Source organism: Heptranchias perlo, chromosome 3 (genome assembly GCF_035084215.1).
Source record: "Heptranchias perlo isolate sHepPer1 chromosome 3, sHepPer1.hap1, whole genome shotgun sequence".
In the NCBI taxonomy this organism is placed as follows: Eukaryota; Metazoa; Chordata; class Chondrichthyes; order Hexanchiformes; family Hexanchidae; genus Heptranchias; species Heptranchias perlo.
The window spans coordinates 76890911-77035089 of record NC_090327.1 but is presented as its reverse complement, the minus strand read 5'-3'; the positions used below and the strand labels follow the sequence as shown (position 1 = coordinate 77035089).

At 44.9% G+C, this 144179-nt stretch overlaps 2 protein-coding genes and 2 long non-coding RNA genes across 5 annotated transcripts; 2 read left to right on the top strand and 2 right to left on the bottom strand.

The window, feature by feature from the left end:
* Positions 1 to 10967: 10967 nt before the first annotated feature.
* LOC137306621 (uncharacterized) lies at positions 10968 to 35432 on the bottom strand. 2 transcript variants are annotated; one of them, XR_010958913.1, is made up of 4 exons: positions 35170 to 35432; positions 24148 to 24311; positions 19538 to 19624; positions 10968 to 11722 (listed from the first exon to the last, which is right to left on the bottom strand). It is a non-coding gene; the product is annotated as an uncharacterized lncRNA (long non-coding RNA). The 2 variants fall into 2 exon arrangements; XR_010958914.1 differs by lacking the exon at positions 24148 to 24311.
* LOC137306626 (uncharacterized) lies at positions 34655 to 44036 on the top strand. Its single transcript, XR_010958916.1, has 3 exons — positions 34655 to 34738; positions 39910 to 39999; positions 43868 to 44036. It is a non-coding gene; the product is annotated as an uncharacterized lncRNA (long non-coding RNA).
* xkr9 (XK, Kell blood group complex subunit-related family, member 9) lies at positions 37079 to 58531 on the bottom strand. The gene is made up of 3 exons (XM_067975917.1): positions 58017 to 58531; positions 43837 to 44024; positions 37079 to 39747 (listed from the first exon to the last, which is right to left on the bottom strand). The coding sequence occupies exons 1-3, from the start codon at positions 58334 to 58336 to the stop codon at positions 38990 to 38992; spliced, it is 1266 nt and encodes a 421-aa protein (XP_067832018.1). The 5' UTR covers positions 58337 to 58531; the 3' UTR covers positions 37079 to 38989.
* Positions 58532 to 86289: 27758 nt separating this feature from the next.
* Positions 86290 to 143656, top strand: lactb2 (lactamase, beta 2). Its single transcript, XM_067975905.1, has 7 exons — positions 86290 to 86521; positions 99500 to 99663; positions 114843 to 114969; positions 123167 to 123345; positions 132158 to 132306; positions 134527 to 134608; positions 143154 to 143656. The coding sequence occupies exons 1-7, from the start codon at positions 86358 to 86360 to the stop codon at positions 143192 to 143194; spliced, it is 906 nt and encodes a 301-aa protein (XP_067832006.1). The 5' UTR covers positions 86290 to 86357; the 3' UTR covers positions 143195 to 143656.
* The last annotated feature ends 523 nt before the right edge of the window (positions 143657 to 144179 follow it).

Genomic DNA, 144179 nt, shown 5'->3' with positions numbered 1-144179 from the left:
TTGGACTATAACCTGGTGTTGTAAGATTCCTTACATAGGTTGGACCAAGGTGAGACATTTACCAATTTAAGACAATTAAGTGCTGATTAGATTTGAGTTCCTGCATGAATAAGTTCTAAAGACAATCATCAGAACATGTGTGCTTAAAATATAATTTATCTGCACTTCTGGACATTTAATTACCACAATGACATATATATAGACCACTCTTACATGTAGGCCACACTCCAAACTCGAGCTCTCACCCTAAGGAAAAACATGACTTGTATATAAGACTAAACTGATTTTTTTTTTGCTTTTAAAAAAAGTGCTGCCTATTTGCAAGTTAATGAGGTATTTTAATTTTCCCCTAATTTAAAATGATTTCAAACTAGTTATAAAATATTCATTATTGTAATTTCTGTAAAATAAATTTAACAAAATATGAGATTACTGAGTGAAATGGCTTACGCTTCAATTCAATCATCAGAAACTAACGCTGAACCAGGGCAATTTGGATAATCAGAAAATGTTTAATTTTGGACCAATTTAGATTGCCTAGCATTAAGAATGGCCTGATCTTTTAAAAGGAACCTAGGCCAACTAAGCAGAAAGGCTATGGAATGACAGATAGATTTTAATGGGACCTGTAAATGGGCAGAACAGTGACAAATGATGTTTAATACAGAAGTTTAAAATATTGCACATTGAAAGAAAAAAATTGGTGACATAGATACTCCAAAAATTATGTAGAATTAGCTGAAGGTGAGGTTGAAAGAGATCTACAGGTTTTAATAGAGTTTGCACTCAGTGTCAGCCCCGATATTGCTCTCCCTAATTCTTGGGGAACATTCATTTTTCAGGCGCTACAGAGAGGAAAACAACAACAACTTGCATTTATATTGCATCTTTAATGAAAGAAAACATCCCAAGGCACTTCACAGGAGTATAATCAGACAAAAATTGACACCAAGCCAAAGAAGGAGATATTAGGAGGGGTGACTAAAAGCTTGGTCAAAGAGTTTTAAGGAGGATCTTAAAGGAAGAAAGAGGTTGAAAGGTGGAGAGGTTTTGGGGTGCTTAGGGTCTAGAAGGGGATGAAGACCCTTTACATCAGGCTACAGCCCCCATGACATTGCTCCAGGATTCCTAGGGCTTCTATCAAGGAGCAGAGTAGCATTGGCATAGTAATGAGGCAGAAACAGCATATTCATAGCCCTCACACCTCAGTTTCCTCAGCTAACATCCAAAGACACCCATTTACAGTGGCGCCTGATCCCCTCAGATTGGGGTGCGACTGGGTCATGTTTTAATGACCCAAACCACCAAATTCAGGCTCACTTCAGCCTGGATAGTGAAGCACACTTCTGATGCACTCCAACTGCCCAACACCCTCTGTAAAATTTATTTTATAGAGATTACAATAATGAGTACTTTATAACTAGTTTTAGATCATTTTAAATTAGGGGAAAATTTAAATACCTCATTAACTTGCAAATAGGCAGCACTTTTTTTAAAAGCAAAAAAAATATCAATTTAATCCTATAAACAAGTCATGTTTTTCCTTAGGATGAGAGCTCAAGTTTGGAGTGCGACCTACATGTAGGAGTGGTCTATATGTATGTCAAGTAGGATGGGGGAGAGCAATAACAGGACCAGTTAAGTCACTCAGGTCAGCAATCAACAAAGTGAACAGAATGCTTAATTATATTGCTAAATCAGTAGTGTATAAATCAGAGGATGTCATGGTGAAACAACATAGTGCTCTAGTCAGGCTGCACCTAAGTATTGTATCCACTTTTGATCACTAAGACACAAGGGAAAGAACTACAAGATCGATCTCCAGCATCAGAGGATTCAGCTATGAAGGAAAACTAGAGAAACTGGAGCTCTTCAACCTTGCAAGAAGGTGGTGAACAAAATCTTATAGAAGTGTGTAAGATGCTAAATGGAAGGAATTAGTAAACCATGATATTAGGAAAAGAGGGCATAGGTTCAAATTTGTGAAAGACAAATTTAGGAGTGATGCCAGGAAGAATTTCACACGAGGAATAATCAACAGTTGGAATAGAGTTCCAGGTAGGGTAGTTGAAGCAAAAACCGTACATTCAAGAACCATTGGATAACGTGACGGGGAGGTGAGGTTGTAGGTTCTTTTTACTGGATCAATGAGTTAAGGTAGACCAAATGACTCATGTAATTTTATTATAATATATTTAAATGCACTTGGGGCTCAGCAGGTGGATCTCAAAAAGAGTCAAAAAGTGCAAGAGAGTTCAGGAGAATCAATCTTGGGACAGGAAACTGGTGGAAAAGGCTTCTGCCCCATTTTGCTGCAAAAAAATTTACATGCCCCATTTATCCTGAAATTACACTGCAAACAGCATAGAAATTCTAGGCCAATTACTTTGTTTCTTTTGTCACAGTTTCAAGACACTATGGACCCGATATTAGGAGGGAGGCGGGTTGGCAGCGAGGGGTCGACTGGGCGCGTGAAATCGGTGGGTTTGGCACACGATCGCAAGTAAATTGAAGCCACTTACCTTGGCTTCCGTGTTTCGCACTGGAAAACTGCGCAGCGGGCAGACTGCACACCCGCATCATAGGCTGTCAGCTGGAGGTGCCCTATTTAAAGGGGCAGTCCTCCACTGACTGATGCTGCAGAGAGGAGCCAAAATTACAGCATGGAACAGCCCAGGGGGAAGGCTGTTCCCAGGTTTAATGATGCCTCACTCCAGGTCTTACTGGATGGGGTGAGGAGGAGGGGGAGGATAGAGATCTTCTCCCCGGCAGACGGGAGGAAGTGGCCTGCCTCTGCCACCACGAAGGCCTGGCTCAACGTGGCAGAGGAAGTCACCAGCACCACCAACACATCACGCACCTGCATACAGTGCAGGAGGCGCTTCAATGGCCTAAGTGGGTCAGCCGAAGTGAGTACACTTACTCATTCCCCTACACTCCATCTGCCACATCACCGCCCCCACCCCACATCTCCTTCTGCACTGCCAACACTACTCTATCACATCACTCCTCACACCCACTCAAAGTTCATCCTCATCTTACTTGCACTTACTCACCTCGCAAGTACTCATCCCACCACTACCACTCAACCCAATCCTCATACAATCTCTTGGCTCTGTCTCATACTCACCCTCTCAAGCAGCTCTTTCACGGTCACCCTCACTCAACCTGCCACTACCTGTGCTGCAGCCACAGGGCATGCATCACATATGTGCAGTAGGAAGCGTAAGGCAAACGTGTCGTGAGCATGAAGGGGATGCACAAGGGTGTTTGAGGGTTTGTCATGGTTTTTACTTATATTTGATTTCTGATCAACTCACATTACATTTATATTGTCACCACTACTGCCACGTCTTGGCCATTCTTGACTGGCTTGTGCAATATTGCCCTTTCACGAGGTTCTCCATGAACACCCTTGATGCCACCCATTGGGTCACCCTACAGTGGGTGTATGTGTAGTTGCACGACTACTTTGTGCAGGTGCCTGTTGCGCAGCACTGTGTTATGTAGCTCCACGTGGCGGAGGTGGACGGCATGCCTGGCGAGGCTGGTGATGTTGCTCGTCCTCCAATCAAGTGAAGAATGCAGCAATGAAACCCCCCCCCCCCCATCCTGACGGTGTGAGTGAGGGGGTCCATAAAGTAGGTAAATGTGTTTGGACAGCAGAGTTTAGGGTATGATTTAATAATTTGGAGTGTGGAGACAACGGTGTGGCAGGCAAAACTTTGTCTGAGGTGACAGAGTGCCCTGCTGCAATGAATGAGGGTTTACCCCGCACCTGTTAAATGGGCCTTTGCAGCTGCCACTAGCTGCTGGCTGCAACACGTCTGTTTGAACAGGAAGTGTTTCCCCCAGCATGGGAAACACGCTCTGGGTAGTCCAAAATCCGAATCCTCCTAAAATCTCCAACTAATGAAGTCTGTAAACAACCTCAAGTACCCAGATAATGATCTTAAGTGGGATCCCGCCGGCTTTGATTGCCGGTGGGAGTGCCGCATGCGAGGGCTTCGCGCGCACCGATTCACGTCATTGGGGAACCCAGGAATGGGCGCGTTCGAGCCGGGCTCCGGACCCGCTCCGGGAATGCCCAATTTTAGGAGCCCCCCCGCCACGAAAATTGACCCCTAAATATTTGTGTGACATATTTGTATATTTTTATTGCACCAAAACATAACAAAATTACTCATATCAAATAGTATCATTCACTATTAGCAAACATGGTACTAATCGAATTCAAATGTAACTCAAATTTCAGGTTGAAAGGGAACAAAAATCAAGATGTATTTGCTCACCTGTTCAATCTACAGCACACATTCTTCAACCTCAGAGCTAGTGAAGTGCGATATTTCATTCTAACCTGGATCATGTACATTGTGATCCAACAATGACAAAAACATTTTGATTTGTACATTTATTTTTATCTTCCAACATCATTTAGACACCTTTTTTAAAAAACAATCCAACAGAAACGAAGGGGGTGAATTTCCGTAGGGGATCTCCCAATCATTCGCTGTAACCTCACCAGGACAGATGCAGAAACTCCGGAAAAACAGCGCAAATACCATTTATGCCATTTTTCCGGGATTTCCGTGGATCTTCCACTGATGTTACAGCAGATGAGCAGGAGAACCCCCATGGAAATTCATCACTCAAGATTTTTGATCCACATTAACCTCTATGTGTTCTCTATTTTCAATTGATTTTTGAATATTTCTATATAAAAACTGAGTACTGATGATATCATTAAGATTGACTTGAAAATAGTAAACTATTAATCCTAGAACCATCAGTGTCACTGAGGACTGCTCATATTTTTAAAAATCATTTGTTCTTAGGATGTGAACAGCGCGGTCAAAGCCATATTTATTACCCATCCCTGGTTGTCTTAAGAAAATGATGGTGAAGCTTCTCAAGCTGTTGGAGTCCTAATGCTGATGTTGCTCCAATAAATGGTGTTAAGTAGAGAATTCCAAGATTTTGACCCAGCGACGACGAAGGAATGGCGATATTTGTCCAAGTCAGGCTGGTGTGTGACTTGGAGGGGAAGTTGAAGGTGATGGCATTCCTGTGATTTTGTGTTCTTGTCCTTTTTGGTGGTTGAGGTCGTGGGGCAAGGAGCTGCTGTCAAAGTTAACATGGTGAGTTGCTGCAGTGCATTCTGTTGATCATATATACTGCAGCCATAGTGCACTGGTGGCGGAATTGGTGGCTATTAAGTCCAGTGGCAGGGGCGCCGATAAAGTGGACCGTCCTGGTTGGTGTCAAGCTTTTTGAATGTTGTTGCAGAGGCACCCATCCAGGCAAATGATGATTATTCCATACACTCCTGATTTGAGCTTTATAGGCAAAACCGTGGTAGATTGAGTTCAATGTGAGGTAATCCACTTGGATCCAAGAAATGGATTTGGGTGCTCAGGTACACAAATTACTAAAAGCTAGTGCACAGGTACAACAGCTAATGAATTGTTGGCCTTTATCTCAAGAGGGTTGGAATACAAAGGGAGGAAGTTATGCTTCAGTTGACAATTGTAAACAATTTTACAACACCAAGTTATAGTCCAGCAATTTTATTTTAAATTCACAAGCTTTCGGAGGTTTCCTCCTTCCTCAGGTAAATGTTCAGGAGCTCCTCGAAGCCTACGCATTTATACATATAGGTACATTTATACATTTATACCTACGCCTATATGTATAAATGCGTAGGCTTCGAGGAGCTCCTGAACATTTACCTGAGGAAGGAGGAAGCCTCCGAAAGCTTGTGAATTTAAAATAAAATTGCTGGACTATAACTTGGTGTTGTAAAATTGTTTACAATTGTCAACCCCAGTCCATCACCGGCATCTCCACATCATGCTTCAGTTGTACAGAGCATTGGGCAGACTCCATCTGAAGTATTTCATTCAGTGCCGGGCACCGAACCTCAAGATGGTTATATTGGCCTTGGAGGGGGTACAGCCCAGATTTACCAAAATGATACTGGGGTTTAAAGGGTTAAATTATGAGGACAGGTTGCATAAACTTGGCTTGTATTCCTTTGAGTTTAGAAGGTTGAGGGGTGATCTAATTGAGGTGTTTAAAATTATAGAAGGATTCAATGGAGTAGATACAGAGAAGCTATTTCCTCTGATGGGGAATCCAGAACAAGGGGGTATAGTGTTAAAATTTGAGCTAGGCCTTTCAGGAGAGAAATCAGGAAGCACTTATTCACACAAAGGGTCATGGAAATGTGGAATTCTCTCCCCCAAAAGGCTGTGGACGCTGGGTCAATTTTCAGGAATGAGATCAACAAATTTTTATTAAGTAAGAGTATCAAGAGATAGTGATCAAAGGCAGGTAAATGGAGTTAGTGTACAGATCAGTCATGATCTAATTAAATGGCAGAATCGGCTCAAGGGGCTGAATGGCATACTACTATTCCTATATTCCTATGTTATAGACAGCAGAGAAGCTTTGAGGGGTCGGGGTGAGTCACGCATTTCAGAGTACCCAGCCTCTGCCCAGCTCTTGTAGCCACATTGTTGATTTGGCTTCTCCAATTAAGCTTCTGGTCAATGGTGACCACCAAGGCGTTGATGGTGGGAGACATGGTAATGGTGGTCCCGCTGAAGGTTAACGGAGTTAGTTAGACCTTTGCTTATTGGAGATAGTCATTGCCCAGCGCTTATGTGGCACGAATGTTCCCTGCCACTTGTCAGTGTAAGCCTAGATGTTGTCCAGATCCTGGCATGAGATGCTTCCTTATTGGAGGAGTTGTGAATGGAGCTGAACACTGTGGAATTATTAGGAAACAGCCCCACCCCAGAACTTATGATCAAGGGAAGCTCATTGATGAAGAAGCTGAAGATGGATGGCCAAGACATTGCTCTTAGGAAGTCCTGCAGCGAAGTCCTAGAGCTGAAATGATTGCCTTCCAACAACCATGACCATCTGCCTTTGTATCAGGTATGACTCCAGCCACTGGAGGGGTTTCCCTTTGGCCATCCCCATTGAGCTCGGTGCCATATTCAGTTGAATGCTGTCAGATACTCTCACCTCTCCTCTGACTTCCATGTCTGAATCAAAACTGTAATGACGTCTGCAGCTGAGTGGTTCTTAAGAACCTGAACTGAGCATCAGTGAGCAGGTTACTGGTGATTAAGTGTCGCTTGATGGCATGATTGATGACTCCTTCCTCCACACTGCTGATGATTGGGGGAGGTTAATAGGCTAGTAATTGGCTGGGGTAGATTTATCCTGTTTCTTGTAGATAGGATATATTTGGACAATTTGTTACATTGTCAGGCAGATGCCAGTGCCGTAGCTGCCCTGGAATAGCTTGGCTAAAAGGGCAGTTAGTTCTGGTGTGCAAGTATTCAGCACTATAGGCAGGATGTTATCAGGGCCCATAGCCTTTGTTTTGATCTATTGGTTGTGGGACCGCTTAGCTCTGTCTATATTTTGCAGTTTAGTATGCAGGTAGCCCTGTGTAATAGCTTTACTAGCTTGGTGCCTTATTCTAAAATATGCCTGGTGCTGCTCCTGGCATGCCCTTCTACACTTCCCATTGAACTAGAGTTGGTCTCCTGGCTTGATGGAGATGGAGGACTCCCTCCTGATTCTCACCATTCAATTACCCAAAGTAGATGTGTCTGTGCTGGTAGTCGCAGGGTCTGGATTGCTCATATGTTAGGGTTACTTCCTGCTTCTCCCTCCTGCCAGCATCCTACACAAAGATTAGAGCATGTGTTAGCATAGGATATGCAGCCAATAGGTGTGCAGGGGGTAGCATAGTTTCTTGCTGCAGAGGGGCAGATGTAGCTAACCATCAGCCTCCAAATGCTGCAAGTGTCTGGTCTGTTATTAAAAAAGACAACGGCCCACAATCATCAAGAGAGATGCTGAATGGTGACAGACCAGCCAATCTGTCAGTCATCATGAAGAGCTCACCTCCCAAACTATTAGACTGGCTGCCATATAGAGGGTGTGGACAAGGAGAACCTGGTGCTTCCTGGCAGCCCAACAAGGTAAATATTCTCAACAACAACTTCTTGCTAGCCCTTCAAGCTCACTCAGTGAGTCACATGCAGGCAATCTGCCTATCAGCAGAATGACAATGTATTGTTCTTGCTACTGTGTGCATAGCCATTGGTCACATACCCCGTGCTAATGCGTGTTCCCTTTTCTTTGCACTGGGAGGAGGTAGGGCTCTCAAGATAATGCAGCTGGCACCAGAGATAAGGAGGAAGATGACCCATCACACAAGCATCCATCAAGCACTCCTCATTATACAGCCACCAATACAGAAACATCTACTTTGAGGAAACTAGTTAGAATCAGAGGGTACCTGATGAAGTACCCAGCACCAATGAGAAGGAGCAAATGGCTGTGGCAGCAGACAAGCTAAAACAAGAGGAAGATAAAGTTAGGGTCATCCTTCCAGCGAGCCTGCTCCTTGAAATAGTGCTGGCGTTGAAAACTGGTGCAAACTGGTGTATTCACCAGCATTATTCTGTTCCTGTGGTTCCACACCACCTGTGTGTTGATGAAATGGTAGAATTTCCTCTTTCTATATGCCACTGGGTCATTGTTAGGGACAATGGTGGCTACATCTGTGCCATTAATGGGGCCCTGCACTATATGAAAGCCTACCATCTGGTAAAAGCGCTGCAGCCTCTCATGCTGTTGCCTCCATTCCATGGGAAAAGTGACAAAAGTGCTCTCCTGGCAAACAAGACTTTTGTGACCTGTTTGATGCGTCGGTGGACCAAAATCTGACCACTGTGGCAAATCTCACCAGTTGTGGCTTGAAAGTCCAATCTGTGCTGACTTTCACAGCAACGGGCAAGATCTTGCACAGACCAGGCTCCAGGAAATGGGATAACTTGGTCATAGCCTCCCTGGTTAAGCAGAGACAGTGAAGGCAGGACTGTTCAAACCTGGCCATATAGGTGTGCCTGTGTCAGGGACCATAGTTCTCGGGCTGTTTGTGGATCAGCCCCAGGCGGTGAGGGTGCAAGCGTAACTGCCTTTCTTCCCATTGCTTGAACTCCTTCTCCTCAATTTGTACGAAGAGAAATTTAGGCCCAGAGGAACACTGAGCAGTGTGGTTGTCACTGAGGTTGGCAGCTGGTGGCAGCAACACCACTAGAGGTCTGTAGAAAATAAGTCCTGTATTGCAAATAATGAGCAGTAAATAGCAGGAAAAACAATTGCAGTAACAACGGATGACATGTCAAAAAAAGCAGCAAAAAGCAAGTTCCCAGAAACTAGTCAGTCCCAGCTTTAAGAATGGTGCTTCTGCGATGAAAAGCATGGCAGCCCAGAAGCACCCATTTTAAACGGGCAAGCAGGCATAAAGTTTGGACCAGTGAGGAAACATGGGCCATTCAGCAAGGAATGGTAGCCTCAATAAAACTTTTCACCAAATCGGGACAGTGGTGCCTATTGTCCCAGGACCTGATTCAACTCTGCACATACGTTGACCGTGAGGGCCCACTCCAAGTGACATTGTGGAACTGCCCCTTATGTCTCTTTCTTTCTCGCAATACAGGCAGTACAATAATGCATGAGTGTTAAAAAGGGTATATTGCCTGTCCTTAAGAGGCAACTGAACAAAGAAATGTTTAATTCTGAAAACAAAAATGATACCACATGTGCATCTGAACATTTATCTGACTAAGTTGTTTTATTTAATTTAAAACCTGTTCTACTGTTATGTGCAGAGTGGAGCACACACTGTTGTTTTGCTACCAACTACTGAGTCTAAATAAATTGAATTTATCTTACTCAACCGTGTCTTCTTTCAAGTGTGTTAATGAGGGGGATCAGCTCCTGCCTGAGGCCGTATGCCCAGGCCTCAGGCAGGAGCTGAGGCCTGGGCATACGGCCTCAGCTTCTGCCTGAGGCCTGGGCATACAGCCTCAGGCAGGAGCTGACCCCCCTCATTAGTAAGACAGCCTGAGTGCATGGTATTGTGAAGGCTATTCAAGTAAATGCATGAGTTAAAACATGGTACAGGGAAAATAAATTGAAGAATATTTGAATTTTTTTCACTGAAAGTTGATGCAACACTACCCATGACCCTCATCTTAGCCAGTGCCAGTAGTATTACTCAAAGGTGATGGTGCTCATGTGTGGTGCTGGATGAGACAAAAAGCACAAACTCCCTGCTACATATGATCATATTGAGAAGTCTGGATTCTCCTAGATGTGGCAAAATATCTCCTTGTGTAAGATAAAGCTGATACTGAATTTTGATGGGTGTGCAGCAGTATCTGGGCAGAAGTGAGAGTTGATCTACAAGAGGAAGACTGAAAGTCCGATTTTAACTCCAGGTGAGTTTTGGGTGGATAAGTAGCAGTGTGGCTCCAGAAATGAAGCCTGGGGCATTTTAACTCCCGGGCCTCATTTAAATCCCACTGGCCAACTTCCCACCTGGGAAGCGGGGGAATATCGCACGGTCCGAAGGCCACTGAAGGTGGCAGGATCAGCTGCCAGGGCTGTCTCATGAAGGTCTTGCAGTCGGGAAAGGGGGGCGTGTCCACAGCAGGGGTTCCTAAGCTTTGCTCGAGCAGCCCAGAACAGCATTCCTGCTCCTCCTGGCCCCATAAGGAAAATAGATAAACTTACCTGTTTGGGCCTCTTCTGGCCCCGATAACTTCGCTCACATCATAGGGACCCACTTGTGTATGTAAGGAAGGATCCTCCCGCCTTTTTGCGGGTGTTTTTGCCACCTGCTCACTAGGGCAGGTTAAAATCGGGGTCAGCTCCCAGCGGCTCCAGGATGGGTAAGTAACCTGGGCGATTTCAACTGCCAACATGCCTGGTTTCTGCTGGACGGATGGATTAAAATCACTCTGAGACACTACAGAAAGAGGCGGGGAAAACCTGGAGAGTTGGAAAGTTGAATTCAAACTTTCTCTTTGTATAAAGAAAGAAAGAAACCAATCACCTATTTGAGATATAAAAGATTTAATTATTTCTGTCAGGTGGGGAAAGATTGTGTTTTAACTTGTTGAATGAAGTGATTTTTCATCTCCTATAATAGGGGAAGGAGGTTATTGGGGCAATTTCCACGTGTTGATAAAAATAGGCAATGCCATCAACAGATGGATCTCTTGGCCAAAGCTGATTTACTACCCGTATTCCAATTTTCCTGGTCACAGTAAATCCATCCAAACAGGACAGCACAATGAACAATCCAAGTCAATGTGAGCTGTTTATGTCATTGAAGCCTTTTCAGTCTCAGTTGGAGAAGTGGGCGTGAGCTTTCCTACAGGAATGCTGTTGGCTGTAGGTGACATGGCATAAGATAGATTGATTTTGATTTATTTCTGGAATTAACTACATTCTGGTGTCAAATATTCTTAGGTTGCCTGATATAAAATAACTCAAATAACAGCAGTTACTGTGAACATAATACAAAATTGATAAGAATTTGCTACTTAATTTAATTTAGCTCAGTTGGGGCTTAGCATGGCACTGTTCGTACTGTTTAACAAAAATGCAATTTAATATCATTATAGCCATGGTAACAATAAGATTATAAATGTAATTAGCAGCAGTGCAAAATAATTGAATCTTAATCCCCCATGTACAGTAGCATCATAACAAATGCATACAACCTCTTTAACTTGCTGCTAGACGGATGACTTGTAGCAACGGTGTTCCAATCCTTCGGTAGTAATTAATGATTGATGGTCCAGTTACTCGACATGATGATACAACTGTCTCCCAGGAATTGCTGAAAAACAAGTTCCAAGGATGTGGTCATATTGTAGGAGCTCAAAATTATTTTACCAGTGATATTCAAGTCTCTCAGATGCTAGAATGCAGATTAACATTCAAAGATATTAAACCTATTCTAACTGCAATTCCTTTTTTGTTTACTAATCTAAAGAAATTTCAGCTCATTTCCCTCCAGATGCTTGTTCAAACGTTCCAAACTAACTATCTAAAAAATTTTAGTGGCTCCTTTCAAAAGCTGAATCTTAGAAGCACCATATAAAATAAGAATGATTAAACTTTCATACAATAAATTACTAAGATTGAAATTACTAATATTGAAACTTCAGCCAATGTTGATAATTATAAACAATTCCTCTACAAAACTCTAGACTATCCAATTAAATAGTGGATGAACACACCAAAAAAATTATCAGTTATATGTTACTTCATATGAATTGTTTCTTCATCAAGGTATGTTTATTTCTGTAAATTTCCTGGAATTTTTGGTACTATTTGGTGATAATTGGGTTCCAGAAATTTGAAATGCACAATCATAGTGAACCACCTGGACAAAGGAAAGGAACCAACCTGATCTTGTTCACATCATTGCCGTGTTAATATAATTCAAGCATTATTTCTAATTATTAATATTAATCAAAGTTTGAAGTTAATGAACACTGCAATTGTAATGCCACCTGCAAGATGGCACGTGGGTAATGCAGCTTCTCAATTCCCACCGAGGGACCTCGCAACAAACCAGGGAAATGGAATCAGTAGAAAACCTGAAAATGCCACCACCATGAGAACATTGAGCAAGTAACTGAATTAGAGCTAAGAACCCCATCAATATACAGAACCAGTTAAAGGTTCTGCAACCCTAACAGTTCCAGTTGTTCAATAATTGTTGATCCACAAACTATTACTTGAGCCTTTAGATCTGTCATTCTAGGGGGTTAAAAAGAGAAACGGATTGTGCTTCTCTTTCTCTCTAATCTTCTATGACGTGTGTAGTTCAGGCAGCCCTCAAATGTTATGGAGGTCGCAGATGTTCCATGTACCTGAATATCCTTAACATTTAACTCTGAGGAAAACCAGTACTTTTTAAAAAGTGACACACTGCTCTGATCATCAAGAAAACAGATTGCACATAATTAACCCTTTTCATTGCGTAATCTGTCTTTGACAGGAGCAATTTGTTAGCATGGGTTCTGTGATTTAACAACTGAGCATTAAAGACAGATCCCTGAATCAGAATACAGCTCTTAATACCATAGAAGCCACAAGCGAACCAATTTAGGTCATATTCTTTCCATAAGGCAATCAAATGTCAAAAGAGTCTAAAAGACAGTTAAAAATTCCTTTTATATCAACCACATCTATGGCTGGCCCATGGTCCAGATAATCAAAGCCACATTTTTGCTTGGAAGCTCATTAGGCTAGAACTTGCCTTTAATTATGCTGTATGCTTTATTGAACAGGCAAATTAGCATACAAATTAAGAATGTTAAATCTTTGAAGTTGAAATTCTGAAGGTTTTTTAAAAATTAAATTATTATTTTTTTAAATTTTATCTTTTTGTCCCTGCCCAAAGGTATTTTACCTCCCACCAAAGTAAAGCTGCAGCCTTTAGATAAGTGGCAGTTTACCACTGTTTAATCCCTTGCAACTGGCTGTTTTTATAGAGTGCTTCTGACAATAGACATATTAGTGGCGACAGTTAAAAGGCTTTCATGTACATAAGAAAACTGAATTTGATCTGAACCAAGAAGCGATTACTGCACTTAATGTTTATTTTCAAACCAACTACTGTTTCATAGACCAAAGACAGTTTTGGTGTAATTTGCATGCTTTTCAGGTGAGCTCATTGTGCTAGACTAGATACAAATAACTTAACTTAAACAATTCCTAGGAATTCCATCTGGCTTACATAGTGGTCTCAAGACAGCAAAAACAAGATTGATTCATTTAATTATTTTAAAATGAACTCATTTTTTCATGTTTATTTTAAGAATAAAGCTGTTATTACAATTAAAATCTTCCACTTGTTCCTAATTTGCAAATGCAGTTTCTATTAGGTTGACATATTGCTTGTGGCACTGTAAAATAGTGTCTGATTCATGTCAGAAAAGTTTAGTCACTAAATAAATTCCTTGCGGAGTATGAAGAGGATTACTTTCCCTCTTTTTAATTGCATTTACTAGACTTTTACTTACGCTATAATTATTTCACTGTGTTGTTTTTTTTTAAAATTCAGTAAGTTCCAGCGGTAGTTACATCTAGGGCTCGAATTTAGCAGGCCTGCGGGTTCCCAGCGGGTGGTCCTCCGGGAGCGTCGAAAACGCGAACGGCGAAATTAGTGGGTTGCCCACGCGATCGTAGCAGGCAATCCACTAATAGGATCCAATTACCTGCTCCTCCGGGGTCCACGGCGCTGGCCTGCGCGTCGGTCGGGCTGCGCATGCGCAGTACGATCTGTCAGCTGGAGGCTCTCTAGTTAAAGGGGCAGTCCTCCACTGACAGATGCTGCAACCAATGGGACAAATTGCAGCATGGAGCAGCCCAGGGGGAAGGCTGCTCCCAGTTTAATGATGCCTCACCCCAGGTATCATCAGATGGGGTGAGGAGGAGGGGGAGGACACAGATCTTCCCCCCGGCGGGCGGGAGGAAGCGGCCTGCCTCTGCCACCAAGAAGGCCTGGCTCGAGGTGGCAGAGGGGGTCACCTGCGCCACCAACATATCGCCCACCTGCATACAGTGCAGGAGGCGCTGCAATGACCGCAGTAGGTCAGCCACAGTGAGAACACGAAGTCTTTCCCCTACACTCCGTCTGCCACAACACTGCCCCCACCCCAAATCTCCTTCGGCACCGCCAACACTATTCTGTCACATCACCCTTCATGCCCACTCACACCCCATCCTCATCTTACCTCCACCTACTCACCTCGCCAGTACTCATCCTGCCACTAACACGCGACCCAATCCTCATACAATCTCATGGCTCCATCCCATACTCACCCTCTCGTGCATCTCCCTCACGGCCAGCCTCACTCAACCTGCCACCACCTGTGCTGCAGCCACAGGGCATGCATCACATATGTGCAGTAGGCAGGGTAAGGCAAACGTCTCGTCAGCATGAAGGGGGTGCACAAGGGTGTTTGAGGGTTTGTCATGGGTGTTACCCATATTGAATTTCAGAGCCACAAACAGCACACATTATATTGACACCACCACTGCCATGTCTCTGCGAATCCTGTCCATTGTGTCCAATAATGCCCGCTCCTGGGTATCACTATGAGGACCCACCACTGATGCCACCCATCGTGTTACTGCAGAGTAGGTGCAGGTGTATTTGCAGGGCTCGTCCGCGCAGACGACTGAGAGACATCGGCGGTGTAGCCAGCTGCACCCTGGAAGGATGCGGAGGAGAAGGTGTGGAGGACAGTGGTGACTTTGCCAGCGACAGGTAAGCAGTTGGTGTTGGGGCCAGCCAGGAGCAGCTCGGCATGAAAGAGGCTGCAGATCTCCACGACTACATGTCGAGCGAATCTGCGCCTCCCTGTGCACTGCTGCTCGGAGAGGTCCGGGGAGCTGCGCCTCGGTCTGTGGACCCTGTGGCGAGGGTAGTGCCCTCTGCGATGCGTCTCTCTCTGCGGTAGCCCTCCCTCCTGCTGTGCAGGTGGACGTGCAACCACACCGTGTTGGGGGGATCCACGTCTCTGCGGTGGACGGCGTGGACTGCGAGGCTGCTGGTGGTGGTCATGCTCTTCGTCCTCCGAGGGTGTCCACACACCACCCAACTGGCAGGTGTTGGTCTGAGGGGTTGTGCAGGGTAGGTGTGTGGGTCCTCGGACTGGGGCTGCGGTTTCGTGTCGGTCTGTCCTCTGGCTTGGCCGGGGGGTGGTGGGGGGCAGGGGTTGCCCTATGTGACGCGGTGGCCTCCTGCGTGGGTGAGGGCTCTCCCCCGTGGAGCGCACCTTGGCACCTGCCACAGGCTGCTGGCTGCAACATGCCTGGTTTGAAGGGTTCTGTTTCCCCCAGTGTGGGAAACTGACTGCTTTGAACCTAAAATCCCACACTTCCTCTTTTGACAGCTGCTTCAGCTCATTAACTGACCACAACGAGCAAGTTAAGTGCTCTCAAGTGGAACCCCGCTGGCTTTAATTGCCTGCGGGATTCCCACCAGCGGGGCTTTCGCGCGCAGCCCCGCACGTCAGCGCGGTACCCGGAAGTGGCCGGGATTTCGTCCGAATCCGGTCACGTGATCGGAGATCGGGATTTTCGGGGCCCCCCCGCTGGAAACCCGCAGGTAACCCGACCCTAAAATCGAACCCCTAATGTTGCTTTTTCCATTATGGTTGTGAGTTAAGATTATGGGGAGAGGTGGGGGCAGCTTTAACAGCACCACCATAACTACTACCAACCATCAGTCATCAGAAAATTATTATTGTCAGAGAAAGTTATGAAACAATGAAAAGCAGCTTTTTGGGAACCCTCTGGGAATTAACAAACTTTGGTCCTTATCTACCATACTAAATAAATATAAATTTAGTTTTGTCTATGTGAATTCTCTTCTGCCTACTCTGTGTGCCTTTGTCTGTCAATACAGATTATACCTTGTACCGAGCCTTGGTCATGCACCTCTTATCTATTCAGGCTGCTGGATAATATGACCTTCGTTCCTCAATGTGTTATATATTTTTCCAGGAGTTTTAGCCTACTTTCCTATTTTTGTTTTTCACTTTTTACCTCCACAAGCAGTACAGTGCAGGCAAGTGAATAGCACGAGTAGTTAACATAAAAGTGTCTGAGGTTCTATCAGCCAAGAAGGGAGCATTAACGAAATGCGTTGTGTATTTGGCCATTTTATCCTGTGACTGATTTTTTAAAAATCACTGTTTATCATGGTTTTCAAGAATTTGCAAGGGATGCTGGGAATGTTCTTCTAACTAAGTCCCAAAAGAAAGCTCCAAGAAGCTTGTCCGTAGCGTTAGGAGACAATTCCCATGCTCCTCACCGCCTGTGTAAGCTCTCCCTATTGCCCACAGCCCACTCTTATCTGTAAAGGGTGCTAAGAAATGTAGTTTGCCTTTGGTACTTACCGTACAGGGAGCTGAATTCTGAATACATTCATAGTCAGGCCACTGATTTAAAATGACTAAATAAATCAAATTCTCTTTAGTTTTCTTTCCTTCTCTCCCACAGATGCAGACTGACATGCTGAGTGTTTCCAGCATTTTCTGTTTTTGTTTCAGATTTCCAGCACCTGCAGTATTTTGCTTTTCTCCTTTCTTTATATAAACTGGATTCCTATGAGCAACCATAAATCAGTGGCCTTGCTCATGATTCATAATTTCCTGCCACTGATTCACTCTGTCTTTTTATTTTACGATCCCAGTGTGTATAGCTCACAGTTTTGTGGCTATTTTTCTGCCCTGTAGATTTTACAGAGGGGCAGTAAGGAAAAAGACTCAATTCTCATGGGATCATGTGTATCAGGTTCCACTCTATATGGTGATAGAAGATGGACAACAATACAAGAAAAAGATTTTTTAAAAATTGAAAATGCACACAGAACAAATATTTCATCAAATCTTCCCCTGCAGTTCCTATCAACTTTTTGCAGGTCTGTTGATGATGTACATTATTATTTTTAGCCAAGGGAGTGCAATAGTGCAACAATTTTGCTATTTTCAAAGCTTTTTAAGCTTAACATTATTTATCTGGAGTCCATGCTGTAAGCTCTTTTTTAAATAATTGTGTATTTTTTTTTAAACCGGACTCCTGCCCCAGTAGCTGTGTGACCAATGCAAGGCTTTGAACAGATGTTTCCCTTAATTGTCTTTTACATCAAGTTAAACATTAATATGATGCACTCACAGTTCTTATTCTTAATTATAAACGTGCAGAAGATGTGAAGTGCAATTGCGTGACTTTAATTTTTGGAAGTTGTTCCTTCACAGTGGGTGTAGATTTCTATTGAATTCACAATCCTACTGATTTAACAGAGTTCATCCTTTTTGTATTTTGAAAGAGGTAATCTTGTCTGTCATACACTTGGGGGCCGATTTTCGGATGACCGAGCGCATGCGTTGGGGGCGGGGAGGCTCCGAAAATGTCGGAATCCTGGATCAGGTTCGGAGCCCAGCTCCAACCCGCTCATTTCCGGGTTCCCCAATGACATGTTCGGGTGCGCGCACAGCTCCCGCATGCGGGACTCTCACCGGCAATTAAAGCCAGCGGGATGATAATTTAGATACTTATTTAGCTAGTTGAGGTACTTGACGGACCTCATTAAGTGGAGATTTTGGCAGGGGTGCAATTTTGAAGGATCCTCAGCGTGTTTCCCGTCCTGTGGGAAATGCTCCCTGTTGGAGCAGACGTGTTTCAGCAGCAGCCAGTGGGAGATGCAAAGGATTATTTGACAGTTGCGGGGAATACCTCATTTATTGCAGCAGGGCACTCTGTCACTTCAAAGTTTTGGCTGCAACACCTTTGTCTTTCCACTCAAAATTCTTAATTTATACCCTAAATTCTGCTGTGCAAACACATTTACCTACTTTGCGGACCCCCTCAAACTCACACCGTCAGGATGGGGGGGCGCCATAGCTGCATTCATCACTTCATCTGAGGACGAGCAACATCACCAGCCTCGCCAGGCACACCGTCCACCTCCGCCACATGGAGCTCCACAACACAGTGCTGCGCCACAGGCACCTGCACAAAATAGTCGTGCAACTACACATACACCCACTGTAGAGTGACCCAACGTGTGGCATCAAGTGTGGGTGTTCATGGTGAACCTCATGAAAGGGACTTATTACACAAGCCAGTCAAGAATGGCCAAGACGTGGCAGTAGTGGTGACAATAATAATATTTAATGTGCCATTAACAAAAATCAAATATAAATAAAAAACATGACAAACCGTCAAACACCCTTGTGCATTCCGTTTGTGCTCACAAAACCTTTGCCTTACGCTTCTGACTACTCCTACGTGGTGCTTCCCCTGTGGCTGCAGCAGAGGTAATGGCAGGTTGCTCTTGGTCATGCCCTGACCGATTAGATGCTTTGGGCCTACGCCCTCTAGGTTCCGGTGCCCGTGAGGGCCCCTCCAAAGACTGCTCCACCTGCACCTGTGCAGGGGCAGACTTGGCCACCTAGAGAGGAGGCAGCATTGCGGGTACTGGGTGAGAGGGGGGCAACGGGTGAGACATGGGAGCGCTTTGAATGGCGTCCCCACTTCCATGTCCCCTTTCGCCATCATCCCTCTCCTGGGCCAGGCCCACACCACTCCTACCACCCTGCTGGACGACAGTTTGGAGGACATGTGTGAAGCCTTGGAAGGCCAATGCTAATGTATCTGCCTGCCTGTTTAAGGCGGCAGAAAGCTGCTCACCCTAAGTCCGAAGGGCCATTATCAGGGCCTCAATGGACTCATTGGTGAGCCGTGCTTGAAGCTCGATGGAGGCTAGCCTTCCCTCCATCGCAGACATTCCCGCACTTACCCGCGACACTATCTCAGAGATGCTCTCAAGTCCCCGTGACAGTATCTCGGAGATTCCCTCCTGTACCTGTGCCACTATACCACTCATGCAGGAGTTGGACTCCTCCATCCTCTGCGCAATTGTGGAGAGTGCGCATGGTACCTGTTCCAGAACCTCGCAAATGTGCTGCTGCCCCTCGATCAGTCTCCTTTTAAAGGATGGCCCCCAGGGTTCAGCATCTGTGTCCAGCTGAGCAAAGCCTGGGGAAGAGTGCTCCCACCGACACGGACACTTCACAGCTGCCCCTGCCACCAGTGTCTGCTCGTGCTCACGTGTGCGGTGACTCACCATGTGTGACCCCAACTAAGTGAGGACGGGGACCCACCAAGGCGTGTGCATCTGCGCTGGTGGATGGCTCGCTCAGATGTGACGGCCCTGTTAGAGAACAGAAGGCAATATTAAGCATCATGACAGATGTTGAGGGGCTGAAGATGGCAAGGCATGTTAACATCATTTGCTATTGTGAGTGCTGAATGTTAAAGTTCTGTCACCAGTTGTTTGTCGGGTGGCAGTCTCGGCGTCCCCGACGGACGGGCACTCGAGGGTGCGGCTCACTTCAAGAGCCTCCTGCTCCGCGTCCCTGAGGATGACCTGATGTTGCGACCCCCCCCTCTGGTCTTTGCCCTCTCCCGTGCATTCTGGGTTATCTTCTCCCATAAGGGGAGGAAGTAGAGAGGCGTGAGTGAGGAATGGTGACGTGGTCAACAGTTGAATGCATTGGTTTGGGTGAGGCTGACCGTGAAAGAGATGCATCAGAGGGTGAGTATGAGACAGAGCCATAAAATTGTATGAGGATTGGGTTGAGTGGCAGTAGTGGGATGAGTACTGGGGAGGTGAGTAAGTGCAGGTAAGTTGAGGATGAGCTTTAAGTGGGTGTGAGGAGTGATGTGATAGAGTAGTGTTGGCAGTGCAGAATGAGTTGGGGGGTGGGGTGATGTGGAAGATGGAATGTAGGAGAATGAGTAAGTGAACTCACTTTGGCTGACCTAGTTAAGTCATTGAAGCGCTTCCTGCACTGGATCCAAGTGGGGAGATGTTACTGCTGCTGGTGCCCTCCTCTGCCACCTCGAGCCAGGCCTTCTTGGTGGCAGAGACAGGCCACTTCCTCCCATCCGCCGGGTAGAAAATATCCCTCCTCCTCCTCCTCACCCCATCCAGTGAGACCTGGAGTGAGGCATCAGTAAATCTGGGAGCAGCCTTTCCCCTGGGCTGTTACATTCTATAATTTTGGTTGTTTGCTGCAGGAGCAGCATTGGAGGAGTGCCCCTTTAAGTAGAGCTCCTCCAGCTGACAGCCTGTGATGCGGGTGAGCAGTCCGCCTCCTGCGCAGGTTTCCGACGGGAAACCTGGAAGCCACGTTAAGTGGCTTCAATTTGCCCGCAATCGTGTGGGGAACGGTCGGATTTCACTGAGCGGGTTACCCATGCACCCAGTCGCCCACCCCCCGCCGCCATCCTGCCTCCCTGGTAATATCGGGGCCTTGGTTTCTTGAATTAGGAAGTGCTAATTATCTCTACATTACATGACGATGCCAATAAGGATATACCCTAATATTCAACGAACAGGTTTGGCTCAACCCCAATACTGGTTTGCATGCAGGTTCTGATGCCACTTTTTAAACTCACTCTATATCTATTTAAATATGCTTTCTTGTTTGATTGTTTTATTTCCCCCCATCCCCCTTTTTAGGTTATCTACAGTAATGCCATCCCAAGCCTTTACCAACGTCATTCTGCAATTGATTGCTAGGAGATGTGCAAAGACAGGCCTTAGTCACTTGCAATCCAATTTCCGTCTTTCTCTGTAAGGGAGTAGCTGCCCTTCACCACCATTTTGCCTGTGGCCTGGCTGAAATCAGGCACTTACCATGTAGTGAACCAAGAGTAAAAGCCTACATCCTATTGTAGTTTGGGTTCCGTCAGGACCACTCAGCTCCAGACCTCATTACAGCCTTGGTCCAAACATGGACAAAAGAGCTGAATTCCAGAGGTGAGGTGGGAGTGACCTTGACATCAAGGCAGCATTTGACTGAGTGTGGCACCAAGGAGCCCGAGTAAAATTGAAGTCAATGGGAATCCCTTCACCACCGGCGCACAGTGGCTGCAGTGTGTACCATCCACAGGATGCACTGCAGCAACTCGCCAAGGCTTCTTCAACAGCACCTCCCATACCCGCGACCTCTACCACCTAGAAGGACAAGAGCAGCAGGTACATGGGAACAACACCACCTGCACGTTCCCCTCCAAGTCACACACCATCCTGACTTGGAAATATATCGCCGTTCCTTCATCGTCGCTGGGTCGAAATTCTGGAACTCCCTTCCTAACAGCACTGTGGGAGAACCTTCACCACACGGACTGCAGCGGTTCAAGAAGGCGGCTCACCACCACCTTCTCAAGGGCAATTTGCGATGGGCAATAAATGCTAGCCTCACCAGCGACACCCACATCCCATGAACAAATTTTTTTAAAATTACTTTATAGTGGATAATATTGGTACATCAACCCATTACTCCATTTGGGCATCTTATAGCCCATCCTCACCTGTAAATAAGGATGAGGGCTATAATGGCAAAAACTAAAGTTTGAGAACTTTATTAATACAGTTCTTGTAAAATCACATCATCTTGATTTCAATTGTTTTTGAAATGCGTGCTAAGTCAGTTTCAACAAAGAGAAAATTTATTTAAACATATTTCTATGTCTTATTTTAATTATATGTATAAAATGTTGCATCTCATTTTCACAGCTATGATTTCTGTTAAATATTCCTGATATATAGTATCTGTTTCTGTGACAGTGATGTGCATTGGGACCCACTTCTTGACTGCCATGTCCTGCTCTGTCACTATAGAAACATGTTCTCATGGGAAAACTTTGTTGTTGACATTTTTTTTTAAAAAGCTGCACCATTTCTTACCACTTCATGATTTGAATTTTAATATCTAGGTTTGAGTTCGTATTTGATACGCTTTTTTTTCACATCATCAAACCCGACAATGAATGGACATATTAGAGTAGATTTTTAACTTGCCGTCCAGGCATAAAACTGACTTCGTGGATCAGCCACCCATTATAGAAAGCACCCAATTTTGATTTTCCATTCATTTCAATGGAAAGGAATCTCAGGCAGTTTCTATAACAGGCAACTGATCCACATTGCCAGTTTTATACCCAATCAGCAAGTTGAAAATCTGACCCAGTGAGGCCGAAATTCCTTAGGGGTTCCTCTGTAACTCCAGCGAGAGTTCATCAGAGCGCCTCAGAAAATGGCAGAGACTTGGTTGCGCCAGGTCTCCCCCACTCCTAAGAGTTTCCGCAGGGCCTAGTTGGGGGGTGGGGGGGGGGGATGGGGCGTTCGTCCATCCCTTACTTGAGCACCCGCATCAGAGGAGGCGGGGCCAAGGGTTGGGACTCCCAACACTGGGAGATCCTACTCCCAACTTAGTGTACAATTGGAGGTTGGTACGTCAAGGGAAAAGAGGAGCACCGGCCAATCCCGATATAAATGGGCCCCACTAGAAGCGGGAGGGTGTACGAGCGGGATCGCGGCCTGAAAGTGAGGGAGACTCTTGTTCATTTTGTTTTGGAGGGGAGCCTGGCATGCCCCTCCCTGCTTTTGGCCATTTATACCACTCAATGCAGCCTCCTCTGATGGGAGTCACCCCAAATTCCCTCCTGAGCGCTGAAGGCCTGCTTTTTGTGGGCCTGCCCCCTGGCCTTGTGAACTTCTGCGGGATCAGTGGTAGCGACCGTACGTGTGCCCTTCCCAACGATTAAACTGGGAAGCGCCCTGCTACACATATTTGGTGTCAACATATTTAAGATTTCAATGCTTATATTTTATTTGGTCAGGTCAGTTTGTAAAAATAATGATGTCACACCAGCCCCAAACAAATGTCCAAAACGACACAAGCTGATTCAAATCTATTGAGCCTATAGCAGCTGTGCTGGTGTGAGTAGTACAGCAGTCATGATATGCAGTTCAAACTTTCACCACAAGATGTCACCTGATGCTTTCTGTACCATCAACTCATTGGCTTCACCAATAAATACAGATATTAGAAACAAAGAGGCACAAGACATAGTTCTCACTAACATAAATGCATGGTGTAGAAATTTCATTTTGTTTCATGTTTGTCCTTTTTGAAAAGTTTAAACCAACACTCTAATGTAATTAAAGATGCATTATTGTATCTGACAAGAAAGGTTATCAAATTTACAAACACAATGGCCTGATTAGTGATTTGTTACTCCATAATTTTAATTTAACACTGCAGAAAATAAATGAGAATATCTTCCACCTGTCAGTGAATTCTCTGGTCACTTTACACAGCTTTTTAGGCAGATTTTTGGCCTTCAATCAAATTTCCACCAGTGCAGATTATCCATATGCTGTTAAACTAGGCCACATTTTTTTATTCCACACAGTTGCAAAGTCTGCCAATAAAGCCAATTACTGGGAGCAGACTCAATCTAATTTAAACTCACCCCAAATGTCCATTTTAATTACATCTCCACTATTTGTCTTTGGACTAGTCTACCCTCCACATAGAAACCTCCCTCCCCCACCCCTCCAGCAGCAAACAATCATCAAATACTGCAGAGGAATGATCATATGCCATCAAAAGTGCCTTAACAGTGTTACTCTGTAGTGGAAATCTGAAACTTCTCCCCCCAAAAACTGAGGATTCTGGATTAATTGAAATTTTTAAGACTGAGATCGATAGATTTTTGTGGGGTAAGGGTATCAAGGGATATGGAGAAAGGACAGGTAAATGGAATTGAGGTACAGATCAGCATGATCTAATATAGTATAACAGGCTTGAGGGGCTGAATGGCCTACTCCTGTTCCTACATATTCTGAAAATGGGCCCTTGCATGATCCAAGCAACTTACAAAAAAAATGTTTTTCTCCTGATTCATTCCCAGTTTTCCCAAGACCAACATTTCTCTTCCCTTCCATTCCTCTTCACCCCCAGGCACATCGCATCCTCTTTAGAGCAGAGGCAGTTCTTTGTCTTCCAAACTCAGCAACTGCCCACTTCAATGTCAGCCACCACCTGCAGCAAAGGAAGTCTGTTTTATTTTGATTACCTTTCTTCACATTATTTCAGCAGCCCGGGCTGATTCATTTAACTGTGGAGTTCATACTATTATTGAGAAGCTTTTCTTCTGCCATGCTGCAGTTGCCAACTCGATTGACTCTTACTCCTCAAAGCCAGTTTATGTTTCAGTGAGATATTTTCACACTATAATATAATTAGGATTTGGTTACTAGGTACTAACACACACAAATGCTACAATGATAATGTTCCAATACAAAAGCCAGTTATTCTGCTTTTGGTGAAGTAGATTGAGGGAGGAACGTTGTTCAAGATTCGTGTTCATATAATTTCATGGTATCTTTAACATCTACCCAAAGCCCATTGCTACAGACCTTTCTTTTGAAACATACGTTGATCACAGAATGCAAATTGCATTGTATTTGCAATCTGCTGTTCCGTTAATCACCAGTAGGTGTCACTTCACAGCATGACAAAACTCAGGCCCTGAAATACTGTGGAAGTTCTTCCAACATTCCCGCCGTAACTCCAGCGGGAGACTGGCGGAAGCCACAGGGAAACAGCGTTAGCGACCATGAGGGTTCCAGCAGAGATACGCCGGGAAACTGGAGAACTCGCCCGGAGCTCCAGGGCCTGAGTATCTGTAACTGTTTTTGATTTCTGGCAGTCCTAACAAAGGATCTACATCCAAAACACTAACCTGTGTTTTCCCTTTATGGATGTGGACAGACCAGCTGTTTATTTCCACCATTTTCTGTTTTTATTTCAGATTTCCAACACATACAGATTTTCTTTCTATCCCTATTTGGTTTTGAAGTCTGGATCCTTTACCCTCAGTATCCTGTCCACTATGGTGTGGTTTTCACACTTTACTAAATTTCACACAGACATGAACATACTGTGAATGTGAAAGTTTCTTAGTAATTAAATTGGCTCATGTTTAGTTATTTTTCTTTAAAAATACAACAACGGCTTGCATTTATATAATGCATTGTCAAATCTCTCAGAAAATCCCAAAGTATCTACACATACAATGGATTACTTTGAAATGATGTGGAGATGCCGGTGATGGACTGGGGTTGACAAATGTAAGGAATCTTACAACACCAGTTTTATTTGAAAATCACAATCCAACTGTTTTATTTGAAAATCACAAGCTTTCGGAGGCTTCCTCCTTCGTCAGGTGAGGTGAGTGTGCATTACTTTGAAATGCAATGACTGTTGATAAATGGGAAAAAGTGGCGGTCATTTTTGCACACAGCAAGATCCCACATAAAAGCAATGAGATGATTAGCCAGTTATTCTATTTTTGGTGAAGTAGATTGAGGGAGGAATGTTGTTCAGGATTCATGCTCATATAATTTCATGGTACCTGATGGGTTGGAATTTGAACCATCTGAATGTTGCAGTCAAGCGACACAGCATGACAACCTAGTTTCAGTTGAGACAAAAGTGACTAAGCATGTGGAGACAAGGTTAAAATTTGCAGAACAATCGGGTTACGAAGTAGCAACTGTCACGTGGGTGTATGCAGAGTATATTTGATTAACCTTTGAGCCATGTCCAATCACGAGTCACTGATTCAGATCGGCCAAAAGCCACGATACAGCAAAAATGGACCCTACTGTCCAGATAACTGGATAAAAGACAGAACTAAAAGAAGGAGCTTAGCAAACGATGTAAAGTTATAATTAGGTTGTTTTTGAATGTTGCCACAGAGCCGGATTGGCTAAGGAATAAGTAATGTAGTAACTGCTATCGGTGTGCTCCAGTCTTGTACTGTATATAAGCTTGTGAATTTTTGTTGATCAGGGAGAAAGTGCTTGCACAGACCGCAGGGTCAGAGACCCTTCTCCCAGAGCTCTGTTTTAATAAACTGCACCTTTTACTTTACCACAGATTAGATGTGAATTTATTTTCACCCAACAGTACCTTTAACATCTACCCAAAGTCCCAAATAGAAGTGGGCATCCTGTCGCAAATTCACATTATTTCCAAACTGATACGCTGGGTTGCTGAAGTCTTGTGTGAGCAGGAGCATGACACTTCTGAACGCTACAAGGTCTCAGAATCTGCTGACTGTGCTGCTCACCACTCTGGCTCACTCTCGCTACAGGTTTCTGACTGCTGCATGGGTGGTGAGTTGGTCCCAAATCCAAAGCTGCTCATCAATTCTGAATATATGCCTCCAGAGAGAAGCAACGTTTGGTCTAGGACAGGGCAGAGAGAAGCTGCTGAGTGTAAAAGGCTCCTGCTCTTTCCGACTTGTTGCCATTGAATAAATCTAAACACTGGGCCAGAAGTACTGCCAGTCATAGGCTCGAGCCCACACAATAAAAGGTGCCCTTCCTCTCCTAATGCCTTTTCTCATACCTTGTAACAACAGCAACTTGCGCATATATATATATAGCGTCTTTAACGTAGTAAAACGTCCCAAGGCGCTTCACAGGATCGTAATCAGACACAATTTGACACCGAGCCACATAAGGAGATATTAGGACAGATCTAATTAAAAGCATGTGGCTCAGTTAGTAGCAGAGTCATCTTGTAGTCAGGAGGCTTTGAGTTGGTCAAAGAAATAAGTTTTAAGGAGCATCTTAAAGGAGGAGAGAGAGGTGGCGAGGTTTAGGGAGGGAATTCCAGAGCTTGGTATCTAGACAGCTGAAGGCACAGCCGTCAATGGTGGGGCAAAGGAAATCAGGGATGCATAAGAGGCCAGAATTGGAGGAATGCAGATTTCTCAGAGTGTTGTAGGGCAGGAAGAAGCTATGGATATAGGGAGGAGCGAGGCCATGGAGGAATTTTAAGTTGCTGGACCAGGAGCCAATTTTGATCGGCGAGCATAGGGGTGATGGGTGAAAGGGACGATTACACACTGGTTGGCAGATCACTTGGCTGATCAATTGAAGGGGTTCCTGTTGCAGTACTTTTAAATCAGATCCAGCTGCTCCTGGGGTCATGCTAAGAGCGCTGCCATCCTAAGATTCTATCATGGTTTTGTAATTGTGACTTTGTTTATTTTTCTGTCACTCTTTCTAATACTTGCCAGAAGATGAAAACATCGTCTTTGACATCAACAGAAAATCACCCAGGCCTTCAAATAACAGAAAAAAGATGAAATAACTCAAACTCCTGTTACTACATATGTGAAGAAATATCTGTTCAAAGTGTTGATGGAATCTCCCTAATACAACAACAGCGTACATTTATATAATGCTTTTAACATAAAAAAGTCCCACTGCAATTCACAAATTGAAATAACCATAGAGGGAGAGATGAGGATACAAATGTGAGTGGGCTCTCCTCACACCCTCGCACGCAGGAGGGGCGACCAGAAACCTATGTGTAAAGATGCGTTTTGAACAGGTTTTTAAAGGAGGAGAGAGAACTGGAAAGACAGGATGGAGTTCCAGACAGTGGTGCCGAGGCAGCTGAAGGCTCTACCACCAATGGCAGGGCGAAAGGAGAAGGGATGTAAAGAGTCTAAGGACCGAAGCATATGGGGAGGGAGGGGAAAGAAGGCTGGAGGAGGCTGCAGAGACAGAAAAAGTTTATTTTTGGTCAACGATAGATGTGTAATATGAGTAAACTGTACATGTGAATATGCCAACTGCTGTCGTTTTACACTGACAGCGGGTCCAGTCAGTATGTGAGTGTTGACAGTCTAGAATCTTCATCCCTTAGTCCCAAACCTACTCAAGTCTAGCTACTAATAGATTAGACAGGGCACCGCTCCCCTTAACGCTGCTCCTAATATGAATGACAGTGATTCTGGCCTCTGTAGAGTTACGGTGAGAATTCATGCAAGAACATGAATTTCTATTTACAGTATACAAAGGCTGGAATCACTGTCGTTATAGTTAGTAGCACCACTGAGGGGAGAGGGGCCCAGTCCAGTCCATTAGCAGCTGCACTTGGACAGCAAAGGGGGAGGAATAGATGGCACTACAAGGGAGAGGGAAATGAAGGGGAGATGGAAGGGGCAGAATCTGGGAGAGACGCACTGGAGTGGAAGCAGAACAGTAGTGCCAGCATTAATTGACAGGGAGTGGGAGGAAGAATGCCAGCATGAGCTGGAGGGAAAGAGAACGCCAACTTGAACAGGGCTGGGGGGAGAAGGGGTCAGTTTGAACTGGTTTCGAGATGTAACAGAATGCCATTATGAACTGGGTGCGTTGGAGGAGGAAGCAGTCTCTGTGAAAGGATGGGGTGTTGGATGGGGTACTGTGGGGTAAATTTTAACCCCACAAACAGGTGAGTTGGGGGCAGGTGGGAAGGTAAAAATTGTAAAAAAAAACCCGACCCCGACCCCAATGCTCTCGGGAGACAGGTCGGTCAGTGAAAGCTTTTAAGGAGGCTGCGGGCTTCCATTAAGACAGCTTTTTTTATTTTTAACTCCTGGGGGCCAGGATTCCCGGGCCTTCTGCTTCATGCCAGGTAAGAGGAGCCAAGAAGGCTCAGATTAGCAGGTAATTACCTTTATTGCACTGCTTGTGGGCCAGGAGGAGCAGGAGTGCTTCCTCCAGGCCTATCAAGCCTACCTGCCATGACCTCACAAACGCGATCGACCCCCCTCAACGATCTCCAACCCCCACCACGATCTCCGACACCACTCACGACCTCCGACACCCCGTTGTCCAACTCCCAATCCCCCCACCCCGATGACTCCCCCAATGACCGACCCGCCCATGACCCCCAACCCCGACCACCCAATGGCTGACCCCCTAAACCCCCCCTCCCCCCACCATCCACCTGCTGGCATCCGCTCCTTGGCTGTTCTCCCATCCGACTGACGGCCAGCCTGTCAATGTGACTGGCCTGTCGGGTGGGAAACCTACAAAAAAAAATGAAAGATGTCCTTACGTCAAAATCGTAAGGACATCTGGGAAACCCGTACTTCCAGGTTTCCCATCAGGAATTCTCACCCCCCCCATCCCCCGTTCCCCGTCTTTCCAGCTCCCGGTTAAAATTTACCCCAGTGCCTCTGCTCACCAGGTCTGGAGGGGGTAGAATGCCTCTGAGAACTTGAGTGTGGGGGTTTTGTGGGTGTCTGATTGTTGAGATCATTTTTGAGGCAGTGATGCTCTGTTCCTCTTTTTAGATTAAAAATCTATTAATTATGAAGTGCATACATTAACCAGAATGCATCATTTCTAATGCAAAAATTCAAAGATGTTCTGGAGGAACTTGCTCCTGGACCCCCACAACCCAGCCTGAAAACACATGGCCAATTTTGCACTTTCAATGTTTCAATTTCCTCTTTCTGATTTTCATGTACTTATTCCTTCAATACAAGTGAGTAAATGTTACCCACAGCTTGAGTGAGTAAATGTTTCCACATGTCATTGGCATATACTCACAGCTATTCCTTACTTATCTGCGTTGTGGGAGCTTTGCAACGAAGGCTTACCAGATTGATTCCTGGGATGGCAGGACTGACGTATGAGGAGAGATTGGGTCGACTAGGCCTATATTCACTAGAGTTTAGAAGAATGAGAGGTGATCTCATTGAAACATATAAAATTCTAACAGGACTAGACAGACTAGATGCAGGGAGGATGTTCCCGGTGGCTGGTGAGTCCATAACTAGGGGTCACAGTCTCAGGGTACGGGGTATGCCATTTAGAACCGAGATGAGGAAAAATTTCTTCACTCAGAGGGTGGTGAACCTGTGGAATTCTTTACCACAGAAGGCAGCGGAGGCCAAGTCATTGGATGTATTCAAGAAGGAGATAGATATATTTCTTAATGCTAAAGGGATCAAGGGATATGGGGAAAAAGAGGGAACAGGGTTCTGAGTTAGACGATCAGCCATGATCATTTTGAATGGTGCAGCAGGCCCGAAGGGCTGAATGGCCTACTCTTGCTCCTATTTTCTATGTTTCTATGCTGGCTTTTGTTAATTTTTGTATTTGTATAATTTTGTTCCAGATCATCATAACTTTATTTCAATAAAATTAGGTGCGCTCACCTGAATAGGGCTACAGTTTAACATTTTATCTGAAGGACAGCACCTCTGACAATGCAGCATTCTCTCAGAGCTGGAGGACCAGCCTAAATTATGGGATTGAATTTCTGCAGGGATTCACACGATCGACCACTGTAACATCGGCATAAGATCCGCAGAAACCCCAAATAAATGTCTTTCTCTGGGGTTTCTGCAGATCTTCCATTGCAATTACGCAGGTGATGGTGAGAACCCCCACAGAAACTCAATCCCATGTGCTTAAATATTGGAGTAGGGATTGTACCCACAACCTTTTCAACTCAGAGGTGAAGATGCTATCAATTGAGTCAAGTTGGCACTCAATGTGGGGAATTTTAACTCCCAGGGACAGGTGGGTTGGGAGCTGGTGGGATGGTAAAAATTGTAAAAATATAAAACCCAACCCCAACTTGCCTCATATCCGCCCACTTCCAGTTTTAACGGAGACGGGTCAGAGGGGCAGGCAACCAATCCACTCTCAGTAGGTGGGTCAGTCACTGAAATCTTTTAAGGGAGCTACGTGCTTCCATTTTAACAGCTTTTTTATTTTTAACTCCTGGGGGGGCCGGGATTCCCAGGGCTCATGAGTATCATCAGATAAAATGAGGCAAGGAAAGCTGGATCCATGAGATAAATGCCTTTATTGCGCTGCTTGTAGACCAGGGAGAGCGAAGTATTTCCTCCAAGCCCACCAAGCTTTACTGCCATGATCGGACCCCCGCGATCAGCTGATGACCCCCCCCCACCCATGTCCGAACCCCCCCATGTCTGACCCCCACCCCCCATATCTCCGATCCCCTCCACGATCTATCCACACACATCCTCCCCCCATCATGATCAACCCCCCACTCCACCATGACCACCAACGCCCCCCCCCCCTACCATGACCACCGACCCCTCCCCTCCGCCATGACTGCCAACCCCCGCCGCGATGTATGGCCCAACTTACCCGGCATCCACTCCCCGGCTGTTTTCCCATCCAACAGGCAGCCAGCCTGTCAATCTGGGTGGCTGCGGGTGGGAAACCTGCTGAAAGGAATTGAAAGATGTCCTGATGTCAAAATCGTCACAACGTGCGGGGAACCCATACTTCTGGGTTTCCCATCCGGAAATCCTCCCCCCTGCTCTCCACGGCTCGCAGTAAAAATCCAGGCCAATAGTTAAGCAATGATTGGCGCAAGATTTCCACAGTGAGTTGTGCTGCAGTTCGATGCGCTGATGACCTGGAGAACTGTTAACACCAGAATTTCATGGGTCAGCTCATTTGCATATCCATTAGAGCAGGAATTGGCATAAATCCTACTTTTTCGACAGTGGTGATTCAGAAGAGTAAATACAAAAACAGTAAGGCCCCAAAATTTCATGCAGAGTTGTGTCGCTTTTGCACCAATCTGGGATGAGTTGTCCATATTGATGGTCTGCAGAGCTATTTGCACCAGAGTTTTGTGCATCATCTCAGTTGCATATCCATTGGAGGAATCATTGACATAAATCCTGTGTAAAATGGGAGTAATGCACTGCGGTGCTTGGACATTAGAGCGCAGCCTTTAAAAAGGCATTTCTAATTAAAGATTGCAGCAGCAGCCTGGGGGAGCAGCAGGTAAGGGGGAAAATGTTTGGCTCACTCAGTTGACTGTCAGCCAGCGTGACGGTTTATAAGAATTTCTAGCACAGGACAATAAGGCAGAGGCAGATAAAAAGGGAGCAAGGGCATGATACAGTGACAGAGAAATCTGACCATGAAACAGAACACAGGAGAAACAGAATGCTTAGTGTCCATGACAAAAAAGTCACTCCTGCCATGTGGAGGGAGATGCCACTGAATACCAACTCTCTCACCCCTAGGACTGCAGGCTAGTGCCGGAAAAAGTTCAATGACTTAACCAGTGGAGGAAAGGTAACACACCAGCCACTCTCCCTTTTCTTGGGCACTCTGGTCACCCTCTTTATCCTCTAAACGTAATAGCTGCACAACTAACCCTTCACAATGTATTCTAGTTAAGCAGGAACTAACTCATGATCTTACTGTAAGGCTACCCATCTCCCCTAATTACTTACAAGCACAAACCCTTCTTCCATTGTAACAGGGTGATGCCCCCACATCTCTTACTTCAGCTGTCCCATGCTACTTAGCACACACTCCTCAATGTTAGATTGATCAGGTAGGTCAATCCAAATTATATAGGTTCAGACGCCAGGGATATATTAACATGTTGGTTTTATTAATGTCGACAGAAAATACAAGCAAATCTATACGTCTACATACTCACAGGTAGGATGCCCACTGGGGATTTTAAACTCCTAACCAATCTAGGCCAGTTCTCAGTGCGGAATACCAATTAACTACCGAAAAAGGTTCATATTTATACACTCAAAGGGACAGGGCCTAAGCAATGTCAGGTGACTTGCTCTGAACCGATCAATCCTGAGACTATTTTCATGTGATCCTTATGTATCATATGCTACTGCACCAGCAGGTGACAATGTTGCACCTTATATACTTAATTCTCACTGGAATGTATGTGGCCCCATTTATTATCAGAAGATAAAATAAACTTCCGCAGCTGTTATCCTGGAAAAAGAGATAATGTTATCAGTAATTTAACCCAGTCATGCTGTCCCCAAACCATGTCATAATTCTTTACACAGACCTGCTTTGAAACCTGCTTTTCTTCTTTAATCAACCTAAACTCTGCATGACCACCTTCTTGTCTTGCATGGGTTTTAGAACCCTAAGTGTCTAATCTAAAACTATGTTACCCTTTTTCCTACAGAATAAATTCTCATAATACAAAGATATTTATACTGACTTCTGTATTGTTAAGCTATTTTTACTCATTTCTCACTAAATGTTCTGAGCCTTCTGCCAAAGCACACCCAATGTTTGCCTACAGTTTTCCAAATTTCTTCCTTTTCTGTAGCCCTCTATGCTAACTATCCCATGATGCCCTTTACCTATGCCAAGTTACCAATCTATTATATTGTACTCTATCGTGCACTCCACTGCTAAACTTCACCTAATTTTCTTACTCTTGTTGCAGGAGAAAGTGATGCACAATGCCCGCAAGAGGCAGGTCACTGGAGTGGTTGTTTCCCAACCTGGAAAATACTTCACATTCTTGGAGCTCATGGGAAGACGCTCTGTTCTTGCCATGGGAGATAGCGAGGTCGGGGGCATAGTGCCGTCTCTCAGAAAAACAGTAATTGCCAGGCCTGCGGCCTTTCCCCTCAGGGCACCACACCAATGGAGTGTATGCCCAGGAGCGAGCTCCAGAGATACAGCCAGTAGCGGCTCCCTGCCAGGAACCAGCTACCATGAAAGGAAGGCCACCTCAGTCCCAAGACATTTGGAAAACCTGAGCAGCCAACCAGCTCTCACAACAGTGGCCCTCAGGCTGCTCCTAGGAGAAGCACTAGACTGGTGAAAGAAAGGCCGTGAAAAGCAGTCAGAAGTCCAGGTCTGTGTGCGCAGAATGGTTGTTCCCGGTGGCAAAAATCACTATTGCCGGCGGGAGTCCCACATGCGGGGGCTGTGCGCGCATGTCAGCGCGTCTGTGGGAAACCCGGAAGTGGGCGGGTTGGAGCCGGGCTCCCGACCCGCCCCGGGAATCCCCGATTTTCGTGGCCCCCCCACCAGGAACGCACCCGATCGCGGGTGCTAAAATCGACCCCAATGGGTTGAACGGCCTCCTCCCGTGCTGTAATCTTTCTATGATTCTAAATGGGGCTTCCGCCGTACTTCCGGCAAAGTAACGCCAGTGAAGTGGGAGCAGCTCCGAGGAATTTCCCAGCCACTGTATCAAAGATTCAGAGCTCATGAGTAGTGATCCTCCGTCTGTCATTGCATTGAATGTCAAATTTCTTAGGCTCATATTCGTGCTGGCTCAAGAAATTACTTATAATACTATGAATGGTTTCCTTACTTGGTACAGTGGGAAACTGGCTACCACTCCCCTGATCATCCCTATCGATAGTTAACCAGTCCGTCTGGATGGCCAAAAGAAATTGTGATTAAAAATAAAGCAAAAAAAGAGAAAAAAAAGTATCATGCATCTACACGAAAACAGTGATGTGCAAGGTAAAAAGGCAATGGGGATAAAATTCAACTTCGGCAGTGTTGCAAAACAGGCGGCAGCAGATCGGCTTGTTATACACCGCGCCTGACTTTCCTTTTCAACAGGCGGCCGATCCATTGCCGCCCGTTTTGCGCCCACCGAAGTTAAATTTTAACCCCATTGTGTCTGCACAAAATTGGCCCCTCACAGTTCTCACAAACCTGCCACGCTTTTTGGCAACTACCCACAGAACTGAGGTGTGTCTTTGTGGTGTGTTTCCCTCATTATGAATCCACAGTGATTTGACAAGTAATGTTCTGTTCTTTCAAGCCTGAATCTTAAAAACTGCCCAAACTGGTTTCTTTGCAGTTCACACAACGAAGGTATGTTTTGGTCACAACTGGATCTCGTGCTGGCAGGTCGTTAAGTGCTCCACTTATATAATTTGTTTTGATCCAGGAGGGGGGTTCATTACTCTAACGACGCATGAAGCTCACACCATCAGCCCAGAGGAAGTGCGGGATCAATAACTCGACTATACCAACGGAGAAGGGCGGGATCAGTGATAAACTGAACTAAGTGGCCCTTTTAGGGCGGGATCACGGTGGAGGATGTTGGAAAATCCGGCCTCACCGCTACGACCACGATTTCCCTCCCCCGACCCCCACCGGGACCACTGCGAATTGCTCCTTCCCAGGCGGGTTGCCCTCCTTTCTGCCACTTCCCCGAGCCACCATGTGGAAGGTGATGGTAGGCCCCGGGGAGCTGCGGTAAAGGCCTGGCCTTTCCCCTCCAGTCAGCCCAAGACACTCACCTGCTGATTGCCTCGGGCCCCGGCCCCGGCCCCGGCCCTCGGCTCAGGCATTCGGTGGGAGCCGTCCTCCTGATTCTCAGAGCGCGTCTCCACCTTTTAGATCCCTCGACGCCTTTTCTGGTGTTGTCGCCGTGTCCCCGTTGCAGCGCCACTGGAAGTTGCTCCCTCCTGATGGCAGGAGCCCACCCTGACCCCGAGAAAACGGGTCAGGCCTGGGACAGATCGGGAGGAGCAGGCAGAGAGGAGAATCCCCCCTCCCTTAATATAGCTCATAGACTTGGTATCTGATGCTGTAAATGTGCCAGCTTTATAAGGAGTCCAATCATAAACAAATCTCACTGATTAACATCAATCTCAGAAGCTGAGCTTAATATCAATATATAATAAGCAAGCTGGTTAAGGCTGAATTACTGTGACCTAACTGAACTGTCTTTGTAATCTCCCAATATAAATTCCATCGGTTAACCATATCTACCAAATAATTTGCATACTCAATGCTTAAGATTTAAATGCTGCTACTTGTGACTTTAAGGTGATAATAAAGAAATGCTAGCTCATAACATCTTCTGACTTCTTTGATGACATTGGGCAAGAATAGGTTAATTGATTCGCTCGGTAGTTTATGCATATCCTAGTGGAAATTGGCAGTGTAGACAAGCATGGAGTAGTGGGAGTGAAACTAAGGGACCAAGAACAGTAAAAATCATAAAGCCAGAGGAGGGTGACAGGTAAATCCTAGGAAACAGCTAGAGAAGGCAAGGAGCATACAAATTCTGGATCAGCAGCAGGACCCCAAGGAACCGGTCCAACAAAGAGCGATGGAGAAGTTCTAAAGGTAGAACAAGAACAAGGCAGAGTCTCTCCACCACCCCTTTGCTTGCACTGGTGTCGAGGGGAAGCGGAGAAGAAACAATGTGTATTAAAATGAATGAGTGGAAAATTGTGGGCCAACAAGCACAGAAGAGAAAAATCCTGCCCTCTAACTGTTGTTAGTTTTAAATACAGACCTACTTCCTGAAATCCCCAGACCCATTGGATATGTAAACAAAATTTATTTGTTTTAATTTTGTTCAGAATTTTACACTGTTTTCCATATTAGCACAGTCGTGCTTTTTTGCATAGCATTTACAAGAAGGCACACTGATAAAATGTCCATGATTTTCAGGACCTCTGAACAATGGGAACTGGGTGGTGGTGGCCCAAAAATGGCAGTGCATCTCTAATCACCCCATTCCCACTCACAATATTGCCACCGCCATTTCCAACCAGAATGCTCTCAGGTTGAAGGCCACTTTTAATAAGCAAATTGGGGTTTACGCCAGTTGTAGGACCCCAATGCAATTTCGAAGTACCAATGGGGAGCATGCAACATGCACACTTCTCCCATTGGTACGAGGTGTTGAGCATCCTAACAAGTGGTCTTTAAAGGAACTGCTGCAAGCTGCTTACAAAACAGCCCAAGGTATTTTTTTTTAAAAAGATCTTTTGTAGCCCCACAAAAATCTTCCAGCCTGCTGCCGACCTGTCTGCGCACCCGCCCCCTCCCTCCCCCAAGATTACCTCTCACCCTTTCCCTACTTCCAGCTCATCTCTGCATTGGAGCTGCTGGATTTCCTGCCACTACCACCACCCCCCCCCCTCAAAATAACGAGCTCCCTGTGAGCATTAGTTCTGACTCTCGGGCGAGTGGCACGAACGCCTTCACCCACCTGAGTTCCGCCCAAAGCAAAAATCGTCCCAAATTAATCTGTTAACATAGTTCAATGGTTTTCAAGCTGTTCCATGCATTGGAACCCCTACAAATATTAACACTCCCATTGACTCCCTGTCCTAATTTCCAAACGATAATGTCAGCTACCCAAAGGAAATCAGTACTGCTATTATAGAAAACATGTTTTATTTGCAACAATAACAGAAATAACATGCTGGTAAGAAAATAAATACAGAAAAATTCAGAAGTCCGATGACCCCAGGACTCCAGTTTGAAAACCCATGGCACCGTTGTACATATTGGTGAAACAATGTTATATGCTTCAGGATCAGGGTGTTTAATTGTGATGGACTTGGGGAGGAGGATTAGCTGGAAAGAAATACACCTTATCTTGTTGGGATTGTTTTAAGTAATCACTAGATTGCTTAGATGTCAGCTGTGGCTTAGTGGAATCACACTTGCCTCTAAGTCAGACAGTTGTGGGTTCCAATCCAAACCCCAGAGCATATAATCTTGGTTGGCACTCCTGTACAGCAGAGAGAGAGGTACTGTCTTTTGGGTGAGATTTTGAACTGAGGCTGCATCTGCTTCTCAGGTGAATGTAAAAAAATTCCATGGCACTAATTCAAAGAAGATCGGACAAGTTCCCTTGGTATCCTGGCTAAGATTTATCCCCCACCAACATCACTAAGACAGATTATCTGGTCGTTTATCTCATTGCTGTTTGTGGGATCTTGCTGTGTGCAAACTAGCTGCCAAGTTTCCCGACATTACAACAGTGACTATGCTTCAAAAGTACCTCATTGGCTGTGAAGCACTTCAGGCTGTCCTAAGGACATGAAAGGTGCTAAATGCAACTTCTTTCTCTCACTGTTCTTGTAGTGCCTGTATATTTTACATTTCTCCCCTTGTTACCAGCCTATCCCTCGATCATAAATTTTAAATTGCTTTGTTTTCTCCCTAATTAAAGGTGATAGTGAATTTTGATCCTAGGTTCAAAATGGTTCCTATTGATTGAATGATTGGTGAGAAATTGATAAGTTGTTTGGATATTCCTAACACAGACGTTACTTTCTTGCTGAATGGATTACATGAATCTTGGTGATCTCTGCACTTGCATAATGTACATTATTCATAATTTGCTATGCAACATATGTCCACTCTTTATTTGACATGCAATTTCCTGAAGTTTATTTGTATATCTCAACTTCAGAGAAAGTAAGCAGTTATAAAGAAGGCTTACTTTTTTAGCTCCCTATTTGGGAGAAATTATTATTTATGCTAAGTTGTGCTGGTACTGAAAGCTATACGAGAATATGAAACCACTGAATTCATTTTGCCAGGATTTTTGTTTTTCAAAACAGAAAACACTACCATGTTGCATCAGAAGAAGTAGTTAGTAAGGGTAATTGATCCATTACAGGTATTTCTCAAACATATGCATATTTCTATTATACGTTAGCATTCACTGAACATTTATGCTTCATCTTTCTATTTAGCTATAAATAAATATTAATTTTTTAACTTGTAAAATCTGATCTATATTTAAGATATGCCATTCAAAATGATTAATAGCAATGCACAAGAATATGTATAACATATTAAACAGATTACTGCAAATAGAATTTTAAAAATTAATTTGCATTTATATAGCACCTTGTCATGTCTCTCAGAAATGTCTCAAAGCACTTCACACTCAAGTAATTACTTCCTGGAGTGCAGTGACTGTTATGCAGGCAAATACTACAGTGATTTTGCTTACAAAAGATCCCCTGAGGTGATATGAATGATCATTTATTTTTTTTTTGGTTGTGTTGGTTGAAGGAGGAACATTATTGAGGTGCCAGGAGAATTCCCTGCTATTTTCTGAATGGTGCCACAAAACCTTTAATGTACACCTAAATTGGCAGATAGGGCCTCATTTTAACAGCTCATCAATTCTTAATTGTAGATATGTATAAAAATACAACGTGCAGATTGTGAGAACAATCCCCACTTATGGGATCCACTGTGAAACTGGAGAAAATGGTTACTTAAAAACCCCAAGTTATAACACCCTCCACCTGTAGAAGGTATTCAAGTTAATTATGGTAGTGCCCCATTCTCATTTCAGTAAAATGTTAAAAAATGTGTTATTCTACTGTTTCTTCTTCCAGGATTAGGGGTTGTTGAATGAATCATAGTGCAGTTTTCACTTATGTTGTTAAGTTTAGATGCTGAATTTGCAGGCAGGCATCCATCAACTTCATCATGAGATCTGTGTAATTGTGGTTCAGTGTGAGAATTATTAAAGTCTTCATCATTTGTCCTTTCTGAATAAATATGAGGATGGCAATATCTATAGTACAACTTAAGACAAATAATCCCTATAACTAGTGATAGCCCTACAGTTATGCTAATTGGCAGATCATAGTTTTTACCAACCGTAGAGCCTTTCAGTAACCACCATAAGGAAAGTACTATAATGGTTTCAAAGATTCTAAATATATAATAGAGAGCCATAAGCACTCTGGTATTCTGATCTTTTATATTGAAAAAGGTGAAAACTAAGATGATGCCAACCACTGTCTTGTAAATAAGTTTTTGACACCTGGATGTACAAAATGTGATCTTCTGCCTCCAGACATAGATGACCATGATTAGCCACAAAACACACAAGTAAGCAGCAACAGCTATAATATGTAGAGTAGCCATTAGAGTTATGCTCAAAATCTTTGCACTAAGTGTCAACAACTTGTAAAAAAAGTACATCACATAAGGGAATCCACAAGCTAGCTTCTGTCGAGTGGGCAAAGATTTTTTTAGAGCCGCATAGTAATCCAAAGTCGCCCATGAAATGCTTATGCATGATATAATCACAGACACATCTGCAAAAGAAAAGGAACACAGTACAGTGACGTAATTCAATATCAATAAACAGTAATCTTAAAAACTGTAGAACTTCTCTATCATTGTAGCCTTAAGATCAATCTCAGAAAATGCAAATACTTCATATCATGTTATTTTCATTCACTGTACTTTCATTCCAGGCATCAAAAGTAAGATTTGGACTATCTATGAATCATCTGTGTGTGGTTTAGTAATAACTTACAACCAGGAAGATGTACCATTGCGGTAAGGTGAGTGGGAAATTGAATATTTTTTAATGTTGGCACAGCCACTGTAGATTGGGACAACATCCCCAATGTAAATGGCTTTTGTGCCAGGCATTAGGTGTATAAATCTCACAATGACCATAGTGGAATTTCATCTCTTTGCTCTTAGCTTTGCCAGTAGAAAGAATCAGGGAGGGACATGAGACATGCATGTGTAAAGAATACACGTCTCCTATAGGAGGATATGGAACAATTGTTCAAGATAAGACAGGAAAACAAGAATTTGTTCCAAAAATTAGCTGAACTGAAGGTGACTAAGTCACTGGGCCCTGATGACATTCACTCTAGGCTGTTGAAAGAAGTCAGGGCAGAGAAAGCAGAAGCTCTGGCCACAATTTTCAATTCTCCTTAGTTATGCAAATATGATGTAAGACTGCAGAATGGACAGTGTAATATGTTTGTTCAAGAAGGGAGACAATGATAATCTGAGTAAGTCAGTTGTAGGCAAATGTATAATTAATGATGACATTAGTGAGCATTTAGAAATTGATGGTTGGAGAGTCTGCAACAAGGGGTCAGCAATTCAAAACTGTCACTCGGAGAAAAAGGAGAGAGGTTAGGAGAAATTTCTTTGTGCAGAGGGTTGTTGGAGCATAGAAATCCTTGCCACATGGAGGGGTTGAGGCAGTGACCACTGTATCTTTTTAGGAATATCTGGATAAATATTTGAAACAGAGGAAAATACAGGGCATTGGGGAGAGACTAGTGCAATGGGATTAGTTTTTCATTGCTGTAGCAAAGAGCTGGCACAGACACAATGAGCAAATGACCTTCTGTGCTGTAAACTGCTATCGTACTCTGGCTCTAAATAGATTTTTTAAAATTCATTCATAGGATGTGGGCGTCGCTGGCAAGGCCAGCATTTGTTGCCTATCCCTAATTGCCCTTGAGAAGGTGGTGGTGAGCTGCCTACTTAAACTGCTGCAGTCCGTGTGGTGAATGTTCTCCCACAGTGCTGTTAGGAAGGGAGTTCCAGGATTTTGACCCAGCAACGATGAAGGAACGGCGATATATTTTCAAGTCGGGATGGTGTGTGACTTGGAGGGGAACGTGCAGGTGGTGTTGTTCCCATGTGCTTGCTGCCCTTGTCATTTTAGGTGGTAGAGATTGCAGGTTTGGGAGGTACTGTCGAAGAAGCCTCGGCGAGTCGCTGCAGTGCATCCTGTGGATGGTACACACTGCAGCCACTGTGCCCTGGTGGTGAAGGGATTCCTATTGACTTCAATTTTACTAGGGCTCCTTGGTGCCACACTCGGTCAAATGCTGCCTTGATGTCAAGGACAGTCACTCTCACCTCACCTCTGGAATTCAGCTCTCTTGTCCATGTTTGGACCAAGGCTGTAATGAGGTCTGGAGCCGAGTGGTCCTGGCGGAACCCAAGCTGAGCATCAGTGAGCAGGTTATTGGTGAGTAAGTGCTGCTTGATAGCACGGTCGACGACACCTTCCATCACTTTGCTGATGATCGAGAGTAGACTGATGGGGCGGTAATTGTGTACTGGGCGAACGCAATTGGAAAATTGAGCAGAGATCTGCAACCTAGACACTCCCATCTACTTTGCACATCATGCGCATTTCTGGCAATGAAGCAAATGGGAGCAGGAAGCTGCTACTTGAAACAATGTCTAAATCATAAGATGTCACTTTGACATTTACACAGTTTTCTGCCGTACATGCAGCATTACACAGAGCGAGGTAAACACCCTTATGAAATGGCGTATAGAGTTGTTCGGGAATGAGCTGCATTCGCAAGTTCATTTAAAGAGCCTAGCAAGAGGATTAAACCAACAATTTGGAGGTCATTTCTGTACCAGTTTCTTTGATTGTTTTTTTTTCTGCTGCCAATTAGACTTTGTGGCAATTATTCTGTCGCTGCCTTTTTTTCCTCGAGAGCCCCAATAATATCACAATCGGTTTCTCAATGGGAATCCCCAGGTGCTTTTTGGAGGAAGAAGAGGGTGACCAAAGGGATGCTAGACAGGTCAGGCTACACAGAGGCACAGTTTGCCCATCTGCTGGTACCTCATACCTGCATCTTCAGACAGAGGTGCACATACCTTGCTTTGTCAGAGAATTAATGCATGCAGAGACACCAATTCACAAGGGAGACCATGACCGTAGACTTGATGGCACAAATATTATTTGCGAGGGCCTGACAAACCATTATGCTGGATCAGTCTTTGGAAGCAATCTAATCACCGCACCTTATGTATTAAGTGGCACGTAAGAAGGTATAGTTTGGTGGTCAACAGCCAGCATAGCCTGATTGGCCAAACCCTCAAAGATCCCACCAACTACATGATCAGGCCCTGGCTCAACTACTTGGTAATGACTATTGGGAACTGTCTTCACAGGCTCCAAATCAGCAGGGAGCTAGATGCTGAGTTGTACCATCTGCTACAAGGAAACCAGCAGCTAAAATGCACCATAGGACTGGAACAAATCAGCTACGGCCTTAAATCATACGCGTCGAGAGTGTCTCCAATGCTGTTGGATCAGTTCTCACATTAATCAGCTCAAATGGTGGAAATGCGGCCATGACCAGAGATGACACGGGGTATTTGTTCATGGATACCACACATTCTCAAGCTTGCAACACCACCGCCAAGTCCAAAACTCCTTCCCATTGACTGCTGCTGAGATTGAGAGCGTGCAAGGCTAGACTGCTGCCCACCACCCCCAACAAGAGGAGTCACAGCCTGAGGCTAGAATTTCTGGGTCCCGAGCACACACAGATTGAGAACCACTTCAATCCCAGGAACCAGCCACAGAGATTCAGCTGCCAGCCCCCAGCCCCATTCCTGTTTTATGGGTTGCACCTCATAGAAGCACAAGGATAGGAGAACACAAAATGTACCTAGTTATAGGAGGGGTAGGCATGGTGGGAAAAGGGTTTATGGAATGGTAAATGGATAGCTACACATGTAAATAAAGAGTATTGGAGCACTGTATATGGTGTTTTCTAATGTTATTGTTCTGGATTCTTTTTCATTTTGAAATGATAAATGATGGGAGTTTGAGGAGGCTGGGATATAGAGTTTTTTGGGAGGGGGCAGATCGAGGTTAATATGATGGCTCTGTTTGCCCCTTGGAGCAGTGAACGCATGACTCAGACTATACAATGGTGCTCCGCTGACTGGCTGATGTTTGTCATGTCTCCTGTCACCCCTTAAAGCTCCTGATGCATGGAGGTTTTATCACGTCTGTGGCTTCAAGCCTTCTTTCAGGAGGTCACAAATTTCTCTGACAACCTCCCTGGAAAACCTCATAGCACTCAATTTAAATGGGGGCAAGCAGCACCTGAGCGGAACCTGGAGCAAATACAGGATAATGGGGCCCGGGCTACTGTGACATCATCTACAGCTCATTAACATGGGAATGTCCCACCCCCGCCCCCCAAGATGCAAAGAAGTGCAGCTGCTAAATTTGGCCACCAATAATTTCCTTGGGGGTTCCCCAATCTTCGATGGAAGATCAACGGAAACCCCAAAGAAATGGTGTAAATAGCCACTCAGATCTTTTCTCCAGGGTTTCAACCAATGTTGAGCCAAAGTTGTGGTGGGAGATCAGTGAATCCCCACGGAAATTCAACCCTAGCAACAGGAAAAATGTGGGCAGTGCTTTTGGGACACGAAATGAGCAATGTAGGATGGCACACAGTTTTATTTTATGTTAGAAAATAGGTGCTAATTGTGTGAAAGCCAGGAAAATCCACCCTGAATAATCCATTTATCCACTTTTTCAAACAATGGTATCTGGAGTCAGTGACATTTTTAATGAAAACTACATCTAACAAACTTACACTGAATATAGTCTCTGTTATCATATTCCAGCAGGATGAAGGTCTGAAGAACAAGTTGAGGCGCGGTTTCCAAAAATGCTTCAAACAATCGTAACATGCTCAAGTCTGTTACTGCATAAATGGCATTCCAGTGGACATTTTCTTGTTTGAATGCTGCCTTGTATCCAAAAACAAGTGCTTCCGTGAATCTTTAAAATAAAAAGAGAAAAATGTTTTGGAAATATAAGGCAACATAGAGTCAAGTTGTATTAAGTACTTACTTTATGCACACCAGCCATAGATTTTCTGATTGAGAGCAAATGAGAAGTACCATGTCAGAGAAACTAGTCAACGGTATAATTTAATGTATTTTGTATGTAAGAATTTTGGTGGAGTGGAAGCATAGAATGAATGATGTTAAGCTTCTTGAGCATTGTTGCAGCAGCACCTTTCCAGGTGAATGGAGAGTATTCTATCACTCTCCTGACTTGAGCCTTGTAGAGGGTGGAAAGGCTTTGAGGGGTCAGGAGTTGAACCACTCATCTCAGAGTTCCCAGCCTCTGACCTGCTCTTGTAGCTACAGTGTTGATATGACAGGTAAAGTTCAGATTCTGGTCGTGTGACCCCCCAGGATGTTGATGGTGGGGAATCGGTAATGATAGTGCCACTGAAGGTCAAAGGGAGGTTCTCTATTCTTCAAGATGGTCATTACCTTGCCACTTAGGTGATGCAAATGTTACCTGGCACTTGTCAGCTCAAGTATGTATGGATGTAACCAAGGTCCTGCTGTAGGCTAGCATGGGCTGCTTTCTTATCTGAGGAATCGACAGCAAACAACCACACTCCTGGCCTTATGATGGAGGGAACGTCATTGATGAAGTAGCTGAGCATGATTGGGCCAAGGACATATGAACGTAATAAGTAGGAGCAGGATTAGGCCAGGTGGCCCCTTGAGCCTGCTCCACCATTCAATAAGATCAGGGCTGTTCTTCTACCTCAAAGCCACTTTCCCGCCCTAGTGGAGTTGAGGTAGACGATCAGCCATGAGGACAGTTCCATGAGCAACTCCTGCTGTGCGGGTGTGCCAGTGTTTTTCTCCACACAAGTCTATTTTCCTCTTTTTCAAGCAACTATCTAAGTACCTTTCAAAAGAATTTAAGAGCTTTGCTTCAATACTGTTTTGTAACAGATAATTCCATATTCTAATCATCCTCCATATAAAACATTTTTTTCTAACCTCCCCTTTAATTCTTTTTCTGATTACCTTAAATTTGGACTCTCTTCTAACTGTCTTGCTGACCAGTGGAAAAAGTCAATCTATTTATCCAGTCATAACCCTTTGTAATCATGAAGACCTCTATCAGGTCTCCCCTTAAGTTTCTCCAGATAAAAAATGCTCCAATTTCTATCCAGAGCTGTGACCCCCTTGGCCCTGGTAACACCCTAGTGTATCTATACTGCACCAACTTCTTGCTTTTACATCCTTTCTATAATGCAGTGTCCAAAACTGTACACAACTGAAACCTAACTGAGGTCTAATATAATATAAAAGTGATATTGGGCTCCTTGCTTTTGTATTCTATGCCTCTAGAAACAAAACCAAGGATTCAATTTGTCCTTTTTATGGCTTTATCTACTTGCATTGAGATTTTAATGCCCTGTGTATCTGCATACCAAAGTCCCTTTACTCCAAGTAAAATGTTAACATTAAAATATATTTCCTTTTCTTAGTCTTACTTCCAAACTGTAGTACTTCATATTTTTCTGCAATGAACTGTATCTGTCACCTATCTGCTCACCTTGCTAGGTTACTTATGTCATCCTGCAATCTTTCACAATTGTTGACACAATTTGCCATGTTGCTCAGTTTGGTGCCATTAGTAAATCTTAATATTGTTCCCCCAATCCCAAGTCCAGATCATTTATGTATGTGGTAAATAAGAGCATCCCCCACCCAGTTCCCTGTGGAACACTACTTACTGCATCCTTCCAATGTCCCTTTAACCCTACTCTTTGCTTTCTTCCCTCCAACCATCTATCCATGTGACCACATTCCTCTTAATTCCATGCATCATTATCTTTGCCATAAGTCTCTTAAGTGGTACCTTCAACATCGTTTGCATTTTCTTTATCAACCCTCTCTGTTAATTCTTCAAAGAATTTCATAAAGTTGGTCAAGCAAGAGGCTGCATCAGCATAACTAACAGGCGGCTCAAGGAGTCACTATTGTTTACAATAAATAAATATTTTGGAAGTGGGACAGAAACAAAGCTGTCAAAGTTTGCTGATGATACCAAACTGAGAAGTGGCTGGGAGGCTGCAAATAACAGGGAACTAATGCATCAAATACAGAAGGATTTGAAAAATTAAACAGTTGGGCTGTCAAGTGGCAATTGTTTGTTAAGTGTGGATAAATACAGAGTGATGACACTGGGGAAGGGGAATAAGCAATGAGATCATGAACAGTGTTTTCCTCTGCCCACTGGAAACATAGTGGGGCGGGACCTCCGCCCACCCAAGTAAATATTAACGGTCACATCCCTTTATTTACGCGATGAGGGCAAGGTAGGTATGGAGATGATTCATGCTTCCAGCATTATTTCAGGATCCACATGGGTATCTTTTTTAACCCTCCTAGGTGATGCTTAGCCAAAAGATAACTAGTCTAAAGAGCAGCATAGCACCTCCAGAGTGACTATTCCTGCACAAGACTCACGCTCTCCATCATGGCACCTTACTTACTCGAGCACCAGCCCAGATATCACCATACAAGTGATGCACCAAGTGAGTAGGAAGATCTGGCAGGGGAAGAGGAGAGGCCAGCCATGCTTCACCAGAGGGTAGAAAAATAACCTGGCTGAGAAGCCTAGAAACCCTGATCCCAGAGGCCCACTGTTCAAGAGAAAAATGATGATGGAGCTTGGATTTAATGTGCAGGTACTGTTTCCATGCATGTGGTGCGGATGGTGGATAATTTGGAGGAGCCCAATCATCAAGTGAAAACAGAAAACCTTGTTTAGCTGTGCACACAGTGATATTTCCCCTTGAAGAAATAATGGCTGAGTGTGAAGGCATTTCAATACGTCAAGAAAGCACACGAAGCTGACACTACCTATGACGAGTCTTGCTCAGCCTTTATCGGCCTTCGCTTGCCACTTTACCTCTAACCCCACTGTCTCCCCCAGACTCTCATGTCTGTCTGCCTATTACCTGCAGAACTTCCTCTTCATGTGGATTTAGAGTTTTTGGTAGTGGTGTTACTCCCCAGTTGAACTACTCTGGTGTTGGTTATGCGCAACCTTTTTCTTTTGCAGGGATAGAACACAGTGTTGAAGAAATGTGAATGGCAAAGGCACTTCTTTTAACCCATGCGCATGCATGCCTTGGTGATGAGAGTTGCTGGTACACTGTCCCTTTAAATTAACTGTCCTTCAAGACTAGCAGAACGCCTTGGCATAGACAATGTGAGTTCATAGAATGGTTGTGAGTTAACATGGTGTTTCACAGTTTCCAAAGGTTTCTCTTTGCATGAGTCAGTTTCTTTGACACCCAGGTAATGACACAGAAAGAACATGAGAGGTGAGGAGGTGAGTGAAGCCTTTATCATTTGTACGAGATTGCATTAGGAAGAGTTGCTTGACTTACCATGGTCACCCTGTGAGTTTATTGAACCCCTTTCTGCACTATGTGGATGTTCTTGAGGTTTCTGCTTCAGTAACCTCTCTCCATACAGCCTGAATCATTCTCTTCCCAATAGTCCCTGATAGGCATTCCCTTCTAACCCTTACTTCAGCCTGTAAAACAGTGACAGATGTATCCGAGAATCTGGGGAGCCCTTCCTACTGCTGACCCCTCCCTTCCTAAGGCATCTGCTCTCCAAAAAGTCATGTCCCCCTTTAATTAGCTGCAGCATTTTACTTCCCTCTCTCCCAGCAGGAGTAACCCAATGAGGAACTGTTTTATACCTAAATAGGGACCCTGGAGCAAAAGGCAGCGAGTTAGCGGCAAAATGACACAGGAAAGCTGAAGTTCTGCCACGCTGCTAAACCGCCAACAGGAGAAGAATCCAGTCCTGTGAGTCCTAACGGTTACAAGGTCTCAGCTGGGATATAAAACTGCAGGTTCATAGGGAATGCAAGGTCCACTCATGGGAAGTCTGAAAGGGCTGTTGCAAGAAGAAATTTAAGCTCATTTAAAATACCCAAAAATTAAATCACACTGTTGTGAAAGTTGTGAGAGATACTGTCCCATCACAATGGGCAGTGAATACAAAACAAGGTGCTGATTTTGTACAAGACATTGGTTATGCCACTATTGGAATATTGCATGCAGTTCTGGATACTCCATTATAGGAAGGATATTACAGTTATCAGGAGAGTACAGTGAAGATTAACTAAAATAATACTGGGAATAAAAGTTATGTTTATAATGAAATGTTAAAAAAACCTGAGGCATTTTTCACTGGATCAGAGATGTTAAAAGGGAATTTAACAGGTGTTTCAAAATTAAGAAAGGTTTTGAGAGGGTAAATAGTAAAAGATTGTTTCTATTGGTTGACGAATCTGTAACAAGGGGACAAAGGCACAGAAGATTATCACTGGTAGAATGAAGAAGTAAATTGGAAGAAATGTTTTCACAGAGAGGGTTATTACAAAACAGAATGCTTTATGACAAGTGGCAATTGAGACAGAAACTATAACATCATCTAAAAGGGAATAGGATATGTATTTAAAAAGGAAAATATGAAAGGAAATGGAGAAAGGGAAGAGAAATGGAATTAGAAAAGGTAGCTTCAGTTGAAGAGCTAGCACCATCTCAGGAACAATAGGGCGAATAGCCTCCTTCTGTGCTGCAATTTCTGTCCTATGAACCCAGTCACCATGCTACAATGAGGACATCCTGGCATTTGAGAGGGTACAGCTAAGGGCAACAAAATTGATACCTTGGATTAGGCATCTATCAGGAGAGGCAACAGAAACTTGAAAAATTTGCAGTGATAAAGGCAAGGCTCAGGGGAGAACTTATTGGATATTCAAAATTCTAAGAGGTATAGATAAGTTGAGCTCTAATAATATATTTCACTTATTTACAAACTCTGTTAAGAAGGAGCATGGTTCAAACTCAGAAGAAGGTGAGCAGACAGTTTAAATGTAATTATTTTACACAGAGGTGGGTGAATATATGAAAAAGACTGCCTGGGAAGGCAGTAGAGCCAGATAGTATCTGCATACTCATGAGGGAACTGGATAGATAGTTGGCAGAATATGGGGTATGAGAGATAAAATATTGTTTTAATATTTTTGAACCACAGTGGTCCAGTACATTCCTGTGTTGCTAACCAACTGAGTGTGTTGCAATTTATTGTTATATGGGTGTACTTCGAATGAACTTTTGAGATCCGTCATGACACAATCTGGTAATCAATAATGAAATGCATCGAAGCTAATTGCTCCACCCAAGAGCATGAGAACAATTAGAAACACCCATATATAATAAAGTAAAATAATAAAAAATAAGTATTGATAAGAATAGTCAATAATAAAAAGTCATGCAAGCATTGAAAGAATTCTGTAAACCAATTGAACATTTCCATTTTAAGAACATAAGATCATAAGAAATAGGAGCAGGAGTAGGCCATATGGCCCCTCAAGCCTGTTCCGCCATTCAATAAGGTCATGGTTGATCTTCATCCTCAACTCCACTTTCCCGCCTGATCCCCATAGCCCATGATTCCCCTAAAGTCCAAAAATCTATCCATTTCAGCCTAGAATCTAATCAACGACAGAGCATCCACAGCCCTCTGGGGTAGAGAATTCCAAAGATTTGCAACCTTCTGAGTGAAGAAATTCCTCCTCATCTAGTTTTAAATAGCCGACCCGTTATCCTGCGACTATGCCCCAGCGAAGAGAAACAGCTTCTCAACATCTACCCTGTCAAGCCCCCTCAGAATCTTATATGTTTCAATGAAATCACCTCTCATTCTTCTAAACTCCAGAGAGTATAGGCCCATTCTAATCAATCTCTCCTCATAGGACAACCCTCTCATCCCAGGAATCAATCTAGTAAACCTTTGTTGCACTGCCTCTAAGGCAAGTATATCCTTCCTTAGATAAGGAGACCAAAACTGTACACAGTACACCAGGTGTGGTCTCACCAAAGCCCTGTACAATTGTAGCAAGACTTCCTTACTCTTATACTCCAACCCCCTTGCAATAAAGGTCAACATGCCATTAACCAACTTTCTGTGTTTCTTGAACGAGGACACCCAAATCTCTCTGATTGACAACATTTAATAGTTTCTCACCATTTAAAAAATATTCTGTTTTTCTATTCTTCCTACCAAAGTGAATAACCTCACATTTCCCCACATTATACTCCATGTGCCACCTTCTTGCCCATTCACTTAACCTGCCTATATCTCTTTGCAGACTCTGTCCTCCTCACAGCTTACTTTCCCACCTAGCTTTGTATCGTCAGCAAACGTGTATACATTATACTCGGTCCCTTCATGTAAGTCATTAATATAGATTGTAAATAGCTGTGGCAACCCACTAGTTACAGCCTGCCAACCTGAAAATGACCCATTTATCCCTACTCTCTGTTTTCTGTCCGTTAACTAATCGTCAATCCATGCCAATATATTACCCCCAACCCCATGGGCCCTTATCTTGTGTAACAACCTTTTATGTGGCACCTTATCAAATGCTCTTTTGAAGATCCCAATATGCTACATTCACTGGTTCCCCTTTATCTACCCTGCTAGTTACATCCTCAAAAAACTCTAATAAATTTGTCAAACGTGATTTACCTTTCATAAAACCACGTTGATTCTGCCTAATCATATTATGATTTTCTAAGTGCCCTGTTACCACTTCCTTAATAATGGATTCCAGAATTTTCCCGATGATTGATGTCAGGCTAACTGGCCTGTAGTTCCCTGTTTTCTCTCTCCCTCCTTTCTTGAATAGCGGTGTTACATATGCTACCTTCAAATCCTCTGGGACCGTTCTAGAATCTAGGGAATTTTGGAAGATCATAACCAACGCATCCACTATCTCTGCAGCCACCTCTTTTAGAACCCTAGGATGTAGGCCATCAGGTCCAAAGGATTTGTCGGTTTTTAGTCCCATTAGTTTCTCTAGTACTGTTTCTCTACTGATATTAATTACTTTAAGTTCCTCACTCTCATCAGCCCCTTGGTTCCCCACTATTTCTGGTATGCTTTTTGTATTGCAACAAATTTAGGTATGCCCATCCCTAAAATGCAAATCAGCCCATCTTCAGTTTACTAGTTACTCCCTTCACCCACCGGTGCACTGTGGCTGCAGTATGTACCATGCACTGCAGCAACTTGCCAAGGCTTCTTCGACAGCACCTCCCAAACCCGAGACCTCCACCACCTAGAAGGACAAGGGCAGCAGGCACATGGGAACAATACCACCTGCACATTCCCCTCCAAGTCACACACCATCCCGACTTGGAAATATATAGCCGTTCCTTCATCGTCGCTGGGTCAAAATCCTGGAACTCCCTACCCAACAGCGCTGTGGGAGAACCTTCACCACACAGACTGCAGTGGTTCAAGAAGGCGGCTCACCACCACCTTCTCAAGGACAATTAGGGATGGGCAATAAATGCTGGCCTCGCCAGCGATGCCCACATCCCATGAACGAATAAAAAAAAAATGCTCCAATACGAACTGTCACCAACAATATAGAAAAATCTTCAAATTTAGACTACAATGAAAAATGACAGTTGCAGAAACCTTGCTTTAAACAGGTTTAACAAAGAGTACAAAGGTACCATTATCAAATAATCAAAAAGCCAAAATATAGGAAATTCCTATGGGGAAACCTATTGTGGCAACATTGCCACAAGGGTCCTGAAAAGCTACGCGATAACAGAAGAAAAAAGCAAGAAAAACAATACAAAAATTTCCAGAAAATTGTTAAAAGAATCTTCTTTCATGGCTCTTTGAATAAACTTGGTAAATACCGCAGTCCTTGCAACCGAGGAGTCCCAATTTATATGGGTGGGGAGATCACTCAGTGTAATGCAGCATGAACATTGAGAATTTGTGCAACCAAAGTGACATCAGAACATCAATTGAATGTTAAAATTATGCTCCCAGCTGTTTCAGGCAGAAGCTTCCTACACCCAACTAGTCTCCCACCAGAAATGTGCATGATGCGCAAAATGAGTAGAGATCGGGTGAAACTGATCTCTATCCCATTTTCCAATCAAAATTGACCACTTTACACCCAAAATTTGGCTGTTGCTGGTCAAAAAATATACCCTCTAGTGTATTGACTGAGAAAGTAAAAGAGTTAGTGGCAGCTCATAAGATATACTAAATAAGGCACTGCTGAATCTCTCACTTGTGTAAAATTAGTTGTGCAGTGTTGCTACCAAGCTATGAATCAGTTTTTACATTAAATTAAAATTGATGTTCCTCAACATGGAATACAATGATATTAGCCATGTTAAATGCCATGAGATAAATCTGATTGAACTTCATTTAAGAAAGAAACTTTAACTTGATCTCTGAACCTCCTGTGCTTGCTACTTTTGAGCAATTTAATTAGAATTTAAAAATTAGAATTAAAAAAATGGTTGTTATAATCATTATTGGCTGTGTGAGTGGGCTGCAAGAAAAGAGAGCCTTAAAAATATTAAATGAAATATAATTTTCCTTCAGAGCTTCCAGATTTTGTTGCAACAAATTTAGGTATGCCCATCCCTAAAAAGATAGGACATTTTTGTTTTTAGTTACTAAGACCACACCTTAAATTTAACATTACATGTATTAAATTGGTAAATTATAGCTATAGTTGAAAATCAGTGCTAGCATTGGATTTTTCAGCTGAGCAAGAAGGCAAAAATCAACTGTGACAATAATTGTAGTCATTGAGAAGCAGAACTTTTATTTACCAATTAAATTCAAAAATGGAACAGACAGTCGCTAAATATGCATTGTGCCTAAGCATATATACAACAATAACAACTTGCATTTATATAGTGATCCTGACATACAGAGAGATTTCTCAGAGAGTTTTGAAGGGCAGTGACAAAGATTGGACACCGAGCAGGAGAAAAGAAAAAAAGGAGTGGGTGGAGAAGCAAAGTCAAAGAGAAGGTTCTTAAGAAGACTTTTGAAGGCAGGGGGAGGTGACAAGGTGAAGGTGCTGGGGGGAAAAGTTCCAACGAGCAAAGGGCAGAGTGACAGAAGGATCAGAGAGGAGAGTGGTAAATAAAGAGTAAAAGGAATGGTGATTGTGTGCAGTGATGTTGGCCTGGAGGAGATTGCTGCAGTGGATGGGGGTGAGGACATGAAGGGATCGAAGGCAATGATAACATCTTAAAAATCAAAGGCTAAACCTCAGGGACCCAGTGAAGTTTGATGACAATGACAGTAATGAATGCGTGGGCCTTGGTATAAGACAAGCTGTAGGCTGCAATGTTTTGGATGAGTTGTAGTTTATAGACTAGAAATTCTTCCGTGTATCACATTTGTCCCACAAGCAAATGGCATAATGGGTACAAGATTGTGGGATAAATGTAACAAATTGAAGTAATTTCTACAGTTTCTTTTAATCTACTGAATCTTACTACACCCTGTCATATTGATGTGTTCACTAGTTTACACAAGCCTACAAATAGCTGCTTCAGAGGCCAATAGACTCTTGTTGATATCCTAACATGATACTTTTCGGCTGGTTTATAAATAGCATGTCGAAACAAGGATCAACTTATTAGTCACTGGTTCTAAGATTAGCACACCAAGCTTTTGTTAATGTAACTAGCCCCAAGAATTTATATTGTACCCAGCTAGTCAGTTCAGCAACCTAAAACAACAGCACAGGCACTGAGTGAGGGCAACCTACAGTAAAAATATTTTTTCCCTTGTGATCATTTTGAGCCCTTAGCTTTTATATTAGCAAAATCAGAATGAACCTCATAGGAACAGCAGTAGGCCATTTAGCCCCTCAAACCTGTTCTGCCATTCAATCAAATCTTGGCTGATCTGTACCTCAACTCCATTTACCCACCTTTAATACATATCCCTTGATACCCTTACTTAACAAAAATTTATCGATCTCAGTCTTGAAAATTTCAACTGACCCAGAAATTGGAGGGAGTTCCAGATTTCCACTACACTTTCTGTGAAAAAGTGCTTCCTAATTTCACTCCTGAATGGCCTAGCTTTAATTTTAAGATTGCACTGCCTAGTTCTAGATTCCCGCACCAGAGGAAATAGTTTCTCTATATCGAACCTATCAAATCCTTTTGTCATTTTAAACACCTCAATTAGATCACTCCACAACCTTCTAAACTCAAGAGAATTCAAGCCAATTTTGTGGAACCTGTCCTCATAATTTAACTCTTTAAGCCCCGATATCATTCTGGTTAATCTGCATTGTACCTGCTCCAGGGCCAATATATCCTTCCTGAGGTGCAACACCCAGGACTCAACACACTACTCCAGATGGGGTCTAATGAAGACTCTATGCAATGAAGCATAACCGCCTCTCGAGCCCTTGAGATAATGGCCAACATTTCATCAGCCTTTTTAATTACATTTTGTCCCTGTCCATTAGCTTTTAGTGATTTGTGTACATGGACATCCAAATCTCTTTGCTCCTCCACCATTCTTAGTTTCTCACCATTTGTTGTTCTTGCATCCAACATGATTACTTCACACTTCCCCGCGTTAAACTCCATTTGCCAGTTTTGTCCACTCACTTAATCTGTCCATGTCGCTTTGTAATTTCCTGCTCCCAACTTAATGTCATCTGCAAACTTGGATATACAAATCTTTCTTTCTTCATCCAAGTCATTGATATATATGGTGAAATGCTAAGGCCCCAGTACAGATCCCTGGAGAACACCACTTGTCACATCCCGCTAATCAGAATACGTTCCCTTTATCCCTACTCTCTATTGCCTACCTTCCAACCCATGTCGCTGAGTGCACTGGATACAGCAAAGGCTATGGGCCCCGACAACATCCCAGCTGTAGTGCTGAAGACTTGTGCTCCAGAACTAGCTGCACCTCTAGCCAAGCTGTTCCAGTACAGCTACAACACTGGCATCTACCCGACAATGTGGAAAATTGCCCAGGTATGTCCTGTCCACAAAAAGCAGGACAAATCCAATCCGGCCAATTACCGCCCCATCAGTTCACTCTCAATCATCAGCAAAGTGATCGAAGGTGTCGTCGACAGTGCTATCAAGCGGCACTTACTCACCAATAACCTGCTCACCGATGCTCAGTTTGGGTTCCGCCAGGACCACTCTGCTCCAGACCTCATTACAGCCTTGGTCCAAACATGGACAAAAGAGCTGAGGTGAGAGTGACTGCCCTTGACATCAAGGCAGCATTTGACCAAGTGTGGCACCAAGGAGCCCTAGTAAAATTGAAGTCAATGGGAATCAGGGGGAAAACTCTCCAGTGGCTGGAGTCATACCTAGCACAAAGGAAGATGGTAGTGGTTGTTGGAGGCCAATCATATCAGCCCCAGGACATTGCTGCAGGAGTTCCTCAGGGCAGTGTCCTAGGCCCAACCATCTTTAGCTGCTTCATCAATGACCTTCCTTCCATCATAAGGTCAGAAATGGGGATGTTTGCTGATGACTGCACAGTGTTCAGTTCCATTCGCAACCCCTCAAATAATGAAGCAGTCCGAGCCCACATGCAGCAAGACCTAGACAACATCCAGGCTTGGGCTCATAAGTGGCAAGTAACATTCGCGCCAGATAAGTGCCAGGCAATGACCATCTCCAACAAGAGAGTCTAACCATCTCCCCTTGACATTCAACGGCATTACCATCGCCAAATCCCCCACCATCAACATCCTGGGGGTCACCATTGACCAGAAACTTAACTGGACCAGCCATATAAATACTGTGGCTATGAGAGCAGGTCAGAGGCTGGGTATTCTGCGGCGAGTGACTCACCTCCTGACTCCCCAAAGCCTTTCCACCATCTACAAGGCACAAGTCAGGAGTGTCAGGATGGAATATTCTCCACTTGCTTGGATGAGTGCAGCTCCAACAACACTCAAGAAGCTCGACACCATCCAAGATAAAGCAGCCCGCTTGATTGGCACCCCATCCACCACCCTAAACATTCACTCCCTTCACCACCGGCGCACTGTGGCTGCAGTGTGTACCATCCACAGGATGCACTGCAGCAACTCGCCAAGGCTTCTTCGACAGCACCTCCCAAACCCGCGACCTCTACCACCTGCACGTTCCCCTCCAAGTCACACACCATCCCGACTTGGAAATATATCGCCGTTCCTTCATTGTCGCTGGGTCAAAATCCTGGAACTCGCTTCCTAACAGCACTGTGGGAGAACCGTCACCACACAGACTGCAGCGGTTCAAGAAGGCGGCTCACCACCACCTTCTCGAGGGCAGTTAGGGACGGGCAATAAATGCTGGCCTCGCCAGCGACGCCCACATCCCATGAATGAATTTTTAAAAAAATTCCATGCACTTTTATTTTTGCTAATAATCTCTTGTACAGAACTTATCAAATGCCTTCTGGAAGTCCATATAGACACTCCCTTATCCACCATGTTAGAGTCAGACATGATTTTCCCTTCACAAATTCATGCTGACTCTCTCTCAGTTTGACTTTTAACATTGCTTATAAAAGCCGGTGGGGGCGGGGGGGGGGGGGGGGAGAGAACATGGATCACTAGAACATTGTGATTTTAGACGCAATATCACGACAAATATAATGACGTAAGCTGATCACTCATTTTGGGTGTACTGCATTGCTGATGTATTCTGTCAGTTTACAAAATCCAATTGCAACATTGATTTTGTCAACAAAATTACCTTAGAATCAAGAGAGGATTACTATTTTACTGTAAACAGTAGCCTCTCCTCACTCAGTGTTTGTGCTATTGTCTTCAAACAGGCTGCCACACCAGTTCAATTTATGGAAGCACTGTTGTATAAAATAATGGAAGGTAATTAATTTATCTGTTGTTAGTGCTGAAGGGTAACAGGTTATGACATTTTTATAATCTTGAATCCTAAATAGTTTCAATTATGGAAAAAAACAGGGACTTCACTGTCCAAGGGGATCAATTTAAAAATCAATATTGTACATGCATCAAATACTCAGTTTTCACATATCTGTCCATCACAAACTGTTTTTATAAAATCTTTTGAGATTCTATCAGGAAACAGAGAGTAGATTTTCGCAACAATGACTCTATCTACGGACCAAATGCTGGAATATGGGATTAGAGTAGACAGGGCTGATGGCCGGCGCGGACACGATGGGCTGAAGGGCCTCTATGAGGCAAACGACTGGGCAAAGGTGGAGCCAAGCAAAGTGCTTCTTGATAACACTGCCAGGGCATCATCACACCTGCCGCCTGGCTTGCTGTGGTGATGTCAAGCGGGTCTCAAGATTGATCCATGTGGAGACCTGTGGGGTGCTGATGGATTTCCTGGAGAATGTGATCAGGGATGCAGTCACCCACACTGAGCAAGTTCAGTGCAAGACGGTCAATGCCATGGATGTGATGTACTCCCTGAAATGGCAGGGTTGCACTCTCTATTGATTCAGTAGCTGAATACCGCTTTAAACTTAAGAGTGTTGTAATTTCAATATGACTGCTTCAGGTGAGGTTACTCCATTGTTTCTCAGTGCACCGACATTGGTGAGTCTTCTCAGGTTTAGTAAAACATATTTTCAGAAATAGTACCACAATGTGTAAAAAGAGTAACTTGGAAAGGGGTGGTACAGCTATAGACTGGAAACAATGAGATTTTTTGATGAAAAGTGACATTTAAAACGAAAGGGGCTAAAGTTTTTTATATATAACAAATATTGAGATATAGATAAAGTTAAATTTTGTCCACGACAAAAAATAATCTTCATTGGAAAAAAGTGAGACTGGATGGGCTGGGAGATTAGTAATTTACAAAAAAAACCATCAGCATCACGGCCAGCACAAGTCATGATCGCGCTGCTCATGAGCTGGTCTCATGTGGTTCCCTTTCTATAATCCAGTAATTCCACATTTACACCTTTTATATATTAGGGTGGATTTTCGAGTCACTTGCACCAGTTGTGTGGATACAGAACGGATGAAAGGAAACTGGAAAATCGAAGGAGCGGACCAGTTCATTTTGCTTGTAATATTACTCAGAATAAGCAAACCGAAAGTACCTACCTTACCAGCATTCCCAGCTGAAAAATATGCAACACGAGATAAGAACAGCTGCTTTTACAGCCGTCGTTGCGGAAATTTTGTCTTTCTGAAGTGGCCTGCTGACGTTTCTCGTCATCTTTATACCAAGACCAGCTGAAGCTCTGAAGTATCAGGGCAGAAACCAGTGTCACCGTCAAAACCATAACACACCACGTAATATGTTCTTCTCTTAAAAACATTACAGCAACCCAAAAGTCGCTTCCAATGTCTGCTAAGTACAGCACGAATCCAGCTAAGGTCATTAGAAAATCACACTTGCTGAATTTTTCCTCGGTTTCCATGGTCAGCTGTTAATCCTTCTTACTGTCAATCCATACTGTCTTCACTGAACCCGTGTAAAAAAACCAACTTCGGGAAGATGGTTTTTCTCTTTCACTTTTCCATTTAACCAGGTGTTTGACAACGTCACTTGAGTTATTCAAATATTAAATATAGTTTGTTACCTGGGTGGAAACTATCAGCCATCGCATGAGAAACAGTCCGAATGACTGCTGAATAATGCAAATTATCGTCACTGTTTAGGAGCAAAGTTCCTCTGAGACAGCCGGGGAGTGGCTGAGTTGGAGTTGCCAACTTTCGGTATCCCCAACTTCGGTCAGATCAGACTGAAATGTAATAAGATTGCCACACCGCTCATCGCGAGGTTCTCATTCACGTGTTCGTGGTCTTCTGACAAACTTATGATGTAGTTTTGCTGTTTTGTTAATTTGCAAAAGCTCCAAAATATGCTAACAGTGTCAAACAGCTTGCTACTTCAACAATCACCCTGACTATCATCTGAAAACAAGGAAATTAATCTCCGTCTCCGTTACCTGGGCAGAGCGGATCGCCCCCTTGTTATAGAACCCGTCTGATTTTCATTTCTTTGAAAACAATGGGAAGAATATCAGGCGGGTTCGACAACAGGTGAGCGATCCACTCTGCAAATTGCCGCCAAGGAGACACATGGGCTGTATAACAAGCTGTGGGTATTACTAACATTCCTTCACTTGTATTGTAGGAAAACAAACAAGTACATGAAAACCGGATTCATGTCAACTATTTTACTTCACAAACCAACTAGACCATCACTTTTCCAAAAGTTACCTCAATAATCACACTCCTGTAACAACCCCATCGCAGGCCCCAGTTCACAAAGCCACTCCACCCCTTCCAGACCTGATTCGTAAAGACACTGTACTCCATCCAACACCCCACCCCTTCATTACCATCCACTGCCCCTTCATTGCCATCCATTAACATTTCCCAACCCCTTTCCACTTCATTACCCCCTTCATTAAACTTTGGGACATCCTGTCCTTGTCCAACTCTCCCAGTTTGTATTGGCAGCCTTCTCCCTTTCCCCCTCAATTTAAACTGACACTCTACTTCTCCTCCAACTCAGTTCAAGCTGGCATTCTTCTTCAATCCTACTATTCAAATTGGCACTCTTTTCAACATTCTCAGTTCAAGCTGGCAATTATTTCCTCCAGTTCTTGCTGGAATCCCGCCCCCCACCCCCTCTCCATTAATGCAAGCACATTCTCTCCTCACCTTCCATTGGTTATACTGGAATTCTCCTCCTCCACCACCCTGAAGTGCTACTCCAGATTTTACGCTTTCTGTCTCTCCTTTCTTGGCCATCCATCCCCTCTCCACTTCATTGCTACCTTCATTGCACTTTATGATGTCCTGAGGTCATGAAAAGCACAATATAAAGGCAAGTTTTTTCTTTCATTACGATTCAATGCCTCTTCATCACCATCCGTTGCCTCTTCTCTTAATTTCCCTTGCCACTCATTTTCCCTTTATTGCCAATTGTTCTCCTTTCATTCTATCCACTGCCCCCATTCCATTCCTACCTAAATCCTGCTAATCGGGGGGGGGGGGGGTATCTCTCCTCAATGCTACTTCTGCTGCTAAATGTAACGATTCTTCCCACTGTATATTGCAGGCAGAAACTCCTATTTGCACAACAATTCCCATCTACACAAAACAGAGGCTGGATCACTGCTATTAACGGCATTGAGAAGAGATAATGGCAGACACCAGACTCCCCAGATGGGGCCCACTTCTGCCATTTGGCAGCATGGTAGCCGTATTACTGCTTATCCACCTCAGCTCCACTGAGAGCTGATAACATAGGAAATACCGGCATTGGGAGTCTCTGAGCAGCCCCGGTCCTGACCCAACCCCTCTTACACCACTGGCCTTCTAAGGGTTGCAGATAACAGCCCTAAGAAGACCCATGGAAATCCTAATGTAAGACCACAACTCGACTTGGAGTTCCAACCTTATTTCCGGTACTCCTGGTGGAGTTACAGCAGCAGTGCACCAGAAGGGATGCAAATTTTGAACCTATTATGTACAAAGAAGAATATAATCCTGAAAATATCACAAACCCTACCACAATACTCTAATAAAAATGCTATTTCACTTATTCAACTATTATAAATCAGTGTTCCTCAAAATATACTGTAAGATAAATGTACTCACTGTGAGCAATGCCACAGTAGATCCATGAGCATATATAAAACGTCTAGGAATATAAAAATAGGAGGATTCCATTTGGGTCACTGAGTCATTTTATTTACCATAGCAGTCTCAACTTTCTAATTCCAGTTACGTGCCTTTTTTTTTCCATTCCTAAACACCCTAATGCCAAAATTCCACAGGCCTTCTAGTGAACTCATGCTGTAACTCTGCAAGGAGTTCACCAGAAGGGCCAGAAATTAGGCCAGGACCTTGATACGGTAGGTTCCAGCCTTATTTTGGGATTTTCATGGTCCTTGTAAGAGGTGGAACAATCATCCCTCTCTTACAAGGCCAGCGGGGCAACAGGGGCCACGGTGGGGGAGGGAGACTCCCACTGTCAGGAGTTTCCGTGTCCTGGCAGTCAGAGGGACCTGGTGTAGGTGCAGCAGCAGCATACCGGGCTGCCAAATTGTGGAAGTTGTCTCCATCTGAGGGTCCAGAACAGGATCGTGGCCTAGACTCCTGAAGATGAAATACAAATTTTAAAATATTATTTTAAAATGGCTTCCTTAAAGGGCCACAGGGGGAAAATCTAAATTCTTTGAGGACCCTACATCCCTGGCTGGCCACTGGTCCGCTGCAATTTGCAGCCTCCGATAAACGGCCGGCCAAGATGCATCCCTAGTGGCACCATCCCTCCGACCCCACAAACTCTGGCAGTATCAGCAGCAGAGGTTCCAGCCAAATACATCCCAGCATTTATGCCCGGATGTGCCACCCTCCCCCAAGGAAATCAGGTACCCATGTGTTGTTTCAGAAGGAAAGGAGAATTATATAGCATAATGAAGAATATATTATTGTGTTGGTATATTTTAGCTGTTGTTGGGAATAAAAGGAATGCTGGTACTAAATAAAGAAGTGTGTGTATAATAAATGATGGAGAAAAATTATATAAATATTCAAATTAAATTAATTTAGTTCTGTAAGCATCGGCGCAGGCCCCAGGGATTTACAAACAAACATTTTGTGGACTTTTGTGTTTTAAGATTTTTCTGCAGAAAAAACAGCAGCCCGTTTGAAAAGTGGGTGTGGCCCAGGTGTGTGAGATGGACAAGGGATTCCGACCAGACCCCTAAGCCAATTAAGGGAAATGTCTGAGCGGACAGAGTTTCTCCGGGAACACAATGAGCCAGGAAGGGCAATGCATTCGGTAATTGGCAGGAGATGGAGACACCACTGTTAATCAATGTTAAACCACTTAACCCAGGACCGGGTGCGAAGTGAAACCCACTATCAGCCATTACCACCATTGCCTAGATGAGGTAACCCCGAAGGGCAGGAAACCAAACACAGGAGGGCCATCAAAATCCCAGACTGGTTGGAAGCGAAAGGACATCACTGTAAGATTACTGACTACACAAAAACAACAGGCTGCAAAAACAGCAACACAGGAAAAGGATCATTTCTTTTTTTTGGCACGAAGAAGTTTGGAACTTTGGGGGGTATAAGAGGAGGCAGTTTTAGGACTTTTCTCTCTCATGCTTCCTCGCCTGCTCTCGTCTTCACTTGTCTTCACCTTCAAACAAGAACCGAGTACTCTGCCTGGGGCGGAGAGAAGAAACCACCACGAGAAGCAGAGCCTCGGTCTTCAACTGTATGGACAAACCTCAAACTGAGACCTGAATACTGCATTGGCAGTACGGAACCAGGAGACATGTTTTCCACAAGGGGAAGCAGCAAGAAAGTCAAGGGACAATCGGGGTGAGCATTGTCCAAATCCACATCCTTAAGACCACCAGTAATGTATGAAGGGGTGTTGCGTCTTCCCAACCAAGCCATAGGGGTTTAGTTGGAAGGTTCTGCGGGTGGGGTATAGCGTATACTCTACTCTGGGTAGTGACGTAGTTTACAGTATTGTCTTACGCCACGGTTTTTTTAATATTTTGAAGACGGCGGAGTGTGTTAACCTTAATAAACACTGGACGATTGAGTCCGAAAAACTTGTCCATGAGTCAATTCTGTTCACCGTAATTCCCATCATCTCGAACTGTGTAGGGGTGGGGGGGGGGTGATTCGAACCACCAAGGCAAACCACTTACAGTTCATTGAAAAATGAGATGAAATTAAATATTGGATGGTTTTTATATAGCTGTAGAGATTTATGAAAAAGATAATTTGAGTTAAAATAAATTAACATGACATATATGAAATATTAAATGTATACATAAAACTAGATGATTATGTTGCTGACAGGAAGTCAGGGGATGTTTTGTTTTATAAGGAAGTAGAAATAATGTGATGTTGGTGATGGTGAATTAGAGGATGTGTTTGGGAAATGGTGTGGGTGTAGTTGAGAGGATTGGGGAAGTGAGATGTATTTTCAGGTAGTGAGCAGTTTCATGGGAATAGAGAGCAGCTGCGGAGGAAAGAATTAAGGATTTTGGGAAGGGTATTTGAGGTAGACTACTGGGTACTGAAGAGATAGCGAGGTATTATGACTACTTGAGGGGGGAAGGGAGTACTGTGAGTAGGAACAAAGTAGGCTAATTAGTCCTCTCGAGCCAATTCCACCATTCTATTAGATTGTGGCTGATCTGTACCTCAACTCTATTTACCCACTTTCATTTCATATTCATTGATAATCTTACCCAACAAAAATCTATTGATCTCAGTGTTGTACATTTCAATTGACCCAGCATCCACAGTAGTGATTATGTAGGAAAGGGGGAGAGTTACGGGTAGTTAGTAACGAGGTGAGCTGCCTTGAGTAATAAGAATTTGGATGGGGAAATTAAGTCAATGGGAATCAGGGGGAAAACTCTCCAGTGGCTGAAGTCATACCGAGCACAAAGGAAGATGGTAGTGGTTGTTGGAGGCCAATCAGCTCAGCCCCAGGACATTGCTGCAGGAGTTCCTCAGGGCAGTGTCCTAGGCCCAACCATCTTCAGCTGCTTCATCAATGACCTTCCCTCCATCATAAGGTCAGAAATGGGGATGTTCGCTGATGATTGCACAGTGTTCAGTTCCATTCGCAACCCCTCAGATAATGAAGCAGTCCGTGCCCACATGAAGCAAGACCTGGACAACATCCAGGCTTGGACTGATAAGTGGCAAGTAACATTCGCGTCAGACAAGTGCCAGGCAATGACCATCTCCAACAAGAGAGTGTCTAACCACCTCCCCTTGACATTCAAAGGCATTACCATCGCCGAATCCCCCACCATCAACATCCTGGGGGTCACCATTGACCAGAAACTTAACTGGACCAGCCATATAAATACTGTGGCTACAAGAGCAGGTCAGAGGCTGGCTATTCTGCGTCGAGTGACTCACCTCCTGACTCCCCAAAGCCTTTTCACCATCTACAAGACACAAGTCAGGAGTGTGATGGAATACTGTCCACTTGCCTGGATGAGTGCAGCTCTAACAACACTCAAGAAGCTCGACACCATCCAGGACAAAGCAGCCTGCTTGATTGGCACTCCATCCACCACCCTAAACATTCACTCCCTTCACCATCGGCACACTGTGGCCCCAGTGTGACCCATCCACAGGATGCACTGCAGCAACTCGCCAAGGCTTCTTTGACAGCACCTCCCAAACCCGCGACCTCTACCACCTAGACGGATATGAGCAGCAGGCACATGGGAACAACACCACCTGCACATTCCCTTCCAAGTCACACACCATCCCGACTTGGAAATATATCACCGTTCCTTCATCGTCGCTGGGCCAAAATCCTGGAACTCCCTTACTAACAGCACTGTGGGAGAACCTTCACCACACGGACTGCAGCGGTTCAAGGTGGCGGCTCACCACCACCTTCTCAAGGGCAATTAGGGATGGGCAATAAATGCTGGCCTCGCCTGCGACGCCCACATCCCATGAACGAATAAAAAAAATTACAGAGGGAGTCGTCTGTCTGCGGAGGAAATGATGTAGAGATGCCGGTGATGGACTGGGGTTGACAATTGTAAACAATTTTACAACACCAAGTTATAGTCCAACAAATTTATTTTAAATTCCACAAGCTTTCGGAGGCTTCCTCCTTCCTCAGGTGAACGGTGTGGAAATGAAATTTTCGAATCCTTCGCATTTTAAAATCACAGAACAATGCCTGGTGATTACTGCCTGTTGCCAAGGCAATCACAGTGAGCAGACAGAAAGGGGTCACCTAAAAGGCCACCGAATATACAAATCCCCCAAAAAAAAGAGAGAGAGAGAGAGAAGGAAGACAGTCAATGACCCGTTATATTAAAAACAGATAACATTTGTTCGCTGGTGGGGTTACGTGTAGTGTGACATGAACCCAAGATCCAGGTTGAGGCCGTCCTCATGGGTGCGGAACTTGGCTATCAATTTCTGCTCGACGATTTTGCGTTGTCGTGTGTCTCGAAGGCCGCCTTGGAGTATGCTTACCCGAAGGTCGATGGCTGAATGTCCATGACTGCTGAAGTGTTCCCCGACAGGGAGAGAACCCTCCTGTTTGGCGATTGTTGCGCGGTGTCCGTTCATCCGTTGTCGCAGCGTCTGCATGGTCTCGCCAATGTACCATGCTCTGGGGCATCCTTTCCTGCAACGTATGAGGTAGACAACGTTGGCCGAGTCACAGGAGTATGAACCGTGCACCTGGTGGGTAGTGTCCTCTCGTGTGATGGTGGTATCTGTGTCGATGATCTGGCATGTCTTGCAGAGGTTACCGTGGCAGGGTTGTGTGGTGTCGTGGACACTGTTCTCCTGAAAGCTGGGTAATTTGCTGCGAACGATGGTTTGTTTGAGGTTGGGTGGCTGTTTAAAGGCGAGTAGTGGAGGTGTGGGGATGGCCATAGCGAGGTGTTCGTCATCATTGATGACATGTTGAAGGCTGCGGAGAACATGGCGTAGTTTCTCCGCTCCGGGGAAGTACTGGACGATGAAGGGTACTCTGTTGGTTGTGTCCTGTGTTAGTCTTCTGAGGAGGTCTATGCGATTTTTCGCTGTGGCCCGTCGGAACTGTCGATCGATGAGTCGAGCATCATATCCCGTTCTTACTAGGGCGTCTTTCAGCGTCTGTAGGTGTCCATCGCGTTCCTCCTCGTCTGAGCAGACCCTGTGTATTCGCAGGGCCTGTCCATAGGGGATGGCCTCTTTGACGTGGTTAGGGTGGAAGCTGGAAAAGTGGAGCATTGTGAGGTTGTCCGTGGGCTTGCCGTAGAGTGAGGTGCTGAGGTGCCCGTCTTTGATGGAGATTCGTGTGTCCAAGAAAGAAACTGATTCTGAGGAGTAGTCCATGGTGAGCTTGATGGTGGGATGGAACTTGTTGATGTTATCGTGTAGTCTCTTTAGTGATTCCTCACCGTGGGTCCATAGAAAGAAAATGTCGTCGATGTATCTGGTGTATAGTGTTGGTTGGAGGTCCTGTGCAGTGAAGAAGTCCTGCTCGAACTTGTGCATGAAAATGTTGGCGTATTGGGGTGCGAATTTGGTCCCCATGGCTGTTCCGTGTGTTTGGGTAAAGAACTGGTTATTGAAGGTGAAGACATTGTGATCCAGGACGAAGCGGATGAGTTGTAGGATGGCGTCTGGAGATTGGCTGTTGTTGGTGTTGAGTATTGATGCTGTCGCAGCGATGCCGTCATTGTGGGGGATACTGGTGTAGAGTGCCGAGACGTCCATCGTGGTGAGAAGTGTTCCTGGTTCAACAGGTCCGTAGGTACTGAGTTTTTGTAGAAAGTCTGTAGTGTCAAGACCAACCGCAACATCGTCATCAAACCAGCGGACAAAGGAGGAGCCATCGTCATACAGAACAGAACGGACTATTGCAAAGAAGCATACCGACAACTGGACAACCAGGAACACTACAGACGAATTTAAATTCAATTAATTAATTAAATTCAATTAATTAAATAAAAATCTGGAATTAAAATACTAGTATCAGTAATGATGGCCATGAAACTACCAGATTGTCGTAAAAACCCATCTGGTTCACTAATGTCCTTTAGGGAAGGAAGCCTGCCGCCCTTACCCGGTCTGGCCGATATGTGACTCCAGACCCACAGCAATGTGGTTGATTCTTAATTGCCCTCTGAAATGGCCTAGCAAGCCACTCAGTTGTAAAATCTCGCTACGAAAAGTCATAAGAATAAAACCGGACGGACCACCCGGCATCGGACCACTAGGCACCGGACACGACAACGGCAAAACACCAAGCCCAGTCGACCCTGCAAGGTCCTCCTTACAAACATCTGGGGACTTGTGCCAAAATTGGGAGAGCTGTCCCACAGACTAGTCAAGCAACAGCCTGACATAGCCATACTCACAGAATCATACCTTTCAGCCAACGTCCCAGACTCTTCCATCACCATCCCTGGGTAGGTCCTGTCCCACCGGCAGGACAGACCGACCAGAGGTGGCGGTACAGTGATATACAGTCAGGAGGGAGTGGCCCTGGGAATCCTCAACATTGACTCTGGACCCCATGAAATCTCATGGCATCAGGTCAAACATGGGCAAGGAAACCTCCTGCTGATTACCACCTACCGTCCTCCCTCAGCTGATGAATCAGTCCTCCTCCATGTTGAACACCACTTGGAGGAAGCACTGAGGGTAGCAAGGGCACAAAATGTACTCTGGGTGGGGGACTTCAATGTCCATCACCAAGAGTGGCTCGGTAGCACCACTACTGACCGAGCTGGCCGAGTCCTGAAGGACATAGCTGCTAGACTGGGCCTGCGGCAGGTGGTGAGCGAACCAACACGAGGGAAAAACTTACTTGACCTCGTCCTCACCAATCTACCTAACGCAAATGCATCTGTCCATGACAGTATTGGTAGGAGTGACCACCGCACAGTCCTCGTGGAGATGAAATCCCATCTTCGCACTGAGGACACCATCCAACGTGTTGTGTGGCACTACCACCGTGCTAAATGGGATAGATTCAGAACAGATCTAGCAGCTCAAAACTGGGCATCCATGAGGCGCTGTGGGCCATCAGCAGCAGCAGAATTGCATTCCAGCACAATCTGTAACCTCATGGCCCGGCATATTCCTCACTCTACCATTACCAACAAGCCAGGGGATCAACCCTGGTTCAATGAGGAGTGTAGAAGAGCATGCCAGGAGCAGCACCAGGCGTACCTAAAAATGAGGTACCAACCTGGTGAAGCTACAACTCAGGACTACATGCATGCTAAACAGCGGAAGCAACATGCTATAGACAGAGCTAAGCGATTCCACAACCAACGGATCAGATCAAAGCTCTGCAGTCCTGCCACATCCAGTCGTGAATGGTGGTGGATAATTAAACAACTAACGGGAGGAGGAGGCTCTGCAAACATCCCCATTCTCAATGATGGCGGAGTCCAGCACGTGAGTGCAAAAGACAAGGCTGAAGCGTTTGCAACCATCTTCAGCCAGAAGTGCCGAGTGGATAATCCATCTCAGCCTCCTCCCGATATCCCCACCATCACGGAAGCCAGTCTTCAGCCAATTCGATTCACTCCACGTGATATCAAGAAACGGCTGAGTGCACTGGATACAGCAAAGGCTATGGGGCCCGACAACATCCCAGCTGTAGTGCTGAAGACTTGTGCTCCAGAACTAGCTGTGCCTCTAGCCAAGCTGTTCCAGTACAGCTACAATACTGGCATCTACCCGACAATGTGGAAAATTGCCCAGGTATGTCCTGTCCACAAAAAGCAGGACAAATCCAATCCGGCCAATTACCGCCCCATCAGTCTACTCTCAATCATCAGCAAAGTGATGGAAGGTGTCGTCGACAGTGCTATCAAGCGGCACTTACTCACCAATAACCTGCTCACCGATGCTCAGTTTGGGTTCCGCCAGGACCACTCGGCTCCAGACCTCATTACAGCATTGGTCCAAACATGGACAAAAGAGCTGAATTCCAGAGGTGAGGTGAGAGTGACTGCCCTTGACATCAAGGCAGCATTTGACAGAGTGTGGCACCAAGGAGCCCTAGTAAAATTGAAGTCAATGGGAATCAGGGGGAAAACTCTCCAGTGGCTGGAGTCATACCTAGCACAAAGGAAGATGGTAGTGGTTGTTGGAGGCCAATCGTCTCAGCTCCAGGGCATTGCTGCAGGAGTTCCTCAGGGCAGTGTCCTAGGCCCAACCATCTTCAGCTGCTTCATCAATGACCTTCCCTCCATCATAAGGTCAGAAATGGGGATGTTCGCTGATGACTGCACAGTGTTCAGTTCCATTCGCAACCCCTCAGATAATGAAGCAGTCCAAGCCTGCATGCAGCAAGACCTGGACAACATCCAGGCTTGGGCTGATAAGTGGCAAGTAACATTCGCGCCAGATAAGTGCCAGGCAATGACCATCTCCAACAAGAGAGAGTCTAACCACCTCCCCTTGACATTCAATGGCATTACCATCGCCGAATCCCCCACCATCAACATCCTGGGGGTCACCATTGACCAGAAACTTAACTGGACCAGCCATATAAATACTGTGGCTACGAGAGCAGGTCAGAGGCTGGGTATTCTGCGGCGAGTGACTCACCTCCTGACTCCCCAAAGCCTTTCCACCATCTACAAGGCACAAGTCAGGAGTGTGATGGAATACTCTCCACTTGCCTGGATGAGTGCAGCTCCAACAACACTCACGAAGCTTGACACCATCCAAGATAAAGCAGCCCGCTTGATTGGCACCCCATCCACCACACTAAACATTCACTCCCTTCACCACCGGCGCACTGTGGCTGCAGTGTGCACCATCCACAGGATGCACTGCAGCAACTCGCCAAGGCTTCTTCGACAGCACCTCCCAAACCCGCGACCTCTACCATCTGGAAGGACAAGGGCAGCAGGCGCTTGGGAACAACACCACCTGCACGTTCTCCTCCAAGTCACACACCATCCCGACTTGGAAATATATCGCCGTTCCTTCATTGTCGCTGGGTCAAAATCCTGGAACTCCCTTCCTAACAGCACTGTGGGAGAACCGTCACCACACGGACTGCAGCGGTTCAAGAAGGCGGCTCACCACCACCTTCTCGAGGGCAATTAGGGATGGGCAATAAATGCCGGCCTTGCCAGCGACGCCCACATCCCGTGAACGAATTTAAAAAAAGACGGTTACCCACAGACCCGACCAAAGAACACACCCATCAGCTCAGCAAACTGATCAAGAACTTCGATCCAGACCTTCAAAACATCCTACGCACTCTCATCCCACGTACTCCCCGCGTGGGAGACTTCTACTGCCTCTCAAAGATACACAAAGCCAACACACCCGGACGTCCTATCGTATCAGGCAACAGAACCCTGTGTGAGAACCTCTCTGGATACATCGAGGGCTTCCTGAAACCCATCGTGCAGGGAACTCCCAGCTTGTCGCGACATTTTCTTGGTGTTGTAAAATTGTTTACAATTGCGGAGGAAAGTTAGTGGATATTGGTGTAATGATTAGTTGAGGGCGATTTCACTGGATTCCATCCTGTTGGATTCTATTGACTCACCAACACATTATTTAATACATTTGCTGGATTCTCTTCACCCAGGCACACACAGTTTAATGAATTTGGTGACTTGCGTTCAGTCCACAACACAGGGTGGGGACTTCAAAAAGGTAATCCAACCAAGTGGGCAAGGATTGCAGATAGGCGTGACCAAAAGTCCAAGAATTGGGCAACCAAAAAAGGATAAACCAGGTGGTGGGGAACAAATCCACATTTAATTCATTCATTGATGGCAGCTGCAAAAGGTTAAGCTGGGTGGAGGGGAGTAGGTAGACCATGGTCCCAGGTGCTGAGAATCTAATAGTGGAAAACGCATAAATCAAATGGGAGAGGGAGTAGCTAGGCCTTGTCCCGTCAGAATTGAGCAGCCCAAAATTCAGGAAGGGTAAAAGAAAAGAACAAAAAAAATGACAGGCAGAGTTATGTGATGTGACCAGGTTCATACAACAGTATCAACTAGTGTCATGAAGCCTTCAGTTACAGTATGACAACCAAATGCTGACATATGGTATTTCCATTATAAAATATTGACATGTTGGTATTGAAAAGCGTGACTGAAAAATTATGACGCAGAAAGTAAAGTTAATATGGACAGGAAATGTGCGTCATATTCAAGATTTGTAATATATTACTAGTAGTTCTCCTGTGTCACTGCACAGCAGAGTAGAAATCATCTTGGCCAGTATCCCATCGCCCGCCCATTATACGCCCAATAATTAGTTCAAATGGAACACCAGAGAAGTCATCAGGATGTATAGACTCAGAAGTTCCTATTTGAATGTATCCCTAGAGTTATGCATAAGCAGGCCGTAGTTCAACTCAGAAGCTATCGAAAAGCTTTGCACCATCCTAGAGAGATCTACAAACTTGCTTAAGAAGCAGGACAGTGCTTACTATAGCTCTGAAAGACACTACTATGTTTGATATCTTGGCCCCTGGATCCTTCTAAATGGCAACAGGTGACTTCTGCCATGTCAATTTTCTGCCCTTTCCAGTATAAGGTGAGTAATTAATGCCCTGTTTGCCAGGGAAACCTAGTTAATTATATTTGATGCAGGATCAAGATAAATGGGTGAGTGGGCCGTTCATTTTTATTGGATTGCAGGGTTTCCACAAGTGAATGGAGCTACAGTTACACTTGTAGCCATACAAACCCCTATTGTCAACACATGCCATTATGTGAGCCAACCTGTGTCCTTGATTCCTTCACCTGCGGGAAGTGTGTCCAGCTGCAGCTACTGTTTGACCGCTTGACGGCTCTGGAGCTGCGGATGGACTCACTTTGGAGCGTCCGCGATGCTGAGAATGTCGTGGATAGCACGTTCAGTGAGTTGGTCACACCACAGATAAAAATTACTGAGGGAGATAGTGAATGGGTGACCAACAGACAGAGGAAGAGTAGGAAGGCAGTGCAGGGGTCCCCTGCGGTCATCTCCCTCCAAAACAGGTATACCGTTTTGGATACTGTTGGGGGAGATGGCTCACCAGGGGAAGGTGGCAGTGGCCAGGTTCATGGCACCGTGGCTGGCTCTGCTGCACAGGAGGGCAGGAAAAAGAGTGGCAGAGCCACAGTGATAGGGGACTCGATTGTAAGGGGAATAGACAGGCGTTTCTGCGGACGCAACCGAGACTCCAGGATGGTATGTTTCCTCCCTGGTGCAAGGGTCAGGGATGTCTCGGAGCGGCTGCAGGACATTCTGGAGGGGGAGGGTGAACAGCCAGTTGTCGTGGTGCATATAGGCACCAACGATATAGGTAAAAAACAGGATGAGGTCCTACAAGCTGAATTTAGGGAGTTAGGAGTTAAACTAAAGAGTAGTACCTCAAAGGTAGTAATCTCAGGATTGCTACCAATGCCACAGGCTAGTCAGAGTAGGAATGACAGGATAGCTAGGATGAATACGTGGCTTGAGGGATGGTGCAAGAGGGAGGGATTCAAATTCCTGGGCCATTGGAACCGGTTCTGGGGGAGGTGGGACCAGTACAAATTGGACGGTCTGCACCTGGGCAGGACTGGAACCAATGTCCTTGGGGGAGTGTTTGCTAGTGCTGTTGGGGAGGGTTTAAACTAATGTGGCAGGGGGATGGGAACCGATGCAGGAAGTCAGTGGGAAGTAAAGTGGTGACAGAAACAAAAGGCAGTAAGGGAGAGTGTACAGAACATGACCAGACAGATGGTCTGAGAAAGCAGGGCAAAGACCAAGGGAAGTCTAGATTAAACTGCATTTATTTCAATGCAAGAAGTCTGATGGGCAAGGCAGATGAACTCAGGGCATGGATGGGTACATGGGACTGGGATGTTATAGCTATTACTGAAACATGGCTAAGGGAGGGGCAGGACTGGCAGCTCAATGTTCCAGGGTACAGATGCTATAGGAAAGATAGAGCAGGAGGTAAGAGAGGAGGAGGAGTTGCGTTCTTGATTAGGGAGAACATCACGGCAGTAGTGAGAGGGGATATATCCGAGGGTTCGCCCACTGAGTCTATATGGGTAGAACTGAAAAATAAGAAGGGAGAGATCACTTTGATAGGATTGTACTACAGACCCCCAAATAGTCAACGGGAAATTGAGGAGCAAATATGTAAGGAGATTACAGACAGCTGCAAGAAAAATAGGGTGGTAATAGTAGGAGACTTTAACTTTCCCAACATTGACTGGAACAGCCATAGCATTAGGGGCTTGGATGGAGAGAAATTTGTTGAGTGTATTCAGGAGGAATTTCTCATTCAGTATGTGGATGGCCCGACTAGAGAGGGGGCAAAACTTGACCTCCTCTTGGGAAATAAGGAAGGGCAGGTGACAGAAGTGTTAGTGAGGGATCACTTTGGGACCAGTGATCATAATTCCATTAGTTTTAAGGTAGCTATGGAGAATGATAGGTCTGGCCCAAAAGTTAAAATTCTAAATTGGGGAAAGGCCAATTTTGATGGTATTAGACAAGAACTTTCAGAAGTTGATTGGGAGAGTCTGTTGGCAAGCAAAGGGACGTCTGGTAAGTGGGAGGCTTTCAAAAGTGTGTTAACCAGGGTTCAGGGTAAGCACATTCCTTATAAAGTGAAGGGCAAGGCTGGTAGAAGTAGGGAACCTTGGATGACTCGGGAGATTGAGGCCCGAGTCAAAAATAAGAAGGAGGCATATGACATGCATAGGCAGCTGGGATCAAGTGGATCCCTTGAAGAGTATAGAGATTGCCGGAGTAGAGTTAAGAGAGAAATCAGGAGGGCAAAAAGGGGACATGAGATTGCTTTGGCAGATAAGGCAAAGGAGAATCCAAAGAGCTTCTACAAATACATAAGGGGCAAAAGAGTAACTCGGGAGAGAGTAGGGCCTCTTAAGGATCAACAAGGTCATCTATGTGCGGAACCACAAGAGATGGGTGAGATCCTGAATGAATATTTTACATCGGTATTTACGGTTGAGAAAGGCATGGATGTTAGGGAACTTGGGGAAATAAATAGTGATGTCTTGAGGAGTGTACATATTACAGAGAGGGAGGTGCTGGAAGTCTTAACGGGTATCAAGGTAGATAAATCTCCGGGACCTGATGAAATGTATCCCAGGACGTTATGGGAGGTTAGAGAGGAAATTGCGGGTCCCCTAGCAGAGATATTTGAATCATCGACAGCTACAGGTGAGGTGCCTGAAGATTGGAGGGTAGCAAATGTTGTGCCTTTGTTTAAGAAGGGCAGCAGGGAAAAGCCTAGGAACTACAGACCGGTGAGCCTGACATCTGTAGTGGATAAGTTGTTAGAGGGTATTCTGAGGGACAGGATCTACAGGCATTTGGAGAGGCGGGGACTGATTAGGGACAGTCAGAATGGTTTTGTGAGAGGAAAATCATGTCTCACGAATTTGATTGAGTTTTTTGAAGGGGTAACCAAGAAGATAGATGAGGGCTGTGCAGTAGACGTGGTCTACATGGACTTCAGCAAAGCCTTTGACAAGGTACCGCATGGTAGGTTGTTACATAAGGTTAAATCTCATGGGATTCAAGTTGAGGTAGCCAATTGGATACAAAATTGTGGTTGTAGAGGGTTGTTTTTCAAACTGGAGGCCTGTGACCAGCGGTGTGCCTCAGGGATCGGTGCTGGGTCCGCTGTTATTTGTTATTTATATTAATGATTTGGATGAGAATTTAGGAGGCATGGTTAGTAAGTTTGCAGATGACACCAAGATTGGTGGCATTGTGGACAGAGAAGAAGGTTATCTAGGATTGCAACGGGACCTTGATAAATTGGGCCAGTGGGCCGATGAATGGCAGATGGAGTTTAATTTAGATAAATGTGAGGTGATGCATTTTGGTAGATCGAATCGGGCCAGGACCTACTCCGTTAATGGTAGGGCGTTGGGGAGAGTTATAGAACAAAGAGATCTAGGAGTACAGGTTCATAGCTCCTTGAAAGTGGAGTCACAGGTGGATAGGGTGGTGAAGAAGGCATTCGGCATGCTTGGTTTCATTGGTCAGAACATTGAATACAGGAGTTGGGATGTCTTGTTGAAGTTGTACAGGACATTAGTAAGGCCACACTTGGAATACTGTGTACAGTTCTGGTCACCCTATTATAGAAAGGATATTATTAAACTAGAAAGAGTGCAGAAAAGATTTACTAGGATGCTACCGGGACTTGATGGTTTGACTTATAGGGAGAGGTTAGATAGACTGGGACTTTTTTCCCTGGAGAGTAGGAGGTTAAGGGGTGATCTTATAGAAGTCTATAAAATAATGAGGGGCATAGATAAGGTAGATAGTCAAAATCTTTTCCCAAAGGTAGGGGAGTCTATAACGAGGGGACATAGATTTAAGGTGAGAGGGGAGAGATACAAAAGGGTCCAGAGGGGCAATTTTTTCACTCAAAGGGTGGTGAGTGTCTGGAACGAGCTGCCAGAGGCAGTAGTAGAGGCGGGTACAATTTTGTCTTTTAAAAAGCATTTGGACAGTTACATGGGTAAGATGGGTATAGAGGGATATGGGCCAAGTGCAGGCAATTGGGACTAGCTTAGTGGTATAAACTGGGCGACATGGACATGTTGGGCCGAAGGGCCTGTTTCCATGTTGTAACTTCTATGATTCTATAAGTACTTCACTCCCTTAATGTCCAATTAACTTGTGACCACAGGCACATATTTCTGTATGTCAATGCACAGTATACAGGCAGCTGCAATGATTCATCCATCATTTGCCAGGTCACTGTCCCTGCACTCTTTCAGAATCAAGGGCAAAACACCGGTTGGATTCTTGTGAACAAGGGATGTCCAATACTACCATGGTTTCTAACAATATTAAGATGGACCACCAGAGAAACAATGCAACAAGATTCACGTCTGGCCTTGAATTAAAATTGAGTAAGCCCATGGCACAATGAAGGGAAGATTCAGTCACCTAGATTTTTTTAAATTCACTCTTGAGATGTGAGCATCACTGACAAGGCCAGCATTTATTGCTCATCCCTAGTTGCCCTGAACTGAATTGCTTGCTAGGCCACCTCAGAGGAATGTTAAGAGTCAAATATGTTGGTTTGGTACCGGAGTCATATATAAGCCAGACTAAGTAAGGAGCACAGGATAGGTCAGCAGCTCCCTCCAATATACTCCCAATGATACCTCATGAATTTTGGTGGCCTACTGTGTCCTCCACAGCTTCATTCTTCAAAAGGCCTGGAAATTATGATTTCTGAGGAGGAGACTGAGTCAGAATCGGAACCCCCCCCCCCCCCCCCAAGTCATGAGGAAGACACAGCAGGATCCCAGACATTTGCTGTGAGAGAGCTACAGCATGTAAGTTTGCTAACTCTAGTTGGACATAAGCCTGTCCGGGAAGGTTATCAACCCTCGTGAGACAAATTGATCAGAGAGACATTTGGTAATGTCTGATAGTACTCTAGCTACACCACATCTAACAATATTTCTAATAACATCATCATTTAAGGTTTCTAGAACTTCGGAACTGAGAAATCATTCAGTGCACTCCCTTCGTGACTTTTCACTTTTTCCTTTTTCCTATTCTAACACTTCTTCCAAGTGTAACCTGAGAGCCTGGGATGTGAGATGTGAGCAGCTGCTTTATGTGACTATGAGCCTCTTGGAAGTTGGCCCTTGTCTCAGGGCTGCTGAATCCTAGGAATCTTCACAGCTTTGGCCCACTAGCTTTCTTCCACCTGCAAAGGCATCTGGGGGGCTGAGCAGAGAACTCTCTGGCGCTGCAGTCGAGATAAGGCAGAATCCTTGGAGCCATCTCCTGATCTCCCACTAGCCATGAGATTGGTTGCCACTAATCTGTGGGAAACAGACCTTATGGAACTACTAATACCCGTTAATCCCTAGAAGAGAGTATTCCGAATAGCCTGCAAATCCTCCAAAGTGGTGCTCTGGAGATCTCAGTATCCAGTAGATATTGCTCTCTCCATTCTGTCCATTCCATCACCCAAGGCCTCAGTGCCACCAGTCAAAGCCAGCATTTGGAAGTGCTGACTTACATACAGGCCTCTGTTGTGTGAGACATCAGAAGAGCTTCCTGCAGCTGCCACTCGCTCCAGGCTGCTCTGCATTAATAAGGAGATCTCTCTGATGTTGCGGCAAAATTTGGCCAATGCCAGCCCTGCCATCTGCTGCACATTTTTGGAAAGACTTTGCATTGTCTTCATATGAGTTTGATGTTCTGCTAGCTTCCTTCTTTTCATGGCATCACCCCTAAGATTACTGCCCGAATGCTCTTCAGCCATGGACTGATATTTCCTTAGCCTTCACTCAGGAACATTCTCCCACTACTTCTTCCTCTGGCTTCCCTGTGTGTCATTCAACACCTAATGCCCACTCCTCTTCTGAACTACCTATATTTCCCAAGTAAATCTATCTGAGCTGGTGACTTTGAGAAGGTGTGGGCAAATTTCTGTTGGCTGTCCCTACTGTTCAGGGTCCAGTCATTGCGTCACTTTTTCTCTCCTATCCTGCTTACAACTCCTGTGGAGAGAAAAAGACAAGAGAAATGCAATGAGTTTCCAGCTTTTTTCATTTCAGAAATGAAAATCTTTTCTTGATTTTTGAACATCAACACTTGTTCTGCATTAACCAACTGTGAGTGCAGAACCTCCGGGAACCTCCTCTTCTCCCTGTATCACTTCAGCTGAGTGGGATCCCGAATCTCAATTGCCTCTTCCTCCTCCTGCTGGGTTAACTGAAGATGTCTGCTGTTTCTTCTTCTGTTGTTCCAGCAAATTATGTGCAATATTTTTCAGCATGAGAACAGAATGACTTTCAGTCACAGACTGGTTTATTTGACAACTACTGAAGAATTTGTATCACTTCCCTTATGTGGTTCCCATAGACAAGATAATTCATCAGAGAGCAAAGATACATCTCAGGATTCTTCTGTGATATGTTGTAACGGTTTCAATTCTCTCAAATCCACCTTTGATGCATTTTCCCCAGCAAAATATTTACTCTCACCTATCCTCATGAATCCCCACCGTATGGTCCTCATCTTCGCTTTCTCAGGTCCAAGGGCGCAGACTTGAGTGTCTCTTGTCTGCCTTACCTCAACTGCAGCGTCAGAGTTCTCTGCTCAGCCCACCAGATACCTTTGCAGGTGGAAGAAAGCCAGTGGGCCAAGGCTGTGAAGATTCCCAGTTCAAAGCAGTCAGTCGTGGAACCATCCCAGGACTCAGCAGCCCTGAGACAAGGGCCAGCTTCCAAGAGGCTCATAGGCACATAAATCAGCTGTTCATATCTCACATCCGAGGCCCTCAGGTTGCACTTGGAAGAAGTGTTAGAATAGGAATGAGGAAAAAGTGAAAAGTCACAAAGGGAGTGCTCTGAATGACTTCTCAGTTCTGAAATTCTAGAAACCTTAAATGATTGTTGTTATCAGAAATATTCTTAGATGTGGTGTAGCTAGAATAAGATCAACTGGTTAAAGATCACCAGATCTGGCTTGGCCATATCATGTGCATTGGGCCTAACTCTTCTCTGCTAAAATAAACCACAATGGCAGGATCATCCTTGAGAGCAAAGATAATCCCTGCTTTTTTTCTCCACTATCAAGCATTTCCTTAAACCTATCTCCCTTAACCCCTACACCCTCACCTCCAACAATAAATGCGAGGAGTTCATGGACATCTTTGACACTAAGATTGAGACCATCCATTCAGCTGCCTCTGCTGCTTCCCACGCCTGTCTACTAAGCCAAATCGCCTGCAAGCTCCCTGCTGCCCTAGCTCTAAATCCATGTCTTTCTCTAGTTTCTCACCTATCTTCCCTCATGCCCTCTCCAAACTCATCTTGTCCATGGGACTCACCTCCTGCTCCCTTAATCCCATTCTAACTAAACTGCTGACCACCCAACTTTCTGGCCTCCACTCTTGCTGACATTGTAAATGGTCCCATCTCCTGAGGTACTGTCCCCCTACCTTTCAAAACCATCATCATCCCCATCCTCTCAAAAAAAAACAGCCTCAGTCCCTTTATGCTTGCAAACTAGGTCCCATTTCCAAAATCCTTGAATGTGGTATTGCCTCCCAAATCTGCGCCTACTTTTACTGCAACTCCGTGTTTGAATCTCTCAAATCGGGTTTCCGCCACTGCCACAGTGCCAAAACGCCCCTAATCAAAGTCACAAATGACATCCTCTGTGACTGTGGCCGTGGTGCATTATCCCACCCTGTCCTTTTCAACCTCTCTAAAGCCTTGACACGGTCGATCACACCATCCTCCTCCAATGCCTTTCCTCCATTCAGTGGGATTGCCCTCGCTTGGTTCCACTCTTACCTATCCAATCATAGCCAGAGAATCTCCAGGAATGGCTTCCCTTCCCACCCGTGCACTGTTACCTTTAAATTCCCACAAGGATCTATCCTTGGCCCCCTTCTCTTCCCCATCTACCTGCAGCCATTTGGTAACGTCATTCCAATCAAGGGGTCAACTTCCACATGTACGCTGAAAACACCTAGCTCTACCTCTCCATCACCTCACTGCATTTGTGCTGTCAGACTGATTGTCCAACATCCAGTCGTGGATGAGCTGCAATTTGCTCCAGGGAATACTGAAGCCATCGTCTTTGGTCCACATCACAAACTCTGTACCCCACTGTTTCAGGCTGAACCAGACTATTAGCGATTACTCGAACTTGAGGTGAGCTTCTGACCCCATATCCTCTCCATCACAAAGACCGCCTACTTCCACCTCCATACATCGCCCATCTCAGCCCATCTGCTGCTGAAACCCTCATCCACGCCTTTGTCATCCCCAGACTCAAATATTCCCATACTCTCCTGGCCGGCCTCCCATCCTCCATAAACTTCATCTCATCTAAAACTCTGCTGCCTGTATTCTATCCTGCACCAAGACCTGTTCACTCATTACCCCTGTGTTCGCTGAACTACACTGGCTTTCAGTCCCCCAACTTAAAACTCTCATCCTTGGGTTCAAATCCCTTCATGGCTTCACGACTCTATCTTTGTAATCTCCTCCAGCCCTACAACCCTCCAAGAACTCTGCTTTCCTCTAACTCTGGCCTCTTATGCATCCCCCACTCCCTTCGCCCACTATTGGCGGTCGTGCCTTCTGCCATCTAGGCCCTAAGCTCTGGAATTCCCTCTGTAAACCTCTGTGCTTCTTCATCTCCCTTAAAACCACCTCTTTTAACAAACTTTTGGTCACCCTTCCTAATATCATCTTCGTTGGCTCATGTTCACTTTTGCCTGATTACACCTCTTTGAAGCATCTTGGAATGTTTTTCTATGTTAAAGGCAAGTTATTGTTATGGTTGTGATAGAAGTGAAAATATTACATTCCAGCACAGTGCAGTCCAGTATTCTTAATCAGGTTTATTTTTTTTTTACAGATTATACATGTTGATGGTTAAGAGTCTTAACCCTAGTAGTATCGCTGAATCCAAAAGCACTTTGATCAATCAATCAGTGAACCTTGATCTTTAACAGAAAATTGCCTACAGAACTGAAAACAACTTGCTTTACTGCATTTCTACTTTTGTACATCTGGGCACATTCTGATAGCTCTTTAAATCCTGCAACTGGTTTATTTGGTTTATTAGACAGAGTCAATGCAGCATTTAGGATGAAATATTTTAGTTTCACCAATGTACCATCTCTTTATCATTTTGCTTACTGACGACACAAAACTAGGTGGGATTGTGAGTTGTGAGGAGGATACAAAGAGGCTTCAAGGTGATTTAGACAAATTGAGTGAGTAGGCAAATACATGGCAGATGCAGTGTATCGTGGATAAATGTGAAGTTATCCACTTCGGAAGGAAAAACAGAAAGGCGGAGTATTATTTAAATGGTGATAGATTGGGGAATGTTGATGTACAAAGGGACCTGGGTGTCCTTGTACACCAGCCACTGAAAGCAAACATGCTGGTGCAGCAAGCAATTAGGAAGGCAAATGGTATGTTGGCCTTCATTGAAAGAGGATTCAAGTACAGGAGCAAGGATGTCGTACTGCAGTTATACAGGGCCTTGGTGAGACCACACCTGGAGTAGTGTGTGTAGTTTTGGTCTCCTTACCTAAGAAAGATAAGGGAGTGCAGCGAAGTTTCACCAGACTGATTCCTGGGATGGCAGGACTGTCGTATGAGGAGAGATTGGGTCGACTAGGCCTATATTCACTAGAGTTCAGAAAAATGAGAGGGGATCTCATTGAAACGTATAAAATTCTGAGGGCTAAACAGACTGGATGTTTCCTCTGGCTGGAGGGTCCAGAACGAGGGGTCACAATCTCAGGATATGGGGTAGGAAATTTAGGACTGAGATGAGGAGAAATTTCTTCACTCAGAGGGTGGTGAACCTGTGGAATTCTCTACCACAGAAGGCTGTGGAGGCCAAATCACTGAATATATTTAAGAAGGAGCTGGATAGATTTCTAGATACAAGGCATCAAGGGGTATGGGGAGAGAGCGGGAATATGATATTGAGGTAGAGGATCAGCCATGATCATATTGAATGGCGGAGCAGGCTCGAAGGGCCGAATGGCCTACTCCTGCTCCTATTTTCTATGTTTCTATGATAGGTATTGATTCATGCTTGGAGATTTAAAACAAAAGTAAATCTAAGTGTAATAAAAGCAAAAGGATCTAGTTTTAATCAATATTCATAATTTTATTATTGTGCTAAATTTAGTGCACTACAGTCATATGGCAGGACATGTAAAAACTTGTGGCATACTTTGCTGCAACAACAAATTGCTTTTAATGAAGCATTCCAAAACTTAAAGGAAATTTTTAAATAACAATTCTTCCATTTCAAGAATACGTTTAATTTATTGTACTTAAATTGAGCCAAACTGTCCTAAGAAAAATATATTTTTGTAGGCACTTCTCAGGGTCATCGACTAGCTATCAGTTTATCAACCACCACTACAACACCCCCCCCCACCCCCACCAGTAGAAATTCCAGCAAAGGACAGGAAATCCAATGCTATCTTCAACCCTCCTCTACCTTCCATCCTCTTTCCTTCCCTCGTTCCCCTGACTTTTCTCCCTCTTCCCTCGGCCTCCCCACCTCTCTCCCTCAGCCCTTCCTCTGCCCTCCCACCTAACTCCTTCTCCCTTCTTGGTCTAATTCAATTACTGTGCACAGTTCCGGTCTCCATATTACAAAAAGGATATAGAGACACTGGAGAAGGTGCAAAAAAGATTTACAAGGATGATACCAGAACAGAGGGAGTACAACTATCAGAAAAGGCTGAACAGGCTGGGGCTATTTTCTCTAGAAAAGAGAAGGCTGAGGGGTGACCTAATAAAGGTCTTTATGATTATGAAAGGGTTTGATGTGGAAACATCTCTACGTCTACCCTTTGTGGGGGAGTCCAAAACTAGGGGCCATAAATATAAGACAGTCACTAATAAATCCAATAAGGAATTCAGGAGAAACTTCTTTACCCAGAGAGTGGTTAGAATGTGGAACTTGCTACCACAAGGAGTGGTTGAGGCACGTACAAGTACACAGGGGAAAAAGGAATCGACGGATATGTTGATAGGGTGAGTTGAAGTATGGTGGGAGGAGGCTCATATAGAGCATAAATGCCGGCATAGACCTGTTGGGCCGAATGGCCTATTTCTGTGATGTAGATAGGGTTCCCAACCCTCCTGCTTTTGGCAGGAGCTCCCGTAATTGGGGATTCCTCTCCCGAGCACTGCCTCTAGTAGCCTGGAAGATCAGTTCATTAAATTTCCTGCCGCAGTGCGCCCCCCCCCCCCGCCCCCCAGCTCCATAACGTCACCAGCTGCTGAACAGAGAAGTCTCCAGCTCGGTGATGTCACCTGCGACTGCGTGGGATGCCGAAATCAGTTGGGAGGGGCTGCTGGAGAGTCTGGAATAGGGGGGACTCAGAAATCAGGGCTGTCAGCAATCGGGGTGGTGGGGAAGAGAGTTGGGGGGAGAGAGAGAGGGAGACTAGGGAATTGGCTCTTCTCACCTGAGGATTTAATATCCAGTGCAATTGGGGTAACTGAAGCTCCAGAGGCTGGAGCGTTTTGCATTCATCAAGTGCCTCTTCTAATTCTTAATATGGCCTATTTAGTTTCCCATATTTCAAATTATAGTTTAGGAGCAATTGAAATCCAATCATTAACATTTTCTATTGTATTTCTAAGAGAGGCTGTGAAGTTGGTTCCCTCTTCTGTCTATTGGTGAGGGGATGGAGACTGGGGAATGGGGGTTCGGGGAGAGAGGGAGACTGGGGAACGGGGGCTCGTGGAGAGGGGGAGACTGGGGAATGGGGGCTCGGGGAGAGAGGGAGACTGGGGAACGGGGGCTCGTGGAGAGGGGGAGACTGGGGAATGGGGGCTCGGGGAGAGAGGGAGACTGGGCATGGGATCAAGGAACGGGAGGTTGGGGTAAGAGAAGGGGAATGAGGGAGAAGGGGACACTGGGTTGGGGGATTGGGGCTCGGGGCTCAAGCCGGGGGGGGGGGGGGGGGGAAAGAGAATGGGGTGGGGGTAGGCATGGGGACCAGCATTTCCTGCAGTGCCGGGAGCAGCAGCAGCAGCAAAAGCAATGTGGTGAGTTGGAGCGGCACTTAGAAAGGAGCAGCCAGTAATGGGGTGAATGAAACCTAGGGACCTTACCGTGAGTAAATAGTGAAAGATTTTTTCCATTGGTGGACGACTGTGGAACTAGGTAATGGAAACCAAGGATTCTCACTGGATGAACCAAGGGGAGGGGGGAGGAAGACTTTTCAAATGAGGGCTATTGGACTGTGGGATCCTTCACCATATGTGGTTATTGAGCTAGAGACTAAAACTTAATTTAAAAGGGAAGGGGATAAATATTTGAAAAGGAGGAATAAAGAAGTATCCGGGGAATGGGGTTATAGTAGAGAGCACCAGCACCGGGGACCGAATGGCCTCTTCTTGTGCTGTAATTTCTATAATTCTATGGAAACTCTCTTTTATTGAGACTGAGCTCAGGGAATGGTTTAGAAATGTTGGTGCTGAGCTGAATTCAGATCGATGTGCCCTGTGAGAAGTGACCCAAACACCGAGCCTGTTGCACTTTGTGCAATCTCTTGGTTTAGTTCAGGTCGGTCTGTGCCGGCTGCTTTTGATGTGTGAAGTCCAAGTACAGATCAGCTCTAACTAAGGTTCCCAGTTCAGAGTTGTCACCTTAACATGGGACCGGATTCCAAACCAGAGTCCAAGGAGATAGGGAGACAGATGGGGCCTATTAAAAGTGGCATCAACTGGGGAGCCTGACCGCACCTTGTGCCGTGCAAGGGATTTCCGGCTATGGTTTGTTTCAGGGTGAATATCAGCAGATTATAGGATTACTCTAGTTACAGGTAGGGGCATTACACCTATTATTACCAATTACAAATAGACTATCAGTGAGTTATTAAAGTATTGTTGGTTATGAGGGGAATCTGAGTTTTACCAGTATTACTTAATCTAAAACTTTATATCTTAAATACAGTAACATTTTTGAAGTCATGTGATCGAGCATCCAGAAATGCCTCCAACCAGCGTTGGCAATCCTAGCTGTAGACTCAATGTACTTATTCTTCACCCTCAAAGCCTGCTTGACTTGAAAACTGCAACTGGTTTTGACTCCCTGGGGGTAATTTGACTTTGTGTGATAATGTAAAAGGGGTGATCGTGAATCTGCAGCCCGTTTTACACTATCACAGTCAAAGTTACACCCCTGTGTGCAAAACCTCAGGCGATCGATGAATATATTAAAAATTCTTGTACCTGCGTACACTTCCTGACTACAAATCCTTACTTCCTGTTCATGATTTGTGTGAACAGTAGGTGTTGTGCTTGGGTTTTACTTATAACCAATAAAATAAACACTGAAGCTTTTATACATTAGACTTACCCTTCATGCCTCTCGACCCCAGGTAGCACTGTTGTGCCTCCAAACTATATCTGCCACATCCATTATTCCTGGCCCTAGGTGGCTCAGTTCTGTAAACTTTTATTTTTACTTTATATTTTTTTCTTTAAATTTAATTTTCATTTCCATCACATCCCTCTCTACCCAAGCAGCCCATCCTCCCACCATTTTCCCCCTTTCCCGGGCCCCAGCTGCCTGCTCCAGGCCCCCGTCCCCAGGCTCCTCGTTGTCCTCACCCGGCTGCTGTTCACTTTGTAAATTACTCGGAGTGTTTATAATGTATTTCCCGACTTAACAACTACTTTAAAAAGCAAAAAGGGCTGCAGCGATACCTGTACGTTGAGGATCCTCTTAGATGGCGTGCGCTAGCGACGTATTTTTTCCGCCAGCTGCACGGCCTGAACTACGACACGCAGCTCCTGTTCATCTCGCTGCTGGGCGGCCGCACGTCTTTGCAGGAGCTGCCTGTCTTTTACCAGGATCTGCTCAGGGTCTGGACCATGGTTGCCTCCAGTCGGAGCTCTCGTCCGTCGGGGGTAGCGGCTGTCCTGCAGGAGCCGCTGCTCGGGAATCCGTTCCTCCGCGGTGTCGGCTTCGGCCGCTCGTGGCTGACGGAGCGGAGGGTTGTGGCCGGTCGGGTGACCAGAGTCAGGGACGTCCTGGATGGCGGCGGGTCGGGTTGGTTGGAGCCGTGGGCGCTTGCCGCGCGGATGTCCTCGTGGCGTGCCGGGGACACGGCCGCCGCCATTCAGGCGTTGAAATCGGCGCTCGGCCCTGACTCCACTCGGGGTGTGGAGGTGGCTCAAGCATGCGGAGCCATCCCGTCCGACCTGACCCCCGTTCGGACGGAATTCCTCATCGGCGCCAGACCCCGAAACCTCCCTCGGAGGGCTGCGCCACACAACTTGAGCCGTCTCTCGGAAATTCCCTCCGTGCCGTTTCACACCGCGCGGAGGGATTTCCTGTATGGGCTGCTCCTGCACACTCTCCACTTCCTCGCCCTCGTCTCTCGCCCGGACACGTCCTGGTGTACCATCCTGCCGTCCGGCGGAGGCGGGGGTCCCCAGTGGGGGGGCTCTCTACTCAGGGGTCCTTCTGTGTTACTTCGGGGATCTGGGGTGGAGATTGTTGCACGGAGCAATCGTGTGCAATAGGCGTTTACGCCATTTTACGGACTCCCAGGCCGCTTGTAATTTCTGCAGCCTGGAGGAGTCCGTGTTTCATTTGTTCATGGGGTGTGGGAGACTGCAGCCGCTGTTTGATTATTTGGAGGGGCTGCTCCTCAAGCTCTGGCTGCACTTCAGTCCCACGCTCCTGATCTTTGGCTGCCCGGTGAGGAGGGGGGCGGGCAGGTCGGTGGACGTCCTCGTGGGCCTGCTCCTGGGCCTGTCCAAGGTAGCCATCCACAGGTCCAGGTTGCTCGCGGTCCGTGGGGGCGGTCGCTCGGCCTGTCTGCCTCTCTTTCGCAGAATGCTCCGCGCCCGGGTGGCCCTGGAGATGGAGCTCTCGGTGTCTGCCAGTACGCTTGAGGCTTTCCGCGGCCGGTGGGCACCGCAGGGGCTGGAGTGCATCCTGAACGAGGAAAATAAAATTTTAATTTGATTCTTCGTTTTGGTTCTTTTGGTTTCTTGTATTTGAGCAGACCATACACCCCCCCTCCCCCTTCCTTATAAAAGGGGGGCCTAAATTCACAAAAAAAAATGTAAAAAAAATAGAAAAGAAAAAAGCAAAAAGGATAAATCTGGGAAATCAGCAGAGTTGGAATAGACATATGAGCGGCCGAGTGTTTCCAACTGGACCCCTGACCCGAGCGCAGGCGCGCTCACGTGCGCTGTCATGGGATGCACCGGGAGCGCGCACCCTCCGTGCCTGTGCCTGTGACCGGGAGCGCGCACCCTCTGTGTCTGTGACCGGGAGCGCGCACCCTCTGTGTCTGTGACCGGGAGCGCGCAGCCTCTGTGTCGCGCGCACCCTCTGTGTCTGTGACCGGGAGCGCGCACCCTCTGTGTCTGTGACCGGGAGCGCGCACCCTCTATGACCGTGCTCGTGCCCGCCAGGTTCGGCGGCAGCGGCGCGATGGCGACAGTAATTCCGAAGGTGCAGCGGCTGTCGTCGCGCGTGGTGCGGGTGCTGGGTTGTAACCCGGGGCCGATGACTCTGCAGGGGACCAACACCTACCTGGTGGGGACGGGCCCGCGGTGAGTTAACACTGAGCGGCCGCCGGGAGAGACAGACATGAAAACCGGGGCTCAGTCCCCTGGCATTTCAGAGCCAGGCGGTTCTTAACCCCGAGGTGTGAGCACACGAGAGTCGGTACCGTGAGTCTGCTGCCATGTCCATTCCTTCCATGAATACAGCCGTGCCAGTGGAGTTGATTCAGCAGCAACCGTCCTCCCCCCTCCCTCTCCCTCTCCTCCCCCCGTGATGTGCCGTTTGTGGTTGAATAGCTACCTGTTGAGGCCCATTTGTGTTCATTTGATGTCAGACTTGGTCGCCAATGTGTTTTGAGAGCCCAGTTAGGGGATGGGCACGAGGATGTCATAGAGTCATTGAGTTATACAGCACGGATAGAGGCCCTTCGGCCCATCGTGTCCGCGCCGGCCATCAGCCCTGTCTACTCTAATCCCATATTCCAGCATTTGGTCCGTAGCCTTGTATGCTATGGCATTTCAAGTGCTCATCCAAATGTTTCTTGAATGTTGTGAGGGTTCCTGCCTCCACAACCCTTTCAGGCAGTGAGTTCCAGACTCCAACCACCCTCTGGGTGAAAAAGTTCTTTCTCAAATCCCCTCTAAACCTCCCGCCTTTTACCTTGAATCTATGTCCCCTTGTTATAGAACCCTCAACGAAGGGAAAAAGCTCCTTAGTATCCATCCTATCTGTGCCCCTCATAATTTTGTACACCTCAATCATGTCCCCCCTCAGCCTCCTCTGCTCCAAGGAAAACAAACCCAATCTTCCCAGTCTCTCTTCATAGCTGAAGCGCTCCAGCCCTGGTAACATCCTGGTGAATCTCCTCTGCACCCTCTCCAAAGCGATCACATCCTTCCTGTAGTGTGGCGACCAGAACTGCACACAGTACTCCAGCTGTGGCCTAACCAGTGTTTTATACAGCTCCATCATAACCTCCTTGCTCTTATATTCTATGCCTCGGCTAATAAAGGCAAGTATCCCATATGCCTTCTTTACCACCTTATCTACCTGTTCCGCCGCCTTCAGGGATCTGTGAACTTGCACACCAAGATCCCTCTGACCCTCTGTCTTGCCTAGGGTCCTCCTTATCTAACAAGAGAAACAAGATGCAAAAAGGATTGGGAGAGACGGATAGCGCTAGAGTAAGAAATAGTACAGTATTAGATGGAATCTGATTGAGAGAATAGGAGATAGGTCTAGAGTACACATGTGTAAGAACATAAAAAATAGGAGCAGGAGCAGGCCATATAGCCCCATGAGCCTGCTCTGCCATTCAATCAGATCATGGCTGATCTTTGACTTCAACTCCACTTTCCTGCCCGATCCCCATATTCCTTGATTCCCCTAGAGTCCAAAAATCTATCCATCTCAGCCTTGAATATATTCAACGACTCAGCATCCACAGCCCTCTGGGGTAGAGAATTCCAAAGATTCACAACCCTCTGTGTGAAGAAATTCCTCCTCATCTCAGTCTTGAATGGTAGAACCCTTATCCTGTGACTATGCCCCCTAGTTCTAGCCTCTCCAGCCAGGGGAAAGAATCACTCGGCATCTACCCTGTCAAGCCCCCTCAATCTTATATCTTTCAATGAGATCACCTCTCATTCTTCTAAACTCCAGAGAGTATAGGCCCATTCTACTCAACCTCTCCTCATAGGACAACCCTCTCATCCCAGGAATTAATCTAGTGAACCTTCGTTGCACCACCTCCAAGGCAAGTATATCCTTCGTTAGATAAGGAGACCAAAACTGTACACAGTACTCCAGGTGAGGTTTCACTAAAGCCCTGTACAACTATAGTAAGACTTCCTTACTTTTGTATTCCAATCCCCTTGCAATAAAGGTCAACATGCCATTTGCTTTCCTAATTGCCTGCACACTAACTTTTTGTGTTTCTTGTACGAGGACACCAAAGTCTCTCTGGACACCAACATTTAATAGTTTCTCAACATTTAAAAAATATTCTGTTTTTCTATTCTTCCTACCAAAGTGAATAATCTCACATTTCCCCACATTATACTCCATCTGCCACCTTCATGCCCACTCACTGCCCATTATGTCTATATCCCTTTGCAAACTCTTTATGTCATCCTCACAGCTTACTTTCCCACCTAACTTTGTATCGTCAGCAAACTTGGATACATTACACTCGGTCCCTTCATCTAAGTCGTTCATATAAATTGTAAATAGCTGAGGCCCAAGCACCGATCCTTGCGGCATCCCACTAGTTGCAGCCTGCCAACCTGAGAATGACCCTTTATCCCTACTCTTTGTTTTGTGTCCTTTAACCAATCCTCTATCCATGCTAATATATTACCTCCAACCCCATGAGCCCTTGTGTAATAACCATTTACATGGCACGTTATCAAATGCCTTTTGAAAATCCAAATATACTACATCCACTGGTTCCCCTTTATCTACCCTGCTAGTTACATCCCCAGAAAACTCTTAAGAAATTTGTCAAACATGATTTTCCTTTCATAAGACCATGTTGACTCTGCCTAATCATATTATGTTACCACTTCCTTAATAATGGATTCAGGCATTTTCCCGACGACTGATTGTCAGGCTAACTGGCCTGTAGTTCCCTGTTTTCTCTCTTCCTCCCTTCTTGAATAGCAGGGTAACTTTTGCTACCTTCCAGTCCACTGGAACCGTTCCAGAATCTAGAGAATTTTGGAAGATCATAACCAATGCATCCACTATCTCTGCCGCCACCTCTTTTAGAACCCGAGGATGTAGGCCATCAGGTCCAAGGGATTTGTCGGCTTTTAAGTCCCATTAGTTTGTCCAGTACTACTTCTCTAGTGATATTAATTGTTTTAAGTTCCTCACTCTCATTTACCCCTTGGTTCCACACTATTTTTGGTCTGCTTTTTGTGTCTTGTACTGCGAAGACAGATCCAAAATATTTGTTTAACACATCTGCCGTTTCCTGATTCCCCATTATAATTTCTTCTGTCTCAGCCTCTAAGGGACTAACGTTTACATTTGATGCTCTCTTCCTTTTTACATACTTGTAGAAGCTCTTACAATTGTTTTTATATTTCTTGCAAGTAGAAGTGTGGTAAATAAGGTTGGTGAGCTGCAGGTGCAAATAGCCACTTGGGAACATGATGTAGTGGCGATAATGGAGACCTTGCTCAAAAAAGAGCAGCATTGGGTACTAAATATTCCTGGATACAAGGTGTTCAGGAAAGATAGGAAAGGAAGAAAAGAAGGGGGTTGGCAGTATTGATTAAGGAGAATATTGCCGTGCTGGAGAGAGAGGATGTCCTTGAGGTGTCAAAGGCAGAATCTATTTGTTTAGAGATGAGCAACAATAGAGGCGCCATTACACTACTGGGTGTATTCTATAACCCACCAACTAGTGGGAAGGATATAGAGGAGCAAATTTGCAGAGAAATTACAGAGAGGTGCAAGAACTATAGAGTAGTGATACTGAGGGATTTCAACTATCCTAATATAGACTGGGATAGTAATAGTGTAAAGGGCAAAGAGGGGGAGGAATTTCTTAAATGTGTTCAGTACACTTTCCTGATCAGTATGTTTCTGGCCCAATGAGGAAGGAGGCATTGCTGGATCTAGTTCTGGGAAATGAAATGAGTCAAGTGAAGCAAGTGTCAGTGGGGAAACATTTAGGGAACAGTGATCATAGTACCATAAGGTTTAGATTAGTTATGGAAAAGGACAAAGAGCAATCTAGAGTAAAAACACTTCGTTGGCAGAGGGCCAATTTCAGTGGTTGAGAACAGATCTGTCTCAGGTAAATTGGAATCAAAGATTGGCAGGCAAAACTGTAATCGAACAATGGGTGGCCTTTAAATAGGAGATGGTTTGGGTACAATCCCACGAGGGGGAAAGATAGGGCAACCAAAGCCAGAGCTCCCTGGATGACGAAAGAGATAGAGAGTAAGATGAAGCAGAAAAAGGGGGTGTATGACAGATGTCAGGTTGATAATACAAGTGAGAACCAGGCTGAATATAGAAAGTACAAAGGAGAAGTGAGAAAGGAAATAAGGGGCAAAGAGAGAGTATGAGAATAGACTGACGGCTAACATAAAAGGGAATCCATAAGTCTTCTATAGGCACATAAATAGTAAGTGGGTAGTAAGAGGAGGGGTGGGGCCGAGTAGGGAACAAAAAGGAGGTACAGGGCATGGCTGAGGTACTAAATGAGTAGTTTGCATCTGTCTTTACCAAGGAAGAAGATGCTGCCAAAGTCACAGTAGACGAGGAGGTAGTTGAGATACAGGATAGGCTGAAAATTGATAAAGAGGAGGTATTAGAAAAGGCTGGCTGTACTTAAAATAAATAAGTCACCCGGTCAGGATGGGTTGCATCCTAGGTTGCTGAGAGAAGGGTGGAAATTGCAGAGGTGCTGGCCGTAATCTCCCAATCCTCCTTAGATATGGGGGTGGTGGCAGAGGACTGGAGAATTGCAAATGTTACACCCTTGTTCAAAAAAGGATGTAAGGATAAACCCGGCAACTACAGGACAGTCAGTTTAACCTCAGTGGTGGGGAAGCTTTTAGAAACGATAATCTGAGACAAATTTAATAGTCACTTAGATAAGTGTGGATTAATAAAGGAAAGCCAACACAGATTTGTTAAAGGCAAATCGTGTTTAACTAACTTGATTGAGTTTTTTGATGAGGTAACAGAGAGGGTTGATGACAGTAATGCGGTTGATGTGTATATGGACGTTCAAAAGGTGTTTGATAAAGTGCCACATAATAGGCTTCTCAGCAAAATTGAAGCCTGTGGAATAAAAGGGGCAGTGGCAGCATGGATACGAAATTGGCTAAGTGACAGGAAACAGAGTAGTGATGAACGGTTGTTTTTTGGACTGGAGGGAGATATACAGTGGTGTACCCTAAGGGTCGGTACTAGGATCACTGTTTTTTTTGATATATATTAATGACTTGGACTTGGGTGTACAGGGCACAATTTCAAAATTTGCAGATGACACAAAACTTGCAAGTGTAGTAAGCAGTGAGGAGGATAGTGATAGACTTCAAGAGGACATAGACAGGCTGTGGAATGGGCGGACACATGGCAGATGAAATTTAACGTAGAGAAGTGCAAAATGATACATTTTGGCAGGAAGAATGAAGAGAGTCGATGTAAATTAAATGGTACAATTCTAAAGGGGGTGCAGGAACAGAGACCTGAGGGTACATGTGCACAAATCTTTGAAGGTTGCAGGACAGGTTGAGAAAGCAGTTAAAAAAGCATGAGGGATCCTGGGCTTTATAAATAGAGGCATAGGGCATCATTTTAGCACCCGCTATCGGGTGCGTTCCTGGCAGGGGGGCTCCGAAAATCGGAGAATCCCGGAGTGGGTCGGGAGCCCGACTCCAACCCGCCCACTTCCGGGTTCCCCACTGACGCGCCGGCGTGCACGCGCAGCCCCCGCTGGTGGGAATCCCACAGGCAATTAAAGCCAGCGGGATGCCACTTGAAGCTATTTACTTTGCTTGTTCAGGTCATTAACTGACCTGTTTAAGGGATTATGGGAGGAGGGGTGGGATTTTAAAGCAAACTGGGACTGTTTCCCACACTGGGGGAAACACTCCCAGTTCAAATGGACCTGTTGCAGCTGTCAGCCTGTGGCAGCTGTAAAGGTCCATTTGACAGGTGGTGGGGGGTGACCCTCACTCATTGCAGGAGGCCACTCTGTCACTCGGGACAAAGTTTGGCCTCCACCACCCTCCTCCTGACAATCAAAGTCACCAACTTGCACACTTACCCCAGGGTCCAGACATGTGTACCTACCTTGCGGACCCCCTCAGATGTACATCTTCCGGATGGGGGCCGCCGTGGCTGCAGTCATAACCTCCTCGGAGGGCGAACAGCCTCACCAGCCTCGCCATCCACGCCGTCCACCTCTGACATGTGGAGCTCCACAACAGAGTGCTGTGACACATCCACCTGTACAGCAGGAGGGAGGGCTACCGCAGACAGAGATGCGTCGCAGAGGGCACTACCCTCGCCACAAGGTCCACAGACCGAGGCTCAGCTTCCTGGACCTCTCTGACCAGCAGTGCACACGGAGGCTCAGAGTCACTCGACATGTAGTCGTGGACATCTGCAGCCTCCTTCATGCCGAGCTGCTCCCGGCTGGCCCGAGCACCATCTTCTTACCTGTTGCTGTCAAAGTCACCACTGCCCTCAACAACTTCTCCTCCGCATCCTTCCAGGGTGCCACCGGGGACATCGCCGACGTCTCTCAGCCGTCTGCACAAAAGAGCCCTGCAAATACACCTACACCCACTCTGCAGTGACACAATGGGTGGCATCAGTTGTGGGTCTTCATTGTGATCCTCAGGAAAGGGCATTATTGCACAAACCAGACAAGATTCGCGCAGACATGGCAGTAGTGGTGCCAATATAATATGTAATGTGAGTGAGTCAGAAATTCAATATAAGTAACAACCATGACAAACCCTCAAACACCCTTGTGCATCCCCTTCATGCTCACGACACGTTTGCCTTACGCTGCCTACTGCACATATGTGATGCATGCGCTGTGGCTGCAGCACAGGTAGTGGCAAGTTGAGTGAGGCTGACCGTGAAAGAGATGCACGAGAGGGTGAGTATGAGATAAAGCCATGAGATTGTATGAGGATTGGGTTGAGTGGTAGTGGTGGGATGAGTACTGGCGAGGTGAGTAAGTGCAGGTAAGATGAGGATGAGGTTTGAGTGGGTGTGAGGGGTGATGTGATAGAGTAGTGTTGGCAGTGCAGAAGGAGATGTGGGGTGGGGGCGGGGATGTGGCAGACGGAGTGTAGGGGAAAGAGTAAGTGTACTCACTTCGGCTTACCTACTGGAGCGCCTCCTGCATTGTATGCAGGTGGGCGATATGTTGGTGGTGCAGGTGACCTCCTCTGCCACCTCGAGCCAGGCCTTCCTGGTGGCAGAGGCAGGCCGCATCCTCCCGCCCGCCGGGAGGAAGATCTCTGTCCTCCCCCTCCTCCTCACCCCGTGTATTGATACCTGGAGTGAGGCATCATTAAACTGGGAGCAGCCTTCCCCCTGGGCTGCTCCATGCTGTAATTTTTTCTATTTGTTGCAGCATCTGTCAGTGGAGGACTGCCCCTTTAAATAGAGCTCCTCCAGCTGACAGATCTTACTGCGCATGCGCAGCCCGCCCAACGCGCAGATCAGCAGTGGGGAACCCGGAGGACCAGGTAAGTGGATCCAATTAGGCTACGATCGCACGGGTGGCTGACTGATTTCGCCGGGCGTGTTACCCACGCGCCCGATAGCCCCCCCGCCGAGAACCCACAGCCCTGGTAACATCGGGCCCATAGAGTACGAAAACAAGGAAGTTATGTTGAACCTTTATTAAAACATTGGTTCGGTCACAGCTGGAGTATTGTGTCCAATTCTGGGCACCACACTTTAGGAAGGATGTGAAGGCCTTAGAGAGGGTGCAGAAAAGATTTACGAGAATGATTCCATTGATGAGGGACTTCAGTTACATGGATAGACTGGAGAAGCTGGGGTTGTTCTCCTTAGAGCAGAGAAGGTTAAGAGGAGATTTGATAGAAGTGTTCAAAATCATGAAGGGTTTAGATAAAGTAAATAAAGAAAAACTGTTTCTAATGATGGAAGGGTCGAGAACCAGAGGACATAGATTTAAGGTGATTGGCAAAAGAACCAAAGGCGACATGAGGAAAAACTTTTTTACCCTGTGAGTAGTTATGATCTGTAATGCGTTTCTTGAAAGGGTGGTAAAAGCAGATTCAATCGTGGCTTTCAAAAAGGAATTGGATAAATACTCGAAGGGAAAAAATTTGTAGCGCTATGGGGAAAGAGCAGGGTAATGGGACTAACCGGATTGCTCTTACAAAGAGTCGGCATGGGCTCAATGGGCCGAGTGGCCTCCTTCTGTGCTGTAACATTCTATATACGTGCCAGTGTCCCCGTGCCTCCCCTGCCTGCTCACTCCAGTCCCTCCTGAGTCTACTTGTGCCCTCTCAGCATGCTCCCAGTGCTATTGGCTGGGATTGCTGCTTCTGCACAGGATTGAAGCTCTCGCACTTCCTGCTTACGTTATACAGAGACAGCAGTCCCGGCCCTTAGAGATGGGAAAGTGCTAAGAGGAGAAAGTGAAGTGGATGGCAGTGAAAGGGAAAAATGGATGGTAGTGTAAGCGAGAGGGACAAGGGCAAAAACTGTGATCGGCACTTTGGGGTTGGGGAAGAAATAAAGTACCAGCATTAACTCAGGATGTAAGGAGAGAGCCATCATGACTGGAATGGGGAGAAAGACAAGAGTACTAGCATTAATTCTGGGGGGAGAGGATGCAGGAAGAATACCAACTTGAATGGAGGAGAGTGGAAGAAATGTGTAAAGTTGAATTGACAATGGAGAGTTAGAAGAGTCCCAGTATGAACTGGAAAAGTTGGAGGAATTTTCAGGCAGGCTTTTAAATGGGCACCAGGTTCTCGCGGCCAAAACAGGTGGGAGGCTGCTTAAATATGCAAATCTGGATCTTATGCTGGTTGTAGGGCCCTGATTGTCATTTTCATGAAAAATGGGTGGATCATCTGCGATGCATGCTAGGCCCAGGTCTTGAGGAGCCTAACTACCGGCCCATTTCACCACCCCTACGATTGACTCCCCTTCACTAGGCCCGACATGCCAGCTCCCCTGCAGAAGCTGGCTGATTTTTGGCCTTCCAAAACTGGTGAGCTGCAGCGGAGCACCTGTTTGGCCCTTGCAGTTTTTCGATTAAATTTAAATGAGACCCAAACCTAAAAATGGTTCGGACCACCTGACGGTGGCATGGGGCAGGTGCCGTAGATGCACCGTTGACTTCATGTCCATTTTAGGCAAAGTTAAAATTACTCCAAGAGTACCTTTGTGAACTGGAACATTGGGAGAGGTTTGGATATGAGAGACTGATCATTGAGGCAAATTTCGGATGTGATGGTCTGGTTGGTCTATTGAAAATTCATTATTACATATAAAAGTGCTTAAAATGAACCAGAATGCATTATTTACAGTATAAAAATTCAAAATCAAGGGAAGATCTCCCCGATCCATCTAGAAATGCACAACCAACATTGTGCTATCAACACTTGGATTGCCCATTCAATCTTTCATATATAAGGGTTTTTTCAGCCAATACAAATGAAAAAGTTGTGCATATCTACAACTTGAGTTAAAAAGCTTGTGTAACTACTTGTTTTCGTATGTCAGGAATGTTCTTGAATTGTTAGCTTTTTGGCGACTGACAGCTTTTTTGAAACTGTGAGTCAGGTTTTGTTATTATCCTAGCAAGTACTCTTGGCACTTTTTTTTTATTCGTTCACGGGATGTGGGCGTCGCTGGCGAGGCCAGCATTTATTGTCCATCCCTAATTGCCCTCGAGAAGGTGGTGGTGAGCCGCCTTCTTGAACCGCTGCAGTCCGTGTGGTGAAGGTTCTCCCACAGTGCTGTTAGGAAGGGAGTTCCAGGATTTTGACCCAGCTACAATGAAGGAACGGCGATATATTTCCAAGTCGGGATGGTGTGTGACTTGGAGGGGAACGTGCAGGTGGTGTTGTTCCCATGTGCCTGCTGCTCTTGTCCTTCTAGGTGGTAGAGGTCGCGGGTTTGGGAGGTGCTGTCGAAGAAGCCTTGGCGAGTTGCTGCAGTGCATCCTGTGGATGGTACACACTGCAGTCACAGTGCGCCGGTGATGAAGGGAGTGAATGTTTAGTGTGGTGGATGGGGTGCCAATCAAGCGGGCTGCTTTATCTTGGATGGTGTCGAACTTCTTGAGTGTTGTTGGAGCTGCACTCATCCAAGCAAGTGGAGAGTATTCCATCACACTCCTGACTTGTGCCTTGTAGATGGTGGAAAGGCTTTGGGGAGTCAGGAGGTGAGTCACTCGACGCAGAATACCCAGCTTCTGACCTGCTCTCGTAGCCACAGTATTTATATGGCTGGTTCAGTTAAGTTTCTGGTCAATGGTGACCCCCAGGATGTTGATGGTGGGGGATTCGGTGATGGTAATGCCGTTGAATGTCAGGGGGAGGTGGTTAGACTGTCTCTTGTTGGAGATGGTCATTGCCTGGCACTTATCTGGCGCGAATGTTACTTGCCACTTATGAGTCCAAGCCTGGATGTTGTCCAGGTCTTGCTGCATGCGGGCTCGGACTGCTTCGTTATTTGAGGGGTTGCGAATGGAATTGAACACTTTGCAGTCATCAGCGAACATCCCCATTTCTGACCTTATGATGGAGGGAAGGTCATTGATGAAGCAGCTGAAGATGGTTGGGCCTAGGACACTGCCCTGAGGAACTCCTGCAGCAATGCCCTGGAGCTGAGACGATTGGCCTCCAACAACCACTACCATCTTCCTTTGTGCTAGGTATGACTCCAGCCACTGGAGAGTTTTCCCCCTGATTCCCATTGACTTCAATTTTACTAGGGCTCCTTGGTGCCACACTCTGTCAAATGCTGCCTTGATGTCAAGGGCAGTCACTCTCACCTCACCTCTGGAATTCAGCTCTTTTGTCCATGTTTGGACCAATGCTGTAATGAGGTCTGGAGCCGAGTGGTCCTGGCGGAACCCAAACTGAGCATCGGTGAGCAGGTTATTGGTGAGTAAGTGCCGCTTGATAGCACTGTCGACGACACCTTCCATCACTTTGCTGATGATTGAGAGTAGACTGATGGGGCGGTAATTGGCCGGATTGGATTTGTCCTGCTTTTTGTGGACAGGACATACCTGGGCAATTTTCCACATTGTCGGGTAGATGCCAGTATTGTAGCTGTACTGGAACAGCTTGGCTAGAGGCACAGCTAGTTCTGGAGCACAAGTCTTCAGCACTACAGCTGGGATGTTGTCGGGCCCCATAGCCTTTGCTGTATCCAGTGCACTCAGCCGTTTCTTGATATCACGTGGAATGAATCGAATTGGCCGAAGACTGGCTTCTGCGATGGTGGGGATATCGGGAGGAGGCCGAGATGGATCATCCACTCGGCACTTCTGGCTGAAGATGGTTGCAAACGCTTCAGCCTTGTCTTTTTCACTCACGTGCTGGACTCCGCCATCATTGAGGATGGGGATGTTTGCACAGCCCTCTCCTCCCGTTAGTTGTTTAATTGTCCACCACCATTCACGACTGGATGTGGCAGGACTGCAAAGCTTTGATCTGATCCATTGGTTGTGGAATCGCTTAGCTCTGTCTATAGCATGTTGCTTCCGCTGTTTAGCATGCATGTAGTCCTGAGCTGTAGCTTCACCAGGTTGGCACCTCATTTTTAGGTACGCCTGGTGCTGCTCCTGGCATGCTCTTCTACACTCCTCATTGAACCAGGGTTGATCCCCTGGCTTGTTGGTAATGGTAGAGTGAGGAATATGCCGGGCCATGAGGTTACAGATTGTGGTGGAATACAATTCTGCTGCTGCTGATGGCCCACAGCGCCTCATGGATGCCCAGTTTTGAGCTGCTAGATCTGTTCTGAATCTATCCCATTTAGCACGGTGGTAGTGCCACACAACACGTTGGATGGTGTCCTCAGTGCGAAGACGGGACTTCATCTCCACGAGGACTGTGCGGTGGTCACTCCTACCAATACTGTCATGGACAGATGCATTTGCGACTGGTAGATTGGTGAGGACGAGGTCAAGTAAGTTTTTCCCTCGGTCGTTTTGACTCTAACCCCACTCTAGGGCTTGAGCACATAATCTAGGCTGACACTTTAGTGGAGTGCTGCATTGTCGGAGTTCCTGTCTTTCAGCTGAGATATTTAACCAAGGCCCCATCTGCCTATTCAGGTGGACGTAAAAGCTCCCATGGAGCCATTCAAAGAAGAGCAGACAAGTTCTCCTGGTGTCATGGCCAACATTTATCCTCAACTAACAAACATAAATTAATTGGGTATCATCTCAGATATATATGTGGGATCTTCATGTGTGTAATTTGGATGCTGTGTTTACCTACATAACAGCAGTGACTACACTTCAATAATAATTCATTAGCTGTAGAGTGCTTTGGCATGTTCTGAAGGAATGAAAAGCACTGTCTCAATGCAAGTCTTCCTCTTGCATAGGCTCATTAGGCGGGCATATACTTGTCCCGTTTCACAAAGGCATTCTGAAAATTAAGCAGCAAATTGGGATCTTAACAATATAGCAGCGATTGTGTTCCACCCCCTCTCCATCAAAACTCTTAACAAGTGAAGTACTTCTGGCTAGTGGAATGCATTTTGCGGTCTTACCATCTATCTAGTAGTTGAACTGGTGGCTCTTAAGAGGTCACAACACCGATTGCAAAGATGAAGCTTGGGTATTTTTATGACAAGTTTCCATAAATAGTATCTGCAAAGCTGAAATAATTCATATACTTTCACCAAGCAATGCTGTTTGGACTTGGTCTCTGCCACTCAGTAAAGCTCTCCCTCCTCCATATCCTGAGTTCTACTCAGTTAGTTTTCAGTGGTTTGTGAGGAAACTGAATGAAGGTGTTCTTTCTTCAAATATGCATTGCCAACACAATACATCGCTACCCGGCTGTCCCCTCACGGCTTATGAGGAATGCATGTAGTAATTGTATAATAATTAGCATTGATCAAAACAAATTGCTATTCCATTTCATGCACAGCATTTTTAAGCAGTACAGGAGTGGAAGGGCCACCTGAGTCAGCGCACTCCACTAAAGAGTCAGCCTGACTTCAGCACATATCACGTAAAATGTCGTAACTGGATGCCCACGTGGTGTCCCTAGAATGTGATCCAGACCTGGTTCAGCGCCAGCACCGTGTGGATGATGCATCTTCAAAGAATAAAAAAGGTCCCACAATTGAGTTAATCTTTCCTTCAGACTTTTTAACCCTTTTACAGTGTGTTTATATTGCAACATTGTTTTAGGTAGTGGTCCTGCAGTTAGTATGAGAGGTGAAAAATTAAACCAGGCAATATAAACTTAAAAAGAAATTACAAGTTGATGATATTAAATACTGCACAATTTTTCCTACAGACGATTCTTGATTGACACAGGAGAACCAGCAGTACCTGAATATATCAGCTGTTTAAAAGAAACTTTGACCCAATTGAATGCCAGTATTCAAGAAATTCTGGTGACGCATTGGCACATTGATCATGTAGGAGGTATACCAGATGTACTGAAAAATGTGGTTGAAGGTGAGTACACTGAGGTAAATGATCTCCAAGTCACCAGTAATTGAAAATAAAGCCATATGTATTTCCAGCTTTGATTAAACTCTCATGCTGAAATAGGTGCCATCTACTAATGTGCTATGTGCTTTTAATGGGGAAGGGGGGATGATGCTTTTAAATTTGCCTGTAGCTCTAGATGGTGATCAACTTCTTCCTGAGAAGCTCACTATGGAATCACAGATGCAGAACTCTGGTACAATATGTTGAAGCATCATTGTGCCTTTGAACATGTTTTTATATCCTCCAGGAACAGGAGTGACTCAGATGCCAAGTAACTTATAAGTGGTTTACCAAAACTACAGCTGTAAGGTGGAGGGGGTTTAAAACACTAGATTTTACTGTAAATCTGTAATGCAGTATTATAAAAATTCGCACCAGAAAAATATTTTGTAATATCAGCAGGAATTTGTAACATGTTTGTCACTATGTAATTCAAAATCAAGTTATATTTTAATGGATTGGATGTAACTGGTATAAATAGGTTGTGTGCAGGCCCGATACAGCAGAAATGGGGACAGCACAGCTCTATAGTATTAGTTTTTACTATGAAACTATATATTTACTGAAATATTTTCTGTATAATATGAAGTCAGGTGAAGCAAAACTGCATCCAGAACTTTCCTCCACCTTCAATTCCACCCACCACACACCCCCCACCCCCAAAAAAAAAATTCAAATATCACTGGTAACTTTCAACAGTGAAGCTTCAGAATTTAGGAGCCATAACAGTGATGTTCAGAAACCTTAGGTAATTTTTAACATCAATCAGAAAGCATACATGAAGTCAAAATTATAGAGTATTGGCTCAAATCAAACTGAATTAAGTGAAGTGACCTGATTTCCTGTTAGAATTTGTTCCTTTATAACGTGGCAAAACATCTGTTTGTCAACAGCTTGCAGTGGGGACAAGGCAATGATGAGCTTTTTATTTGTCAAAACTGATTTGTAAAGGGCAGGTCAATCGAGAAATTTAATGAAATTTTTAAAGGAGACTACTAAACGTATAGACAAAGGGAATGCAGTGGGTATGGTATATTTGGACTTTCAAAAACTCTTCTTAAAAGTGCAACATAAAGCACATGTTATAAAGATTAACAACAATGTTACATGATGTTCTTGCCCTTTCCCCCAAGAGTTTCCCACTAACTGTTTGATGGCCACAGAAGAACTGGTGAACTGGGAGAATGTCCTTGAGATATACCCTTTTGAAGTTTAACCATGAATAAAGGAAATCAAAAATGAATCTTTCAAAATCAAAATTGTCAACCGCACCAATAATAAGACACAGAAATGTCTGGAGTTTCAACCCCTGGAGTGTCAGCGGTGACCGTCTAATAGGTGTGAGACTCATATCAATTTATCACCTGACTGCAAACTCCTTTTGTCGTTCAGCTATATCACGAGGTACATCTGGTGATATTAACTCAAATAACTTCGTAATTAACCATAAGTAGCACATAAAAGCCAATTGGTCACACCGTAGTCAGTTTGTCTCTAGGAGTGGATACACTGGCATCATGAAATGCTTAGTTCACATACATAAGCAAATCTGGTTTAAACCCCAAAGGTAGTGTAAGAACAAGACAACAAAAATACACCTTGGACAAAATACTATATTTTGTCACAATGCACATAAAGATTTAAAATAAAAATTGCTGATCACATCAAATTAAGAACATGGAAAACTGAGAAAGACTGAGGAGACTGCAGAAGGATATGCATTAGGGGAATTGGAAGATATTTGGCAAATGTTCAACATAGGTAAATGTGAAGTAGTACATGTTAGGGGAAAAACAGTATGGGAATATATCCTAAACACATGAGCATAGGAACTGGAGTAGGTCATTCAGCCCCTTGAGCCTGTAATGGAATTAGAACATAAGAAATAGAAGCAGGAATAGGCCATACGGCCCCTTGAGCCTGCTCTGCCATTCAGTCAGATCGTGGCTGATCTTCTACCTCACCTCTACTTTCCTGCCCTATCCCCATATCCCTTGATTCCCTTAGTGTCCAAAAGTCTATCAATCTCAATCTTGAATATACTCAACAGCTGGGCATCCACAGCCCTCTGGGGTAGAGAATTCCAAAGATTCACAACCCTCTGAGTGAAGAAATTTCTCCTCATCTCAGTCTTAAATGGCCCACCCCTTACCTTGAGACCATGACCCCTAGTTCTAGATTCTCCAGCCAGGGGAAACAGCCTCTCAGCATCTACCCTGTCAAGCCCTCTAAAAATTTTATACATTTCAATGAGATTGCCTCTCATTCCTCTAAACTCTAGAGAATAAAGGCCCATTCTATTATATCTCTCCTAATAGGATAACCCTATCATCCCAGGAATCAATCTAGTGAACCTTCGTTGCACCCCCTCCAAGGCAAGTATATCCTTCCTAGGTAAGGAGATCAAAACTGTACACAGTACTCCAGGTGTGGTCTCACCAGAGCCCTATATAATTGCAGCAAGACCTCCTTACTCTTATATTCCAACCCCCTTGTAGTAAAAGCTAACATACCATTTGTCTTCCTAATTGCTTGCTGTACCTACATGTTAACTTTCTTTGATTCATGCACAAGGACTCCCAAATCCCTCTGAATACCAACATTTCTTAGTATCTCATCTTTTAAAAAATATTCTGCTTTTCTATTCTTATAGGAACAGGAGTGGCCATTTAGCCACTCGAGCCTGTTCCACCATTCAATGAGATCATGCCTCACTCCATATACCCGCCTTAGCCCCATATCCCTTAACACCTTTGGTTAACAAAAATCTATCAATCTCAGATTTAAAATTAACAATTGAGCTAGCATCGACCGCTGTTTGCAGAAGAGAGTTCCAAACTTCTAACACCCTTTGCGTGTAGAAGTGTTTCCTAACTTCACTCCTGAAAGTCCTGGCTCTAATTTTTAGGCTATGTCCCCTAGTCCTAGATTCCCCAAACAGCAGAAATAGTCTCTCTCTATCTACCCTATCAGTTCCCCTTAATATCTTGAAAACTTCGATCAAATCACCCCTTAATCTTCTAAATTCCAGGGAATACAACTCTAGTTTGTGTAATCTCTGCTCATAACTTAATCCTTGGAGTCCAGTTATCAGTCTAGTAAATCTATGCTGCACTCCCTCCAAAACCAGTATTTCCTTCCTAAGACGCAGTTCCCAGAACTGAACACAGTACTCTAGGTGTGGTCTAACCAGGGCTTTTGTATAGCTCTAGCATAACTTCTACCCCTTTGTATTCTAGTCCTCTAGATAGAAAGGCCAGCATTCCATTAGCCTTTTTGATTATCTTCTATACCTGTCCATGATATTTTAATGATCTATGTACATGGACCCCCAAGTCTCTTTGGACCGCCACATTCTTCCGACCAAAGTGGATAATTTCACATTTCCCCACATTATACTCCATCTGCCACCTTCTCACCCACTCACTTAACCTGTCTATATCCCTTTGCAGCCTCTTTAGAATAATAGAAAGGTTACAGCACGGAAGGAGGCCATTCGGCCCATCAAGTCCACGCCGGCTCTATGCAAGAGCAATCCAGCTAGTCCCACTCCCTCGCACTATCCCCGTAGCCCTGCAAATTTTTTCCTTTTAAGTACTTATCCAGTTCCTGTTCGAAGGGCGTGATTGAATCTGCCTCCACCACCCCCTCGGGCAGTGCATTCCAGATCCTAACCACTTGCTGTGTAAAAAAGTTTTTCCTCATGTCTTTGGTTCTTTTGCCAATCTCCTTAAATCTATGTCCTCTGGTTTTTGACCCTTCCGCCAATGGGAACAGTTTCTCTCTATCTACTCTGTCTAGACCCTTCATGATTTCAAATACCTCTATCAAATCTCCTCTCAACCTTCTCTGTTCCAAGGAGAACAACCCCAGCTTCTTCCATCTATCCAAGTAACTGAAGCCCCTCATCCCTGGAATCATTTTAGTAAATCTCTTCTGCACCTTCTCTAAGGCCTTCACATCTTTCCTGAAGTGCAGTGCCCAGAACTGGACACAATACTCCAGTTGTGGCTGAACCAGTGTTTTAAAGAGCTCCATCATGACTTCCTTGCTTTTATGCCTCTATTTATAAAGCCCAGAATCCCATATGCTTTTTTAACCGCTTTCTCAACCTGCCCTGCCACCTTCAACGATTTGTGTACCTATACCCTCAGATCTCTCTGATCCTGTACACCTTTTATAGAGTTGTGCCCTCTAGTTTATATTGCCTCTCCTCGTTCTTCCTACCATTAATTTCTCCAGGACTTTTTCTTTGCTAATCTTAATTACTTTAAGTTCCTCACTCTCTAGACCCTTGGTTCCCCACCATTTCCGATATGTTTTTTGTGCCTTCTACTGTGAAGACAGATGCAAAATATTTGTTTAACATCTCCTTATTCTCCATTATAATTTCTCCTGTCTCTGCCTCTAAGGAACCCACATTTACTTCATTTTTACATACTTGTCGAAGCTCTTACAATCTGTTTTTATATTTCTTGCTAGTTTACTCTCATATTCAATTTTCTCCCTCTTTATCAATTTCTTGGTCATCCTTTGCTGATTTCTAAAAACCCTCTCAATCTTCAGGCTTACTGCTCTTTTTGGCAACAATGTAAGCATCCTCTTTTAATCTAATACTATCCTTAACTTCTCCAGTTAGCCATGGTTGGATCACTTTTCCTGTGGAGTTTTTATTCCTCAAGGGAATGTATATTCGTTGGGAATTATGAATTATTTCATTAAATGTTTGCCATTGCTTATCTACCGTCATATCTTTTAATCTAATTTCCCAATCTACTGCAGCCAACTCGTCCCTCATACATACGTAATTGGCTTTGTTTAAATTTAAGACCCTAGTTTCGGACATAACTACATCACTCTCGAACTCAATGTGAAATTCTATCATTTTATGATCATCTCCCCAGAGGATCCTTAACTATAAGATTACTAATTAACTCTGTCTCATTACACAATACTAGATCTAATATAGCCTGTTCCCTAGTTGGTTCCTCGACATATTGTTCTAGAAAACTGCCTCGAATGCATTCCATGAACTACTTTTGCCAATTTGGTCTAGATGAAGATTAAAGTCCCCCGCGATTATTGCATTACCCTTGTTTTATGCTCCTCTAATTTCCTGATTTATATTCTGGCCAACACTATAACTACTGTTAGGGGGCCTGTCAGCTACCGCCACCAGTGTTTTCTGCCCCTTATTATTTCTTAGCTCCACCCATACTGATTCTACATCCTGATTTTCTGAGCTAAGATCCTTTCCCACTACTGCCTTTATCTCATCCTTTATTGTCAGCGCTACCCGCCCCCCACCCCGCCACCTGCTTTTCCATTTTGCCAATCTGTTCTAACATTCAAGTACCCTGGAATATTTAGTTCCCAACCTTGGTCACCCTGCAACCATGTCTCAGTAATGGCTACTAGATCAAACCCATTTATCTCTATTTGTGCCATTAATTCATCTATCTTGTTACGAATACTTCGTGCATTCAGATATAGCGCCTTTAATTTTAACTTTTTACTATTTTTCCTTGATGTGACCTTAGTCACTAATGCCTATTACCTTTGTTAAACTTTGTCCCTTCCTGACACACTCTGCTTGTTTTTACCCAAATCAATACTCTGCTTTACAGCCTTGACTTTTCTCTTTAGACTTATAAATTTACACTTACCTGGAACCCCCCCCATTAGTTTAAAGCCCTATCTACCGCCAATGTTATTCAATTTGCCAGGACACTAGTCCCAGCCCGGTTTAAGTGGAGCCCGTCCCAACGGAACTGCTCCCTCTTTCCCCATTACTGGTGCCAATGCCTCATGAATTGAAATCCCTGCCTCCCACAGTACTTTCAGCCATGCATTTAAGCATCTAATCTGTTTGTCCCTATGCCAATTTGCACGTGGTAGTAATCCAGAGATTATTACCTTTGACGCTCTGCTTTTTAATTTGGACGCTAGCTCCTCAAACTCCTTCAGCAGACCCTCATTCTTAGTTCTACCTATGTCGTTGGTTCCTACGTGGATCACAACAACTGGATCCTCCCCTTCCTGCTTCAAGTTCTTCTCCAACCGCAAGGGGGTACCCTTAACCTGGCACCAGCCAGGCAATACAGCCTTCCGGACTCCCGGTCGTGGCTGCAGAGAACAGTATCTATCCCCCAAAACACACTATCTCCTAACACTACCACATTCCTTCTTACTCCATCCACTTGAATGGCCTCCTGTACCACGGTGCCATGGTCAATTTGCCCATCCTCCCTGCAGTCTTTGTTCTCATACTTCATACCTGTTGGACAAGGGCAAAGGCTGAAGCTCCTCCACCACTGCATCTGGGTTCCCCTTACCTGCCTGACTCACAGTCATATCCTCCTGTCCCTGACCACTAACCAAATCTAAACTACTACCTAAAGGGCGTGACTGCCTCCTGGGTCAAAGTGTCCAGGTAACTCTCCCCCTCCCTGATGCAACGCAATGTCTGCACCTCAGACTCCAGCTCAACAACTCTGAGTTGAAGTTCCACGAGTTGCAGACAATTACTGCAGATGCAATTGCCTGGGATCACGCAGCTCTCCACAAACATGCTGCAGTTACGGCACACCACCTGCACTGCCATCTCTATGTAAACTTATTTTATTTATTTAATTAATTACAAGTTTTTATGTAATCAATTCACTTGGTTTATTTTTAGTTATTTTTTTAAACTAATTAATTTATCTAGTTTAAGTAATTAATATAATAATATATAGCAAGTTATAGGTTCCTGGTTTTTTTTTTATTCGTTCACGGGATGTGGGCGTCGCTGGCAAGGCCGGCATTTATTGCCCATCCCTAATTGCCCTCGAGAAGGTGGTGGTGAGCCGCCTTCTTGAACCGCTGCAGTCCATGTGGTGACAGTTCTCCCACTGTGCTGTTAGGAAGGGAGTTCCAGGATTTTGACCCAGCGACAATGAAGGAACGGCGATATATTTCCAAGTCGGGATGGTGTGTGACTTGGAGGGGAACGTGCAGGTGGTGTTGTTCCCATGGTTTAAACCACTCCCCGATATTAGAGAGCAAAAAAATATATTACTCACCAACCAATTACCAACCTGCTGTCCTCTGATGTCACTCCTTCACATTTCTGCCTGAGTTTGAGTTGGTCTCAGCTTTATATCCCCGCCCTGCTCTCGGGCCTTCACTCCCGCTCCTTTATATCCCCGCCCTGCTCTCAGGCCTTCACTCCCACTCCTTTATATCCCCACTCTGCTCTCGGGCCTTCACTCCCGCTCCTTTATATCCCCGCCCTGCTCTCGGGCCTTCACTCCCGCTCCTTTATATCCCCGCCCTGCTCTCAGGCCTTCACTCCCGCTCCTTTATATCCCCACTCTGCTCTCGGGCCTTCACTCCCGCTCCTTTATATCCCCGCCCTGCTCTCGGGCCTTCACTCCCGCTCCTTTATATCCCCACTCTGCTCTCAGGCCTTCACTCCCACTCCTTTATATCCCCACTCTGCTCTCGGGCCTTCACTCCCACTCCTTTATATCCCCACCCTGCTCTCGGGCCTCCCCTCCCGCTCCTTCATATCACCGCCCTGCTCTCAGGCCTTCACTCCCACTCCTTTATATCCCCACTCTGCTCTCGGGCCTTCACTCCCGCTCCTTTATATCCCCGCCCTGCTCTCGGGCCTTCACTCCCGCTCCTTTATATCCCCGCCCTGCTCTCAGGCCTTCACTCCCGCTCCTTTATATCCCCACTCTGCTCTCAGGCCTTCACTCCCACTCCTTTATATCCCCACTCTGCTCTCGGGCCTTCACTCCCACTCCTTTATATCCCCACTCTGCTCTCGGGCCTTCACTCCCGCTCCTTTATATCCCCGCCCTGCTCTCGGGCCTTCACTCCCGCTCCTTTATATCCCCGCCCTGCTCTCGGGCCTTCACTCCCGCTCCTTTATATCCCCGCCCTGCTCTCGGGCCTTCACTCCCGCTCCTTTATATCCCCGCCCTGCTCTCGGGCCTTCACTCCCGCTCCTTTATATCCCCGCCCTGCTCTCAGGCCTTCACTCCCGCTCCTTTATATCCCCACTCTGCTCTCGGGCCTTCACTCCCGCTCCTTTATATCCCCACCCTGCTCTCGGGCCTCCCCTCCCGCTCCTTCATATCACCGCCCTGCTCTCGGGCTTCCGCCCCCACTCCTTTATATCCCCGCCCTGATCTCGGGCCTCCGCTCCCGCTCCTTTATATCCCCGCCCTGATCTCGGGCCTCCGCTCCCACTCCTTTATATCCCCGCCCTGCTCTCGGGCCTTCACTCCCGCTCCTTTATATCCCCGCCCTGCTCTCAGGCCTTCACTCCCACTCCTTTATATCCCCACTCTGCTCTCGGGCCTTCACTCCCGCTCCTTTATATCCCCGCCCTGCTCTCGGGCCTTCACTCCCGCTCCTTTATATCCCCACTCTGCTCTCGGGCCTTCACTCCCGCTCCTTTATATCCCCACCCTGCTCTCGGGCCTCCCCTCCCGCTCCTTCATATCACCGCCCTGCTCTAGGGCTTCCGCCCCCACTCCTTTATATCCCCGCCCTGATCTCGGGCCTCCGCTCCCGCTCCTTTATATCCCCGCCCTGATCTCGGGCCTCCGCTCCCGCTCCTTTATATCCCCACTCTGCTCTCGGGCCTCCGCTCCCGCTCCTTGATATCCCCACTCTGCTCTCGGGCCTTCACTCCCGCTCCTTTATATCCCCACCCTGCTCTCGGGCCTTCACTCCCGCTCCTTGATATCCCCACTCTGCTCTCGGGCCTTCGCTCCCGCTCCTTTATATCCCCGCCCTGCTCTCGGGCCTTCACTCCCGCTCCTTTATATCCCCACCCTGCTCTCGGGCCTTCACTCCCGCTCCTTGATATCCCCACCCTGCTCTCGGGCCTTCACTCCCGCTCCTTTATATCCCCGCCCTGCTCTCGGGCCTTCACTCCCGCTCCTTTATATCCCCGCCCTGCTCTCGGGCCTTCACTCCCGCTCCTTTATATCCCCGCCCTGCTCTCGGGCCTTCACTCCCGCTCCTTTATATCCCCGCCCTGCTCTCGGGCCTCCCCTCCCGCTCCTTCATATCACCGCCCTGCTCTTGGGCTTCCGCCCCCACTCCTTTAGATCCCTGCCCTGCTCTCGGGCCTCCCCCTCCCCCTCCCCCTCCCCCTCCCCCTCCCCCCCCCCCCCTCCCCCCCCCCCCCCCTCCCCCCCCCCCTCCCCCTCCCCCCCCCCCCCCCTCCCCCCCCCCCCCTCCCCCCCCCCCTCCCCCCCCCCCTCCCCCCCCCCTCCCCCTCCCCCCCCCCCCCTCCCCCCCCCCCCTCCCCCTCCCCCCCCCTCTCCCCCCCCTCTCTCCCTCTCCCCCTCCCCCTCCATATCCCCGCCCTGATCTCGGGCCTCTGCTCCTGCTCCTTTATATCCCCGCCCTGCTCTCGGGCCTCTGCTCCTGCTCCTTTATATCCCCGCTCTGCTCTCGGGCCTCTGCTCCTGCTCCTTTATATCCCCGCCCTGCTCTCGGGCCTCTGCTCCCGCTCCTTTATATCCCCGCTCTGCTCTCGGGCCTCTGCTCCCGCTCCTTTATATCCCCGCTCTGCTCTCGGGCCTCTGCTCCCGCTCCTTTATATCCCCGCTCTGCTCTCGGGCCTCTGCTCCTGCTCCTTTATATCCCCGCCCTGCTCTCGGGCCTTCACTCCCCCTCCCCCTCCCCCTCCCCCTCCCCCTCCCCCTCCCCCTCCCCCTCCCCCTCCCCCTCCCCCTCCCCCTCCCCCTCCCCCTCCTTTATATCCCCGCTCTGCTCTCGGGCCTCTGCTCCCACTCCTTTATATCCCCGCTCTGCTCTCGGGCCTCTGCTCCTGCTCCTTTATATCCCCGCCCTGCTCTCGGGCCTTCACTCCCCCTCCCCCTCCCCCTCCCCCTCCCCCTCCCCCTCCCCCTCCCCCTCCCCCTCCCCCTCCTTTATATCCCCGCTCTGCTCTCGGGCCTTCACTCCCATTCCTTTATATCCCCGCCCTGCTCTCGGGCCTTCACTCCCACTCCTTTATATCCCCGCCCTGCTCTCGGGCCTTCACTCCCACTCCTTTATATCCCCGCCCTGCTCTCAGGCCTCTGCTCCCACTCTTTTATATCCCTGCCCTGCTCTCGGGCCTCTGCTCCCGCTCCTTTATATCTCCGGCCTGCTCTCGGGCCTTCACTCCCACTCCTTTATATCCCCGCCCTGCTCTCAGGCCTTCACTCCCACTCCTTTATATCCCCGCCCTGCTCTCAGGCCTCTGCTCCCGCTCTTTTATATCCCTGCCCTGCTCTCGGGCCTCTGCTCCTGCTCCTTTATATCTCCGGCCTGCTCTCAGGCCTCTGCTCCCGCTCTTTTATATCCCTGCCCTGCTCTCGGGCCTCTGCTCCTGCTCCTTTATATCTCCGGCCTGCTCTCAGGCCTTCGCTCCCACTCTTTTATATCCCCGGCCTGCTCTTGGGCCTTTGCTCCCACTCTTTTATATCCCTGCCCTGCTCTCAGGCCTCTGCTCCTGCTCCTGCTCCTTTATATCCCCGCCCTGCTCTCGGGCCTTCACTCCCGCTCCATCATGGCTAATCTGTACCTCAACTCCATTTACCCGCCTTTGATCCATATCACCTGATGCCCTTTAACAAAAATTAGCAATCTCGGTCTTGAAAATTTCAATTGATTCAGCATCCCCATTTCCACTACCCTTCCTGATTTCACTCCTAAATGGTCTAGCTCTAATTTTAAGATTGTGCCACCCTGTTCTGGATTCCCCCACCAGAGGAAGATGTTTTTTCTCTCTCTACTCTATCAAATCCCTTTATCATTTTAAGCAGTAAAATCTTCAAAAGCAGGATTCCAGGTGTCAAAAGTCAACAAAAGGGCAAATGGGATTCTGGCTTTTATTTCTAAAAGAGCACTGAATACGAAAAACAAGTAAGTGATGATGAATCTGTAGAACATGTTGATTAGGCCACCTCTGAAGTACCATGAGCTGTTTTTGGCTCCCCATTATAGAAAGGATATTAGAGCCATGATACCAGGGATGAGAGGCTTGGGAAAAATAGAGCCATATTTACCAAGGCAGAAAAAAGTAAGAGCGATCTAATAGAAGTAATCAAAATTATGGAAGGGTTTGAGAGGGTAGTGAAATGTTGGGCAGGAATTTGCTGGAACGTGTGATGTGCGACTTAAGCTGTTAATCCAATATTTGCGTTCTCCGTTAATCTCGCACTATAATTACGCCAAAACTTGCTGGAAAAATGATCCGGCTACGGCGCAGCGAGCTCAGTGACGAATTAAGGACCAGGTTCACGGCGCAGTCAATGGCTTACCCTGCAGATCAGCCACATGGCACAATAAAAAGATGAGAACAGATGCCATAACTCAGACTGAGGCATTGCAACTGGGAGGTAAGTGAGCTGCAACTTTTGAAATCACCTTAAATCAACTTTAAAAAGTTAATTTCAATTAAAGTTTAAAACGCTGTAAAAAGTAATTAACAGTGTCTGCACATCTCTTTTCCCAGACACGTCCCAAGAAGGTGCGAAGAAAAGATTGCAGAATTTTGGGGACGAGGACCTGCAAGTCCTATTGTATGAGGTTGAGCATCGGCGAGACCGGCTGCTGGGGACTCCAAGGGCGAGGGCTCCCCGCAAGCTGAGCCAGGTGGCGTGGAGGCAGGTGGCCGAAATGCTGAGCACCAGCAAGCCTGTGGAAGTCGGATGCTCTGTGGTAGAGGGCATCTGTCACCCGTTGAATGCGAGCCCTCACAGCTCCTTGGCTAATGTTCCGGAGATCTCCAGTGCCTTACTGGAAAAAAACAGAGCCATAGAAATTGAGGGGCTGTCGCCAACTTCATTCCAACTGACAAAGCCCCGATGGAGGTGGACAGTGGCTTCGGGTCGTAATGGCACATTTTGCAGAGGTGGCCAGTCGCTTCCTTGGTGTGAAGCACAGTCTGCACGTGCAGAGCTCCTCTGTAATTTGTTTCTTGTACATTCTGGGGGGCGGGGGGCTAGTAGCGGTTCAGTCTCCAGCCATGATGTCTCAAGTGACACACCTGCTCCCTCTGCTCCTCCTCCAGGTCGTCCATAATAATCAGGAATAGGAGAATGCCCAGGCCATTGCAATGCTTTCACCTTCTTAACGCATTGAAAGAGGTGGGGGTCCTGAAATGAATTGTCTTCAGACACTGACAGCACTCTGGATGGCAAAACTGGCAATAACTGCTGAAACTGAGAAAATAAAAAAAAACTGAGAACAATTTCTAGACTGCAGGGGTGAGGCTCCACAGCTTTAATGGTCCCTTTGTTGGTATCCCAGGCTCAGAGTCAGGTGAGGGCCATAAATCACATCATTACCAGGTTACACACGCTGCACACTTTCCCCGGCCCTAAACCCGCATCTCTCACTCGTTTCTCTCCTACCTCCCCTTATGCCTTCTCTGAGCTCATCACGCCCATGAAACCAGCCCCCGCTCCATTCCCACTAAATTGCTGATTACCCAACTTCCTTTCCTGCCCCCACCCCTGCTTGCTGACATTGTAAATGGTCCCCTATCCTCAGGTACTGTCCCCCTACTTTTCAAAACTATCATTCTCTTCAAATTTCCCACCCTCAACCCCTTTATGCTCCAATCTCCCGTTCCTATCCAAAGTCCATGAGTGTGTTTTTGCCTCTCAAATCTGCGTCCACCTTTGCAGCAACTCCATGTTTGAATCTTTCAAATCAGGTTTTCGCTTCTGTCAAAATGACCCCAATCAAAGTCACTGTGACCATGGTGTATTATAGCTTCTTATCCTCTTTGACCACTCTGCAGCCTTTGACATGGTCAATTATACCATCCTCCTCCAATGCCTCGCCTCCATTGTCCAGCTGAGTGGGACTGCCCCCGCTTCCTCTCTTAATTGTCTGATCGTAGCCAGAGCATCTTCAGGAATGGGTTCTTTATCCAATTCCAAACTTTTACCTCAGGAATCCCCCAAGGGTATATCCATGGCCCTCTTCTTTTCCTCATCTACCTGCAGCCCTCGGCGACATCATTCGCAAAAATGGGGTCTTTACATGTACACTGGTGACACCCAGCTCTACCTTTTTCAAGCCCTCCACTGCCTCTGTGCTGTCAGGCAGCTTATAAGAACATAAGAAATAGGAGCAGGAGTAGGCCAATCGGCCCCTCGAGCCTGTTCCGCCATTCAATAAGATCATGGCTGATCTGATCCTAACCTCAAATTTAAATTCATGTCCAATTTCGTGCCCACTCCCCATAACCCCTAATTCCCTTTACTTCTAGGAAACTGTCTATTTCTGTTTTAAATTTATTTAATGATGTAGCTTCCTGGGGCAGCAAATTCCACAGACCTACTACCCTCTGAGTGAAGAAGTTTCTCCTCATCTCAGTTTTGAAAGAGCAGCCCCTTATTCTAAGATTATGCCCCCTAGTTCTAGTTTCACCCATCCTTGGGAACATCCTTACCGCATCCACCCGATCAAGCCCCTTCACAATCTTATATGTTTCAATAAGATCGCCTCTCATTCTTCTGAACTCCAATGAGTAGAGTCCCAATCTACTCAACCTCTCCTCATATGTCCACCCCCTCATCCCCGGGATTAACCGAGTGAACCTTCTTTGTACTGCCTCGAGAGCAAGTATGTCTTTTCTTAAGTATGGACACCAAAACTGTATCCAGTCTTAGATGAGCTGCAATTTCCTCCAGTTAAACAGTGGGCACACCAAAGCTGTTAATTGTATCCATATGATTTATATCAATTAGTGTTAATTGTACTCAGGTGGTGCGTATCAATTGGGAACTATCTTGTATCCATTTATAAGAGAGCTGATTCAGGGTGTGGTGTGGGTGTAATGTGGAGCTCTGTGAATAAAGGCTTGGAAGCAACTGAAGACCAGGCTCTAATATTCTATCCTTCATCACCTGGCTATCCAATTTATAACAAAAGCTACCATCTTTGGCCCCCTCCACAAACTCGATACTCTTGCCACTGATTCCATTCCCGGCCACTGTTCGACTCAGAGCTGAACATCCAACTCAATATCTTCTTCATTACATAGACTATCTACATCCACCTCCGTAACATTTCCTGCTTCCGCTTCTACCATAGCCATCTGCTCATCCATGCCTTTGTCACCTCCAGACTCAACTATTCCAATACTCTCTAAACTGACCTGCCATCCTCCACCCTCTGTAAACTTCAGCTTATCCAAAAGACTGTTGCCTATATCCTATCCCGCAGTAACTTCCGCTTACCCATCGCCCCTGTCCTCGCTGACCTGTATGGTGCCCTAATGCCTCAAATCTAAAATTCTCATCCTAATGTTTTAGAACCTTTTGTGGCCTTGGCCTTCCTTATCTCTGTAACCACCTCCAGCCTTGCAGTCCAGCTTTCCACCTCCAAATCTCCATTCCTCTCACTGGGGCCACTTTAGCATTATTGCTCCCTTTGCCCCATCATTGGCGACTGTGCCTTCAGCCCCTAGGCTCCACATTCTAGAATTTGCTCCCTAAACCCCACCACCTGACACCTCCCACTTCTCCTTTCTGACCCTCCTAAATAGCCACCTCTTTGACCGTGCTTTTGTTCACCTTTCCTCATATGCCCTCCTTTGGTTAGTCGTCCTTTTTTTTTGATTATGCCTCTGTGTAACACCTTGGGATGTTTTTCTACATTAAGGGCACTGTATAAATGCTAATTGTGTCAACAGCTCCAAAATGGAGCTGAGCCGACTCAGGCAAGATGGTCTCCTGTGGTATATTTTCTATATCAGTTTGATAATAAGATTGAGACTCAAGGGACAGCAAATTGTACAGTGCTGGTAACTGAAATTAAAGCAAACTGCAAATTACTAATGCTTTTGTTTGAGCATTCAAGACTTATTTGAATAATGTTGTTAGTTAAGCAGCATTAGTGAATCTTAAAATACAATGTTGCTTCAACCTGAAAAGAATGATAAATGTAGTACCGTGTTGTCTATATAGCTAGAAATTAGTTTATTTGTCCATACTGCATTTCTAATTCCTTGTGTGTTTTCAGATTTGTAAAAAGTCTACATTATTTTAACTAGATCCAAAATATCCTCTAAGACTGTAAATAAACGAGACCATTGCTGTTTTTTAATGTGTCTGCTTGAATTTTATAAGGTGGTGAGGTTCAAATTCGCAAACTTTCACACAGACCACCTCAAAAAGAGACAATAGGACATGGTGAGAGCCAGTACACATATCTAAAGGATGGAGATGTGTTGGAGACTGAAGGAGCCACACTCAGGTATTCTTGGACATAATGTTGCCTTTTTAATTAGCAAGTTTTTGATTCTTTTTACATCTGTAAATATATGCATATTACATTTGATACAAATCACAAAGAATTAATTGAATCAGAATTAACAGCATAATATCTAAGTCATTGTGAAATGCAGTAATTAAAAGGATGAATTTGAAAGAGATCTAAGAATCTTAATAGACTCAACACTCTACAGGACCTCAGGAAAATCAGTGTCAACGGACCAGTAAGGGCCTAGAAATAGAGTCTATAGTTTTACCGCCCGTTAACCCCGACGATTGACCCGCTGTAACTTTCACAGGGGCTGGTTTTGGTTTTCTTTGGGTTTTTTGGACATAAACACACCCAAAACCCCCCCTTCTTATAAAAGGGGGGCCTAAAAACACAGAAAAAAAAAGAAAAACTTTCACAGGGACCTACTGTTGGCTGTCCAAAGCGCCTACCTGTAACAGGCAGTAGGCCTCTTTCCCATGCAAATCAGGGGTCTAATGACATAATTAGAACCCTGATTGTAATTTTAAAGAAAAATGGGTGGAGCTTGCAACACGAAAAATCTGTCCATGTGTACTGCCGTTCTAATCAGGTAACGGCTAGAAAAATGTTTTAAAATTATTTTTTGTGGAGCCGGAAGGAACAGGAGTGTTCCTCTTGGCTCCACATAAATATTGCGGGCTGCTGCCAGCCCAGCCTCACTTCGCCTTAGCATCACATCCATCCCCTCCAAGCACCTACTTGTGGGCCTCTGCCGGCAACCTAGCTAGCTGGCAATCCTGAGGCCAGAGAGCGGCAAGTTGCATCAGTACGCCTGTTTGCTGTCCACAGCTTGACTGCCAAATTCAAATGAGACCAGGGCCTCAAAATTGCAGCTGCCTTTTCACTGTCGAATGAACGGCCAACCAGCGTGATCCACCAGTTGGCCGCCCAAAAGTCAAAATCGACCCCATCATGTCTAACCGATGCAGTGTCGCAGTCACCAAAGCAGCAGAATAATAATGTCACAAAGTCATGATTAAACTGCATTGTTTTGGTCAGACTGCACCTTAAGTACTGTCTCCAGTTCTGGTCACTAATACACAAGGGAGACATTCAAGCACTGGCGGAAGTGTAAAGAGCCACACAGCTGATCCTCCGTGCCAAAGGTTTGAGTTATGAGGCCAGATGGGAAAGGAGGTGATCTTATAGAACATATAAAATATTTAACATAATGGAAAGGAAATCTGGAATATTACTTTAAATTGCAAGAATAGTGCAAGCTATTTAAAAGCAAATATAAGATTGATATCAGGAAATTCTTCTTCACACAAAGAGTGACCAATACATGAATGGTAGGGTAGTAGACATGAAAACCCTGAAATCATTTTAAGAACAATTGGCTGATGCAGTGGGAGGACTTTAGGGTCATTCTGGATGGATGAACTAAGATGGACTGAATGGCCTTCCTTACCTGTAATTATCTTGTGATCATGTAAAAACAATTTTATTCCCTGCCATTTAATCTGATTTATAGCTACAGTCTATTTAAATAGTTTCATGTATTCTAGGTATTTTACAAAAAACTTTGCTTTCCATTTTTGTGAAATACTAGTTACCACATCTTGTGTGAAAGTTGAGACTTCAGATGTGATTGACTAATTCTGCATATGCAGATAATGGACCTTTTTGATCTTTTGGAATTTGATTTAATGTACAACATGTATTGAAAAATTGCTGCTTTTCTGTACCGTAAGAAAGAAAGCTCATGAATTGACTAATTTATCCTGAAGCCAAATTAGTGACCAGGATATTGTGAAACTTTGGATAAGTGGAAGAGAGAGTTATGCTACTGAGTTGCACAGTATTTAATTGGGATGTCAGACTTTCTTTTGCCTGTTGGATATGTGTATTATGATATTCAGGTCACCTGTTGCATAAATATTGTAGTCACCATAGGAACAGGTAGTGATCATAATTCAGTTAGATTTAGCATAGAAATGGAAAAGGACAAAGATAGAACAGGAGTTAAAGTTCTCAATTGGGGAAAGGCCAATTTTACTAAGCTAAGAAGCGATTTAGCAAAAGTGGACAGAAACAGCTACTTGAAGGTAAATCAATGTCATAGCATTCAAGGGGAAGATTCAAGGGGTGCAGAGTAAACATGTTCCAACAAAGAAAAAGGGTGGGGCTGCCAAATCTAGAGCCCCCTGGATGTTAAGGAGCATACAGGGTAAGATAAGGCAGAAAAGGAAAGCTTACGTCAGATACCCCGAGAAGTAAATATTGCAGAAAGCCTAGAGGACTATGAAAAGTGCAGGGGTGAAATTAAAAAAGAAATTAGGAAAGCAAAGAGAGGGCATGATAAAATATTGGCAAGTAAAATCAAGGAAAACCCAAAGATGTTTTAAGAACATAAGAAATAGGAGCAGGAGCAGGCCATTCGGCCTCCTGAGCCTGCTCCGCCATTCAACAAGATCATGGCTGATCTTCTACCTCAATGCCATTTTCCTGCACCATCCCCATATCCCTTGATGCCTTTAATATCTAGAAATCTATCGATCTCTGTTTTGAAATGTACTCAATGACTGAGCCTCCACAGCCCTCTGGGGTAGAGAATTCCAAAGATTCGCCACCCTGTGAGTGAACAAATTTCTCCTTATCTCAGTCCTAAAAGGCCTACCCCTTATTCTGAGACTGTGACCCCTGGTTCTAGACTCCCTAGCCAGGGGAAACATCTTCCCTGCATCTACCCTGTCAAGCCCTGTAAGAATTTTGTATGTTTCAATGAGATCATCTCTCATTCTTATAAACCCTAGAGAATACAGGCCTAGTCTACTCAATCTCTCCTCATAAAACAATCCTGCCATCCCAAGAATCAGTCTGGTGAACCTTCGTTGCACTCCCTCTATGGCAAGTATATCTTGTCTTAGGTAAGGACACCAAAATTATACACAATACACCAGGTGCAGTCTCACCAAGGCCCTATATAATTGCGATGATGTGGAGATGCCGGTGATGGACTGGGGTTGACAATTGTAAACAATTTTACAACACCAAGTTATAGTCCAACAAATTTATTTTAAATTCCACAAGCTTTCGGAGGCTTCCTCCTTCGTCAGGTGAACGGTGTGGAAATGAAATTTGTTCATGGAATGTGGGCGTCGCTGGCAAGACCAGCATTTATTGCCCATCCCTAATTGCTCTTGAGAAGGTGGTGATGAGCCACCTTCTTGAACCGCTGCAGTCCGTGTGGTGAAGGTTCTTCCACTGTCGTTGTACTGCTTCTGTGCCTCACTGGTGGGGTTTCTCACAGGTGACATAAACCACGTCTGCAGGGGGTATCCCTTGTCTCCAAGGAGCCAGCTCTTAAGTCTGTCTTGTGCGTGGAAGAGGGCCAGGATGTTGGATTCGCGCAGAATGAAGGAATCATGGCAAATCAGGGAATTTGGCATACACCTGCAGAAACCTCTTCCGGTGGTCGCAAACCAGCTGTGCAATGATAGAGTGATATCCCTTTCTGTTGATGAACATTCCTGGCTCATGTGGAGGTGCTTGGATTGCTACATGTGTGCAATCAATTGAACCCTGTACCCTTGGGAAGCCAGCCAGAGAGTGGAAACCCAATGCCCTCTCATTCTGGCTGATGTCAGCAATGGGAAAGTTGACTTAATGGGATGCCCTGGCAAACAAGCCATCTGTGATCTGTCGTATACACTTATGGGCAGACTACTGAGCGATCCTGGTGATGTCACCGGTGGAGCCCTTGAAGGATGCAGAGGTGAAGAAATTGAGGGCAGTTGTGACTTTAACTGCGACGGGCAATGTGTGGCCACCAGGTCCAGCCGGGAGCAGCTCTACATGAAGGAGCCTGCAGATGTCTGTGACCACCTGGCGACTCAGTCTGAGCCTTCATAGGCACTGCTCCTCAGAGAGGTCCAGGAAACTCAGCCTCTGCCTGTAGACCCTCTCACATAGTGCCTCCTGCAACCTTGGCCCCTCCGTTGGTCCCCTCACTGCTCTTCTGCAGATCCTTGTGGTGCACCTCTGTCATGTGGAGCTGCAACTCCCAGAACTGCACGCCCTGCCTGCCGTGGATGCTGATGTGCCTCCTTCTCAGATGTACTGCTGAATACATCCATTGCATCCCCTATCCTGATGGTGTCAGTTTGAGGGGGTCCAAAATGTAGGTAAATATGTGTGAACTGAAGAATTCTTTGTGTGAACAAAGAAACCTCAGTCTAAACACAAAGAACTCCCAGGAAAAGGTTTGTTTGAGAGAACTGATTGCCCTGCTGCAAAAACTCACCTTTTATTCATATTCGTCAATCACTGGTTTAAATGTTCAAATGGCTGCCGGCTGCAACTCGCCTCCGTTTCCATGGTGTGTTTCAGAGGCCACGGGAGACACATTCAGGTACAGTTAAAATCGTTTGTCTGCCTCAATCCACAAAAATTTAATTGAGCTAACTACTTGAAGTATCTTAATTGCCCCTTTAAATGTCATCCCGCTGGTTTTAATGTGTCTGGGTAAAATGCGTTTTTTGGCGGGTTGGAGCCACAATTCTTTCCCGCTCCAAACTTTAAAAATTTTTACTATCCTCCCGCCCTCAACCCATCTGTTCTTCTGGGTTAAAATTTAGGCTAGTGTTTGAGGTCGATGACCTTTCATCAGAACTGGAAGAAGTGAGAGATTTAACAGTTTATAAGCAAATACAGAGCCGGGGTGGGGTGGAGGGAAGGGAAGGATAGAACAAAGGAAAGTCTGATAGAGTGGAGGGCAGGAATAATTAAATGACAAAAGGTATGACGCTGCAAGGCAAAAGGGGGTGGTAATGGCACAAGTAAAGAAACAAAAAATGGATCTAGAGGAGCTGTAAATGACAACAGCAGAACCATTACCAGCTCCTGCTGTCCGAAAAAATGGGAGCAGTGGTTATGATGTGGCGTGCTGCAAGTTCAGAGGGAGGTAGGTTAGAGTGAGTGAGGGAAGTAGAGAAATTGAGATGACCGATATCATGCCAGCAGTTCCCGATGAAAAGATCAAGAGAGGGTTGATTCAAGAAAGAATAAATCTGCATTTATATGGCACCTTTCATGGCCTCAGGACGTCCCAAAGCATTTCACAGCCAATGAAATACTTTTGAAGTGTAGTCACTGTTACATAGGGCAATGTGGTGACCAATTAGCACACAGCAAAGTCCTACAAACAGCAATGGAATAATGACCTGATCTTTTAATGGTGTTGATTGAAGGATAAATGTTCACCAGGACAACTTCCCTGCTGTTGTTCGAATAGTGCAATGGGATCCTTCTTGTCCACCTGAGTGGGCAGATGGGGCTTCAGTTTGACATCCCATCCGAAAGACAACACCTCCGACAGTGCAGCACTCTCTAAATACTGCACTGAATTGTCAGCTTAAATTATGTTTTCAAGTCTCTGGAGTGGGGTTTGAACCTATGTCCTTATGACTCAGAGCCTAATTCCACCATGGTGATATTTTAACTTTGAAAATCGCATGTTTACTTTTCCAACAAAATGAAAATGCTCTGCTTACAAATGTTATCGGTCAACATGGCTATAATAGCTGAAGGGGAAATGTTAAAGGCAGTTTGTCTAGCAATTTCAAATGATAAAAACAGTTGCGTAATAACTGGCAATTGCTGTCAACTCAAGGTGAACAAATAGATAATGAACTGATCAGGCAGGACATTCACTGTGATAATTGCATTGAGGAAAATGCTTCAGATTAGAAGAATAAAGATGACATATGTAATTTCTGAGTCGGAAAATTTGCGGGTGAATACCCACACTAGGACATCAACAACAACAACTTGCATTTATATAGCGCCTTTAACGTAATAAAACGTCCCAAGGCGCTTCACGGGAGCGTTATCAGACAAAATTTAATCAGATGTAGGTGCTGAGGGCATAATCTGCAAATTTGAAGATGATACCAAGATCTGTGCGAGCGTCAGGACTATAGGCGATGCCCGACTGCTTCAGGCGGATCTTGATGTGTTGGGGGAATGGGCTTGTGACTGGCAAATATTTAATTTGGAAAAGTGCAGTGTTATGCATGTAGGCAGGGCAGCTGCTCAACATACATACACCCTTCAGGGAAAAGCATTAAAGCAGGTAGAGGTGGAGAGAGATCCGGGCATTCGAGTGCATAGATCTCTAATGGTTCATGAGCAATGCCGTCAAGAGATAGCTAAAGTGAATAGGGTGTTGGGGTGCATTTGTTGGACAATTGAATATAAGACAAAGCATATTATTTTGTCCTTTTACAAGACCTTGGTCAGGTGTCAGTTGGCATATTGTGCCAGTTCTGGCCTCCTCACATGGTGGGTGATATTGAGGCTTTGGAAAGGGTGTAGAGGAGGGCCACTAGACTAATTCCCAGTTTAAATCATCTTAGTTATCAAGATAGGCTAAAAGAGCTGGGACTGTACACTTAGGGGTGAGCTGATCGAGGTTTATAAGATGAAAATGGGAATAGAATGTCTTTCAGTTGACAGTTTGTTCCATTTCAATAGATTAGGGAGGACCAGGGGTTACAATTTTAAGTTATATAAGATCAGATCTAGGTTAGACGTCAGGAGGTGGTTCTTCTCCCAGAGAATAGTGGAGCTCTGGAACAGGCTGCTGGCTCGTGAGGTGCCAACTCACTGAATTCCTTCAAGTGAGAACTGGACTTTTTTGTGGTTGGGGCAGAGATCACCTCTTACAAAAAGGTAGGTAATGCATAGAATTCAGGGCCAGAGTGATCTCCTGGACTAGGTGCGATCACCTAAGGGGGTCTGAGAGGAATTACCCAGATTTTTTTTCCCCCAAATTGGCCTGGGCTTTTATCTGGTTTTTCGCCTCTCCCAGGAGATCACATGGTTTTGGGTGGAGTGGAGAGTGAATGGTACCACAATTGTGTAGGACAGGTTGGATGGACCGGAGGGTCTGTTTCCTGTCTGTCGTTGTTCGTATTTGACACCGAGCCACATAAAGAGATATTAGGGCAGGTGACCAAAAGCTTGGTCAATAAGGTAGGTTTTAAGGACGACTTGAGAGGTGGAGAGATTTAGGGAGGGAATTCCAGAGCTTAGGGCCTCGGCAGCTGACGGCATGGCCGCCAGTAGTGGAGTGAAGGAAATCGGGGATGCGCAAGAGACCAGAATTGGAGGAGCGCGGAGATCCCGGAGGGTTGTAGGGCTGGAGGAGGTTACAGAGACAGGAAGGGGTGAGACGGTGGAAGGATTTGAATACAAGGATAAAAATAATCCAGCTGACACTTCAGCGAGTAATGAGGAAATGTAATGTTGATGGGGCTGCCTTTCAAATGAAACGTTAAACCAAGGCCACATTTGCCTGCTCAGGTGAATGCAAAAGATCCATGGCACTATTCAAAGAAGAGTAAGGAAGTTCTGCCAGTATGTAGCCCAACATTTATTCCTCAACCAACTCTTGACCAACATTTATCTCTCAATCTGTGCTGCATTTGCTTGCAAAACAACAGGGACTACAAAAGCAATTCATTTACTGTAACATGCTTTGGGATATGCCGAGGACATGAAAGGTGCGATATGTAGGGTGCAAAATGCAAGTTCTTTTTTATATTACTGATCTCAGGTGCTTGATGCTGGCACTGAGTGATCACTAACATTCCTCATGTTGATAACCCCAAAAGTTTTAGCAAAAATTGCTTAGGAGGTCCATAAATTCAGGGATTGTACCCCACGACTGGAGGATAGACGATATAATCCTGATTTTCAAAAGAGGGATGTGAATTGTATAATAAAGAGCAAAATCTGTTAATGGTGGAAATCTGAAACAAAAACAGAAAATGTTGGAAATATACAGCAGGCCAATCAGTATCAGAGGAAAAGAAAACGGGGATGTTTTGACTGAAGACCTTCAGGACTGATAACTGATAAATGAAAAATGAAAAATGCAAGCAAATAAATAGACTCTGAAAAAAAGAGTAACAAACAAAAAAATGATCCAAACACATGGAGGAAGTTAATCAGTGAAACATCTGTGACTTAAAACTTTAAGTGGAGGTTTGGCATATTTCAACTCTCTTGCTGCCTTGTAATTATCCATCCATTATTTTAAATTATGTAGCATATCTGTGACAAACCAATATTATGCACAATACTGTTTGTGAAGTTATCTTTTATATGAAGGAGTGAATTGCCTCTTTATTTTTGCTACCAGGGTTATCTACACACCTGGACACACTAGTGATCATATGGCATTATTACTGCAAGAGGAAAATGCAATATTTTCTGGAGACTGTATTCTGGGAGAAGGGACAGCAGTCTTTGAAGATTTGTATAATTATATGCTTTCTTTGGAAAAGCTGCTTAATATAAAAGCTGACTTAATATATCCAGGTAAGTAGATTGCCCTTAATTACTTATCTTTAACATTCATTGTTTTACTTTCATTATAATACAGTAATCTATAAATCTTTGTTTATGATTCAGTTGGAAAAGAAACTGACACTTGCAAATTTTCCCAGCTGAAAAATTTATTTTTCAGTAAAAAGTACTAATGAACCTAGCTCCCCTAATGGCTAGTTAGTGAATGCATCACCTGAACATACACACCCATGTTCAATCCCTGGTCTGTACGAGGTTAGCTGATCTCATCCAGGGCAGCAGTTGGGATGCTACAATTAGCCTCAGTGCCCCTGGCTTAGGGATGGGAAAAACACCAGCCAGGATTCCTGGTCCTGATCTGTATTCAGTGACCCCTACTGGGGAACGTGTTTGTGAACATCAGGTGAGATAAGGATCAGGCTTAACTGTAGTGTTTTCATGGTTGAAAAGCCTGCAGAGACTTGTATTCTAAGCTTACATGGAGAACAGTCACTTGGGCAAGGTACCAGTGGGCTGGTGGAATCATACCCCAGGAAAAGTTGAGACCTTAAAAAGAAAATTGAAAACAAAGAAGTAATGAGTAAATTAAATAATTATTTGCATAAAGCTTTCACTATTCCAACACACATTTATTAATGATTCACATTCAGATGGGTACAGTAGTCTTAGTCGTCTTGTGGTTATGGTACTAGACTAGAGGTTGTGACTTCAATTCCCATCATGACAAATTGTAAAATCATTGAAAGTGGCAGGGCAGGTTGAGAACACGGTTAAAAAAGCATACAGGATCCTGGGCTTTATAAATAAAATAAAATAAATATAATAAAATATTATAAATAAAATAAAAAGCATACAGGATCCTGGGCTTTTCCACATTCACCTGAGGAAGGAGGAAGCCTACGAAAGCTTGTGGATTTTAAAATAAAATTGTTGGACTATAACTTGGTGTTGTAAAATTGTTTACAGTTGTCAACCCCAGTCCATCACCGGCATCTTCACATCATTTATAAATAGAAGCATAGAGTACAAAAGTATGGAAGTCATGATGAACCATTATAAAACACTGGTTCAGCCACAACTGGAGTATTGTGTCCAGTTCTGGGCACCGCACTTCAGGAAAGATGTGAAGGCCTAAGAGAGGGTGCAGAAGAGATTTAGTAAAATGATTCCAGAGATGAAGGACTTTAGTTATGTGGATAGGCTGGAGAAGCTGGGGTTGTTCTCCTTGGAACAGAGAAGGTTGAGAGGAGATTTGATAGAGGTATTCAAAATCATGAAGGGTCTAGACAGAGTAGATAGAGAGAAATTGTTCCCATTGGTGGAAGGGTCATGAACCAGAGGACATAGATTTAAGGTGACTGGCAAACGAACCAAAGGTGATATGAGGAAAAACTTTTTTACACAGCGAGTGGTTAGGATCTAGAATGCACTGCCTGAAGGGGTGGTGGAGGCAGATTCAGTCATGGCCTACAAAAGGGAACTGGATAAGTACTTGAAAGGAAAAAATTTGCAGGGCTACGGGGAAAGGACAGGGGAGTGGACTAGCTGGATTGCTCTTTCATAGAGCCAGCACGGACTTGATGGGCCAAATGGCCGCCTTCCGTGCTGTAACCTTTCTATGATTCTAAATGGAATTCAATAAATCTGGTAATCTGTGGACTAGCAGAACCATGAAAGCTTTCAGATTGCTGTAAAAACTCAACTGTTTCGCTAATGTCCTGTCATTTCTAACTGATCCACAGGTGATTCCAATCTGACATTATGTGGCTGATACTTAATGCTCTCTGAAGTAGCCTAGTAAATAACTCAATTACGAACGATAGCTAGAAGAAGGCCCAACACCATTTTCACAGAGCAACCAGGGATGGGCGCTAAATGTGACCTTGCCAAGGTTGCCAACATCCCAGGAACAACTAAGAAAGTGCTGCACTGTCAGAGGTGCCATCTTTCGGATGAGACATTAAACTGAGGCCCCGTCTACCCTCTTAGGTGGACGGAAAAGATCCCATGGCATTATTCGAAGAAGAGCATGGAAGTTCTGGCCAATATTTATCCCTCAAACAACGTCACTGAAAAAACACCCAGATTATCTGGTCATTATCCCATTTGTATTTGTGGGAGCTTGCTGTGCACAAATGGCTAGCATGTTTCCTACATTACAACACTTCAAAAGTACTTTATTGGCTGTAAAGCACTTTGGAACGTCGTGAGGTCGTGAAAGGCGGTGTATAAATGCAAGTCTTTCTTTTCACACTACATAGTTGACTGTTAATGCCCTCTGAAATGACCAGGCAAGCCACTCAGTTGTAAACAATTGCTACAAAGTTCAATAATAAAGGAATAATTGGACAAACCTATGCACAACATCACTTGCATTGCATCAGAACAAGACTTAGCTAATCTCAGCCTGTTGACCCTGCAAGTTCCTCCTCAATAATATTTTGGGGACTGGTGCCCAAGATGGGAGAGCTGTCCCACAGAGTAAGCAAGCAATGGACTTTTGACATAAAAATACTCACAGAATCATATCTATCAGTCAACATCCCAGACTCCTCCTGATGAGTCCTCCAGGCTCATCACCCCTGGCTACATCCTGTCCCATTGGCAGGATAGACCCACCAGAAGTGGGAATGACCCTGGGAATCTTCAACATTGAGGTCTCATTGCTTCATATCACATAAGGCTAAGAAAATTCATCTGCTGATCACCACCTATTGCCCCTCTCTTCCCCCCACCCCCCGACTGACAAATCAATATTCCTCCATGTTGAACAGTACTTGGAGGAAGCATTGAGGGAAGCAAGAACACATAATGTACTCTGCAAGGGGGAGGGAGATGAGGTCAGAAGGGAGACGGGTGGAGGAAGGGCAGGACAGAGGAAGTGAGGAGAGGAGGGGGAGATGATGTAGCTCACTGGGAAGGGGGAGAAGGGTTTACTTGTAAATGGTGCTTGATTGGGTTGAGCTGGTTCCAGCAGCTGCAGATATGCATATGCTGCTTTGTGGGGTAGCATAGACTTCTCGAGAAGTGTATATTCAGTTCATTGGTGATGGTAGGGTGTTTTGTGAGGTGCAGGCATTGTTCATTTAGTGGGGTATTCCATCCGGGTGGTCCTTTTGTTGTTATGCTTATGCTGTTCACAGGGAGAGGAGGCTCGCCTGCTGCTCAGTGATGGCGGTTAGGGCAAGTCAATTTTTTTTTTTCTCCTTACATCACAGTCTCGAATTTTCTCAGAGAAATGGCAAATACTTCCATTCAGTGCTGTTGTGTTCCACCGGGGCAAGTTGACTGTGTGCCGCAGTGGGGAAGTCAACTGATATCAGGTTGAGAGTTAAAACAAGGGTCATGGATGCAGATAGGCCTTCGCTGTGAGGCACAAGAGTAAAAGTTTAAAGATTGCTTTTAAATTATTTCCAGTTAATACACTGCAAGTTTCTGCATTCGCTGTTGCATTTATTTTGTGGTTCTAATTGTAAGTTAGTCACTAACACTGCAACACGTACAAAGGTGAGGCTTAAAAATTTTAAAATTGTTTTTTTATTCATTCATGGGATGTGGGCGTCACTGGCAAGACCAGCATTTATTGCCCATCCCTAATTGCCCTTGAGAAGGTGGTGGTGAGCCTTATTGAAACGCTGCAGTCCGTCTTTTTGTAGTGGGATTGTACAACTGAGTGGCTTGCTAGGAGGGTATGACATGATAGCTATTACTGAGACATGGCTGCAGGATGGTCAGGATTGGGAACTAAATATACCGGGTTATAAGGTCTACAGGAGAGATAGGGAAAATGGAAGAGGGGGAGGAGTAGCCTTAGTGATTAGAGATTAAATCAATTCAATGATAAAGGAGGATATAACGAGAGGTAAGCAGCCAACAGAGACCTTATGGGTTGAATTGAGAAATAGGAAAGGATCTAAGACTATAGTGAGAGTTGTGTACAGGACCCCTGGCAGCAGCTCTGAAGTACTAGATTGTATAAATGCAGAGATTAGACAAGCGTGTAAGAAAGGCATAGTGGTCTTAATGGGGGACTTTAACCTTCACATAGATTGGGGAAAGCAGACTAGCAACTGTCAGAAAGGTAGTGAATTTCTTGAGTGTATCCGGGATAGTTTTCTACAGCAGTATGTCCTAGAAGCAACAAGGGGGCAAGCCATACTAGATTTAGTAATGAGTAATGAACCAGATTTAGTTAACAGCTTAACTGTGCGTGAACATCTATCCAATAGCGATCATAACATGATCGAGTTCAAGGTAGTGTTTGAAAGGGAAAAAAGTGAATCAGCTGCTAAGATTCTAGACTTGGGTAAGGCCGACTTCAATGGGATGAGACAGAGACTGTCCACAGTAAACTGGGCAAATCTGTTAATGGGTAAAATGACTGATGATCAGTGGGAATGTTTAAAGAAACATTTAATGAGATACAGAACCGGTTTATACCCCTGAGGGGCAAGAACTCTACTTGCCAAAAAAACAGCCAAGGACAACTAAAGAGGTAAGGGACAGTATAAGATGTAAGGAAAAGGGCATACAAAAAGGCAAAAAATGGTACAGATCCTGGCAAATGGGAAAGATACAAAGATCAAAAAAGGGTCACAAAACAGATAGTATGAAAAGAAACTTGCAAGGGATATCAAAACCAATACGAAGAACTTTTATAGTTATATTAGGAAAAAGAGGGTTGTCAGAAGCAGTGTTGGCCCCTTAAAAACTGAAAGAGGGGATATTGTCATTGACAATGGGGAAATGGCGGACATGTTGAATAATTACTTTGCGTCAGTATTTACAGTAGAAAAAGAGGATAGCATGCCGGAAATCCCAAGAAAACTAATATTGAATCGGGGACAGGGACTCGATAAAATTAAAATAAGTAAAGCAACAGTAATGAAGAAAATAATAGCACTAAAGAGTGACAAATCCCCAGGACCAGATGGTTTCCATCCCAGGGTTTTAAAGGAAGTAGGTGAGCACATTGCAGATGCCCTAACCCTATCTTTCAAAGTTCTCTAGATTCAGTAACTGTCCCTCTAGATTGGAAAATTGCACATGTCACTCTGCTTTTTAAGAAAGGAGAGAGAGGGAAACCGGGGAATTATAGACCAGTTAGCCTAACATCTGTTGTGGGGAAATTGCTGGAGTCTATAATTAAGGATAGGGTGATTGAACACCTCGAGAATTTTCAGTTAATCAGGGAGAGCCAGTATGGATTTGTGAAAGGTAGGTCGTGCCTGACAAATCTGATTGAATTTTTTGAAGAGGTGACTAATGTAGTGGACAGGGGAATGTCAATGGATGTTATTTATATGGACTTCCAGAAGGCATTTGATAAGGTCCCACACAAGAGACTGTTAGCTAAGTTAGAAGCCCATGGAATCGAGGGAAAAGTACGGACTTGGTTAGGAATTTTGCTGGGCGAAAGGCGACAGAGAGTAGGGATAATGGGTAAGTATTCACATTGGCAGGATGTGTCCAGTGGAGTCCCACAGGGATCTGTCTTGGGGCCTCAATTATTCACAATATTTATTAACGACTTAGATGAAGGCATAGAAAGTCTCATATCGAAGTTTGCCGATGACACAAAGATTGGTGGCATTGTAAGCAGTGTAGATGAAAACATAAAATTACAAAGGGGTATTGATAGATTAGGTGAATGGGCAAAACTGTGGCAAATGGAATTCAATGCAGGTAAATGTGAGGTCATCCACTTTGGATCAAAAAAGAATAGAACAGGCTACTTTCTAAATGGTAAAAAGTTAAAAACAGTGGATGTCCAAAGGGACTTCGGGGTTCAGGTACATAGATCATTGAAGTGTCATGAACAGGTGCAGAAAATAATCAGTAAGGCTAATGGAATGCTGGCCTTTATATCTAGAGGACTAGAGTACAAGGGGGCAGAAGTTATGCTGCAGCTATACAAAACCCTGGTTAGACCGCACCTGGAGTACTGTGAGCAGTTCTGGGCACCGCACCTTCGGAAGGACATATTGGCCTTGGAGGGTGTGCAGCGTAGGTTTACTAGAATGATACCTGGACTTCAAGGATTAAGTTACGAGGAGAGATTACACAAATTGGGTTGTATTCTCTGGAGTTTAGAAGGTTAAGGGGTGATCTGATCGAAGTTTATAAGATATTAAGGGGAACTGGTAGGGTTGTTAGAGAGAAACTATTTCTGCTGGTTGGGGATTCTAGGAGTAGGGGGCACAGTCTAAAAATTAGAGCCAGACCTTTCAGGAGTGAGATTAGAAAACATTTCTACACACAAAGGGTGGTAGAAGTTTGGAACTCTCTTCCGCAAATGGCAATTGATGCTAGCTCAATTGCTAAATTTAAATGTGAGATAGATAGGTTTTTGGCAACCAAAGGTATTAAGGGATATGGGCCAAAGGCAGGTATATGGAGTTCAATCACCGATCAGCCATGATCTTATCAAATGGCGGAGCAGGCACGAGGGGCTGAATGGCCTACTCCTGTTCCTATGTTCCTATTTCAGAGGGCAATTAAGAATCAACCGCATTGCTACAGGTCTGGAGTCACTATAGGCCAGATCAGGTAAGGACAGTTTCCTGCCCTAAAGAACATTAGTGAACCAAATGGGTTTTTACAACAATCCTGTAGTTTCATGGTCACCATTACTGATACTAACTTTTTATTCCAGATTTTATTTTAATTAACTGAATTTAAATTCCCCAATTGTCGTGGCGGGATTTGAATTTATGTCTCCGGATTACTAGTCCAGTAACATAACTGCTATGCTACCGAATTCAAAGGGGAAGTATCAGATTTAAAGCTCAGAGACTACAAATAATGAAGAAAGTCACAGAATTTAAAACTGAACTGAAAAAAACCTCAAACATTTAAACAAAACTTACCTGGAGATAATATAAGATGGCAGCCTGGGGCTCTGAAATTTTCCAGAGAGGCACTGTGAAAATGTTCATAGCCTGGGCAGAAAGCCACCAAGCAGCCAGACTGTGTAATTGTAGCACAACAAGTTTACATAGGCAAAACTCATTATAAATGTGGACATAAGAAATTATGATGGAAAAACAATTCATATAACGTGTCAAAAATGTGACAACAGGAAGTCGTGATAGACAGGAAGTACATTTTAATAGGCTTTGGTTGTATCCATTTTATTCAGAAACACACAAGCCTGTAGGAATTGAAGTCTGAAACTGAGGCATTTTGACAAGTGAATCACTGGTTATGGCAACATAAATACCTGCATTTTATTGTTCAAGTTAATGTAAAGTTGTATTAAAAAAGTTATGGAGCAAAGATGGATAAATGGAGTTACGGTACAGATCAGCCATGATCTAATTGAATGGCAGAACAGGCTCAAGGGGCTGAATGGCCTACCGCTGTTCCTATTTAACTGCTAATACTGATTAAGTGAGTGGGCAAAACTGTGGCAGATGGATTTCAACGCAGGTAAGTGTCAAGTCATCCATTTTGGTCCGAAAAAGGATAGATCAGAGTATTTTTTAAATGGTGAAAAGCTAGGAACAGTGGAGGTCCAAAGAGATTTAATGGTCCATGTACACAGATCACTAAAGTGTAGTAGTCAGGTACAAAAAATAATCAAAAAGGCTAATGGAATGTTAGCCTTTCTATGTAGAGGGCTACAATATAAAGGAGAGGAAGTTTTGCCACAGCTATACAAAGCCCTGGTTAGACCACATCAGGAGTACTGTGCACAGTAGGCACGGCACATAGAAAGGATATAATGGCCTTGGAAGGAGTGCAGCGCAGATTCACTGCAGAATGTTATCAGAGCTCCAAGGATTAGATTATGAGGAGAGATTCCATAAACTAGGCTTGTATTCCCTGCAATTTAGAAGGTGAAGGGATGATTTGATTGAGGTCTTTAGGATTTTGAAAGGATTGATTGTGTAGATAGAGAGAAACTTTTTCTGCTGGTAGGGGAGTCTAGGACAAGGGGACATAACCTTAAAATCAGAGCCAGGCCATTCAGGAGAGAAGTTGGGAAACACTTCTTTATGCAAAGGGTGGTAGAAGTGTGGAACTCTCGCTCACAAAAAGTAGTAGATGCTAGCTAAATTGGTAATTTTAGATCTGAGATCAATAGATTTTTGCTAGCCAAGGGTATTAAGGGATATGGAGCCAAGGCAGGTGGATGGAGTTAGGATACAGATCAATCATGATCTCATTGAATGGCGGAACAGGCTCGAGGGGCTGAATGGCCTACTCCTGTTCCTGTGTACCTATGATGTATTCAAATTATGTGGAAGCAGCTGAGGAAAAAAGTTAAGAAAAATATGTATCCAGCTGAAGCATTTCCAGTCAAACTAAACAAAGTATATGTAGTAAGGAGCCATGGATCCTAGTAACCATTCTGCGCTACTATATGTACTGTTTCTGAATATTTCCTTGCAGTGTACTTCCAGCCATAGACCATTAAGCTGGAATTAGGAGAACATAAAATGGGAGCATATTAGAAAACTTAATTAGTGAAGTGCTGAGGGAGGTAATTTTTTAAAAACCCATTGAAAATCACACAGGTGTGTCTTCAACAATGCCATGAATATTTGACCACCTGAAATCAAACTCTTCATTGTTCTTTTTTCAACTAGTTGTGTGTCTCAGCTTCTATATAATTCAGATCTATACAGAACAGAAACAACCTTAAGGCTATCTAGCTAGGTGGAACAATAAACTCAATCATTTAATATGTTACAGAGAGCTAGTCATCCAAGACTCGGGTATACTGGCTTTCATATATGTCTTGGTATTTTCTGAATGCCCGAATACAGCCTTACAGTCCCCCTTCTGATCTTCTATGTCTATTTATTTTGAATTCCAGGGCATGGCCCAGTTGTGCAAGATGCATCTGATAAAATTAGAGACTACATAGTGCACAGAAACTTGAGGGAACAGCAGATTTTAAATGTTTTTCAGGAGCATGCTGCAAAGTACTTCACCCCAATGGAACTTGTTAAAACTGTTTATAAAGTAAGCTTTATTTTTATTTATGTATGAATATAATGGCATAATAGTGTCCTTATTTATCATTGAGGATGGGGACGTTTACAGAGCTTCCTCCTCCCGTTGTTTAATTGTCCACCACCATTCACAACTGGGTGTGGCAGGACTGCAGAGCTTTGATCTGATCCGTTGGTTGTGGAATCGCTTAGCTCTGTCTATAGCATGTTGCTTCCGCAGTTTAGCATGCATGTAGTCCTGTGTTGTAGCTTCACCAGGTTGGCACCTCATTTTTAGGTATGCCTGATGCTGCTCCTGGCATGCTCTTCTACATTCCTCATTGAACCAGGGTTGATCCCCTGGCTTGCTGGTAATGGTAGAGTGAGGAATATGCCAGGCCATGAGGTTACAGATTGTGCTGGAATACAATTCTGCTGCTGCTGATGGCCCACAGCACCTCACGGATGCCTAGTTTTGAGCTGCTAGATCTGTTCTGAATCTCTCCCATTTAGCACGGTGGTAGTGTCACACAACATGTTGGATGGTGTCTTCAGTGTGAAGACGGGACTTCGTCTCCACAAGGACTGTGCGGAGTGTGGCCCTGAGGCGCCCTGGTAAATGAGGATCAAGGGGGAAAGTCCTCAGTGGCTGGAGTCATACCTAGCACAAAGAAAGATGGTTGTGGTTGTTGGAGGCCAATCTTCTCAGCCCTGTGACGTTGCTCCAGGAGCTCCTGAGGGCAATGTCCTTTGCGCAACTATTTTCAACTGCTTCATCAATGACCTTCCCTCCATCATAAGGTCAGAAATGGGGCTGTTTGCTGGTGGTTGCACAGCGCTCAGTTCTATTTGCAATTCCTCAGATAATGAAGCAGTCTGTGCCCGCATGCAGCAAGACCTGGACAACATCCAGGCTTGGGCTGATAACTGACAAGTAACATTAGTGCCAGGCATTGACTATCTCCAACAAGACAAAGCCTAACCTCCTCCCCTTGACATTCAGTGGCATTACCATCACTGACTCCTCCATCAACATCCTGGGGATTACCATCGACCAGAAACTCAACTGGACCAGCCACGTAAATGCTGTGGCTACTGGAGCAGCTCAGATGCTGGGCATTCTGCAGCAAGTGACTCACCTCCTGATTCCCTAAGGCGTCTCCACCACCTACAAGGCACAAGTCAGGAGAGTGATGGCATATTCTCCCCTTGCCTGGATTGGTGCAACTGCAGTAACATTCGAGAAGCTCAACACCATCCAGGACAAAGCAATCCACTTGATCGGCAGCCCATCCACAACCTTAAACATCCACTCCCTCCTCCACCGGCACACCATGGCTGCAGTGTGCACTATCTACAGGATACACTGTAGCAACTCGCCAAAGCTTCTTCAGCTGCATCTCCCAAACACGCGACCTCCACCACCCAAAAGGACAAGGGCAGCAGGCGCGTGGGAATCCCACCACCTCCAAGTTCCCTTCCAAGTCGCATACCATCCTGGCTTGGGCATACATTGCCGTCCCTTCATCACTGCTGGGTCAAAATCCTGGAACACTCTACCCAACCACATTGTTGGAGCACCTTCACCACACAGAGTGCAGCAGTTCAAGAAAAAGACCCACCACCGCCTTCTCAAGGACAGCTAGGAATGGGCAATATATGTGGCCTTGCCAGTCCTCCCAGATTAGGTAAAGCAGAATCATGTACAGAGTAAAACTCTTTTTACTGACTCCCAACAATGTGTTAACTGCAGCCTATCTGCAGTTAACTGCAGGGGAGTTGTCCCCAGTGCCCTGGCCAATATTTACCCCTCAACCAATAACACTAAGACAGATTATCTGGTCATTATCACATTGCTGTTTGTGGGACCTTGCTGTGCACAAATTGGCTGCTGTGTTTCCTACATTACAACATTGACTGCATATCAAAAGTACTTCATTGGCTGTACAGCGCTTTAGGACATCCTGAGGTTGTGAAAGGTGCTATACAAATGCAAGTTCTTTCTTTCTTTCTTCCTTCATTTATCTACTGGGAACTGGGTCGAGATTGCTCGGACAGGTGACTTCAAATTAGAATTTATTAATCTGTGTTCTATGTTGGTGATAATTTCAAATTAAAGTCAGCTTTATATGCCCAACATAAATATCAAATACAAGAACCAAAATTATTTTCAACCCTTATGTATTGAGAAACATTGTAGTCTATTCTTGAAAGAACACAATATATAATGTATGATATTCTTTTCCAATAGGATACTCCTGAGCACTTGCATCAAGCAGCTGAAGTTAATCTTACCCACCACCTGATAAAGTTGGGAAAAGAAGGAAAATTAAGTGAGTATTCTTAACAATGAATAACAAAATACTGGAAATATTGCAATAATTGCACCTTTGATCTCATGGGGCTTGGGGGCCTATTTACATTACAAGCCTCAAGACAAAGGGTGACTGCCAAACAAAATGGTAGTTGGGCCAAGGTGCTCATCTACAAGAAGGATACTGCTGACCACTAAGCCTGGGACCCGGTCTGTGTAAGTGCTGATAGGCTAGACTAGATGACAGATCATGAGATGTTTGCCTTGGTATTTGAAGTTACAAACAAACTGGAGCTAGAGCCTGCTAGCACCCTGTTAAGGTAACTGAAAAGGGAAAGAGAGCTGCTAGGTGAAAGCAGAATGTTTTTAAAGAGGTATTTTGAATTCTCTTTGGAGCAAAAAGAGCTGCTGAAAAGATGGATTATGATGCAATACATCTAGAGGTCAAGAGAGCTTTCAGTAAAATGTTAAATGGGAAGATTCTTTTGTCAGTTTCCTCGCCCAACAGGAGGTGTCAGCCTTAGAAGTTTTCATCTATGCACTGAGTACTCTATTTTGGCACAGGCAGGATAAACATTTCTGTAAGTAGCCACAGGCAGCAGTTCAATCACAAATTAATTTAGTGGAGAAAAAGGTAATGTTTTTAGTCTAACAAGGAAGGAGACATCGTGGATTTTGTTCTAGGAAATGAAGTAGATAAGATAAGGGCTTGGAACAACTAGGAAATAGTGATCATGACATAATTAGATTCAGTATAGAAATTTGAAAAGAAAAGGGAACAGTAAAAGGTACTCGACTGGGGGAAAGAGAACCAGTATCAATGCTTTAAAATTTAAATTAGGAAGAAAAATTGGCAGATAAAAGACAGTGTAGAAGCGATGGGAAGCGTTCAAACATGCATGTTTGGAGCACAGACTAGAAATATTCCCACAATGAATAAAGGAGGTGCAGCAAAAACTGGAGTTCATTGAATGAGGAGAGAAATTAAAATTAAAAGGAGACATTAAAAATGGCATATAACAAACTAGGGCCAATACAAAAGAAAATTCAGTGGAGTATAGAAAATTTAATGAGGAAGCGAAGGATTAGAAAGACTAAGCAGGGTTAGCAGGGAGCATTAAGTAAAATAGTAAAGGAATTTATAAACACATAAAATGTAAAAAAGAATAGTTAATGGATTAGGTTGATTAGAGACAAAAAGGGAAATTACTCATGGATGTTGAAAGAATGGCAAAGGCACTAAATGTGTACTTTGTGTCAGATTTGAAAGGTGGTGGGAGTCAAATAGCACACAAAGAGGATGTAAAGCAATTAGATACAATAAATATAGATAGGAAAGTAATAATAAAAAAGGTGGTGGAGCTCAAAAGTGAAAAAGGCATCAGGCCATAATTGCACGTGTCCTTGAATGCTGAGCACATAGCAGAGGCTCTGACCTCAATCTTTCAAGTATCCTTGGATATGGAAGCTGTGCCAGATGACTGGACTATTGCCAATGTAACATCTCTGTTTAAAAGGAGAGAAGGGTTAACCCAGATAACTATAGACCAGTTACCCTAACTTCTAGAGGTCATAATCGGGGACACAGTTAATATTCACCTGGAAAGACATGGGTTAATTACGGACACCCAACACAAATTTGGGCAGCACAGATTTCAGAAGGGAAAGTCATGCTTGACCAACCTTATTGAATTCGTTGAAGTAACAGAAAGAGTAGACGAGGGTAATGCAGTAGGTGTAACATATTTGGATTTTCAAAAGGCCTTCGATAAGGTACCGCATTGTAGACTCATGGCTAAGATCAGAGCGTGTGGAGTCAGAGGACAGGTAGCAGAATGGATAGCAAGCTGGCTACAAAACAGAAAACAGAGAGTAAAGATTAAGGGTAGCTATTCAGACTGCCAAAAGATGGAAAATGGTGTACCACAGGGACCAGTGCTGGGACCACTGTTGTTTACAATTTACATTAACGATTTAGATTCGGGAATTGAAAGTACAATTTCAAAATTTGCGGACGACACCAAATTGGGGGGTATAATTAATACAAAGGAAGAATGCGTCAAAATGCAAGAGGATATTAATATACTTGCAGAATGGGCATATAATTGGCAAATGAATTTAAATATAGTTAAGTATGAGGTGGCGTATTTTGGTAGGAAGAATAAGGAGGCCACATACTGCTTGAATAATAAGAGTCTAAATGAGATAGAGGAGCAAAGGGATCTAGGGGCACAGATACACATCATTAAAAGTAGCGACGCAGGTTAATAAGGCCATAAAAAAGGCAAATCAAGCACTAGGGTTCATTTCTAGAGGGATAGAATTGAAAAGCAAAGAAGTTATGTTAAACTTGTATGGAACCTTGGTTAGACCACACTTGGAGTATTGTGCACAGTTCTGGTCTCCATATTATAGAAAGGTTGTAGAGGGTGCAAAAAAGATTCACAAGGATGATACCAGAACTGAGAGGATATCCTTATCAGGAAAGGCTGAACAGACTGGGGCTCTTTTCTCTAGAAAAGAGAAGGCTGAGGGTGACCTGATAGAGGTCTTTAAGATAATGATAGGGTTTGATAGGGTAGACGTAAAGAAAATGTTTCCGCTTGTGGGGGCGTCCAAAACTAGAGATCATAAATATAAAATAGTCACTAATAAATCCAATAGGGAATTCAGGAGAAACTTCTTAACCAAAGAGTTGTAAGAATGTGGAACTCGCTACCATAAGGTGTAGTTGAGGCAAATAGCATAGATGCATTTAAGGAGAAGCTAGATAAGCACATGAGTGAGAAAGGAATAGAAAGGTATCCTGATAGGGTTGGATGAAGTAGGGAGGGAAGAGGCTCCCTTGGAGCATAAATGCCAGCATTGGCCAGTTGGGCCGAATGGTCTGTTTCTGTGCTGTAGTTTTGATGTAATTCAATGTAAATTTGTAAATGGCAAGTTGTGTCTGACATATCAAATATTTCTTTGATGGAATAACAATGGGAGCAGTCTCCTCTTTGTCAATTTAATATCTAATATCAGTGATCCTGGTTTATCAGAAAACAGAGTGGAGAATTTGCATTGGAGTTTTAACAAATCATTTTTCTCTACAACATTGCCAGGGTCAGTAATTGATTCAAACTGTTCTTTAACATCATTCCATAAAGTCATGACCCCAAGTAATTGCCTGTCTACCAAACTGTCCTGTCAGCTGCCCATGGCAGCATGACAGAGCACTAACTACAATTTTGAAGAGAGGCAGGTTTCCCCAAGGTGCAAGGAGTCAGAGATTGTACCTATGTAGCCATACGTGCTCTCCTGCTTAATGCCACCACCTGCATCAACAAAAAAGAATTCTCTCCAAACGTCCAGCTCAATTGTGACGAGCAGCACTGCACCATGCAAGCAAATGCTTGCTTTCCTGGAAGTTGCCATGATGCCTTCATTTTAAGGCAGTCAACCATGCCAGTACACTTTGACCTATGGGTACGGTAGCATAGTAGTTATGTTACAGGACTAATAATCCAGAGTTGTGAGTTCAAATCCCGCCACAGCAGCTGGAGAATTTAAAAATTAATTTTTAAAAATCTGAATTAAAAAAAACTAATATCAGTAATGGTGGAAATTACCAAAATCCGGTAATTTTGGTGGACAAAACTACCGGATTGTCATAAAAACCCATCTGGTTCACCAATGTCCTTTAGGGAAGGAAACCTGTCGTCCGTACCCGGTCTGGCTTATATGTGACTCCAGACCCACAGCAATGTGGTTGATTCTTAATCGCCCTCTGAAATGGCCTAGCAAGCCACTAAATTGGACAATCTCGCTACAGAAAGTCACAATAAGAATAAAACCGGACGGACCACCTAGCATCGGACCACTAGGCACCAGACATGACAAAGGCAAACCAAGCCCATTCGGCCCTGCAAAGTCCTCCTCACTAACATCTGGGGACTTGTGTCAAAAGCAACAGCCTGACATAGCCATACTCATAGAATCATACCTTGCAGCCAACGTCCCAGACTCTTCCATCACCATCCCTGGGTATGTCCTGTCCCACCGGCAGGACAGACCCGCCAGAGGTGGCGGTACAGTGGTATACAGTCAGGAGGGAGTGACCCTGGGAGTCCTCAATCTCATGGTATCAGGTCAAACATTAGCAAGCAAACCTGCTGACTACCACCTACCCTCAACTGATGAATCAGTCCTCCTCCATGTTGAACACCACTTGGAGGAAGCACTGAGGGTAGCAAGGGCACAGAATGTATTCTGGGTGGGGGACTTCAATGAGAAGGCTGTTTCAAAAAAAAGCATATGGGATCCTGGGCTTTATTAATAGAGGCATAGAGTACAAAAGCAAGGAAGTTATGCTAAATCTTTATAAAACAGTTAGGCCTCAGCTGGAGTATCGTGTTTAATTCTGGGCACCACACTTTAGGAAGGATGTCAAGGCCTTGGAGAGGGTGTAGAAGAGATTTACTAGAATGGCATCAGGGATGAGGGACTTCAGTTATGTAGAGAGACTGGAGAAGCTGGGGTTGTTCTCCTCAGAGCAGAGAAGGTTAAGAGGCGATCTGATAGAGGTGTTCAAAATCATGAAGGATTTTGATAGAGTAAATAAGGAGAAACTGTTTCCAGTGGCAGAAGGGTCAGTAACCAGAGGACACAGATTTAAGGTGATTGGCAAAAGAACCAGAGGCGACATGAGGAAAAAAAATTTACGCAGCCAGTTATGATCTGGAATGCACTGCCTGAAAGGGTGGCGGGTGCAGATTCAATAATAACTTTCAAAAGGGAGTTGGATAAATAATTGAAGGAGAAAAATTTGCAGGGCTATAGGGAAAGAGCAGGGGAGTGGGACTCTACCAAAGAGCCGGCACAGGCACGATAGGCCAAATGGCGGGCTTCAGTGTTGTATCATTCTACGATTATATACTTGCCTCTTTCCCAGCTTGCACCATTTGGAGGCTGGGAGAGAGAGCTGACAAACCAGGCCTCTATGAGCATCTGTGATGGAAGGATTCCCTTGCAGATTGGTCTGGAGATGCCATACACTCCATCCAGGATGTGCTGCAGTGCAGAGAAATCATGGTGTCACTAATTTGGGTGGTGTACTCCTCCACCATACATTGCACATTGCCAAAGACCATCCCCAGTGATTGCACATACATCTAGTGCTTGTCAAGCATCCTTCTTTTAAAAAGAGGACCTATGAGATCTGGGTCCATAGACTCTTCTGCTGAAGGGGTAACATCTCTTTACTCTCCAGCCGTCAATTTCTTCCTCCTTACTTTTCACCCCCAGCTCCTACTGACCACTCATGCACTCCCCTCTGGCTCACTCTTGAATGTTGCTGGTTGGATGTCTCTGGGCTGGTGATTGATGGCATGTGTGATGCAGGGCTGGAAGCAGAGGGGTTGGCTGTTGTGCTTTGTCCTGATTCTTCTTGGTCTAGCACATTTAGAGGAGAACAAGAAAAGACAATAGAATGAGTTGCTGAGGATTTCACATGAGACTTTCAGTAGGAATCACATGAGGGTTTCATGATGTAGCTGGCAAGCAGGTAATATGTGGTACAGTGGCTTGATAAGGAGGAGAAGCAAAATGCCGTGATGGACCTGCAACTGGCACTTGTCCTCCTAGTTCACTGTCTTCGACACACTTTATAATCTCCTTCTCACGATTCCGAGGGTTTCCTCCTCAGAGTTAGAGGGTGAAGGTCAGGGCGTCCACCACCTGTGGCTTTTCTTGTCCTGTTATTAGGGAACTGAACATCCAGGGGTATTCAATATTTAGGAAGGACAGGCAAAAAGGGAAAGGAGGTGGGGTATCGTTGTTAGTAAAGGAGGAAATCAATACAATAGTGAGGAATGATATTGGCTCGGAAAATCTGTATGGGTGGAGCTAAGAAACACCAAGGGGCAGAAAACTTTGGTGGAGGTTGTCTATAGGCCCCCAAACAGTAGTGGAGATGTAGGGGAGGGCATTAAACAGGAAATTAGAGACGCATGCAAGAAGGGTACAACTATAATCATGGGTGACTTTAATCTACATATAGATTGGTCAAACCAAATTAGCAATAACACTGTGGGGGAGGAATTCCTGGACTGTGTACGTGATGGTTTTCTAGACCAAAACGTTGAGAAACCAACTAGAGAACAGGCGATCCTGGACTGGGTATTGTGCAATGAGAAAGGATTAATTAACAATCTTGTTGTGCGGGGTCCCTTAGGGAAAAGCGACCATAACATGATAGAATTCCTCATTAAGATGGAGAGTGAAGTAGTTGAATCCAAAATTAGGGTCCTGAATCTAAATAAAGGAAATTACGAAAGTACGAGGTGCGAGTTGGCTGTGATAGATTGGGGAACTTTACTAAAAGGGATCACAGTGGATAGGCAATGGCTAATATTTAAAGAACATGTGCAGGAATTACAACAATTATTCATTCCTGTCTGGCGCAAAAATAAAACAGGAAAGGTGGCTCATCCGTGGCTTACCAAAGAAATTAGGGATAGTATTAGATCCAAAGAGGAGACATATAAAATTGCCAGAAAAAGCAGCAAGCCTGAGGATTGGGAGCAGTTTAGAATTCAGCAAAGGAGGACAAAGAGATTGATTAAGAGGGGAAAAATAGAGTATGAGAGTAAACTAGCAGGGAACATAAAAACTGACTTGTAAAAGCTTCTATAAATATGTCAAGAGAAAAAGATTAGTGAAGACAAATGCAGGTCCCTTACTGTCAGAAATTAGGGAAATTATAATGGGGAACAAAGAAATGGCAGAACAATTAAACACATGTTCACAAAGAAGGACACAAATAACCTCCCAGAAATGTTAGGGAACCAAGGGTCTATTGAGAGGGAGGAACTGAAGGAAACCAGTATTAGTAAAAAAAAATAGTGCTAGGGAAATTAATGGGGCTAAAGGCAGACAAATCCCCAGGGCCTGATAATCTACATCCCAGAGTACTAAAGGAAGTGGCCCTGGAAATAGTGGATGCATTAGTAATCATCTTCCAAAATTCTATAGACTCTGGAACAGTTCCTACAGATTGGAGGGTGGCAAATGTAACCCCACTATTTAAAAAAGGAGGGAGAGAAAAAACAGGGAACTGCAGACCAGTTAGCCTAACATCAGTAGTGGGGAAAATGTGATAACAGAACACTTGGGAGGCATTAACGAGATTGGACAATGTCAGCATTGGATTATGAAAGGGAAATCATGCTTAACAAATCTACTGGAGTTTTTTGAGGATGTAACTAGTAGAATAGAAAGGGGAGAACCAGTGGATGTGGTGTACTTGTACTTAGATTCAGAAGGCTTTTGATAAGGTCCCACACAAGAGGTTAGTGTGCAAAATTAAAGCACATGGGATTGGGGGGAATATACTGGCATGGATTGAGAATTGGTTGACAGACAGGAAACAGAGAGTAGGAATAAACGGGTCTTTTTCCTGGTGGTAGGCAGTGACTAGTGCAGGGATCAGTGCTTGGGCCCCAGCTATTCACAATATATTATCAATGATTTGGATGAGGGAACGAAATGTAACATTTCCAAGTTTGCAGACGACACAAAGCTGGGGTGGAATGTGAGCTATGAGAAGGATGCAAAGAGGCTCCAATGTGATTTAGACAAGTTGGGTGAGTGGGCAAGAACATGACAGATGCAGTATAACGTGGATAAATATGAGGTTATCCATTTTGGTTGTAAAAACAGAAAGGCAGATTATTATCTGAATGGTGATAGATTGGGAAAAGGGGAGGTGCAACGAGACCTGGATGTCCTTGTACACCAGTCGCTGAAAGCAAGCATTCAGGTGCAGCAAGCAGTTAGGAAGGCAAATGGTATGTTGGCTTTCATTGCAAGAGGATTTGAGTACAGGAGTAGGGATGTCTTACTGCAGTTGTACAGGGCCTCGGTGAGACCACATCTGGAGTATTGTGTGCAGTTTTGGCCTCCTTATCTGAGGAAGGATGTCATTACCATGGAGGGAGTGCAATGAAGGTTTACCAGACTGATTCCTGGGATGGCAGGACTAACGTATGAGGAGAGATTGGTTCGACTAGGCCTATATTCACTAGAGTTTAGAAGAATGAGAGGTGATCTCATTGAAACATATAAAATTCTAGCAGGACTAGACAGACTAGATGCAGGGAGGATGTTCCCAATGGCTGGGGAGTCCAGAACCAGTGGTCAGAGTCTCAGGATACGGGGCATGCCATTTAGAACTGAGATGAGGAGAAACTTCTTCACTCAGAGGGTGGTGAACCTGTGGAATTCTCTACCACAGAAGGCAGTGGAGGCCAAGTCATTAGATGTATTTAAGAAGGAGATAGATATATTTCTTAATGCTAAAGGGATCAAGGGATATGGGGAAAAAGTGGGAACAGGGTACTGAGTTAGACGATCAGCCAGGATCATTTTGATTGGCGCAGCAGGCCCGAAGGGCCTACTCTTGCTCCTATTTTCTATGTTTCTATGTTTCTGACATTCTTTGCGCATTTCAACATGGGTTCAGTACAGTATTTTTCAGTGCTATCAACGACATTAATCAAAATACCTATCATTTTGTTTTGCAGCTCAAGATGATGCAACTCGGAAATGGAAAAGTAATTTGTAATTCATTGCCATCCTTTTTAAATGGATAAAATGGACTTGCTTTTCTTTTTCAAATAAGGCTGTGTGGATTTTTTAAGACTTGATTTTGAAGTACTGGTAATATTCTGGTTTGCTGAGTTTAGTATCAAAGATATGAAAATAAGTATGCTATCCAAAGCATTGGAGTAGAATGTGTGCACTGTTTCTTCGAGGTTTCCGCCAAAGTTACAGTGGGGGATCAGGAGAACCTCCTTGGAAATTCTACCCCACTGGTTTTCTATTGATACCAAATGGTACTTCTACTCATTCCTTGAATGTTGTATTTTTCTAGTTAATTATATGACAGTTTACAAGTGATTATATTCATTGAGCATAATTCTTATAAGCCTTCAGTCTAGCACCCATATAATTAAAAGTCTTATGTATAATATGTCACACATTAAATCTGTAGGTGCCACATTAAATCTACTTGTAACAGATAAAATCAGATGTCACTTTTTTAATGGCTGAAATAAACAATTTAACAGTACTGACTTGCTGAAATATAGAACTCATAGAAAAACAATTCCTTTTGAAAGGCTGAAATTTCAACCAGTCATAGCAGTGAATTTAATTTTCAAAGTGATAATAATGCTATTTTTATTTCTGACTCAACTGAAGATACATATATAAATAACATCATCAATTTGCATTTATATAGCACTGTTAACATACAGAATGTCCTCCAAATGCTTTATAAAGTAAATTCCCTTTGCACAGTGACTGTTAACGTGACAGCTACCAAAACGGCCAAGTAGAGTAGGATTGCTGGATGGGTGAAAACATCACTTAGCATAACAAAAATCTCATAAATACAGGAAGTGACAAAAACTAAACATGGAGAGAAGGTAAAGATAAAATTTAAAACGAGAGACCAGGGGAAGAGGAAGTTAAGAGGAGCAGAGGAAAGGAAGCAACAAGAAAGGGACTGGGAGGAGTCTAGAATTAAACAGAAGGAAAACGTTCTT

Coding starts and splice junctions, on each gene's coding strand:
- xkr9 (XM_067975917.1), bottom strand. CDS start 58,336: ATGGAAACCGAGGAAAAATTCAGCAAGTGTGATTTTCTAATGACCTTA. Junction 44,025..58,016: donor CAGCTGGGAATGCTGGTAAG/GTAGGTACTTTC, acceptor TTTATTTTAAAG/ATTCACGGAAGCACTTGTTT. Junction 39,748..43,836: donor TAACAGAGACTATATTCAGT/GTAAGTTTGTTA, acceptor TTTCTTTTGCAG/ATGTGTCTGTGATTATATCA.
- lactb2 (XM_067975905.1), top strand. CDS start 86,358: ATGACCGTGCTCGTGCCCGCCAGGTTCGGCGGCAGCGGCGCGATGGCG. Junction 132,307..134,526: donor TTGTTAAAACTGTTTATAAA/GTAAGCTTTATT, acceptor CTTTTCCAATAG/GATACTCCTGAGCACTTGCA. Junction 134,609..143,153: donor GGGAAAAGAAGGAAAATTAA/GTGAGTATTCTT, acceptor TTTGTTTTGCAG/CTCAAGATGATGCAACTCGG.